Here is a 139809-nt window from a genome sequence, read left to right on the forward strand (position 1 = left end):
ACTGCTGGGGGTCTCTGCGCGGGTGGCCACTGGGGTTTCGTGCGTGTGCGTGGCTGGCAGAGCCCGAGCACGGACAGGCAGAGCGGGGCTGCCACCTGCCACCTGCCACCCAGGTCTGTTTTGTTCCCTCCCTCAGAGGCCACGCCGGCAGGCCCCTGCCTTTATAGCACGACCGAGCCCCGGGCAGGGCCCCCCCCACTGGCTCTGCTGCTTTCATCTGTGTGTGTGGGGATCCCGGTGTCTTGCCACCCAGATGCTGGGCAGGGCCGGCGGGAGCAAACCACGAAGGGGCCCTGGTGTGCCTGCTCCACTCCGGGCACCACGGGGCTGGCGCGGATGGAGGCAGATGTCGTCCTTTGCCAGGCGTGCGAGGCTTTCGTGGACCAGATCCTGTCTGGAGGCGAATGCAGGGGCCACGGGAGAAAGCCTGGGTGGGACCCGTGTCACGGGCACCGGCAGTGAGCCGCCGCCCCAACTTCTTGGCTCTCCCTGACCCCGACGGTCGTCTTGGCCACGTCACGTCGGACCTGCCAAGGCGCGTTCAGGGGCACTCGGCTCCCGCAGGCCAGCGCTGCCGTGCTCGGCCTGCCCCAGCGCCCGGCGTGGCTACGCTGGGGCCCCGCTGACCCTTTCTGCCCGGCCCCGTGAGCACGCGTCTTCTCACGGGAGGTCGCCCCCGTCACCCGAGCCAGATGGGAAGGGCACCCGGCTGGGCTCTGGTGTGGCCAGCTGGTTTGGAAATCAGCTAGGCTTGTGCAGCTCGCATCTGAGCGGGACCCCCTCCCAGGGAACGGACGCCCATGGAGGCCATGGGGACGGAGGACTGTCCAGGTCCATGAAGGACTTGACTGGGATTGTGAACAGATGACCCGAGTGCATGGCTAATGCCAAGTGACCCTTAGGGCTGGGCTGCAGGCGCCCCAACTGTAAGTCCCCTTCTGAGAACCTCGTGGTGTGACCTCGCGGGGAGCAGACCCCGCTGGAGGGCCTCACAGTGCTCCCCCTCCCTCCGGGCCCCTTAAAACTGGAAAGAGCTTGCAAAAGGCATGAGTTCAACTCGCAGGGAGGTCGCCTTCGATCACTGTGAACATCACCTCCCCGGGAGGGACGAGTGTGACGGGCCCCCACCAGGTCAGGGAGCCCGACCCAGTACAGCCTCCTCAGACTGATTTTTTTTTTTTTTAAAGATTTTATTTATCTGACAGAGAGAGATCACAAGTAGGCAGAGAGGCAGGCAGAGAGAGAGAGAGGAGGAAGCAGACTCCCCGCTGAGCAGAGAGCCCGATGCGGGACTCGATCCCAGGACCTGAGCCGAAGGCAGCAGCTTAACCCACTGAGCCACCCAGGCACCCTCAGACTGATTTCTAAACGAAGGTAGAGTCGGGGGCCAGTGAGGCCTCTCGCTGACGGCACACATCTTCCCTCTGGACGTGAGGTCCCACGGCTCCCAGGCGTTTGGGCCAAGAAACCTCATTTCCCGTCTTTCCTGAGGTGTGATGTTGGTATTTGGGGGGACGCGGGTCCGGGCAGCCCTTCCCAAGGGGCTGGACCCGCCTAGACCTGGGTGCGGGGCCAGCTGGTGGTGAGCTGTGGCCCGAGCGGGGTGACAGGCCTGGAGACGGGGACCACCGGGGGCCGGCCTTGTCCCCCCCACCCCGGAGGACCAGGGTCTCCGGGCCATGGCTGGACTTCCATCCCCACTCCGGCTTTTCCTTCCTGGATCCTCTGTCCACTCTGTAGTCCCCCGAGTCCCTTCCCCATCTCGTCGGAAACACGTTTTGGTGAAGCCGCGCAGAGGCGTGTCTGCTCGTGTTCGTGTCTGAAAGGTGGACCTGAGCGTCCCCGTCCTTCCTCGCCGCGGGTTCTCCTCCGTCTCCGGCACCCAGGGCGGCGCGGAGTTCCCACACTCCCCTTCTCCACACCATCTCCCCCCGTTAGGTCTCGTGCTGCTGCCGGTCTGTCGCGGTGCATGACCGATGTCCATTGTTCGTAAAGGCCAGCTGAGGTGGGGGTTCCCTTGTTCTCCTGGGGTCTCCGGGCTGTGACCAGTGCCTCTGTGCTGGTATCCCGCCGAGCGATACTGCGTGTGAGCCCCTCCCCACCCGGCTTGCCCCTCGTCTTTTCACCGGCTTCACCTTTCCCAGAATGGCCAGACGGAACGGGGCTCCGACTGTGGGAAGCTCTGCCGGCCGCGTCCACACAGGGTTAGGTATAGGACATCCTGTGTCTTTCAGGGACTGGTGGCCCGTTTCCGTGTCTGCTCACGTTCATTGTGCGGCTCTCTCCATCCTGTGACTCAGCAAAGGCTGCAGGGGGGCCTTCTGGGGCAGTGCCCAGCCTGTCCTAGGCTCTGCTACCTTCACTGGAGGGCCGGGCAGACAGCGCCCCCGGGGGCGGCAGCGCTCCGGCTCCGGCCGGGTTGGAGCGTGGCTGCTGCCCCCGCGCGCACTGAGCACCGCTTCTCTTCCAGATCCGCCTGACGGACCCGCTGGGCAAGCTCTCGCACATCCTGGAGATGGATCACTTCGCCCTGGTGGTCCACGAGCAGATCCAGTGTGAGTAGGGCTGGCTCCAGGCTGGGCTGGGACTGGGGTGGCGGGAGCTCTGCGGGGCGCTGGCCACCACGGCCCGACCCCAGGTTCCGTGCGCCTTCCTGCTGTGAGCTGTGCGGGCAGGAAGGCCCTCGTCCCTCGAAGGGCATCTGGTGGGGAGCCGACCTTCAGCCCCCACTGGCCTTGGACTGGGGCTCCGAGGGACCCCCTTGTGGGCCTGCCTGGGGGTCCACTGCTGGGGAGGCCGCGGGGCTTTAGGACTGCCGGTCCAGTTCTGGTGACGATGAGGCCTGGGGAGTAAGAATCGGGCGGGGCCTGGAATCTGCCCACCCTCCCAACAGAGGGCTGCTCTTGGGGCGGGGGCGGCCCCGAGTCTAACCCCTCTTCGTCCTTGGCTCCACAGCACGGGACCTGGCCTTGCCGGGCGTGGTGGGGGGGCCCGCAGGTATGTACGCCCTGCCCGCCCCGGAGGCAGCTCGGGGTCAGAATCGCAGCCTCTGAGGGCAAACGAGGCTGTCCAGGGTCCTAGAGCCCAAGCTTACGTGTGAGGATTCTTCCTCCTAGTGCCACATTTACTCCTATCTGAGCATCTAGTCAAAAAAAACAAAACAAAAGAGAAAGAGCTAGGAGGTCCAAGTTCAGGGTCCAGGAATAAAGTTTTTTTAGAGTCACACTCAACAGCGCTTCCTGCCATGCCGGCAGGGCCGAGCGGTCATCACGGACCACGTGGCCCTTAGCACACCTTGGCTGTGAGCGATTTTCTCCTGGAGGGGCCTGGAGGGCGGGTCCCAGAGGTGCCTGCGGACCCCCTTTGCCTGTGCTCCCTGCAGTGCCCGCGGCTGGCTCTTCTGGGTTCCACGTTTCTTCCTGAGGTGCCTGGCGCCCCGGGCCTTCCCGACCCCCGCCCTCTGTGACCTCTGCCCTCAGTGGCCACACTGGGCAAAGAGGTGGGACCTGGGTCCTTCCCACCCGCTCCTCGTCTCTGCCGGTCCTCCGTGTGTCGCTCACGGCTTTCCAGGGACACCAGCAGCACTTGTGGATGTAGGGAGAGGTTCAGTGTCAGAAACTGGCTCACGTGCTAGGCTGGCAGGTTCCAGGGGCTGCAGGGTGAGCAGGCAGGCCGAGGGCACAAGAAGGGCCGATATCTCAGTTTGAGTACAAAGATAGGAACTTCTCTTGTTACTTGGGGCATCAGCCTTTGTGTTCTGTTCAGGCCTTCGGCTGATTAGGCGCGGCCCACCAGGTCAGAGAGGGCATCCGGTGTACCCTGCGTACCCCATCAAATACCGAGGCTCGCCCAGACAGCCAGAATACTTTTGACCAAGTATTTGCGCGCCCCGTGACTTAGCGAAGCGGACACGTGAAATTAGCCATCCCCCAAACCCTCTGCCGGTTGGCAGCACAGCGCAGCAGCACTGAGAGGGACCCGGGTCTGACGACAGCCCGGAGCTGTGAGCTGATGTGGTTTGTGGGTGTGGGTGTGGGCAGGGTTGGAACTTCATGCCAGGACATGAGCGCCGGCCACCAAGGGGGCCCCACAGACGAAAGAGTGAGACGGGGTGTTGGGCCCAGCAGGCCTGGTGGGGAGAAGCCAGGACCCCGCTCTGTGTGGCGTCGCCCGGATGGCTCGTGTCGGAGGACGGCACCTGTTGGGGTCGGCTTGGGCGTTCCTGGGGGGACACTCAGGCACCGGCTGGGCCCGGATGTGGGCAGGGCCATGTGTCCCCGAGTGCACAACGAGGCACCTTTACACCCTCCTGCCTTGTTCGTCCTCAGACCACAGCGACGGGAAGTCCAGCAAGAGGCAGATGGTGTTCGGCGTCGTCACGGCCATCGACCTGCTGAACTTCGTGGCCGCTCGGGAGCGGGAGCAGAAGACAAACTCCAGGCCCTCCGGGGCCACCGTACAGCTCTGACGCCGCCTGCGGGGGTCCGTGCTCTGTGGCGTCCGACAGCCCGCGCGCACACCCCATGACTGCCGACCGCCCGCCGTGGCTCCGCTCCCCCGTGATGGGCCGCAGGGAAGGCGGATGGCGCTGAGCCCGCGGCCGGCAGGAATGTTCGTTCCCCTTCGTTAACGCCTGGCTACCCTGTGGGTCTATTTATGGTTTGTTAGAGTAGATGGCTTTCTTGAACTTTCTTCTAACCCGTTTCAACACGGAAATCCGAGTAGAGCCCAGCCAGGTGGAGGCACCCACGTGACGACAGGAGCGGGTGGGCAGCAGCAGCAGCAGGTGCTTTTTCTTAGTCCCCCCGGGGAAGGGGAGCAACAGACAGGTGTCTGGGGAAGTGGGGTGCGTGCGATGGCCCTCTGCTTGGGGCTGGGTCGCTCAGAGGGACTTGTCTGGGGTTTTCTGATGGAGGGGACATTCCCATAACATTCAATCAGTTTAAAAACGTCCTGTTCTCGGGGTCATATAGCCAGTCCCCTCCCTGGCCTCTCTGGCAGCTGCCAGCCTGCTTTGTGTCCCGTGGGTCTGTCTGGGTCCATCACATAAACGGAATCCTATGGTTTGGCCTTCCGTGTTGGCTTCTGTGGCTCAGCGGGACGCTTCTGGAGCTCGCCCACACGTAGCAGGCGGCTCTTCTCCTGCTGAGGGCCGAGTGACTTTCCGCCGCGCCGCGGGACACGGCTCCTCCCTTCGTGCACTGCCGGCGGGCGTCTGGGTGGTTTCTGCTGCCGTGAACCCCATGTGTGCCCAAGTATTGGTCTGCGGGTCGGCTCCAAACTCTGGTTCCACACCCGGCCGGAAACCGCTGGTCACGTGATGATGCTGCGTGTGTATGTGCGTGCATGTGTGTGCGCTTGTGTGCAAGTGCACGTGTGTGTGTGTGTGTGCGTACGCACATGTGTGTAAGTGCACGTGTGTGCGTACGCGCGCGTGTGTGTGAGTGCACGTGTGTGCGTACACGTGTGTGTGTGTGAGTGCACGTGTGTGTGTGCGGCTCCCACCGGACTGTTGGGCAGCCGCAGCGCCCACTTCCGTCCCCACCGACGTGCTCTGGGTTCCGGTTCCTCTGCGAGCTTGTGCACAGTTGCTGTGCTCTGCTCTGGGCGTCCTGCCTGTTTCCCCAGTGACTGGTGACGCTCAGCATCGTGGTCGGTTGTAGGTCTTGGCAGAAGTGCCCGTAGTTCTGTGCCCATTCCTCACTGAGGTGGTCTTGTCCAGTTGGAGGACTTCTTTATATATTTTTTAAGATTTTTATTTATTTTTTTTTATTTGACAGAGACAGCAAGAGAGGGAACACGAGCAGGGGGAGTGGAAGAGGGGGAAGCAGGCTCCCCACTGAGCAGAGAGCCTGATGCGGGCTCGATCCCAGGACCTTGGGATCATGAACTGAGCTGAAGGCAGATGCCCAACGACTGAGCCACCCAGGCGCCCCTGTTTATATATCGTAGATCCTAGACCCTTGCCTGATTGTGACTTGCAGAGGTTTCCGCCTGTTCTGTGGGTGACTGTTCCCCTTCTAGCGTACAACACCTTTAGCTTTGATCAAGTTCAGTTTCTTTCTTTTGTTATCTTTGCTCTTATATGTACAAACCCACTGCCAGATCAAGGTCATGATACTTTACACCTGTTTTCTTCTAAGACTTTCATAGTTTTAGCCGTCATGTTCAGTTTATTAACCCATTTCGAGTTCATTTTTATACAGGGTGTGAGGTAGAGATCCAGGCTTTTTTTTTTTTTTTGTATGTGGATGTCTGTCAGAGAGTGTCCCCCATTGAATGGTCTTGGCGTTGAAAATCCACAGATAAAAGTGTTTATTTCTAGGCTCTGAATTCTCATCGGTCAGTAGATACGTCCTTAGGCCAGTACCACACCATTTTGATGACTGTTGCTTCGGTAGTAAGTTTTGAAATCAGGAACTATGAGCCCTCCAGCTTTTGTTCATTTTTAGTATTATCTTGGAAATCATGGTGTATCTTTTTTTTTTTTTTTTTTAAGATTTTATTTGACGGAGAGAGAGAAATCACAAGTAGAGAGGCAGGCAGAGAGAGAGAAGGGAGGAAGCAGGCTCCCTGCAGAGCAGAGAGCCCGATGCGGAGCTCGATCAGATGCCAGGACTCTGGGATCATGACCTGAGGCGAAGGCAGAGGCTTTAACTCACTGAGCCACCCAGGCGCCCCATCATGGTATATGTTGATGTATTTTGCTTCATGTTTCTTGTGCTCGGAATTCTTTGCGCTTCTTGGATTCCGATATTTGACTAGAAACAGTTCCAGAGAGAAAAAAGGAAGCAGGGAAAGAAATCAGCAAAGTAATTCAAGAACCTTCCCAGACTAAAAGATGTGATTTTCGAAGTCGAGAGGGTCCATCCGGCACCCCGCCCCACGGATGGGGAAGGACGCACGGTAACATCACTGTGAGATGTTCGGTCACTGGGGACCGGATCTGAAAGCAGCTTCCAGAGGTGGGTGAGGAAACCCAGTTCACCTATGTAGTCTGGGAAGGAGGAAAGCGTCTGACTTGATCTCTAGCTTGCGGAGGCTGGGAGACGAGGGAGCAGAGCCTAAAAACATCTGGAATGGGGAGGAATACCGGCCAGGCCCTCCCTTAACCGCCAGCTGGGGATGCAGACCCTTCCACACAGGCCCTGGGAGAGGTGCTCCCCCCAGCAAGTTCCAGGTCACCCCGAATGGTTGGGGGGCAGGTCCCTGACAGGGCGAGTCGGCGGTGGGCTGCAGCAGGACAGACGGCTCCAGGGGGCGCTCGGAGGGGAGGGAACATCAGAGGTCTGCAAACATCCAGTCACAAGGCTGGTAGAAAGTAGGGGTTGCTTTCGTCCCTAGGAAACACCATGAAAAGGCAATCTGAATGAAGACGGGCTGTCGGCCCTTCAACGGCCCAGGCTCAGGGTTACCAGCCTTTCTGCCCTGCCGTAAAGAACCTGTAACTTTCTGTTCCTCAGAAGCTTAACTGCTGGGGCGCCTGGGAGGCTCTGTAGGTTGAGTCTGTCTTCGGCTCAGGTCATGATCTCAGGGTCCTGGGATCGAGCCCCGCATCGGGCTCCCTGCTCAGCGGCGAGCCTGCTTCCCCCTCTGCCTCCCCTGCTCGTCTTCTCTCTCGCTCGCTGTCTCGCTCGCTCGCTCCAACAGAATCTTGAAAAAGAAATGTAACCGCTCCCAGCCTACCACTGACCAGAAGCCTTGCTGGTAACATACACCGTTAGCACATGGTCTGTTCCGTTTCTACTGTATTTTTACACTAAGCTAAGCTGTAGGCTATTAAGAAAATACATGCGCAGGCTCGATGACGGAGAGGAATCCATGGACAGGCGGCCCTCGCGGCCCGAGCCCGTGGTGTTGGCGGGTCTGCCGTCCGAGAGAGGCAGCTGGGCAGGGAGCAGGGGCCGCTTCCTAAAACCCAGAATCGCGGAGTGGGGATCCACACAAACGTTACCATAAACCACAGGAAGGGGGTCTGTGCTGGCGGGAGGGGCCCGGGGGCAGCGGGGTCCGCACCCCTACAGAAGGATGTCGCTAGATCACAAGGAGTAGGGCGAGCGAGGGTTTGGAGCCACACAGGCGAGGGGCACGGGCTGCCGCCGGGGGCCTGAGCCGCTGTGTCTCGAGGGCAGCCTGGCGCTTCGGAGTCTACACCCAGGCTGGGGTGGGTCTGGGACTTGCTTGCGTTCGTGGTAAAACGCCTGGACCTCGGCCTGGATCGGAGCAGAACAGTGACTTAAAAAAAAGACCTTTTTACACACGAAGCCGGTAAAGGGTAGTTTCTGGACAGAAAGGAAAGTATCTTGGTTACGTTTCTGAAACTGGGTCGTCGTATTAGGCTTCTGTGAACCAGGGACCCGATGGAGAGGACAGTCCTGTCTGGTGGCCCGTGTCTGTCACAAGACTCCCGATGGGTCAGCGGGTCACTTTCCTGCAACAATGCCCGTACTGGACAGTCCAGCACCGTCACAGCCTGCTCCCTGGGGACCACGGGCTACACGGTAGGACAGTGACACTCTCTGTGGAGCTCTGAGCCTCTGCTCCCCTGGGCACCCCAGCCGGGGCCTGACCTCCGGGTCTGCACCCCAGGGCCGGCGGGAACACACCTCCCCGGTGGGCCTTCAGCCTTGTCAGGAGCCCACCTGCCTGAGCTGCCCACGCTGGCTGCGGAAGCCGGCAGCCCCCCCGCCCTGCGGCCTGGCCCTCGTTCCTCCCCTGAAGGGCTGGGGACCCCGAGGACGGCACCTGGGGCCACGTGAGGTTGTGCTCGGGGAAAGTCAGGAGCTTTCCGGCCGGGGCTCAGGAGCCCCTTCCAGGCTGGCCTCCGCCGTCCCCCTCAGACACTGCTTCTCCAGAGCCGCAGGCCTTGCATGACAAGGCCGCTGTTGCTGGCACACTGCCCTCCTGTGCCCGCGTCCCCTGGCCCAGACACACAGTGATAAGCAGTTCCTGCTCAGGAACACCTGGTCCCTAAGCGGGAGGTCCCCACCCCGCTCTGCACATGGCTGGCGGTGGTGAGCACAGGAGGCGCCCCTGCCCGCGGGGCTGAACTCTGGGGTGCGGCCACCCCTGCCTGCGAGGGAAGCTGGACTTTGGGGTCGTTCGTCAGGGGGCCGTAGGCTCAGCTTAAAAGGGCAGTGGTGGGGGTGTCAGTCCTAAGGAACAAGAAAGATCAAACGGGCGGGGAGGTGGCCACACACTGCCCTTTCCCGAGGGCGCCCTTTTTAAGGGAATCTGCACAGGCGACAGCTGGCTCAGGACATAGTGTCCCGGGGGTGCCAGCAGAGCTCCTGGGGTCCACGTGAGCGTCCCCCATGGCTGGCAGACGACCCCCTCCTCCCGCCGAGTCGGGCCGGGGAACTCGGAAGGCTCTGGCCCTGCGCACAGGGGAGCACCGTTCTGCGCCGTGGACCTCCTCACCTCCCGGCACGGCCCGGCGAGACAGCCCGCCGTCCCGGCTGCAGAAGTGCCGCTCGCTCTCCCAACGTCCTTTGCGGCCGGGATGCAGGCACCGGACGGGCTTGGGCGATCAGACGCCACCCCATGCCGCCAGGAAGGAGGACGTGGCGCCCCCCGCAGGATCTGGGCGTGGAGGGCAGCGCGGCTGCATCCATGGTGGGGGCGCGGCGTGGTGTCTGCCCCACTCCCGCGGCGACCAGCGGTGCTGGCTCGGCGGCCGGCCTGGCCCCGGTCCTCTGGCTCCGGGACCACTGGGGTCTGGGTTTCCTGGCAGGGTCCCTCTTGCCGAAGGAGCCACTGTCTCTTGCAACGAGAAGCGCCCAGTGGGGACGTTTCCTCCGTGGCCATCTAGGGATGGCCGCACGCTCGGTCCCTTTGCCGTCCTCTGTGACACTCTGACCAAGGCTGGAAAGACTCCGGCCCCAGACAGCCCCTCCTGGGCGTTGTCACCTGGGCTTCAGGTAGCGTCAGTCCCGCTGCACCCCTCGGGAGGCTGCTGGCCGAGCTGCCTTCGCTTGTGCTCAGAGACACAGGCCACAAGCAAGACTGTTCACCTGCCAGAGGAGCGACAGTCAGGAGCAGAAATCCCCGCGCTGGGGGGTGCCGGCGGGCAGGTGTCGCGCCCCGCCTCCTGGGCACGCCCTCTGCCGGCTGCTGGGGACATCGGCACAGCGTCTGGGGAGGGCAGCCCACGTGAGCATCCCGCAGACACGGGGCGTCCCTGGACACCAGACACCAGTCCCAGCCCAGAGTCACAAACACCCGACACCAGACCTTCCCTTCTGGTGGGAGGAGCCAAGTGAGACCCGAGACCCCTGCGCCGTCCACGTGCGTGGCCTCCGCAGGGAGGGCTCCGGCCGCGCTACAGGGTTGAACCCAACGACAGCGAGAGAAACCAGTGACACGAGGACAAACACAGTCGGATTCTGCTCGCAGAGCCAACTCCAAGGGTCAGACCAGTGAACAGCGAGCACAGACCGGGGAGGGGGTGGGGCTGTGTCTGAGGAGGACGGAGCTTCCGGCTGGGAAGTTGGGGCGTTCTGGAGAGAGATGGCGACGGCAGCACGAAGGGACTTCAGGCCACAGAGCTGGACGCCTGTGGCGTAGTCCGGTGCGGAGTTTTACGTTCCGTGTATTTCAGTACGATGAAAACAAGAGACGGGAAGAGAGCCGGAGAGAGCAGTTGGTGGGGGGGGGAGTAGGGCGCAAAGCGGCCACATCCCACCAAACAGTGACCCTGGAGACTGGAGAGCGGTGCGGGGCCGCCTGGCGGAAGGCAGGTCAGGGCCCCCAGCCGCACGCACAGCCAGCGCACGGGCCCTGGGGCAGGGGAGCCTGCAGCATCCCGGCAGCTCCGAGGGACTGGGAGGAGCAGGGGAGCACACTCGGGGCTGGGCAGAGCTGCCCTCCTGCGCCCCTCTGTCCCCCAGCCCCTGCAGGAGCACTTGGCCTTGCTCCCGGACGGCCTGGCCGGAGCGGCATCTTCCCAGGGGCCGACTTTGGTCACTCGGGCCGGCTCGCTGGTCTGGAAGTTATGCATGGCAATTTCCACACACAGACCCGTGTATGCAAATGCTCTGCGCGGGGCGAGCCCACGGTTTCCAACGGTCTTGGTGGCCGTGTCGGGGGCGACGCTCTTACCGCAGAGACCCCATGGCCAGAGAACGGGGGAGCTTCCCAGCCATCCCCCCTGAGGCTTGCCCAGAACAACCAGGAGCCGGCGGGGAGAGCCGGGGAGGCAGGGCGTGGGGCGGGGACAGGTCCTGTGTAGAGGTGGCTCTGCCCCAGCCTGGCTAGGCAGGGGCCCCCGTACGCTGTGCCGGTTGGCGCCGGGGGGCAGGGGCAGGGCGTCTGCAGGCGGCCGCCCAGAACTGAAGTGTAGAGCACTGGAACCTTCTGCGGCGTGTGACAACAAAGCCGGACAGACAGCTCTCACCACACAGACTCCCGTCAAGGTTGCGTCAGTTCTGAACGGGTTCACAAGTTCACTCACAGTTCACAAGTTCAAAGGAAGGCGAGGACCCATGAAGCCCACGTGCGGACCCCGAGAAGCTCTCAAGAGCCAGAGAGGAGCCAGGAGGGGACCAGGGGACACAGCAGATGGGGGAGGGGAGGGCACAAAGGAAGCACCACAGGACGGGTCAGAGCTTCTCCAGCCCGGTGCCAGGAGGTGCCAAGATGGCCAGACAGTCCCTAACCCTCCGGAGACAGGGTTTGCTCGACGGACAGGGTCCTGGAAGAGCGCGTGGGGCTGGCGCACTGCTGCGGCCTCGGGAGCCCCCACGCCTAGGACAGAAGCAGTGCCGGGGGAGCAGGTCGCAGCTCAAGGGCACGCAGGAGACCATGAAACCACCTCTCAAGTTCTAAGTAAAAGTGACTTCCAAGTCCCATTCCTCCCTTCTGACACCCATATTTTTAAAAGGTTTTATTTGACAGAGATGACAAGTAGGCAGAGAGGCAGGCAGAGAGAGAGGGGGAAGCAGGCTCCCCGCGGAGCAGAGAGCCCGATGCGGGACTCGATCCCAGGACCCTGAGATCATGACCCCAGCGGAAGGCAGTGAGCCACCCAGGCGCCCCCGACACCCATTTTTAACTTGTGGACCTCCCACCCACGGTGGGCGACCTCCTGCCGCCCGCCCTCGCCCCCTCGCCCCCAGGCGGGGCCCGGCCCGGGTGTGTTCCACACGGTCTCACTTACCTCCGGGAGCTGCTGGCAGAGACGCGCCCGCCCGTCGGAAGTCCCGCCGATTGTGCGGCGGCTCCGCTTCCCCTTCCGATGGAGAAGCCACGCGCGTGTGCCCCGATGGTAAGGACACTGGGTAACCCACCAGGTCCTGACTCCTCCAGCTCAGAGCTGCAGCGGCCAGGCCACCAGACGCCTGACCTCCCCAGAAAGACGAAGCCCTCTGGGACAGGAGCGGACGCCGATGGGCTCCCCTTAGCCCAGCACAGGAAGGGGTAAGAAGTCAGCCGGCCATCAGGGTGCAGCTCCCTCACACGGGGGCTGGCGAGGCAGCTTGGGGAGCGGGCTAGGGGACCGGAGAGACCCCCTCAGAGGTGTGCAGGCACGACCCCCCCCCCACATCCTAGCCAGTCCTCATGTAAGAGCCTTAATCCCCAAGGAGAGGAACCATCCCATGCTGCCCGATAAAGACCACTGCTCTGGGGGGGCCCAGAGAACCTTCTGGACCCTGGATGCGGCCCTGATCCAGGAGGCCTACTTCCTCCCACTCTGTAAGGCCGGGTTTGTGGTCAGAGGCACAGGTGGGCGGCACTGCCGGTGCCCCAGAACCTGCCCACCACCTCCCAGCCTCGCCGGGGTCTTCTGCAGGGGCGGGGCAGGAGCAGGGAGACCCCCTCGGGGGCTCGGGTGCAGGGCCTGCCGAAAGCGGACGGCAGGGCAGACCCACGGGACAGGGGTCTGGCTGGAGGATTCTGAAGGTGTAAAAGCAGGAGTGAAAGCTAAACCCAGCCGTCGGTTCAAAAGACGCACGCACGCTCACGGCCTGTCGGAAGGGGTACACCCGCCGGGGGCATGAGGACCATCTACCGGGTCTCTGCTGTTCCCCCAGATCAACCCAGATTTCCATCTGTCCCGTCAGCAGTTAGGCGGCACACGATGAAGACAGAACCAGCCCACCGTGTCGAGAAAGCAGTCCTCCAAAGCCGACCTGGGAACACGAGCTTGCTACGGTCACGGGGTTCAGGCGCCCGCCCCCCACAGGTGCATCCCTCCACGCAGCCCTGCCCTGTCCCCTTGGCTCTGACTTCCAGGGAGTGTCTACGCCATGGTCCGCATGGGAAGTGGACACAGTCCCCTGGCCGGGACGCGTGGGGCCAGAGCACCCCCACTTCCACTCCCTGGAGCCCCGGGAGGAGGTCCCGGCGGCAGGGGTCCCAGTGATGCTCCAACCCCAGGCTCCCGCTTCCAGGCAAACTCGGAACCACCAACCCCACCTCGGCTCGAGAGCCACAGCCACCTGCAGGGTCGGCCACACTCCCCCGTGGGCTTGCTGGCCGCCCGGATCTGGCCTGACTGCCGGCTCCTGTCCTCCGGGCTTCTCTCGCACTGCCAGTCTCGTTCTCTGGATCTGCAGGACCCCCGTAACCCTAGCCAGTAAGTACTCGTGGGTGGCAGGCGCCGGACAGAAGCACGGCCCACTCGGCCTGTCGTCCACTCCCAGTCCACGGTGGCCTCCGCGCAACAGAGACGCTCCTGCAGGTCTGGCCAAGTCCACTTCTGGGTTAGCCTATCTTTACGTGTCTAGGGTCTTACAAGGTCTTCCACGATGTCACAAAGACACACTCCCTCAGAGCTGCCTACTGATCTGCGGTCACCTCTCCGGGACCCCCGGTGTCTGCCTCCCCCTCTTCTCCGGCTCTGCTAGAAGCCGCGTTCACCTCCAGGGGGCCCCACCCAAAGTCCCCCACACACGCCATCTCCACTCCTAGAAACACGCCTTTCTCGGCCTCTCCGCTCAGCCCTGCCGTCCTGTTCTAAGCGAACTTGGGGCTTCAGACCTCCGGCCAACAGCAACACGCGGTGTAAACGCTTATGGGCTTCACTAGTCACTCCTAGCAGTGAGTAGTTACTACTGGGTTACTACTAGAGAAAATCGAGTTAACAGAAAGCAACAAATTTTAAAATATACCTCTTTCTTTCTGTAACCTGTTTTCTAAAAAAAAGCCTAAACAACTGAAGCCCTCGACCTCCTTAAACGGTTCCTTGTCAAACCACTGCAGTGAAGGACTCCCTCGTCTACAGGAAAACCAAACTGGCTTCTGCAGGTTGAACTTTTGGGTTCACTTAAGTCACAACATAAGAAATGGAAACATCTGTGCAACATAATGCCTTCTAAATATTATTTGTGCGTAAAATACTAAATTATTCAATTAAGCCAGACGAAGTAGCCCTTTCCAGAGCTGGAAGAGCCGCCGCGGGGAGGAGGCAGGACCTGGTTCAGGGCCAGGGTGCTGGGGACAGTGGACGGCCGGCAAGCCAGCCGGAGCCCGCGTCCAAGCCCAGCATTCACCTCCTCGTCACGTGGGCTTAGAGGCCACAGCTCTGCAGCTTTGCAAATTTTAGCTGAAAAAGGGCACCGAGACCTTAGGTCTTGTGAAGATAAGAGGGTCTCACTGTAAAAGGCAAAAATCCTCTGTGTTAAGAATTTCGTTGAAGAGCGTCTCTAAGCACAGCACTGGGGCTAAGCGGAGTAGACATGACTTCTGACCCCTGCCCGGTGTCACAAAATGGAAAACTATCCAGGCGTGTTTCTTCTCTCCAGGATTTGCTAGAGCACGACTGACTGACTTCTCTCTCTAGATAGATGGGCAGCACTGGATTCGTTATAAATACTATTTCTGTGCTAGAATAAACCTTATACTCCCAATTTCTTCCTTTTACAAACAAAGCACCTGAAGCCTAGAGGGGGTCAGAGACTGGGCCGAGGTCTCACCTGGTTAGACTTCCGACCTCGTGGAGCTGCAGGGGCGGCACAGACGCTCCGTTTTCCGTCGTTTCCCGGAACACTGCGTCTCACAGCCGGTTCTCGTTGCCTGCGACACGTACCGTTTCGGGTGCTCTTTAAAGACACGCGCGTCTGCTTGCTTTGGCCTCGAAGCGTGAGCAGCCTGGGGGAGTCCGCGCGCCCTGGGCTACAGAGAAAACGTTCTCTGACGCAGTTTTACGGTTGCTCTTCGACGCGTCCGGAACGACGCTGGGCCCTCTCACCACTCGCCTGTGGAAGGCGGCCCTTCGCTGGTGAATCTTTCCTTATTCCTACCAAAATAATTAGGTTTCTGATAAACTACAATAAAAAACAATCAAAAAGTTTGCAATTTTTTTACCCCCGTAACAGAACTTAAGGGAGGACGCCTGAAAACGCAGGCGGACCGCTGCGTCCGGGCCGTCCAGCCTCATTCTTGGACAAAGCGCAGGGCTCACCACGACCCCCACAACCCCCACGACCCCCACGTCACCAGCAAAACCTGTCAACGATGTCCACGTTCCACTTAAAATGGAAAAGCAGCTTGTGGTGACATCAGCTTTTAGAAAATAAAACATCCATAAAGCGTGTTTCTATTTTTAATTTTTTTTTGCTTTGATAAATCAAATGCTTCACAAAAATCCCTTTGAAAGACAACAATCCCAGAAAACATATTGTTACAGTATTCACATTTTAAAGATTGTCAGTTCATAGACCGAACGTAACGAAAACGAAGGCAGACCGTGGAGTCACTTCTGTCACTACTGGCCAGAGACGGCCTTCTCCCTCCGACTGGGTGTGCTCGAGGGTGTCTAGAAGGCAAGCCCTGGCCGCTCGCCCCGCAGGGAAGGCCCCCCAGGCCGCCCCCCTCACTCAGCATCCTCCCCGGGCTGGCGGCAGTCGGGGCACGGCGGGCGGAGTGGGCGGGCAGCGGCCCAGCCTGGCGGGCTCCCTGCTCAGCCGCGGCCCGGAGGGGACGGCCGGCTTCCTCTGAGCCTCAGAACGCATCCAAGGCACCTTCTAGCGGAAGGTCAGAATCGCATCTGCTCACCAAAAAGGAACGTTCGATGGCGTCCCCTTTGCACAGCTGCTCTGGAATGCCGGAGGGCTGGGGATGGAGGTTTCTACAATGCAGACGGACAGACAGTGCCCTGGGTGGCGGCTCTCTGACCCCAGTCGGCTTTGCCATGTGCCCAGCCATGCATGGGCGCCTACGCATCCCGGGAATTCTGCGGGAACCTCGGCCACCCTCCGTGCCGCTCTCTGAACGGCCCATCCCAGTGCTCGGAGCCCAGTGAGAACGGAGAGCCCGAGAACCCCAGGCTCAGCCAGAGGGAGCGCACGGCATCACTGGGCCCCGAGGCCTCAGGCCAGTGGGGGGTGGGACTCTGCACGGGAGCCCTGGACCGGGCTTGCAGGATCCCTGGGCAGGGAGGGAGACGGTGACCCCTGGGAGTCCCTGCGCGGGGGGGGGAGACGGTGACCCCTGGGAGTCTGCACCGGGAGCACGTCTGCGCTCACCCAAGGAGCAGGGCGGCTCGGAGGCCCAGGGACCTGCGGCTGCAGGAAGCCGGCTGGCCTCCACAGGTCCTCGCTTCAAGAAGTCCAACAATACCAGACTTCAGGTCAAGTTAAAATCATCTTTTAAACTGGGGTAGACTTGCTGCAAACATTACGAACCATTTATAAATAAGGAATGTAGCCGCTGCTTACAGATGTGATTCTCTTGCCAAGAGTCAACAGTTGTGTTTCTCCTCTAAAGCTCCTGAAATATTTTTAAGAGAAATCTCCAAGTATGTCTAACTGTCTTCTAAGTTATCTAGGAAATGCTCTTCCGTGATTAACTTTAATCAATAACTTTGGGGGGAAGAAGTCAGTTGCAGAACAAAACCTGCCCTCTCTCCGAATGTCCCTCAGTGTCAGCGCGGCCTGCAGCCACCTACCGCCGTGGAACCTCGAGAACGGGCGACTTTCCCGGCCATGAACTCCCGTTCGGCCACACGGACCGCGGGCGTCCCGTGTCAGACCATGTAACGACTTCACGAGACAAGGCGGCTTGGTTTTGCTCTGAGAAAGAGCCCCACTTGCAACTACATGAAAACAAAGGAAACAAAACCCAGTCTCCTCTTCCGGTTTGTCTTGTCCCCCGGAAACGGAAGTCCTGCAATTATTCCGAATCTCGTGTGCGCAAGCCCGAGGGGCAGGGCAGCAACAACGGACAAGGAGGGAAAACGGACACGGGGCCCAATGGCGGGAGAGTCTGCCGTCACGCTGTCGCGCCAGTCTGGGTCCCCGTGTCACTTCGGGGAGATGTTAATTACGTAACAGAGCCAGCGTGGCTTATGGGCCCTCACTCGGAGGCAGCGGGTAGAGGACGTTTTGTATTAGTTTGCGATGAACATTCTACGTGTAACACGCGGCGGACGAAAACGTCCTAGAGCAACACACAGCTAGCTGGGCCAGTAACCGTTTAACTGCGGTCAGACAGAAACACAGGCAGTGGCTGTTCTCTGGTCGCTGGCCGCCGCGTCACCTGACTCACTAGCCCTGTTTACCAATCCCTTGGGTCTATGTCCGGATCGAGAGTGAGATGTGAGGTGAGCATTCACGCAGCAACTGAAATTCGCAGGTACCCAAATTCCATTCAACAGCTGCTTCCTCCATAGTCGTAAATACGAACCACCAGCCTGGGACGGCAGAGAACCATGGAATGCTAGCTAACTTTGGGCAGGTTCACGAAATCTGGTCAGTTCACAACATTCCAAATTGAAGTAGTAAGCATGTATTGTTTCTCCTCTAGAAATTTTATCCTCAATATAGTCATCCAATTCATAACGAATTTATAAAAATAGGTTTTTATCCAATAATTCCAGCAAGGTAAAAATAGGAGTTTCTTTTTCATCTATAGCAAATGAAACAGGCTCACGGAATGTGCGAGAACCTACGTGTGCTCAGAGGGCCCACCGCGGAGCCACGCCCACTTTGCCGCCGTGCGGCGTCCGCCTGGCACCGGCCGCTTTAAGACGCAGAAGCTTCTTTCGAATCTGTGGGCCGCACAAAGAGATCAGCCCACTGAGACCTGCTTCAACCACAGAACTAAGTTAAAACTGCGTAATTGTTTAGAAAATGGCAGCACTATTCCTTACTCTAATTCGGGGCTCACAGGGGTGTTTGCCACTCATCACATTCTTAGCGTTAAACCTTTAAAGAATTTCCTTAAAAACCCACACGCACACGCACGCACACACACACACACGCACGCACGCTCGAAAGAAGTCGCTGCACCAGCAAAGATGCTCTTGAAGCGTACTATGAAATACAAAAGTGCACTCTTCTCTATCTACATATAAAACATATTAGAATAAAACTGTGTAAAAGGTTTGCCGTGCAAACTGGAAGAAGTCAGGCCGGCCCCCCACGGTTCTGGGCCGCGCGGGCGCCTACTGCAGGGAGTCGCTGTTCTCCAGGACGAGGCCGCTGATGTGGGCGGGGGCCAGCGCGGCCCCACTGTCCCCCGTGCTGTCCACAGACTCATCCTCGCTCTGCTCCGCCATCATGACCTGCTGCACCGCCAGGGTGGCGCCGTCCGAGGACAGGGACTGGAGGCTGTCCACGTTCATGCTCACGGGCGCGGTGATGGTCACGACGGCTCCTGCGGCAGGAGGGGAAAATCAGCTCCGCGCAGGGAGACGCTCCGTCACGCGGCGGGGCGCTGCTTGCTTATGTGACCTCCGGTTCTGGGGCGCTCCACAGGGGTTGGGAAACGGCCTCTAGGATCCGCCTCGGCCCTTCCTTCGCTAACACGCTCTGAACGCTCCTGGTCTAGGCGAGGCCTCGGGTCAGGACGACAAGAACACAGGGGCACGGGGCGGAAAGCAGTTTCACGAGGAGAACAGAAGAGGCCACGAGCCCTCTAACACGCCCGTCCCCGTGCGCCTTCCGGCCTAGCAGCCGAGGGACAGAAGCTGCAGGACCGCGAGGTGCCCTGCATCACTGCACACACGGGGGCCTCGTGCGCTCGCCTGGAAAAGCCTCCAGACATAGTGACGGGGGGACAGCAGGAAGAGACCGCGTCCGCAGGTCAGAATCGGGGAAACCCTTTTAAAGAGCTTCACTCATGCCCAGTGGTCTCCGCACAGTGGGTCGTGTCAGGGGCGCCCTGGGAGTTCAGACAGAAACTGGTAATGAGGACGGTTTCTGGAGAAGATCGGGGGCCAGGACGGAGGGAAAATCACTAACTAATTCTTGGATTAAAAGAGAAAACAGAACCTGAAAACACAAATTATTTAAATAAAAATTGAAGACCACTGTGTATCAAAACCCAAACCGTGAAGGCCCAGCTGTAAATGCACGCACCACAACCGGGAAACAAAGTCAAGCCTGGTTTACAGCACAGCGGGGAGAGCCCAGCCCAGCCCTCTGGCCAGCTCGGCTGTGGGAGCCCCGCGTACATTGGGCGGAGGATGGGTCCGCACACGCATGCGGGACACAGTCAAGCCCCAGGAGAGAAGCATCTGAGAAGACTCAAGGACGCTGTCCAGGCCTCTGAGAGCTGAATGCACGGGGGAGTGGGGGCCCGGAGAAGGGGGGCAATCGAAAGTCTTGCCTTGGTTTGCGCAGTCAGCCCAGGACTGAGCGCCCCTGGGTCACCAAACGAGGACCAGTCACAAAGACCGTCCCAAGTAGCGTCCGTGGTAGGACGTGGCTCAGGAGGACTCCCGGCCGTGGGAAAGCCCCGCCCCCAGCCAGGCAATGCTCACAGGGCCTGGCGTCAGTCCAAGGTTCCCAGGCACCCGCCGGCAGGGAGACGACCCTCAGTGAGGACAAAAGTCAGCCAACGGAAAGCGCAGGACAAAGATGTTAGAGGCAGCGGAGGGCATCACAACAGTTCCTGGGACTGTGTTCTAGGAAGCAGAGCCACGAGAGGCAGAAAAGACTTCTCTGGAACTTCTGGAGATGAGCAGGACAATGTCTCCCCAAAACGCACCACGGTGGGCCTGGTGGCAGGTCAGCCACAGAAGACGAGCTCAGTGACGCCCAAAGACAGACGCGGGAGCCGTCGAGACGGTGGAAACAAGAAACAGAATCCCAAACGCAGGAAAGCGCACCAGTAAGGACAGATGGACCACGGTGGTCCCTGAAGGGGTGGGGGAGGGGCGACAGAGCAGGTATTTGGGCCCCCAAGTTTCCCGAGGTAGCAACAGTATGCGGCTGAGGGAAATACGCCCGAGAAAGTAGGAATGAGCTAATAAGCCCGTTATACACACGGAAGGACACGCAGACCCAAACGAGCCAAACGTTGGAGAACTGTCGCCAACATAAAGCTGCCTGGTAAACACAGATCAGGCAGGGAGAGGGACGGGTCTGACGGGGACCAGGGACAGCAGGACCAGGGCCGCGGGGGCTACCCGACGGTTAAGAAAAGAAAAAAAGGCAGAACGGCAGGTGATGAGGCGGGGACAGCTCCCTGCTGCGCACTGAAGCCGGAGGGAAGAGAAACACACAGAGGGGAAAGAGGAACAGAACACAATTGGGACTCCAGGCCTCTGTCACGGGGCTCTGCGGATAAGGTCAACACCGCAGCTGTCCACAGCTGGAGCTCAGGGCTCCGCCCCTGCCCCGCCCCGCCCCGCCCCCTCGCCCTGCCCCCAGCACCCCGTGGCCCACCTTCAGACATGGCCAGCTCGCTGGGGGGCGGCTGCGCGGCTCCGGAGGCAATGGAGTCGGGCCAAAACCTCTGGACCGGTCTGTTCTGAGCAGTTTTCTTCTTAGTTTTTGGAGTTTCTGAACAGCTAGAATCCAGCATGGGCTGAAGAATCCGTCTTCTGGCGTTGATGAACCTGGGCGTGGAGGGCAACACAGGGAAGCCGTCACTAGCCGTCACTCAGCCCTCCCGCTGAGCACGTCCTGGACCACCCAGAGCAGGACCCCACAGTCCCGCCCCTCCTGGGGCAGACGGTGCTCCGTCCATTCCTGGTCACCTCCATGGGGGTGGCTTTAGGGCCAGAGTGGGCCCTCGACACCCCAAGGAACAGGCCAGTTATGGAGGGGCCCCTGTCTGAAATCCCTCAGCTGTGCGGGTGCTGTGACAGCGCCCCCGGGGACCCCAGACGGGACCCAGCAGCCCAAAGCGGGAACCAGATCCCACACAAGCAGAGTAGCAGGAGCGCACAGTCCCACGCGGGAACATGCTTCACTGACTTTAAGTATGTGCCTGGAAAGTCTGCCTGGACAACCACCCCTGCCCTCCAGAAGCCGGCGGCTGTTCCAACTGCACACTCGGAGGAGGACACAGCTGCACCTGCCAAGCCTAGGGGCAGTTCCTCCTCTAGGAGTATGGCAAGGAGGGGGGTCACCTCTCACTGGGGCCAAGCCTGCTCACCCCCAGCAGGGGGCCCTCATGAGGGCGAGGATTCGTGTTTGGGTGTCAGAGAAATACAAGCTCCATGGAGACGGGCTCTGCGCTGGTCTGCCGCCACACCCCGCTCTCCAGGCGCCCAGATGCAAAGCAGAACTAGGGCGCACCTGCTCCCAGGCCACATGAACATAGGGACACTCACAGGGCTCTTGGATGGCCCAGTTAGAGCGCGTCACTCAGTGTCTCCACCGAGAGTGAGCCTGACGCCGGGTGCACAGATGACTTAAACCTAAAATCCTAGCATTTGCAACATTCTCCAGTGGAAAAGAGGGGACAGAAGCCGCAGCCGCAGGCGGTGATCTGGTCCCTGGAGCACAAGCAAGGGGGTCAGCGGTCGTCACAGGGGAGCCCTGGCAGCCCCCAGCTTGGCGCTGACCCCCCCACTGTCTGCGGAGGGAAGCCCGCTGCCGCCTCTCAGCATCCGCCTCTCCAGCCTCCTCACTCAGAACCGCCAGGTGGCAGGGGCACAAGCTGACGGGGTGCTCAAGGTCAGCCCAGTGTGGGATTTTTTTAAACGTCAAAGGAAACAAAGTCACACGAAGTAAAAGTAGCTACAAAGATGAAAAGGTTTTAGAAACTTTACGCTAATCATGCTAGTAAACTGTTATTAATGTAAAACTTAAAAGCAGGGGCGCCTGGGGGGGCTCAGTGGGGTAAGGCCTCTGCCTTTGGCTCAGGTCATGATCCTGGGGTCCTGGGATCGAGCCCCACATTGGGCTATCTGCTCCGCGGGGAGCCTGTTTCTCTCTCTCTCTGCCTGCCTCTCTGCCTACTTGTGATCTCTGTCTGTCAAATAAATAAATAAAATCTTTAAAAAAAAAAAAAAAAACAACCTTAAAAGCGGGTGTCAAACCTTCCGGATCAGACAATTCTGGTAATGTGACAGAGCAGTAAGTTAGGGAGCTCGAGGAAGTTAACAGATGAGGCAAAGAAGAAGGCTGACCAGCAACAAAAGGCATCGGGCTGTCGGGAGAAGGGACTCTAACATCCAGCTGCAATCAGCCGACCGTCCTTAGGACTAAACCGAGATGGGCAGCGTCGGAGACGCACCAGGGAATAGAAGGCACTGGGCCACTGCAAACATCACAGCGAAAACACAGGTGAAAACTTTTTGTGTGTGTGTGTGTGTGTGTGTGTGTGAACATTGTTTAAAAGATTTAATAGGAAATAATCCAAAGACTGTATTCTTGGTCCCCAAGGCTCCAACAATGGCCCAAATGCAAGGCTACAGATACTCAGTGCGACCGAAGCACACCTGTTCGTCCTGCCCAGACGGCCGCGTACATTGGGAGATTCTGTCACTTCTACTGGAAGGCGCCTGAGCTTGCTCAAATGTAAATTTTGTTTTAAAGATTTTGTTTATTTGACAGAGATCACAAGCAGACAGAGAGGCAGGCAGAGAGAGAGAGGGGCAAGCAGGCTCCCTGCTCAGCAGAGAGCCCGATGCGGGGCTCGATCCCAGGACCCCGAGATCATGACCTGAGCCGAAGGCAGAGGCTTAACCGGCTGAGCCCCCCAGGCGCCCCTCAATTTTAAATTTTAACAGTTAAAAAGAGAACAGTGCCGGGGCGCCTGGGTGGCTCAGTGGGTTAAGCCTCTGCCTTCGGCTCGGGTCATGATCTCAGGGTCCTGGGATCGAGCCCCACATCAGGCTCTCTGCTCAGCGGGGAGCCTGCTTCCTCCTCTCTCTCGACCTGCCTCTCTGCCACTTGTGATCTCTCTCTGTCTATCAAATAAATAAATAAAATCTTTAAAAAAAAAAAAGAGAACAGTGTTTACAAGTGGTAGAGTCTGTGCTTCCTTTTACGGATGCCCGTTTTATTAGCCGATCCTGTTTCCCGCTCCCGAGTGGGAACAAGAGACCGACGTCATGCGCGCACAGCCTCAAATGCACCCTGGACCTTAACGCCCTCCGTCACGTCAGCAGCTGTGATCTCAGGGGAGCGCACGTGGTCGGGGTCCAAGCGTCCACCGTAGCATGTGACACCAAAATTACAACAGGCTACTTTATTCGCGAAGTCAACCAATCCCGGGCATTTCCCTCCTAGGACCCCGAGTCCTGCTGTGTGGGTGGGACCACCCTACGGACAGCGGACAGCAGAGGGGCCGCCTCCCCGACTCAGAGTTGAACAAAGGGACAAAGGTGGGGCAGCTGCAGGGGCGGGAGGGGCAGCAGAGGTCAAGATGCCGCATCGCCGCCAGGCACCGCCCAGGGAAGCCCACGGCCAGAAACATCACGTTTCTGAATGAACGCGAGGCTCGGGCGTCGCTCGGGCGTAGTGGTGACCCACGATGGAGAAACTGTTTTTTGGAGACTGTGTGGCCACGTGCAAGCGGTTGGGGGCGGGCAAAGGGAGAGAAAGAGTCTCAAGCGGGCTCCATGCCCAGTGCGGAGCCCAGCGCGGGGCTCGATCTCATGACCCCGAGGATCACGACCTGAGCCGAAATCAAGAGCCGGACGCTTGGCCGACGGAGCCGCCAGGCGCCCTCGGAGAAGCACGTCTCTAACCGGACGCGCAGGCTGCAGAGAAAAGTCCGTAGCGAGGATGAAAGGTTTAAGTCGCAAGTGTGTGCTGACCTATTCTCAAATATCCTGCCACCGGTTCCGGCACTCTGGGGACACGGTGCCACCCGTTAAAAGGACTCAGCCATCTTCAACCAATCCCACTACTTATTAGCGGATTCTCGAGGCTTCCATCACGGTGACCGGCCCCGCGCCGGAGGGCGGGCGGCTCTTACCAGTTGTTCACTTGGAGTAGTGTCAAGTTCGTCTGAGCAGCGATCTGTTTCTTCTCATCTTCTGTCGGGTAGGGGTGCTAGAAATAAACAGAAGGGTTAGCGTGACCCGCGGGGATTAAAAGGGCCTCGAGCTTATCTAGGTAGAACAGAAAGATACAAATAATCATTAGTGAAAAACGGTAAGTAGCAATAGCACCTTCTGCCAAAACCTCGTTAGTCTTACGATTTCGCTTTAGAGCCGTGTCGCAGGTCGTCTCCCCGCGCGGCCCGAGCACACGGCGGACACAGCGCAGGCCGCGGCGACACCGGTGAGCGGCTCAGAGACGAGGCGAGGGTGCTGGGCCCACCGAGCACCACGCCCTGCTGTCCTAGAGGGGCCCCTTCACCGAGACACACGGTGGCGTTCGGACCCAGCAAGCCACAGCACGGGCGTCACGCACAGTCACTTCCGTCGTACAGACGAGGAAGCCGAGGCCGGAAAGCACACACAGTCCCCATCCTCCAGCTGGGTAAGCAGGGGACGCAGGGAAGGGGCGGGGCTGGCGGCTCCCAGCCTGACCCACAGGGCGACATGCTTCTGTCCCAGGCACTGGGAGAGGAAAGGGACACGGGGGTGCATGGCTGGCGGTTCAGGACCTGCCCGGGGCCAGGTCAGCGTGGGGGTCCGTGAAGAACTGCGCCCAGGGATGGGGCGGGAGAACCTGTTACATTCCTCTTCCTCGTATGATGAAAACACTCCACTTGAAAAAGCAGAATTAAACCAGAAGGTACATATCAAAACCAACAGAAGGACCAAAAAAATCTCTTCTATCTACGGTAACAATCGCCTTCTCTACGGCTGGTCACTGTCCACATGCAGAAGCCGGAGGACACGGGGTCTAAAGCCTGCCTCCCCGGAGTCCCTGATTCCAGATGGCCCGGGACCCCGGAGGACACGGGGGGCAGGAGCTACCGCGAGTAACACTCGGCGTGGGCAGCCGTCGCTTCACATGACCAGGACCACAGGGACCACGGTTCGGGCCACAGCAGCCTCCCCAGCGGCGTCTGTTCCCTTGGACAGACGGCGACCGCACGGGGCCCTGGGTCAGAGACTGCGGAAATGGGAATGCCGTGCCTGCCGGTGAAGAGCCCGTGAAAGCAAAGGGGGCAGGAAAGCCAAGCGCACTAAGCAGGACAAACCCTGCCGTGTGGCAGAACCACCGTCGTCCCAGGTCAGGGAAGCTGCCGACAGGGCTGTGTTCCAAAGAAACAAGGACCAGAAGAGGCAGAAAATGCCTCATAAGGGGGGAAAAAAGGGAACATTTTACTTCAACCTGTGAGGAGAGTTTATTGTTTTAGGAATCATGAAAACATTCAAGGACACCGTCCGTGCTCCTAGAGCGCAGACACAGTACACGGTGGCACTCTCCCGGGGGAACAGGGCTGGGGGACTCTGCTGTCCCATTCGCCACCCTCTGCCTGGGTCTGCCGGGCACCCCAGCCCTCGTGTCCAACGGGAACTAGCTGTGTAACTTCCCAGCAAACAGATGGGCCCGAAACCACAAACCGAGTCTTCCCGCCAGTAGGATGAACGTCACTGAACCACTGTACCCATAACACCTTTTCCTTTTAGGACAACTGTCCAGGTACGGCCGCACCACTCAGAGCCGGCACTGTCGTTCCCAGACCCGTGCTGCCGTGGCCCGCACACAGGGACGGCTCGACAGAGCAGAGGAGCGGGGGGTCCTAGTGCCCCAGGCGGGCTGGCCTGGGCTCCCTGAAGGCCGTCCCCCCAGGGAAAGGGAGAGAGGTCCTGTCCCCACCCCAAAACTGCTCAATGACATCCTGTGCCCGTTCCACGTCTGGAGTCGGCGGCTCCTCCGACTGCTATCTCTCGGGGAAGGAGCCTGGCATCAGTGAGAGAGAAGGGGGTGCTGGTCGGCGTGACACAGGCTGAAGCCCAGAAGACAGAGGAAGACAGAAGACAGAGACGGGGCCGGCCCGGGGCTGAGTCCGGGCGAGGACGGAGACCGGCACTGGGAACACATGGAGGCCCGGGGCTCAGGCAACCGGCCGGCCCCGGGGTGGGTGCGGAGGAGGGGCACCAGGACTCCCTGCCGACAGCCACGGGGCAATGGGCTGCCGATGAGCGGGGCGGGCTGCGGAGGGAGCAGGTGGCAACCAGAGACAGGAGTGGGGGCGAGGGAGGCCAAGGGGCAGAGCTGCCGACGTAGCGCAGCAGTCAGGAGCAGCAGGCGGCCGGGGCTGCGGAGGAAGGTGAGCACTGGCCACAGAGCTGGCTCCCATGGCTGCCGGGCGGTCCCCGCTGGACCTCCTGACCTTTGTAAGGGCCTACTTGGCCAGAGCGAGCCATTCTGTTGTTTACGCAGTAAACTTAGATCAACCCTCCCCCCCCAAGAGGAACTTCCACAGAAACAAGTCTGGGAAACCAGTAAAATACAACTGACCAGGCCCTGATAACAGAGCCCATATAGCAGGACGTGTCAGGTCAGGGGGAGGCGACAGAGCCCAGAAAACAAGGCTGAGTCAAGCCAGGTGGAGACATCCCATCAGGAAAGCACCTCCCTAACCACCCAAGAATGTGGGCCCTGCCTTTTGGGCGCCAATTCTGACCAGAGTGGTAGGCTAGTTCAAATAGCCACTACGGGTGAACTGTCATTCAGTCGCCCACCTGTGTGTGGCCGGGCTCGACCACATGGCCTCTGCTCTATAAAAGTTAGTCTGTGAGGCCGGGAGGGGTCGCCTCTTTGCAAGAGACGGCCCTGGCCGGTCGGTTTGATTCCCGATGCTTGGCACGAAATAAAGCTTTGCTTGACCTTCGCTTTGTATCAGTCTCGCTCCTTTGACCACGGACCCAACAACCTTCCGTCCCTCCGGGTACAGAAAGGCCACTGCATCTGTGCCCACACGCCCCTGCGGGCTCCTCTGTCTGCCTGCACATGACAGGTAGCGGCTACTTTCCTGCCTCGGTCTCACCGCACACTCCCCTAAAAGCCAGCCTGGCCCTTCCTGACCCTGGTCACCAGACCGGGCGGTCCCCCAAGCTGCTCAGGGTCGCATGCATCCCTGAAGTTCAGCAGCAGCATGAGGCCTGAGGGTCTCAACTCGTGAGAAGCAAGTCTTGCCCAGTAAATGGGCGAGTGAGCGTGTGCTCGCTAAGACGGGACACCCCCGCAGAGAAGGTGTGGTCGCCACCCGGGGGAGCGAACAGCTGCGCGGACACAACGTGTGTGCGCCGGGTCTGTCTGCGGGGCCAGACGCCATCTCAAGTTCAACAAGCTCGTGTGCGGGCCCCTCTGTCCACAGCTCCGTCTTTGACCTTACCACACCCTCCGCTCAAATCCAATATCTAAGATGTCACTGTTTTTCCAGGTTTTGCCCAAACTCCTCTTCTCTCTGCCCACTTCTCGAACCTCAGCTCACTGGGTCACCCTTCGTGGCACGGAGGTGATTAGCAGGAGCGGAGAGGACTCCCTGGTCGGCAGCGGAGCCCTCCCGACTAAGTCCCTGAGGCAGAGCCCCCAGAGCGTGGTCACCCTCCTCTGTCCCACGTCCCCCCCAACACTGAGACAGTCAGCCAGGACAGCCAGGCCCGACGCACAGTGCGCTCGCTCTTCGCGGAGAGGAAGTGGAGGGGACGCGCCCCGGGGCGCTGCTGCCGGGGTCCCTGCGCTCTTACCCCTATGTGCTGGAAGAGCCACGATCGCATCACGTTGGTGGCGTGCTTCGGCAGAACGCCCCGTTTATTCTTAGAGGAGCCGTCATCTTGATGCAAGATGCTCAGATCTTGGTTTAACTGCAACTGAAGCTTTTAAACAATGGAAAAATAACGTTAGAAAGCACAGAAAATCACGACATACACAAGTGGCTTGCGACTTCAGATGGACAAAATACCCAAAGGTCTTATGGATAAACGACGTGCCGACCTCAGAGGGGGTGGGCTGGGCCCCACGAGCTCACCTGTGGGGGTGGCGCCCTCCGCAGTCTCACTACGGACCCCGCTGTCTCCCGGGAAGCGGCCCCCACCCAGCAGGTGAGAGCGGAGCCCAGAGGGCCTCGGAGCCACTGACCGGCAGACACGTGCGTCCCACGGCCCTTGTCCCACCACGTGTTTTCACCTCGTGCCCTCTAGTCACAGACGTGACAACACGTAACAACACCCACTCCCCTAGCCGAGGATCCCAGGCGATCAGTAGAAACGGGCAGGAAGGCGAAAGGGCAGCCAGCGAAAGGCGGCCGCGTGGGCTGAGCAGAGGGGAGACACAGATGCGCACACAGTGTGGACACAGGGCACAGGGCAAAGGGGCCATCGTGCCTGCCCTGGGCACGGCCTCCCTTGGCCCCGAGGACAGTGTGGGCACATTCTGCCCATTCCAGCACGCATAGCATTTCTCATGTCTTTTGCGTGTCTTTTGCACCAACGGAAGAAGGCGTCAATGGGTCAGCCCCGTGGGCCGCAGGCGCCACAGCTCACGCCCGGCCTGCCTGTGCAGACGGCAGCGCTCATGACCCCGGCGAGGAAGAACAGCCCCCGTGCTCCCCAGGCCCTCGGCACAGACGCTCAGGGACACCTCTGCGGCTGTGCACGCATGAATTCGGAACTAAGCATAGGAACCGGACTTGGTAAGGAAGAAGGTCAGCTTCAGCGTGACTATCCAGACACAGCTGTGAGCGCTTGGAACTTGGTTTTGAGGCGGTCACTGTATCGTCTGTACATCCTCGGGCTGCGCAGAGCTTGGAAAGGATACGCTCTTTAAAAGCCTCAACAGTGACCGGAAACAGACACCAGTAATGACTTCCGGAAGCAGAGACACTAGCTGTATCTAAAGCATCTTGAAAATCAAGACTATCATTAAGGGCATAAGTGTTTTTTGAAATGTGCTTCCTTGTCAAAGGCCTGACTGCGGCCGGCACCAAGTACCCCCAGGCTTGTGTGCGCGCGGGAGGAGCAGGAAATGAACTTGGAATAGGAGCTCCAGAGCCCCGGGGCCAAACTTCAGCTCACCTGCCTTATTTGTTTCAATGAACAGACGATGTTCTTCGCGAAATTTCACACACGCTCAGTGTTGCTTGTTGTGTGCGGGATTAAAGCAAACGTGGGCTCAAAGCGGGACATGACAGCTGCCTGCGTGACTCGCCTCACAGATGCCACTAAGGGGCCCGAGTGCTAACCAGGCTGTGAGGAAGGCGGGCCACGGGGCCTCTGCGTGGAACGGCCGCTGGCCCTGCTGAGCTCCGGCAAAGCTGGGGACAGGATAAGCGGGGGCGGGGGGGGGTTAAGGACCCAGGCAAGCGGCTGGAAGTCCGTTTCCGTAGCGAGAGCCCCCGCCCCGACCCTTCCCATCCTTCTCTGCAGATGACCGACCCGCCCCTGCAGGAGACCAGGGACAACAGGGCACAGCTGCACAGTGGGAGGGAGGGGCAAGGCCAGAAAGCGGGTAAGGGGAGTCTACACGCAGAATGGGAGACCCCGGCCCACCCCCGCCCTTGCAAGCAGGCCTGCGCTGGCAAGAAGTCCGAGAGCCCTTCTCTAGAGGAAGCCTCCGGAGGCCAGCCGGTGCACCCCCCCGGCCACGCACCCAGCGGCTTCTGGCAGCTCGTGGGGACAGTCCTGAGGACAGCCAACTGTCCCCAGACACCAGAAGGCCACCGTCTCAAACCGCAGGCTCCCACGTAAGCGTGGAGATGCAGAGGAGAGAGAAGGCGGACGTTAAAGACAGCTCGGCGGCCCGCGAAGTCAAAATGGGGGCTACTTTGGAAGACAGCGCAGCGGGCATGGAGGCGTCTAGGAAACCCAGCCCGCACGGAGGGGGACGCAGACGGAGCCTGCTCAGAAGGCCGACGGGAAGACAAATACGAAATGACACCAAAATGCAGAGATTCGGTTCAGAAGGTCTACCAGGCTCGGGCTGGGGGCGGGGATGTCCCCGAGACGTCCGGGAGAGGACCCCCACCCACCCGCACCCACGGACCCGAGGTCTGCCGGGGCTCGGCAGTAGCTCCGAGAAGAGGCGTCTGAGAGCGGAGAACACAGCAGACGGGAAAGCAGCGGCGGGACCTCCTCCCACAGCAACGCGGTGGCTGGAGCCCCCGACACTGTGCTCCCCGCCCCACCTACGATTTTATCCGGAAACCCTACTTGTAAGCGGACTGCGTTGAGTACGAGACCAGAATAAAGTCATCTTCAGGTTCACCACGTCGCAGCAAAACGTAGTTCCCACGCGCATCTCCCCTGGGAGCTCTCCAAGAGGGGGTGAAGCCGAGAAAGGAGAGGACGGACGCTCTAGGAGAAGGGACTCCTCAAGGCAGCGTCAAAGGGAAGTTCAAGAACACGCCCTGTGCCCAGCCTGGACGGAGAAGCGCCCCGACAAGAGGAGGACTAGAGCTTCTGGGGGCAAGTGACACCCACGCGCCTTCCGGCCGGCAGGGCGCCCGAGGCTCAGCCAGCTGTGGGCCACGGCACCAGGAGAGCCAGGCCAGGGGCGACAGTAAAGCGCTGTGACTGGGCCAGAAACACGAGAAGCAGAGAAGCCCTGCGATCTCGGCCACACACTCGGCTCAGAGACCAGGTGAGGCTCGTGCTGACGACAGGTGCGGCTGCGCAGCGGGGCGGGGGCGGGGGCGGCAAGCCCGGGGTGGGGGTCATAGGGTGGGATATGGAGCACAGGCCCGACCGCAGCCAGAGAATCCAAACCAGGTGCTTCAGGGGTGAGTTAGGAGGGAGGATTTTCAGTTAGAAACGGGAGGAAAGCCGCAGGATCGGAAAGCAGCTGCCGGGGCCGAGAGGAGGGAACGGGGCGGGAGAGGGGGCGGTCTGCTCCAAGCCTCTTGCACGCTGCCCGCTGAGCCGGACACACAACTGGATATAAAAAAGCCCAATAAGGGGCACCTGGGGGGCTCAGTTGTTAAGCATCTGCCTTTGGCTCAGGTCATGATCTCGGAGTCCTGGGATCTAGCCCCGCATCGGGCTCCCTGCTCAGCGGGAAGTCTGCTTCTCCCTCGCCCACTCCCCAGGCTTGTGTCCCCTCTCTCACTGTCTCTGTCAAATAAATAAATAAAATCTTCTTTAAAAAAAAAAGAAAAGGGTGCCTGGGTGGCTCAGTGAGTTAAGCCGCTGCCTTCGGCTCAGGTCATGATCCCAGGGTTCTGGGATCGGGTCCCGCATCGGGCTCTCTGCTCAGCGGGGAGCCTGCTTCCCCCCCCCCTCTCTCTCTCTCTCTCTGCCTGCCTCTCTGCCTACTTGTGATCTCTCTCTGTCAAATAAATAAATAAAATCTTTTTTTAAAAAATGGGCAAAATAAGAGTTAAACGGAGACAGAAAACCTTGTCTCGGGCCAAACAATAGCAAAAACCTAAAACACGTAAATGACAGTCACACAAATGAGAGGGTCCCAGGTGGGCTGCGGGAGGGAGAGGGCATCAGGGAAATGCCCAGCCGCCTCTCTTCTCCCGAAAACTTGTTCTGAGAAGCAGAAACAGCTTCCCACAGAGATGCCCCAGGAAGACACCAAACCCTGCCCCTCCTGACAGTTTCTAGGTTAGAATGGGGCCCACGTGGCCAATTCTCTTCTGGGGGGGAGGGGCAGGGTTACTATCTGCCCCGTGTGCACCCAGGATGCACCCAGACACAGTGCAGGACAGGGCAGGCCGGGGACGGCCCGAGAGGGACTGCCACCACACTGCTGCCGTGGACGGTGTTGGCCAGAGTGACAGCGTGACCCGGGACGGACAGCGGTCTTCCCGATAAAACCAACCCTGATGGTTTTTGACACTAAAACAGACCATGTCACTGGTTCAGTTACTCTCCCCAATTACCTGAAGCCCAGTAAGAACCAGCCCCCCTGCAAAGAAAGGAAAAAGGGAAGAACAAAGCCAGAGCAGCCCAAAGAGCTACAACAAAAACCCGCGGACCACACACAGTTCGTACTCAAAGAAACCCGCACCCCGGGCCCCCCGGCAATCTGCGCTTCTGCTGCAAACCTGAGGTAGCTCGTGTCTCCCGCTTCCTGACCCTGCCGCCCTAGAAGCCAGACTCAGCAGGAGCGTTACGGGGAGGGGACAGACACACGGTGGGCTGAAGCCCCGGAGCGCCGGGGCAGAGACAGCCCGCGGACCGCAGGGAGGGGAGCTGTGTCCCTCTGTCTGCCCAGCAGTGCTGGGGAGGGTCATGTGCATATTCCGCGTCCAAAGGGGTTTTACTGAAACACAAGCTCTGTGTCCCCTGCTAAACTAGTCCTTTCCGCCTGTAAAAAAATTCAGACAAGTAGAAAACTTTCTCCTTTTTATTCCTTAAAAACAGATTTATGTATCTGAGAGAGCAAGCACGCGGCAGGGAGGGGCGGAGGGAGGAGAGAGAATCCTAAACAGACCCCCCATTGAGTGCAGAGCCCAACACGGGGCTCGATCTCACGACCCTGAGACCGAGACCTGAGCCAAAATCAAGAGTCAGAGGCTTAACTGACTGAGCCACCAGGCGCCCCGGAGAACTTTCTTCTTAAGCCACACAAGGAAGGCACCTCACTCTGAAGTGTCTCTCTAAAAGCAGCCCCCTCTGGTACCAGGAGGCGCTCATGCTCACCGCCGTGCTGAATGGGGAGCTCCAGGGACAGCGGGTTGGCCGGGGATCGAGGGACGACACCGGCGGAGTCCGGCTCCTCCTCTACCCACGGCTGGGCCTGGTGAGACCCTGTGTGCCCAGATGACAAGGCCCCCAGCCCCAGCTCAACTCTGTCCAGGCAGCGAGAGGCAGTAAGCCCTGGACTGGCAGCGCCAGCCCGTGCACCACCCCCCACCCCCAAGGCCCCGTGGCCTCTGCTGCCTGCTCGAGGGAGACCAGCATCTCCGGAGCTGGGCCTCCAGGCCACCCGGAGGCTGTGGGAAACCCCTGTGCAGGCCAAAGACAAAGAACTGGCAGAATCTGTAATCCTAAATGTGAGCGGGAAAGAGAAACACGACCCTCTGACTTACACCCCGCTAAACGTGGGAAACGAGGGTGCGTGCGTGCCCATGACCGACGGCAGCGGGCAGAGTGCTAAGCCCGAGCCCCTCTTCCCGCACAGGCACGGAGAGAACGGCTCGTCCACCTGCAGCTTCCGCCCGCGAAGCTCCTTCCTGAGCTCTCGAAGCCAGGGCTCCCCTCCAGGCGGGTGGCCAAGGGCAGGACAAGCCCACCGGCCTCCTCTTCAGGCAGGGCCTCCACTGGGCCATGGGGAGCGGGGAAGGGGCAGCCCGGGCTTGGCTTTCCCGTAGGCTGTGGGAGGGCTTTTAGGAAGGGCCCCGCCACCCCCAGGACTGGCCTGAAGCGGCGCTCTGGCCCAGCAGGTGTCCCGAGAGGGGGCCTGGCCATGGTCTGCGGGGTCTGTGGTCGGCCGACCTGGGGCAGGAAGAGCCCGTCCACGCGGCCTCGAATCTCCCGAGCCAGAGACAGCTACGCAGTCCACCATTCAGTTGGACAACAGTGGCTGCTGAGGGAAAGGGGTCAGGGCTGACTTTTTTCTGGCTTCCTTAGACTTTCTGGACTTGCAGACTTTTTTACAATGACACAGACGAAGGGCAGACGAGAGACAGCACGCTGACATCGAGGTGACCTGCAGACGGCTACGGGAAAGCCGGCCGAGACTGAGGTCTTCAGGCCAAGGACAGCTCCCGCCGGGACCCACGTGCCCCACGTGGCGCCCCTCAGCCCCAGCCCCGCCCGCGGGAATGACACACGCACCTGCGAGTTCTGGATCCTGATCGTGCCGGGCGACAGCGCCTGTGTCACGACTTGGCCTTGAGGAGTGACGACTGTGACGGGCTGGTACACGGTGCCACCTCAAGAAGGAAGACATTAAAAGACTCTTAAGTCTCCAGGATTTAAAACCATATTCTCGATATAGTCAACGCGCATATGGAAGGAATAAAACCTCCAGTCTGATGCGGTTTTTAAACTATTTCAAGTGATCAGTACTTTGCTGGTGGACCCGTCACTGCAAATTATTAAAACAACATCCCCAGACAAACAGTGTCCCGGCATCTATAGTGAGGCCTGGCTCTGGGCAGGGGAGGGCACCGAGGGAGGACATGGTACTGTGGGATGTGTGGGCCCTGGGCAGGAGGTATGGCATCATGCGGGGAAAGAGGGGTGCGGCGCAGCGGAGCAGGGCAGTGTGCAGGGGGGAGGGGCAGAACGGTTGGGAGGGCAGGGCACTGTTCTGGGGCACGGGCACGGTGTGGGGGTGCACAGTGTGGGGCAGGCGGCAAGGTGTCCACCGCACAGGGCACAAGGGCATCCTTGGATTCTGGAATTCCTTCTTTTGTCTGCCTCTATTTCCTCCTTTCCCCACAGTTACCAGTATTAAAGGACCCAGTGATGGTGTGAAATATTTTTTATCGTCTTTTTTGATCAAACATGCATACATCTTCCTGCGGAGGTTTCCCTGCACACTATCACCCGAGGATTTTCAGTGTAAATTTTTCCCCTCCTTACACGCCCCAGTCCATCCTCACGACGATGTTGTATTTGCGATGTTCGACATGCACCAGGGAACCGCAGAGCCCGTACCCCTCCCGTTCTGGGTTTCACTATACAAGTAATACCAAGAATGAACTCTTGTTTGTCAAGTATTAACGACACCACCTAAGCTTGTCCAGCTGCTGCCAAGAGCCCAAGGAACAATGACGTCACCTGCAAACCAGAGCGGGTTTTGCTATATGTCGTTTACTCCTACATAAAACCTTTCTTCTGGGCGCCTGGGTGGCTCAGTTGGTTAAGCAGCTGCCTTCGGCTCAGGTCATGACCCCAGCGTCCTGGGATCGAGTCCCACATCGGGCTCCTTGCTCGGCAGGGAGCCTGCTTCTCCCTCTGCCTCTGCCTGCCATTCTGTCTGCCTGTGCTCACTCTCTCTCCCTCGCTCTCTCTGATAAATAAATAAAATCTTTAAAAATAAATAAATAAATAATAAAACCTTTCTTCTCAAAATCTTTTGGTAGAGAAACACGGCTTGCGTACACTGTTTGTTACTGGGAATTAAAACAAGGAAGATGCATTCAATTCTAAGGGCTCTAGATGTTGCCACTGCTATTTCAGGAGCTGGCATTGATTAAAAATTATACTGACGCACTTCTCCGTTCTAACAGGAAGGCCTTTTCCACACACGCTCAAGGCAAGAGCGGCCCTTTCTCGCCAGCATACCTGCCACCGTCGCCATGGTGACGTTCCCCTGTTGCAGCGCAGACGCCGGCACCACGATTCCCTGGGGGCTGAGAGGGCCCGAGATGGCGCTTTGAATCTGCTGTAGGTCAGAGACACACAGTGAGGGGCTGGAGGAAAGCAGAAAGGCCTCCTTCCGCATCTGCAAACCAGGAGATCCAAGGCTGCCCCGGCATCACATACGATGGTTCTGAGATACTGGTTTCAATCTGGCTTTCAAAAGGTTATGTTTCAGCCTGTCATCATATGACTCATCACCGAAGAGGCGAGCCTCCTGGTGTTCCTGCTTGTGGAGGGCTTGGTCTGGGCCTGGCCTGCAGCAGGTTCCATGAAAACGACCGTGAACGCCGCACCCAGATCCCAGCCATCTGAAGTCGGGTACTCACGGGCCCATCTACCCGTTCACCGTGACGGCTGGGTTGGCGGCTGCAAGGGGAGGAAGCTGTGCACCTGGCGTCCGGGCACGGGGCCCGGCACCCGGCAGGCACCCGGCAGGCACCCGGGTACCTGGGCAGCTGAACAGCGCTGGTGGCGATGGTGCAGAGACCATTACTCTGCAGGCTGCCGTATCAACTTGGTTAGATAAAAGTGACTGCATCCCAATCAATAATCCAAGCTCCCACCATCCAGAACCGAAACACGGAGGAACAAAAGGAAACCAGAGCAAGCAGAAGGGAGGACGTGGAAAAGATCAAAACAAAATCAACGAAGCTGAAAACAGAAAACCAGAGAGCAATGAAAACAGAGCTGGTTCTCTGCACGATCAGTAGATTGATAACGTCTACAAGACTCGGGGAAAACAAAGGGAGATGACATATTATCAAGACCAGGAAGGACACAGAGGGCACCGCACACCCTACACACGGCAGCAGGCGAGACGGGCCGCAGCCAATTGCCTCGCGAGCCTCTGCCGTCTGAGAGGCGAGCTTGTGTGAAGCAGGCCATCTGAGCAGCCCTACAACCATGAAGGACACCGAATTCGTAACTTCAAAACTCATAGAAGAAATCTCCAGGTCCAGCTACTATCACTGAAGGATTCTATCCCACATGTAAAGTAGTAACACCAATTCTACGTAGTCACTTCCAGAAAACAGGAAAGGAGGGAATACTACTCTTCCGTTCACTTTATAAAGCTCTACTATCCTGGTACCAAACCTGGACAGAGACCGTAACAAAAACCACAGACCAGCATCCCTTGAAGCAGACACAAACGCCTGACAGCATACTCACCAACAGAACCCAGGAGGCTACATGAAAAGAATTTCGTGCCATGCCCAGGCGGAGTTTATTCCAGCTCAGTATGCAACAAATCAAGTACTTTCAAGTAGAAAGAGGAAAAATCACATAATCCTATCGATTCACACAGGGAACGCATTTGACAAAACGCAACGTAACAGAAACTCTTAGAAGAAAAAGGAATAGAGAGGAACTTCTTCAACCGGATGGACAGCATCCAGGAAAAATCTGCCATTAAAACTGTAATTAATAGTGAAAGGCAGAGTGTTTTTCCCCAAGACTGGGGAAAAGGCTGGATGTTCACTTTCACCAATGGTATTCAAGACCGCACCAGGGGTTCCTGCCAACGCAGTAAGGAAAGACAAGGAAATGGGCACACAGCTTGGGAAGAAAGAACTAGAACGGTTCCTGTCCACGGCTGGCATCACGGCACAGGTGAGACATCGTGAGGAAGCTGTGAACACGGCCTCCTAGAACTAAGAAAGGAGTTCCGCAAGGTTGCAGGATAAACATACAAAATCAACTATTTCTCAGTATTAGCAGGGACACTGAAGTTAAAAACATAACACCACCTGTAACTGCTTAAAAAAAAAGAAGAAAAGAAACACATAGGTGTGATTCTACAAACACAGGTGTGGGCCTTGCAGCACGGAACTACAGAACACCCCTGATAAACGACAGAGGAGGGGATGAACGGAGAGAGACGCCGGTCCGTGCGTGGGGGAGTGGACGGGGGAAAGACCTCGTTTCTCCCCAGAACGATAAGCAGGCTGAACGCGATTCCTACCTAAACCTCAGCAGCACTTTTTTGTTGATACAGACAAGATTATTCCAAAACTTCTATGGAAATGACCTAGAATAACTAAAGTCACTTTGGAAACGAAGACTACAGTGGGAGGAACCCGTCTACCGACATGTGAGGCTTGTTAGATAGCTCCGGCTTCCCGACTGGCTGCTGTCCACACACCGATCAGCGGACCCGGACAGAGAACAGAGACGGATGGACACAAACACCCGACCGGCTGCCCCCAGTGTCGGAAAAGCCCTTCGAGGGAGGGACCGGAGCAGACGGTGCTGGGGCACTAGGCGGCCACGGGCGGAACCAAGAACCTTGACCTAGACCCTCACACTTGATACCAAAGCTAACCCAAAAGGCTTACGGATTTAAATGTGAAACATAAAACTTGCAGGAAAAAAAAGAAACCAAAAAATGAAACAAAAGGGTGCCTGGGTGGCTCAGTGGGTTAAGCCTCTGCCTTCGGCTCAGGTCATGATCTCAGGGTCCTGGGATCGAGCCCCGCATCGGGCTCTCTGCTCAGCAGGGAGCCTGCTCCCTCCTCTTCCTCTCTCTCTCTGCCTGCCTCTCTGCCTACTTGTGATCTCTCTCTGTCAAATAAATAAATAAAACCTTAAAAAAAAAAAAAAAAAGAAACAAAAAATCCTAGAGAAAAGTCCTTGGGACCTGGGGCCGGGCAGAGTTCTTGGACTTAACCACCAAAAGCACAGCTCATCAAAGAAAAGTTGACAAATGGGACTTGATCAAACTTTAAAATGTTGGGGCGCCTGGGTGGCTCAGTGGGTTGAGCCGCTGCCTTCGGCTCGGGTCATGATCTCAGGGTCCTGGGATCGAGTCCCGCGTCGGGCTCTCTGCTCGGCGGGGAGCCTGCTTCCTCCTGTCTCTCTCTCTGCCTGCCTCTCTGCCTCTCTCTGTCAAATAAATAAATAAAATCTTTAAAAAAAAACAAAACAAAACAAACAAAAAAAAAACTTTAAAATGTTTACAATGCAAAAGACCCCGAGAAGAAGAGGAGAAGATAAGCTGCAGACTGGGGAGGAAAACCTTCACAAACCGTCTAGCTCATGAAAGACTAGTATCTAGAATGTGCTGAGAAGTCAACAGTTTAAGAAAATCCCATCAGAAGATGGGCCAAGATGTGAGCCGGAGGGACAGACAGCAGACAAGCTCAGGAAGGACGGCCGACACCATCAGGCGTCAGGAAGGTGCGAACCGTGAGCACGACACGACGTCACTACGCGCCACAGAACGGCTCACGGGTAAGGGCGCTCCGACGTGCCCCCCTTGAGGACATCACGCCCGTGAAGCGGGCCAGACACAGAGGACGCATGCGGTGGGATCGGCTCGCGTCGGGTACCTGGACCGACCAGGCTCACAGAGAGTAGAAAGGCGGGAGCTGGGGAGGGAAGAGTGGGGAGTGAGTGCTCCACAGGGACAGTGTTTCAGTCTGAGAAGATGGAAAGTTCCAGAGACGGCTGGTGACAACGACTGAGCAACAGTGTGAATACACTGAATGTCACCGAACAGTCAAGACGGTACATTCTGTGACACGTGTGTTTTACCACAATTTCCAGAAATAATAAAAACCTTATTTTAAAGAAAAAGGAAAGCGAGGACGGGTACTCCGTCCTCCAGACAGCCGGGATCCAGGGTCCGCTGAGCGGGTGGAGGCCTCAGTCCACGACCGTGTGAAGCCCAGAGGACTGTCCTGGCCCCGGGAAGGCCGCGACAGCCCAGGCCCTCTGGCGGGGCTGCTGGTCCCAGGAGGCGGCACCGTCGCCCCCGGGGACCTTACCGTCACCGCGAAGCAGAGCAGGACCCAAACAGATACCTGGGACTGGACGGGGGAGTACGGGCTCCCGGGCTCTCCGCTCAGCAGAGTTTCACTGTTCATTTTCGTCTTTAGACAAGCGATGTATCGACTGCAGAAGTCTTTGCATAGTTCATTAACCTTTTCCAGCTCAAGAAGATGGATACGCAAAACCTGGATTGCTTTTACCATCTAGAAGCAGAGGAAATGAAAGACCCTCAGACAAGAAAACGGCAGCATCCCGGGAAGTTGGAATTCTCAGCACGCAGCCTCTCTCGGCTCAGCCTGAGCACCGCAGAGCCACGGCCGTCTGCAGGGCCAGCGACAGAAGGGGAATTACGTCCAAACCACGTGGAACGACAAGTCACCCCAGCGCCGCGGGCCTCGGGCATCTCAGCTGCATCTGCTGTGCGGGGACACGGAGGGTCCCCCTGCCGCCCTCGGTGAGTCCCAGCGCCGGGAGATGGCCCAGCCTCAGCCCGGCCCCAGCACTGCCCCGTTCCACAAGAGCAAGGCCCTCACCCTCCCTGTCCTCCTGCGTCTCCCTCGGTCCCTCCGTCAGGGGGGACGGATCCACACCCACAGCACAGGTGGCTCTTTTTTTCAATGAAACTCGACTTACCGACTCTGCCTTTCACAGACGGCGCTCCCGGTGTGAAGCCTGAGAACTTTGGCCCTAGCACGACGTCAGCCATTTAAGATCTAAAAGTTCTACTGAGACTTTATTAAGTCACTAAGTTTTGGGGTAACCCGCCCCACAGCTGCAGACTCCGCTCTGTCCCAATAAGCACCACGTGCCTGTGACTCCACAGCCCAAAGCCCAGCCCCTCCCGCTGGTCGCACACCTCGTGTGCACTTGCCGAAGGAACCAGCCAAGCCCCGCTTGGCCCTCTGCGGGGACACCAGTCAGGAGAGCCTGGGTCCCCTCCTCCGGCTATCCCCGTGGCCACGCAGTGGTGCAGTGTGACATATTCAGAGGCCGAGCGAGCTTCTGATTCTCACCCCGAAAGGGCAGGCACCTGGAGGCCGCTCCAGGTCAGACGGCACCACGGGAAAATCCGTTAGGCACAGAGGTTGAATGCATGATGAGAAGTTAAAAACCCACACAGACCCGGGACATTTATTCAGGAAAAGATTTCCTAAAGACGCTCTTCTGCGGACGGGGGCCCTGACCCCGGTTTGGGGCTAGGGGTTAGCAGGCTCTAAAGGCAGCCTGGGGAAGGAGCGCGCCCCTGACTCAGGCTACTGGTGCTCCACTGCCCTGAGGGCCGCACAAGCGATGCTGACACTGGCCACGTCTGCCCGGCCTTCAGCAAGGGCCGTGGGGCACCCGACCAGGGAGGAGGGCACCCAGCCAAGGCGGCACAGCCGGGGAGAGCAGTGAGGAGCGACGGAGCCCGCTGTGCAGGCCGCCCTGCTCCGTGTGCGAGGGCCTCGAGTCTGCACACAGCCACCTGCCACCACTCACGGCCAGCCTCCAGACAGAGCACAGGGACGTGTGTCCGTGGTTGGGGAGGAGCCCAGAAGCGGACAGGGACACAGGCATGCTGCCTGAGAAGGTGCACACAAGCACACCGACCCCAAGGGACTTCACCGATACGGGGGTGGGGACCTCAGTCCCCAGCCCCCTGGTGGCACAGGCGCAGACAAGCTCCTCTGAGTCCCCGACAGAGGTCACTGGGAAAGGCTGGGAGACGTGGGGTCACACCCAGGTCACACATACGGGAAGTAGTTCATCAGCTCCCGGGTTCCCTCCTTCAGCACCACCACATTCTGAAGTCCTGATTACAAGTTTCAAGTTCACTGAACAGATTTTAAATTTGGAATAAATAAAGAATAAGAATGAAACATTTCTTTTACTTACTAAATTGTCAGTTTCCGGATCTTCACAAAAGAAGGGTTTCCCTTCCTTCTCCTGCTTCCGTACAAAATTTTCGATATCCACATCGAAGCTGGCAGAGGTCGTGCCTTCGGAGCCCTGCGTGGACTGTTCGCATTTTTCAAACAGCAAAGCTAATAACGGAAACAGCGGGTGCCTGGGGGAAAGAAACAGTAAAACGGGTGTCCCACACGTGCACACGAGTATCTGAGTACGCAGGTGCGCATTCGCTGTCGGGACACGGCTCTGGGGCTGCAGCTTATCCGCTGCCACGACGCGCCGAGGCAGTCTCCTCTGTTCACGGAGGGCGCGGCCGTCACCGGGCCACCCTACGGCACCTCCATCAGCCCGCAAAGAGACCCTGCAGCCATCAGCATTCACTGCCCGTCTTCCCCCCAACCCCAGCCCCCGGCCACCACAACCCATTTTCTGTCTCTCTAGGCTCGCCAGGGCTCTAGGCACCTAACGGAATTACGCAACACATGCCCTTCGGCATCTAGCTTCTGGCACTCAGCACGCTGTCTTCCAGGCTCACCAGCGCTGGCACATGGGTCACCACCTCGTTCCTTGTTGTGGCTGAATGATACGCCACGGTATGGACAGACCAGCTTTATCAGTTGAAAATTTACAGTTAGATCTATACTCTGTTTTGAGTAAACTTTTTTTTTAAAGATTTTATTTATTTATTTGAGCGCGAGAGAGCACAGGCAGGAGGAAGCAGGCCCCCCGCTGAGCAGGGAGATCGATGCAGGGCTCGATCCCAGAACCCTGGGATCAGGACCCCAACGATGGTAGAAGCTTCACCCGCTAAGCCCCCCAGGTCGCCCCTTGAGTAAACTTCTATACAAAACGTGAGAGCACATTTTGGCATGTGAATGTCTAATTCTCCCAACACCATTGGTGGGAAAGTCTGCCTCTACTCCACAGAACCGTCTACACCTTTGTCAGATCCCCTAAGTCACACTCTGGTATGTCTACTTCTGGACTCTCTATCAGTGATCTACTCCTATCCCTTCACCATTGTCACGGCATCTTCATTACTGTGACACCACAGGATGTCTCCAAATCCAACTTTATTCTTTTTCAACGCTGTTTCGGCTGGTCTAGTTATTTTGCCTTCCATATAAAACTCAAAATTAATGTGTCTACATGTAGAAAACTATCCTGCTAAGGCTTTAATTGGAATTATGCTAAATCTACAGGTCGATTTCAGGAGAAAAAACATCTTTACTATGTTGAGTTTTCCAATCCATGAACATGGTATGTGTCACATGTAGGTTTTCCTTGATTGCTGGCATCAGCACCTTATAGTTTTTCAGCATAAAGTTTCTGCGTTTTGTTAGATTTATACCTAAATGTTTCAGAGCTCTTGTAAACGATACTGTCTTTTTAAATTCTCAGCCTCCCATTGTATATTAATGATACAGAAATGGGATTGTTTTCTGTGCGTTGCCCCGGTAACGAGTGACCTTACTAAACTCCCTTACCCAGTTCTGCAAGTTTTTTTATAGAATCTTTGGGCTTTTCTACACAGACAATCGTGTGGTTTGTGCACAGAGCCAGCTTCCTGTCTTCCTTTCTAGTCTGGTACGCCTTTTCTTTTTTGTTAAATGAAATCTTATTTATTTATTTGACAGACAGATCACAAGTAGGCAGAGAGGCAGGCAGAGAGCTAGAGGAGGAAGCAGGCTCCCCGCTGAGCAGAGAGCCCGATGTGGGGCTCGATCCCAGGACCCTGGGATCATGACCTGAGCCGAAGGCAGAGGCTTTAACCCACTGAGCCCCCCAGGCGGCCCTGGTGTGCCTTTTCTTTCTTTTTCTTGCCCTATCGCACTGGCTAGGACTTATATTACAGTGCCAAACGGGGCTCTTTTTGCCCAGTCTCAGAGGAAAACAGTCTCCGGCCATCGAATACAACGAGAACTACAGATTTCCTGACATTGCTCTTCATTGTTACAAGAGAGACCCTCCATGACCACCTTGCTGACAGTTTTGAGTCATAATTAGCTGCTGATTTTTGTCAAATGCTTTTCTATGTCATTCGGTATGATCATGTTGGGGTCTCACCGGCTGATCTTCTGACAAATGATTCAGTTTGAGTTCTCGGGATAAACTCCATTTGGTGAGTGTATGTCATTCTTTTTATATGTCACTGGATTTAATATTTTATTAATGATTTTTATGTTTAAGTTCCTGAGACACACTGGTGTGTACTTTTTTTTTAATACTGTCTTTGTCTGGCTTTAGTATCAGAATGATGCGTTGGGAGCCGATCCCTCTTTGTTTACTGGACTCTCCTGAAAAAACACCTGGGCCTGAAGATTTCTTTTTGCAAGGCTGACTAAAATGTACATTTATATTCCAAAACGTTTTTTTAAGGTATCAGGAATGATATCTTAATTTGACAAACTTCTCCCCTCCGTGGTTATCACGTCAAACCTTATTACTCTGCCTAGCTGACAGCTCTAGCGTTCCACTTAACAAGGCTCTCGATCCCTGCTATGGCTGGTAAAACCCCCGTGCGTCGCATCTCGCCGCTACCTATAAATGGCCTGCTTGTCCGCGTCCATTGGCGTCTGGGACCCCACGGGTGGGGGGCTTACTCCTTCCACATCGGGTTCAGAGCAGTTGGGGTCTTGCTCCGTTTTTAACTCTGTTACTACTTGCATCTGTGAAAGGAGGAGGAGAATTCGGTTACTAAACACAAAATAAAGAGCTACTAAGTACTCGACTCTCAAATAGGAACAGAAAAGCAACAGGAGCGGAAGTTGCTGGACGGCTGGATGACCGGCAACAGTATCTAGAAACTAGGACCGACAAAACTCCTCTGAACTTCATACGTTTTGCAAATGGCTGAGAGAAAGTAAAATTTCCAAACCACCGTGAAAGCCGTGAGGACCGGTCTCCGTGAAATGCTTGTGGTTTTCAGAAACGTACCACTGCCCAGCACTGAAGGAAGGGGGCACATGAATAATGTCACCGCTGTCCCTTCCTGCCCTAGAGGCTCACACCGGGTAACACTACAGTAAGAGAAGCACACACGAGGAGTCCACACCCTTACCTTGTCACAAAAACAACTCGGACCCCATATTCTAAACTCTCCCCATCTACTCTTGAGTGCGAGCACACGTGAGCTCTCCCAAGTTTGAGAAAAGTCACTGGGCCCCGCAAGCGAAGACTGCCTGTGCTTCAGGAACTTGATTAAACGTGAGGGGAAGTGCTAGACATATCACCAGCTCGAGTCCTTTCAGCTGCCTATTTGGTTTGTAACTTAGGCGTAAGGTATTTAACCCATCAGCATAAGGAATTCAGTTCACAGAAAGAAATCCCAGATCGCTGCAGGAAGCTCGCAAGGATCTGGGAGCAGAGCAGATGGCCAGTCCCCCAGCTCCTTCGGGGCCGCCCCTCGCCGCCAGGACTCTGTCCCTCCAGGCAGCAGCTGGGGGGGGACCCTTGGGGAAGGGGCTTCTCCCCACGTGGCGGGAGAGCCTGCGCCCTGCCACGCCCCCACCCAGGGTCCCCTGACAGCTAGGGCTGGTCACAGGCCACAGGGACCCTGCTGCAGCTCTCCGATGGTCCAGAGGGCAGGGACCCCTCCGAGCTGCTGCCTTCAGATGGTGCAGTGGGCCCAGGAGGGCGTTTGTCTCTCTTAAAAAAATAAAACACTAAAGCAGCTAACTGAAGCCCAGCCAAACTCGACCTTTCTGGAGGGAAATCTGACAGTGTTATTGAAAAGCCTCAAAAGGAGGTGCCTGGTGGTTCAGTCATTAGGCCTCTGCCTTCAGCTTGGGTCATGATCTCAGGGTCCTGGGATCGAGCCCTGCATTGGGCTCTTTGCTCAACAGGAGGCCTGCTTCTCCCTCTCCCAATCCCCCTGCTTGTGTTCCCTCTCTCACTGTGTCTCTCTCTGTCAAATAAAAACAAAATCTTTTTTTAAAAAAAATTTTAAAGCCTCAAAAGATTTATTTTAGTTTTTGGTTTTTTTTTGTTTTTTTAAATGATGGTGTAAAAAAGAAACACCTAAATGTGCCACCTCGGAGGAATGGCCAAGGAAACCGGGCACATCAAAGTTGCAGGGTAGTAAACAGTCAACGTTCACCAAGAGTTTTCCACGGCAAGAGAAAAGAGAGGCTCCTTCCCTCCCTGTGCCTGGCACGCGCAGGACACGGCCACCACCAAGGGCACGGACCTGCCCCTGCTGGAGGAGACTCTTGGGACAGGCTCCAGGACAGGTTCAGCCAGCAGTGGATGGGTCAGGTGAGGGTTATGGGAAGGACAGGGGTAGGGGGCAGGTGGGGAGGGAGCAGGCTGCCGTGTGACCAGGGCAGGCCAGGGAGTCTTCCCAGGATGCGACGGAAGCAAAGACGCCGTGGCCGTGGCCACGCTGCTGCTTGAGGAAAGAGCCCAGGGAAGTGCCAGGCCAGGGTCACAGGGCAGACATGCCCAGAAGCAGACTGCAGAGTGAGGACAAGGGCAACGCAGGGTCCTCAAGGCCGGGCTCTGTGGGCGGGAGGAGAGGGGACAGCACTAGCTTTGCATTTTAGAAACAGAATCACTTGGAAATATCAAAGGACTTTGAGATGCAGAGAGCACCCCCACGCCTCAATTCCTGTAAGAAACTAAGACCCTTAAACGTTTGTAAAGAGCCAGCAATGACCACAACAGCAGCGAAAGGCCAACAAAGTCTGTGCGCCAGGAACCAAACCAGCAAGGCAGGGGACTGGCTGCCAAGGAAAGACGCAGCAGGAGGGGGAGCAGCCGCACTGCCCCCTCTGCCACCCCACCCCCCGCCGTGCCACACCCACCCCCAACCTCACCATGGTGCGCCCCGAAGGGGCCTCCGGGCTGCCTCCCACGCCTCCCGCCGCCTCCGGACTGCATGAAGCAAAGAGGAGCTCTTGGAGGGAACGCGCTCCAGGGCTCCGAATCAGAGGGGGACTGGCCCCCATTCTGAACACACGGAGCACCCCAAGACTCGGGGTCCCAAGAGAGGCCGCCCGGGCCTCAGCTGAGCTGCTCCCACTCCCCGCCTGCCCAGTTCCTTCAAGGCGCAGAACCCGAAACGTCCAGACCTTCACCGCAGCTGCAAGGCAAACCAAGTGCCCAGACGGCAGGGGGCGGGCACGAGGCTGTCCGGGTCGGCCGGGCAACGCCGCCGCCCGCGCACTGGGACGCCCCGCCGCGCTCACGCCTGCGGAGGGAAAGGCCGTGGCTCCCACGCAGGTCGGCAACCGGCCCCGCGGCTCTCACCCACCCAGCTTCCCTTTAAAAGCAACAACGCTCACTAGTGCGGACATGAAAACCGTAACTTCCCAATCGGCTCCGACGGAGCGGGTCACGAGCACTGGAAATGGGGCGTCCCTGGGAGAAACGGCCGAGCGAGTGTGCGGCTAGCCCCTCTAGCCCCGGCACATAACCCACGCATCACGCACTGGAAACCGGACCCGCAGCCTCCGGGAGACGGACTCGGCAGCGAAGTCGCGTCTCCGCAGCCGCTCCACGCCCCAACGCAGCGCGCAGGAAAAGCTCGGCCGCTCACCTGCTGCCCATCCTGATAGGTGTCTATGCTCAAGGTCTGTGTGGCCATCATGGTGAGTGAGTTTTACAATAAAACATCACATCATCTCCAGTCAGAGGCAAATGGTGCCTAGGGAAACAGAAGCAGAAAAGCATCAGTTAATGATTACAGAGCGTTTTCAGTCCCCCTTATTCCACAGGACCCATAGGCTTTATTAAAAAGCGTATGTTCATGTGGAGAGGAGAAAGCCACCCCAGGAGGTTATAAGCCACTCCCTCGGCCCGACCCCGCTCACTTAGCGGCCCCGAAGTCACACATGCTCCGGGCCCGGACTTGTTCTCAGTGTTTACCCCTCCGGATGCCTTCCCTCTAGTAACCGTCCACGGGTGCAGGACACCGTCCTGGGCCGGGGGCCGCAACAGTGCGGAGGCTCCGCTCTGCTCTCCTGGGGCGGCCGGGCAGCCGGGCCACACGGAAGGGTCGGCATCTCCACCCACTTGGCACTCACACCCTCCCTGGGTCAGGGTCTCCCGTGGGGCCAGCCTCCCCGGAGGGGCCCGAGTAACAGGGCCACGACGGCAGAGTGGCCAGAGGCGGGGCCAACCAAGCCATCACGAGAGTCAGTGCCGCCCACCCGCCCCAGGAGCCAACCGTGACCTAGTGAAAGGCCCAGGGGCAAACGAGGCTCCCCCACCTCCTGCAGCAAATGCTCCGACTCAAGTCCCACCCGGCGCCCGGGGGAGCACAGGCAGCGGCGCAGATAGGCACCAACCGGTCAGCACGCACACAGGGTGTCGGGCAGCTGCAGGCACAAGCCGGTCACCTTGCACATGGGTAAGTGTCAGGAGGGATGAGATGAGGACAAGCAGGGACAGAGAAGACGGGGGGGGGGGTGGGAGACCCTGGGCACAGGAGGGCCAGCAGGAGCCACAGGGAGGTGTGGGGGGCAGGCGACTGGGCAGAATGGTGAAGGGGACAGCGAAGGGAAGGGAGCATCAGGCATGGGACCGGCTCCCACAGACTCTCACAGGCCCCGGCCCTGCTGTCTTGGGGGCACAGGGAACCATGGGAGGGTCAAGCAGCAGGAGGACGCGGCAGGGGCCCAAGGCAGACAGGTGCGCAGCCGCGGACAGGCAGCGTGCTGGGCGTGTTCCTACCTGAACAACGGGCAGAGCCGAGCCGCACGTCCCGGAACGGAGCTGACGGAGGGGAGCAGCTTCTGTGGCCTGCGAGGAGAGAGCAAGAGGCAGGGCATTTTAGGTTTGATGCTTCTCAGACAAATTCTGAACAAATGCGACTGTGTCCGAAATGCAAACTCGGTGCCCATCGGGGCACGGCTGGTGCAAGGAGGGACCGAACAGTGTCCCTCGGGAGAAGCCGAACCCCAGCCCCTAGTCCTTGCCAGTGGGACCTGCTCTAGAACAAGGGCCTTTACGCAGGTCATTATGCGGAGGATCTTAAGATGAGACTATCCTGGATTTCGGGGAGGCCCTAAGTCCAGTGACTGGTGTCCTTTAAGGATGGGGAGACAAAGACCTGAGACAGAGAGAGGGGACGCCATGTGCAGACAGACGCCAAGACCGGGCTGATGCTGCCACAAGCCAAGAACGCCCGGAGCGCCAGGAGTGGAGAGAGGAGGACCTCGAGCCTCCGACGCCAGGCTGACCTCAAGGGCCAGAAAGCACGTTTCCGTTGTTTTCATCCGTCCGGTGTGCGGGACTTCGTTCCGGCAGCCCCAGGACACCGCGTCAGCACGTAGGGCCTCCAGCTCGGGTGAGGCCAGCCCGGGGAGAGGGGGTGGGCCACGTAGGTCCGGAGGTTGGGACATCTGGGACGCCCGGTACGGAATGGGGAGCCGCCGCCGGCAGGACAGACACAGAGCCAGGTGGCACGGCTGACGCCAGAGAAGACAGACGGAGGAGGGGGTGTTAGCCACGTCACCACAGCTGACTGTGGCCATGGGGACGTGCTGGGGTGTGTCCACGTGCTGCGGAGAGGAGGGCCTGACCGGAGTGGGAAGGACAGAACAGCAAGACGTGGCCAGCCCCAGGGAAGGAAGTGAACTCGCGTGCAGTCATGACTCGAGCTGCCCTCTCTGCCCCTGGCAGCCTCTGTCCTGAGACAGAGGCAAACCCATCACTGGGCACCTCCCAGTGGTCTTTGCCTTGACCCAAAGCTGGCCTTCCCCCCCGCCCCAGGGCAGTGACTCCAACCAGCACTGCCCCCTCCCACAACCCTGATCGCAGCAGGGGCTCACGGGAACACCTGGTCTCCCTCCTCCTCTCCACTGTCCACCGTTTAGAAACGCAAATCTGGTGAAAGCCCCACGCAGCAGCACCCAGGCCAGCCCTGCCCCCCCCGGGAGCGTGCCAGCAGTCAGAGCGCGCCACGCTATTCCTCCCCGGCCTGGGACTTCGGCTGGAACACTCCGGCCTTCTCCGGGCCTGGCCAGCGGGCAAATACCCTCATCACCCACGCGGCCACCCCAGAGTCTGCCCAGCGCTCGCCCACACCTGGCGCGCACCTGTCTCCCGGGGCCTCACAGACCGTGCTCGGTGCCACGGGCCTCATGGTTTCTCTGCACACTGCACGTTCCTTCAGGGCCAAGGCCCCTGTCCTGCCGTGGCCCCGACGACCGGTACCGTGTCCGATCATGACGTACAGAGCCCACCGCGGACAGACGACAGCGTGGTCTGGACGCCTGCCTCACCCAGCTCCGTCCAGCCCGGCGCCCGCACCAACGGGCCGCGCTCAGCCTTCTCCGGTCTTAGCCACGGTCCCTTTGGTGGCCGCGGGCACACAAACTCCCAAGGCCGGGCTGGGTCTCAGTCAACCCCGGCCTGCAGAGAGCAGGGCAGCCCCCCGCCCCCAGCACCAGCGACGCTGCCCTGTGAGCACACAAGCCCCCGCGCGCACCAGCCGTCGGTCACCGGCAAGGCCGCCTCTCTGGGCGAACCCTGCAGCGGCCGGCGGGGACAGCTGCCCGCGCTCACGGCTTCACTTTCTCGGCCGTGGAGACCTCGGGCCGGTGCACCTGTGCTGGGGCTGCTTCTGCACGTTCTAGTTCAGCCCACACGAACGCAGGGGGCTGCTAGCGCCGCCGTCCAGGGCAGACGGGCCAGGCCCGGACACTCGGCCAGCAAGGCCCCGGGCGGCCAGGGCCTCACTATGTCAGCGCTGCACAATGGAAACGGAGGTTTCCTGCCATCCGCCGTCTGAAAGTCCAACGCTGCTCAAAGTGGAAAAGAAAGTATTTTAGAAAACTCGCATTTAAAGAATAGACAAACCAAGGAAGGAAGACGCATGCCCTCTGGGCCCGCGCTGGCCCAGAAACACCCGTGTCAGAAGAAGTCTGCGTCTACTCTGCTGTCGGTGTCCAGAGCTTACGCTGGCTTTCAGTTACGCCAAGTCCAAACAGCGGCAACGGCAGAGAACGAGCAGGGCACTGTGTGGGCTCCAGGTGCGGGGTCCTCCCCCAGGCACAACCCACCTGCATGCAGCCGGCCACGCGGCCCTCGCTGCGTTGCCCACAGGGACATGGGCAGGGGAATGGCGCTGATCCAGAGGCCCCGAGTCTCCTGCTCCAACCCGCTCTTCTAGAATAGACATCGACGCTCAACCACAAAGCAAAGCCCGTGGGAGATGAGGCGGCACCGCAACCACGGAGTCACTCCCCACACGTGTCAACAGTGCCCTGCATTCGACTCTGAAAGCCTTTTTCATCACCGTAAAAGGAAGAGGCTCCCCATGATTTAGGCACGAAGTCACAAGTGCACCTGATGGACGAGACCCCTTGGCAAGGACACATACCAAGAGCTTCCTGCAACAATACAGTGACTCAGAGTTAAAGAACATACTGCAGAAAAGGGCGGGAGGTCTGGGTGGCTCAGTCAGTTAGGCGTCTGCCTTCGGCTCGGGTCATGATCCCAGGGTCCTGGGATCGAGCCCTGCATCAGGCCTGCTGCTCAGCAGGGAATCTGCTTCGCCCTCTTCCTCTTCCTGTTGCTTCCCTGGCTTGTCCTCACTCTGTGTCAAATGAATAAAATCTTTTAAAAAAAGGGGTGCCTGGGTGGCTCAGTGGGTTAAAGCCTCTGCCTTTGGCTCAGGTCATGATCCCAGGATCCTGGGATTGAGCCCCGCATCGGGCTCTCTGCTCAGCGGGGAGTCTGCTTCCTCCTCTCTCTCTGCCTGCTTCTCTGCCTACTTGTGATCTCTGTCTGTCAAATAAATAAATAAAATCTTTACCAAAAAAAAAAAAAAATCTTTTAAAAAAAATGTCCATACTATCCAAAGCAATCTACACCCTGAGGGAAATCTCTATCAAATACCACCAGCATTTTTCAGAGAACTAGAACAAACAAGCATAAAATTTGTATGGAAGCACAAAACACCCCAAATGGCCAAAGTAATCTTGAAAAAGAAAAGCAAAGCTGGCGACATCACAATTCCAGACTTCGAGCTCTATGACAAAGCTGTAGTCATCAGGACAGTATGGTACTGGCACGAAATAGACACACACAGCTCAACAGAACAGAAGAGAAAGCCCAGAAATGGACTCACAACTTGATGGTCAATTAATCTTCAACCAACCAGGAGAAAACACCCCATGGAAATAAGACCGTCTCTTCAACAAATGGCATTGGGAAAACTGGTCAGCTACATGCAAAAGAATGAAACTGGACCACTTTCCTACACCACACACAAAAATAAATTCAAAACGAATTAAAGACCTAAATGTGAGACCTGAAACCGTAAAAACCATAGAAGAGAGCACAGGCAGTAATTTCTGTGACACCAAGCATAACATGTTTTTAGATTTTTAGATCTATCTCTTGAGGCAAGGGAAACAAAAGCAAAAACAAACTATTGGGATCTCATTTTAAAAAAAAAAGAAGAAGAAGAAGAAGATGGGGCGCCTGGGGGACTCAGTGGGTTAAATCCTCTGCCTTCAGCTCAGGTCGTGATCCCAGGGTCCTGGGATCGAGCCCCGTATTGGGCTCTGTGTTTGGCAGGGAGCCTGCTCCTCCTCTCTCTCTGCCTGCCTCTCTGCCTACTTGTGATCTCCGTCTGTCAAATAAATAAATAAAATCTTTTTGTAAAATAAATAAATAAAATAAATTTAAAAAGAAGGAAAAAAATCTTCACAGCAAAAGAAACAATCAGTAAAACCTCAAGGCAACCTATGGAATGGGAGAAGATATTTGCAAATGCCATATCTGAAAAAGGGTTATTATCTAAAATAGTTAAAGAATTTATAAAACTCAACACCCAAAACCAAACAATCCAATTAAAAAATGGAAAGACATGAACAGGCTTTTCTCCAAAGAAGACATCCAGAGGGTCAACAGACCCACTCATCATCGGGGAAATGCACCTCAAAACCTCAATGAGACACCATCTCACACCTGTCAGAACAGCTAAGATTACACAAGAAACAACAGGTGCTGGTGAGGATGCGGAGAAAGGGGAGCCTCGTGCACCGTTCGTGGGAATGTAAGCTGGGGCAGCCGCTCTGGAAAACAGCACAGAGGGTCCTCAGAGAGTTAAAAATAGAGCTACCCTATGACCCAGCAATCGCACTGCTGGGTATTTACCCTGAAAATACAAAAACACTAATTCAAGAGGAGTTAAGATGGAGGAGGAGTAGGGGACCCTAATTTTGTCTGGTCCCTGGAATTTGGCGAGACAGTTACGAGACCGTTCTGAACACCTGCAGAATCAACGAGAGCTCTGAGAACCGCTGCAACTCTACCAATAGAAAGGCGGCCACTTGCTGCACGCACGGTAGGAGGCGCAGAGACGAGAATCCGAGGCGGTACAGCGGAAGATAAACACAGGCGGAGGGAGCCTCTGGAAGCAGCTACTGGAGAGTGCTACACGCAGTGAACACAAAATCAGAACTTTTAGACACCTGAATAAATAAATTATAAAATAAATATAATTATAAATATAAAAATTATAAAAATATAATATAAAATAAAAATATAATATAAAAAATATATAAATTATAAAATAAATAAATAAATAAAATAAATTTAAAAAGAAGGAAAAAAATCTTCACAGCAAAAGAAACAATCAGTTTCTGAAAGGCACGCATGGGGCCAAGTGGGCCGGAATCCCAGGTGGGACAGCGTGGTCTCAGGGTCCCCAGGGTCACAAGAAGAATGGGGGTGCCCAAGGGTGGCAGGGTTCCCAGGCATTGGAGCGGGAAGTTGACTGCAATCAGCGATCCCAGGCACGAGCTTTCTGCTCAGTCTCGCCACAAACCGAGAACGGCTGTGGGGTCAGCTCGCTGCCCTCCGAGCAGGTTCCTAGCAAGCAGCAGATCTGGGCTGAGACACCCCCTCCCTGCCCTCGGAGGAGCAGCACGGGGGCACGCCACAGGAGTCCGCAAAGTCTGGACACTCCAGACAGGGTCACACGCCTGAGATAAAACAACTTTGGGCCACAGGCTCGGTAAGCACTGGGAGTAAAGAACGGACTGCTTTCCCGCAGGGGCTCACGAAGAGTGGGGGGAGCGAACCTCTGCTCCAGGGCAGGAGGTTGGGGCGCTGCCATTTTCATCCCCCACGTGGTCCTGGAGCCACTTACACCGAGCCAGGCCCTCTGCAAGTGGGGTGCATCTCTGCCAGGCCAAAGTCACCTGAGAATCAGCCCAACAGGCACCTCTCCCGGAAAACCAGCAGAACTTCAGGCAGACAGCATGTTTACCGATCGTACAGAACTGCAAGACTCCGGCGCTTGGGGGAAACAGTATATGGCATTTGTGGCTTTTTTCTTGTGATTCTTTAGTCTTTCAGTTTTATACTTCATTTCCGTTTTAGCTATTTTCTTATATTGTCAAATTTTTAAGTCTTTTTCATTTTCATTTACACTTCATATATATTCTTCATTTCTGGCTTCCTTTCATTATATTCAATTTTACATATGTGTGTGTGTGTGTGTGTGTGTGTGTTTCTTTCCTATTTGGGGATCTAGTTTATTGTTCTGTTCAACTTCTTGTTTGATTCTTCTTCTTTTTTTTTTTTTTGGTTTCTGTTCTCTTCTGATTTGTTTAGTGTGCATTTTTCTAGTGTTGTAGTTGCTATTTCTGCATTTTCTCTTTCTTTCATTTACTCTTTTCTGGATACAATGACAAGACAGAAGAACTCACTCCAAAAGAGAGAAAAAGAGGCAGTACTCACTGCCAAAGATTTAGTCAATATGGATATCAGTAGACTGTCAGAGCTAGAATTCAGAATAACGATTATAAAGATACTAGCTGTGCTTGAAAAAACCATAGAAGACACTAGAGAATCCCTTATTGGAGAATTAAAAGAACTAAAATCTAATCAGGTCAAAATAAAAAAGGCTGTTAATGAGGTGTGATAAAAAATAAAAAAAAATTTGTCCCAGGCTCTGCTGGGACAAATGAGGCAAAAGAGAGTCAGTGATTTAAAAGACAAAATGATGGAGAGTAAGGAAGCTGAGAAAAAGAGAGAGAAGCAACTACTGGATCACGAGGGAAGGATTTGAAAGATTAGCAATTCCAAGTGAAAAAAGATTGGAATAATTGGGGTCCCAGAGGAAGAGGGAGTGAGTGGGAAAAAAGGATTATTTGAACAAATTATAGCTGAAAATGTCCCTAATCTGGGGAAGGAAACAGGCATTCAAGTCCACGAGGCACAGAGAACCCCCCTCAAAAATCAATAAAAATAGGGCAACATCTCCACATATAATAGTGAAGCTCGCAAATTTCAGAGATAAAGAGAAAATCCTGAAAGCAGCTCAGGACAAGAGGCTCTTAACCTACATCGCTAGAAACATAAGGTTGGCAGCAGACCGGTCCACGAGACCTGGCAGACACAAAGGACTGGCATGATATACTCAGGATGCTAAATAAGAAAAATATGCAGCCAAGAATTCTTTGTCCAGCTAGGATGACATTCAGAATAGGATAGATAGAGAGCTTCTAACACAAACAGAAACTAAAAGAATTTGTGATCACTAAACCAGATCCGCGGGAAATATTAAAGGGGATCCTTTGAGCAAAGAGAGAGCCCAAAAGTAACAAAGACCAGAAAGGAACAGAGACAATATACAGAAACAGTGACTTTGCAGGTAACACAATGACATTAAATTCATATCTTTCAATAATTACCCTGAATGTAAATGGGCTAAATGCTCCAATCAAAGGACACAATGTATCAGTTTGGATTAAAAAAAACAAGACCCATCAATACATTATCTGCAAAGATGCCTCCAGATTGAAAGTGAAGGGGTGGAAAACCATTTATCATGCTAATGGACATCAAAAGAAAGCTGGGGTACCGATCCTCATATCAGAAAAACCAGATTTTAAATCAAGTCTGTAATAAGAGATGAGGAAGGACACTACATCATAATAAAAGGGTCTATCCAACAAGAAGATCTAACAATTGTAAATATTTATGCCCCGAATATGGGAGCAGCCAATTATATAAACCAATTAATAACAAAATTAAAGAAACACATTGGTAATAATACAATAATAAGTGGACTTCAGCAAGCCCCTCATGGCAATGGACAGATCATCTAAGCAGGTCAACAAGGAAACAAGGGCTTTGAATGACACACTGGACCAGATGGACTTCACAGATATACTTAGAGCATTCCATCCTAAAGCAACAGAATACATTCTTCTCAAATGCACATGAAACATTCTCTAGAATAGATCACCTACTGGGTCACAAATCAGGTCTCAACTGGTACCAAAAGACTGGGATTATTCCTTGCATATTTTCAGACCAGAACAGTTTAAAACTTGAACTCAATCACAAGCGGTAATTTGGAAGGAATTTGGAAGGAACACAAATACATGCCAGTTAAAGAGCGTCCGATTAAAGAATGAACAGGCCAACCAGGAAATTAAAAAAGAATTTTTTAAAAATTCATGGAAACAAGTGAAAATGAAAACAGAACTGTTCAAAATCTTTGGGATGCAGCAAAGGCCATCCTAAGAGGGAAATAAATAGCAAGACAAGCCTTTCTCAATAAACAAGAAAAGTCTTAAGTACACGACCTAACCTTACACCTGAAGGAGCTCGAGAACGAGCAGCAAATAAAGCCTAAATCCAATGGGAGAAGAGAAATAATAAAGATTAGAGCAGAAATCAATGAAATAGAAACCAAAAGAACAGAACAGATCAACTAGGAGCTGGTTCTTTGAAAGAATTAATAAGATGATAAACCCCTGGCCAGACTTATCAAAAAGAAGAGAGAAAGGGCCCAGATAAATAAAATCATGCATGAAAGAGGAGCGATCAGAGCCAACACCAAAGAAATACAAACAACTGTAAGAACATATTATGAGCAACTATACACCAGGAAATTTGACAATCTGGAAGAAATGGATGCATTCCTAGAAACATATAAACTACCACAACTGTCATTCAGAATAGGAGAGGAAGAAAGAGAAAACCCAAACAGACCCATATTCCTCAAGAAATTGAAGCACTCATCAAAAATCTCCCAATAAACACGACTCCAGGGCTGGGCAGCTTCCCAGGGGAATTCTACAAAACATTTAAGAAGTATTAAAACCTGTTCTTCTGAAGGTGTTTCAAAAAAAAAACAGAAATGGAAAGAAATCTTCCAAACTCATACTATGAGGCCAGCATTATCTTGATCCCAAGACCAGACAAAGACCCCAGCAAAAAGAATTACAGACCAATATCCCTGATGAACACAGATGCAAAAATTCTCACCAAGATGCTAGCCAATAGGATCCAATAGTACATCAAAAGGATGATTCACCAGGACCAAGTGGGATTTATTCCTGGGCTGCAAAAGTGGTTCGACATCCGAATCAGCAAAGAAGTCAAACTCTCACTCTTTGCAGATGACATAATACGCTATGTGGAAAACCCAAAAGACACCACCACAAAACTGCCAGAATTCAGAGGAACTCAGCAAAGTAGCAGGATACAGAATCATCCTGTTGCATCCAGCTGCATTTGTATAAGCTAACGAGGAGAAGAAATTGAAATTAAGGAGTCAATCCCATCTATAAATGCACCCAAACCCATATGATACCTAGGAATAAACCTAACCAAAAAAGATCTGTACTCTGAAAACTAAAAAACACTTCTGAAAGAAGCTGAGAAGACACAAGGAGATGGAAAAGCATTCCATGCTCATGGATTGGAAGGTAAATATTGTTAAAATGGCTCTGTTACCCTAGAGCAATCTACACATTCAGTGTAATCCCTATCAAAGTACCATCAGCATTTCTTCACAGAGCTGGGACCAAATAATCTTAAAATTTATATGGAACCAAAAAGACCCTGAATAGCCTCAGGAATGTTGAATGTTGAAAAAGAAAAGCCAAGCATCACAATGCTGGACTTCAAGCTCTATGACAAAGCTGTCATCACCAAGACAGCATGGTGCTGGCACAAAAACAGACACATAGATCAGTGGAACAGAGTGGAGAGCCCAGAAATGGACCCTCAACTCTATGGTCAACTAATTTTTGATGAAGCAGGAAAGAATATCCAAAGGCAAAAAGACAGTCTCTTCAACAAACGGTGTTGGGAAAATTGGATACCCACATGCAGAAGAATGAAACTGGAACACTTCCTTACACCACACACAAAAATAAACTCAAAATGGATAAAAGACTTAAATGTAGGGGCGCCTGGGTGGTTCGGTGGGTTAAGTCTCTGCCTTCGGCTCAGGTCATGATCCCAGGGTCCTGGGATCGAGCCCTGCATCGGGCTCTCTGCTCAGCGGGGAGCCTGCTTCACCCCCTCTCTCTGCCTGCCTCTCTGCCTACTTGTGATCTCTGTCAAATAAATAAATTAAAAACTTTAAAAAAAAAAAAAAAGAGAGCGAGAGAGAGAGAGAGACCTAAATGTGAGATAGGAAACCTTCAAAATCCTAGAGAACACAGACAGCAACCTTTTTGACCTTGACCACAGCAACTTCTTCTTCTTCAATTTAAACTCAATTAATTATCATATAATGTCTTAATTGTTTCCGGGGTACAGGTCTGTGAATCATCAGTCTTGTATAATACCCAGTGCTCGTTACAACACATACCTTCCCCAATGTCCACCACCTAATTACCCCATTCCCATCCCAATCCCCCCCATCCCCCCCACCCCGTCCCACAAATTCTTGCTAGACACACCTTCAGAGGCAAGGGAAACAAAAGCTAAAATGAACTACTGGGACTTCATCAAGATAAAAAGCTTTTGCACAGCAAAGGAAATGTCAACAAAACCAAAAGACAAACTACAGAAGGGGAGAAGATATTTGCAAATGTCTTATCAGATAAAAGGCTAATATCCAAAATCTATAAAGAACTTATCAAACTTGACACCCAAAAACAATTAACCCAGTCAAGAAATGGGCAGAAGACATGAGCAGACATTTCTGCAAAGAAGACATCCACATGGCCAACAGACACACGAGAAAGGGCTCCACATCACTCGGCATCAGGGAAATACACGTCAGAACCACAGTGAGATCCCACCTCACTCCAGTCAGAACGGCTAAAATCAACACGTCAGGAAACGACAGATGCTGGCGAGGATGCGGAGAAAGGGGGGCCTCCTGCACGGCTGGTGGGAACACAAGCTGGCGCAGCCGCTCTGGAAAACAGCACAGAGGTTCCTCAGAAAGTTGAAAATAGAGCTGCCCTATGACCCAGCCATCACAGTAACGGGTATTTACCCCAAAGATACAGATGGAGTGACCCAAAGGGGTACGTGCACCCGAATGTTCATAGCATCAATGTCCACAATAACCAAACTACGGAAAGAAGCTAGATGTCCATCATCAAATGAATGGATAAGGAAGATGTGGTATATATACATATATGTATACACACACACACACACACACACACACACTCACAATGGAATACTATGCAGCCGTCAAAAAATTAAGATCTTGCCATTCGCAATGACGTGGATGGAACCGGAGGGTATTATGCTGAGCAAAATAAGTCAATCAGAGAAAGACAATTATCACATGATGTCCCTCATATGTGGAATTAAAGAAACAAAACAGAGGATCATAGGGGAAGAGAGGAAAAAATAAAACAAGATGGAAATCAGAGAGGGAGACAAACCGTAAGAAACTCTTAGTCACAGGAAACGAACTGAGGGCTGCTGGAGGGGCGGGGTGGGGGGACGGGGTACTGGGGGCGAGCACTGAGGAGGGCACGTGATGTGACGGGCGCTGGGTGTTCTTTGCGACTGATGAATCACTCAACTCTACCTCTGAAACTAATGATACACTATGTGTTAATTAACTGAAGTTAAATTTTTAAAAAATTAAAACAAAAAATGTTTTAAAAAAACACCAAATCAAAGGGACGCACGCACCCCTAGGTTTACAGCAGCGGCATCTACATAATCAAGATACGGAAGCGGCCCAAGCGTCCGCGGACTGACGAATGGGGAAAGAACACGTTTGGGGGCGGTGTGTGTATGAGCGTGCGTGTGTGCGCGCGCGTGTGTAACGGACCACTCAGCCACGACAAAGAATGCGATCCGGCCTTCTGCACAACACGGATGGAGCTAGAGGGTGTCGTGCTGAGCGAACTACGTCCGTCAGAGGCCGGGAGTACCGCGGCAGTTCACGGTCACACTCACGCGCGGAATTTAAGAAACAACAAGCAAAGAGAAAGAGAGGGAGAGGGAGAGACAGCCCAGGAAACAGACTCTTAACTATCGAGAACAAACTGACGGTCATCAGAGGGGAGGTGGGTAACGGGACGGGGGAGACGGGATGGGGATTGGGCGTGCACCCGCCACGATGACCACTGGATGCTTGAGATAAAAACGAGAAAAAGAAAAGCACCGGTGAGTCCATTCTGACAGACACACGTACATGGATGGACAAGTGGGGGATGGAAAGCTCTGAGTGACTGCAGCGTCCCGGCCAGCGTGTACAGGAGGCTCCATCTGGTCATCACGGCTCCCGGCCAGCGCGTACAGGACGGTCCATCTGGTCATCACGGCTCCCAGCCAGCGCGTACAGGAGGGCACATCTGATCGCGTACAGGAGGGTCCATCTGGTCATCACGGCTCCTGGCCAGCACGTACAGGAGGGTCCATCTGGTCATCACGGCTCCCGGCCAGCGCGTACAGGACGGTCCATCTGGTCATCACGGCTCCCAGCCAGCGCGTACAGGAGGGCACATCTGATCGCGTACAGGAGGGTCCATCTGGTCATCACGGCTCCTGGCCAGCGCGTACAGGAGGGTCCATCTGGTCATCACAGCTCCCGGCCAGCGCGTACAAGAGGGCACATCTGATCGCGTACAGGAGGGTCCATCTGGTCATCACAGCTCCCAGCCAGCGCGTACAGGACGGTCCATCTGGTCATCACGGCTCCCAGCCAGCGCGTACAGGAGGGCACATCTGATCGCGTACAGGAGGGTCCATCTGGTCATCACGGCTCCTGGCCAGCGCGTACAGGAGGGTCCATCTGGTCATCACAGCTCCCGGCCAGCGCGTACAGGAGGGCACATCTGATCGCGTACAGGAGGGTCCATCTGGTCATCACAGCTCCCAGCCAGCGCGTACAGGACGGTCCATCTGGTCATCACGGCTCCCAGCCAGCGCGTACAGGAGGGCACATCTGATCGCGTACAGGAGGGTCCATCTGGTCATCACGGCTCCGGGCACAGTAATCGCTCCTTCAGGCAAGAACCACCACGGGGCCAACGCAGGGCATGAGGAGGAGGAGACACACGGGGTCTCCGGATACAAGCCACAGTTACTATTACTTACAGGGGAAAATAGGAGCCTCACCACAAAGAGAAAACATCCTGACCAGATGCTGACAAGTCCCCTCATGGGTAATGAGACAGAACATCACAGCCCCCCCAGAAAGGACAGATGACACCTGACACCACCATGTAGCCCTGCCCAATCCTGAGGCTGTCCCTGCAAACCACAGCCTGCACAGGAACCCGCCAGCAAGCTTCCCAAGCGCCAGCGTGAGAGGCCGGCGGACCTCTCCAGAAAGGGAAGTGACAGGTAAGTAGGTGTGATCCTCAACTGGGTCCTGGGCCCCCAAACTGTTACTTCCTTCCTGCTTTAAAGCTCCCTAGTGAGACAACAGGCAACATTTACATCCGGCGGAGAAGGCTGTCTTGCCAGCTACCCTCCTGGTGTCGATCACTGTGCTCTGGTTAAAGAAGACGCTATCCTTGCTTTGAAACACACACTGATGTTCCAGGGGCCTCGTGTCTGTGACGGGCTCGCTCTCGACGCTGCGGGCACACATGTGTGTGTATGCATGTGCACGCATGTGCACACACACAGTGAGGCACGGGGCGGGGGGGGGGCACAGACTTGGCAAAATGTTAACACCGGGGAAGGCAGACGGGAAGTCTTTGACCAATTTTTGCAACTTCTCTGTAAGAGTGAAATTCAAAGCAAGAAGTTTAACGTTTCACACTTGCAGGATTAGAAAGAAGGTGAGGGTCTGCTCTGGGTTCAAGGGGGGTCAAGAAGGAACCACCAAATGAGCACAGTGCAAAAGCTGCCGGGCGCCGTGCAGGGGCCCCGGGGGAGACGCGTGGAGTGGGTGTGGCGACGGGGGAGACCGAGCGCTGTTACCCACGCGGCAGCGCTTCTCGCTCGTACGAAACACTCCGTTTTGAGACGCAAGGGCTGCGATGCTTCGGGCTGTGGTCACAACCCCCAGAACGTACTTCAGATGGTCCCAGGCACACACACAGCCGAACAACATGCGGCCAGAGTCAACGACTGCTAAATCTAGCTGGCAGGGGTCTCCGTCCTACTCTTTCCAACTTTCCGTCTCCAAATGTTCATAATACATATTGGGGAAAAGTCAGAATTTTGTTCAAAAACACATGGATATTTTTTAAAGATTTTATTTATTTATTTGACAGACAGAGATCACAAGTAGACGGAGAGGCAGGCAGAGAGAGAGGAAGGGAAGCAGGCTCCCCGCTGAGCAGAGAGCCTGATGCGGGGACTGATCCCTGGACCCTGGGACCATGACCCGAGCTGAAGGCAGAGGCTTCACCAATGGAGCCCCCCAGGTACCCCTCAAAGACGTATGGATTTGCAGTTCTTCTATCAAAACTGGGTAAAACCACAATGTCTGATATAATCGGTACAACCATTCTAAATGGAATTTAGTTGTCATTTGTGCCAAATGCTTTGAAAACCCGTGCTCCCTCTACAGCAGAATACCACGCAAGGAATTTTTTTTAAGGGGCTGGGGGGTGGCGGGAATTCTGTGACTAACACACAGCAGGAGGGTGACCCGCATTCCCACAGGACAGACACCGCCGAACGGGAGGGAAGCGCCAGCAGGTGGCGCCATTGGCTCAAGAGGCTGAAGGGGATCCCATCCCCCGCCCGAACCCCACAGAGGGCACCGGCCCCGGAGGGGCACCCACAAGTGTGTTGCTCCTCACCTGCGGAGCCCCTCCAAACCCCACTCCCCGACAGCAGCAGCTCCTCGCCTCCAGGCGGGAAGGCGGCCTGCGACCTGCGTGCGGGCGGGCAACCGGCTCCCAGCAGCCTCCGTGGGGCTCGCCCCGCACCACTTCTGGGCTCAGGCGTCCGGAGCTGCTCTGTGAGGCAGGATGCGGCGTCCCGGGCTAACTGCAGTTTTGAAACCATCAACTAATCCCCATTTCTTCCCTGCATTACACAGAAAAGTAAGTTCCTATTATGTTCAAACTCAGCAACACTGCCTTAACTTCTTTTTTTTAAAAAAAGACTTATTTATTTATTTGACAGAGAGGGAGAGATCACAAGCAGGCAGAGAGGCGGGTAGAGAGAGAGAGGGGGAAGCAGGCTCCCCGCGGAGCAGACAGCCCAACTCGGGGCTCGATCCCAGGACCCCGGGACCATGACCTGAGCCAAAGGCAGAGGCTTTAACCCACTGAGCCACCCAGGCGCCCCATCACTGCCTTAACTTCCTACCATCACACGGAGCTCCATACTCCAGCTGGAAGGAAGTCAGCCGGGGTCCTTACGGTACGTGCTGGTGAAAGTACATGCACGTAGTGTCGTCTGTTCTACCTCTGCAGGTTTCATCCAGTGAACAAAAGGACACAGCATGTGCTGACCTTGTCCCTTTGCTACCCTTTCAAGAGTTCTGGCCAGACTAATACGGACGAAGAAAACACAATCTTCTGATCTTCATGTACAGAAACACTAAAACTCGCACCAGTAATTCAAGAATCACCAATTTTTAAGTAATAACCGTTTTTCTTTTTTTTTTTTTTTTAAAGATTTTATTTATTTATTTGAGAGAGAGAGACAGTGAGAGAGAGCATGAGCGAGGAGAAGGTCAGAGAGCGAAGCAGACTCCCCATGGAGCTGGGAGCCTGATGTGGGACTCGATCCCGGGACTCCAGGATCACGCCCTGAGCCGAAGGCAGTCGTCCAACCAACTGAGCCACCCAGGCGTCCCAGTAACCGTTTTTCATCTAGCAATGATTAAACTCCAGCGAGGGTCCCACACTTTGCTGGCAGAGGTGAAGTGAAACCTGGAACCTGAAGGGGTCCTGAGACTCAGGGACCAAGTAACTTCGGCCACACGAACAAACTGCCATAGGAAGTGTTACACTCTTTTCAGAATCAGCCTAAGAATACAGTGTTAGTGTCGTGACCTTAAAGGCAGATCAAAGTATGGAATGTGGCCCGAATCCAACAGGCAGGCATTTTAATGTTTCTAGGCATTCCTGTCCAGGCGGATGGGACAAAATTTAGTTGTTGGGTTTTTTGTTTTCGTTTTTTTTTTTTCCAAAAAGAACAGATATAAACAGACTGAATCTGAGTGGCGGCGAAGTCTTTTGTGCTCAGAGCAGGTGGACGAATCAGGGAAGGCTTCCTGCGGGCTGGGGAGCAGGGCACGGCGGGGCGGAGGGCAGGCAGAGGCCCTAACCGAGCAGGGCCTGTCTCCTCATCGCGGCCACAACCCTTCGGCCAGCGTGGGTCCCCCACACGGGAACTCCTGCTTGCCTGAGAGCATTTTTTTTTTTCAATATTTTATTTGTTGACAGAGGAGAACACAAGGAGGCAGAGCCACAGGCAGGGACACAGGAGAAACCGGCTTCCTGCTGAGCAGGGAGCCCGAGATCATGACCTGAGCCGATGGTAGACTTTTCCCCGACTGAGCCCCCCAGGAGCCCCTGTCTGAGAGGATTTAATTATTGCCTTGGGGGTGGCATTAAGCCGTATGGAAGATTTAGATTTTAATTTTTTTTTTTAAAGATTTTATTTATTTACTTGACAGAGAGAAATCACAAGTAGATGGAGAGGCTGGTAGAGAGAGAGAGAGAGAGAGAGGGAAGCAGGCTCCCCGCTGAGCAGAGAGCCCGATGCGGGACTCGATCCCAGGACCCTGAGATCATGACCTGAGCCGAAGGCAGCGGCTTAACCCACTGAGCCACCCAGGCGCCCCTAGATTTTAATATTTTTAATTTAAGCTTTAGAATGAACTATGTATTTGACCTTTAAGGTAACTGTAGTATTTAAGAAAATCTGGCCAATTAATCTTACATTTTAGCCTTGAACCTAGTTTAAAATGTAAAATTGGGGCACCAGGGTAGCTCAGCTGGTTCAGAATCTGACTCTTGGTTTCGGCTCAGGTCATGAACTCGGGGTCCTGGGATCGAGCCCTGCCTTGGGCTCTCCCTGCTCAGCGGAGAGTCTGCTGGAAGATTCTCTCCCTCTATTACACCCACCACCCTCTCTCACTCTCAAATAAACCCATAAATCTCTAAAAAAATAAATAAAATCTAGGGGCGCCTGGGTGGCTCAGTGGGTTAAGTCTCTGCCTTCGGCTCAGGTCATGATCCCAGGGTGCTGGGATCAAGTCCCGCGTCGGGCTCTCTGCTCAGCGGGGAGCCTGCTTCCCCCTCTCTCTGCCTGCCTCTCTGCCTACTTGTAATCTCCTTCTCTCTGCCGAACAAATAAAAATCTTTTAAAATAAATAAATAAAGTATATAATTAAGCTTCTGATTTTAGGCATGATTTTTAATTTTAGTGAAAAGGTGTAAAAGAGAAATGTACAGAGACTGTAAACATTCTTCATCTACGCAAGCTTGTGGATTGCGCAGCACTCTTCTAGGTACTGGGAATACAGCAGTGAGCAAAGCCAAGTTCTTGACTCTGCAAAGCACATTTCCTGGCAGACAGGTCTGGAAAGAACTTGAGATTCATTATGTATGTAATTTTAAATTACGATGTCTAATTGGTAAGGTTTTACTTGTTTGGGCAGATATTCCAGGTGTTTCCAATGACAATTAAGCCTCGTACACTCAAGAGTCAAACACTAGGGGCTCAGTGAGGTCAGCGACCCACTCTTGGTTTCAGCTCAGGTCATAACCACAGGGTGGTGAGACTGAGCCCCACGTGGGGCTCCACGCACAGTGGGGAGTCTGCTTGGGATTCTCTCTCTCTCTCCCCCTCTGCCCCCCCCCTTGTGCGCTCTCACTCTCTAAAAATAAATAAATCTTGCTAAAAATAAGTATTAAAACTATGGTTTAGAACATGTAAGGGAATTTAAGTTGTAAATGGGACTAATCATTAAAAATGATTTAGTCTGGGGCACCTGGGTGGCTCAGTGGGTTAAGCCTCTGCCTTCAGCTCAGGTCATGATCTCAGGATCCTACGATTAAGTCCCACATCCGGCTCTCTGCTTAGTGGGGAGCCTGCTTCTTCCTCTCCCTCTGCTGCTCCCCTTGCTTGTTCTCACTCTCTGTCAAATTAATTAATTAAAATCTTTTTTAAAAATAAAACATTTTAAAAAGTAATAAAGTCTGATCATCTTGAGTTAATCAAAGTTAACCTTAAAGAGAGGGCTAAAATTTACAAAGTTTGTTTTCTTTTTTTGTTGTTGTTTTTTTGTGTTTTTTTTTTTTTAAGATTTTATGTATTTACTTGACAGACAGAGATCACAAGTAGGCAGAGAGGCAGAGAGAGAGAGGAGGAAGCAGGCTCCCTGCCGAAGCGAGCACACAAGTAGGTAGAGAGGAGGAAGCAGGCTCCCTGCTGAGCAGAGAGCCCGATGCGGGACTCGATCCCAGGACCCTGAGATCATGCAGAGACTTAACCCACTGGGCCAAATGCAGAGACTTAACCCACTGAGCCACCCAGGTGCCCCAAAATTTACCAAGTTACACAGAGAAAAATAAAATTTATGAAGTCCACATAAAGCATAAGAAAAGAATAGGGCTGTAACTTTGCAGCATAAAAACATGTCGATTTAAAATAATCTCAAAAAATCTTCCCTGTGCTCAAAAGTCTCACATCAAAGGGCGTTAAAAACTAACAGCAAGAAAAGCTACATGCTCAGAATGTTTTTTAGGCACCTTAATAATAAATGGAAAGAGAACCTGTATGTCATCCACAGGGGACTGGTGAAATCAATTGCAGTTCCCCGTCATCAATCATTAACAGGACGGTTTCATCCAACAGCGGCCTGGAAAGGGCTCCCAGCAACCGTCCAGGGGAAAGGGAGGGCACACATTTGCCACGACTTCATTCAGTCCACAAATATCCTCTCTGTATTCTAAAGGCTGGGATGGAGTAGTGGACAGGACAGGGTCCCTGCTGTCAAGACACAGCCTTACAACAACGTCCAAGAGGTGTTTATGGACCAATCTGGGGAAAAGAGGCATCTCTCTAGTACCAGGACACCCCATCTAAGGCCCCCTCCTGCAACCCCAGGAAGTTCGATGGTCTCCGTGGAGGTCTACTGTATTCCTGGTCAGATTTATTCCTAAATATCTTCTGGTTTTTCTTGCCACTGTCAAAAGTATCTCATTGTTACTGCACTTTCCGGTGGGCTTCTGGATAAGAAATGCCCCCGGTTTGCACACACTAACCCCGGACCCGCCAGCTCTGCGGGGCGGTACACCTCACGGAAGGTGTACCCGTTGTTCTTGGCACGTGTCATTACCTGTAAGTCATAGGGCTGCAGTCCCAATCAAGATTCCCGGCATTTTTGAGAAATGAGGCCTACTGTGATATGCATATGGGGAACACGCCTCCATGCATCGCTGAGTTACTCTCGAAAGCTTGAAGACATGCCAACTTCCAAAATGCCCTATGAGGCCACATTGGGTAACAGCAAAGGACCAATAAACAGGCCAATGGAACAGAAGAAATAAGACTTTAGACCTGCCAGGGCTTGAAGAAGTACCAAAAATGCACAAACCTTAGTAATAGTGACACTGTTATAAAAATCTCTGAACACCATCAATTCCTGCACGTGCTGGTGAAACTGGGCTTTGGTGCTCCTATCCAAGCACGCCGCGCCCGTCCAGCACACGCTCTCCGGGTCAGCCACATGCGCACTTGACTCTTGGTGACCGAGCTGGTTAAGGCAGAAGCACTCAAAAGATGAAATCTTGGGGCGCCTGGATGGCTCAGTGGGCTAAAGCCTCTGCCTTCGGCTCAGGTCATGAACCCAGGGTCCTGGGATCGAGCCCCACATCGGGCTCTCTGCTCCGCAGGGAGCCTGCTTCCTCCTCTCTCTCTCTCTGCCTGCCTCTCCGCCTACTTGTGATCTGTCAAACAAATAAATAAAATCTTTAAAAAAAAAAAAAAAGATGAAATCTCTACCAATTTGGAAGAACATCGTCTCTAAGCTGTGTTATAGGCCGACTCATACAGTCCATGCTGATGCACGGATGCGTGGAAAATTTGTTCTAAGAGGCTCACTCTTCATTTTGTATGAAGGGTAGAGAGGGGGAAGAGAGAAGAACTATCACCTAAATGTATACTCTGTGTGTCACGACCCATGTGAGGCCCTTTTAAAAGGTACCCCTAATCCCGCCCACTGAGCTGAGCTCTTGAATCTGGGCTGATCTCAGTGACTCACTGGAACGCGAAAGCGGTGGAAATGACGTGAGGAAAGTCCTCCCCAGACTCCAGCCCTCAGCCATCAAGCCACGGCCAGCCTGAGTCTTCCTAGCTCAGTACCCCATCAACCACCTGGAGCAGAGGGGCCGTTTCCACTGTACCCCTCCCCAAATCCCTGACCCAGGCAGCCTTGAGCATAAGCCGACGGTTGTTTTATGGGGTGACGGGATTCACACCAGTGGTTAACCAGAACACTCTGGTAGATCATCGGTGACAGGGACCTCAGAGGTCAAATACCTCTGTGAGGTCGCGCTGTCTGGCTCGCAGCCCTGCTGTGTCTTTGACACATGATCTCTGAGAATACAGGAACCTTGTTTCTAACATGACTGTAGAACTCACGGGGAAATCGGCACAGTATCTGGTAACCTGCAGGACTTTGATGCCTCCGTGTTAATCTCATGAATCCCATGTATGAGTGATGGTGTCTTTCAAAATGAGAAGCCCTCAGCGTGGAGGCAGGCGGCGATCCCTGGGCAAACGGGACCGACTTCCAAGCCCAGCGAGGACGCAGCGCTGGGCACTGCCCACCCAGCGCCCCGCAAACATTCACGAGACTCCAAAGAAAACGGCAGCCTCGTGTTTATGAGCAGACACGGCACCTCCCACAGTCAAGGTTTAGAAGTCAGGCATCTCCAAAATACCACAACACAAATTACTGAAAAGGAAAGAACTGCTTGTTCATGCCGCATCGACACATACAAGAAACATACAACGTAGCAAACGTAGACGGACAACGTGGGACAGATTCCTGATACTGCGCGTAAGCATCTGGGTTCAAATGCTGGGTGATAGAGGCTCTGACTGCAACTGTGAAGGTTATTTTCCAGAATTTCACTCTGGAGAAGGTCACCTAGTTCTCATTCCACAGATTTACAGAAACACCCCGCACTGGACAGGGGGTGAAGCACCCCCTCACATCTTCATTTCCTGACCGCCAAGCAACGCCTCCGGACCTTTCTCCCGAGGCCACCCTTCCCAACCCCCACCCCACCCCCAAGGCCAACCTCCACGCTGCAGCCCCAGTGAGGCGTTCCTTGAAGCCTGCTGCCTTCAGGCTGGTTGTCAATTTTCAGAATACTGCGCTGATTCCCCAGCATTCTCCAACAGTGACCAATTTTTTAGTACATTATCACCTCATGGGTTTGAACGTTTCAAAAATAAGCAGAGTAGGGCACCTGGGTGGCTCAGTGGGTTAAAGCCCCTGCCTTCAGCTCAGGTCATGATCTCAGGGTCCTGGGATTGAGGCCTGCATCAGGCTCTGTGCTCAGCAGGGAGCCTGGCCTGCTTCCTCCTCTCTCTCTGCCTGCCTCTCTGCCTGCTTGTGATCTCTGTCAAGTAAATAAATCAAAAAAACCTTAAAAAAAATAAGCAGAGTTTCATATAAATGCATATATTTTTTGATGTTCCAAATTATCCCATGTTTGGCCAATGCAAGCCCCTTTAGTTACCGATTAGAGCCTTTAACATACCCTACTAATTCTCAATAACTTTCTTGCTTTCAGGTAAAACGAGCTCCTCCGTGATCATCTTGTTCATATTCTGCACCAAACTCGGACTTTGCCATTCAGCCAAGGGGCTCAGATTCCTTTCAGTGGGAAACGATATGCACAGACCACCGTTGCTCACTGCTACTGGCTGGTCACTGTTTCTAGGCTTTTCAGGGGACACAGTAAGTGTTTTCTCATTAACGTTTTTTCAAAACGAATTAACACTATTATCTACAATGCAAATTTGAGATTACAGGGTATTTACCTACTACCACTTTGATTTCATATTTCTGTATCTTTTCTTTACCCTGACAACCTCGACCATGTAACATAATGACATACAGATTTTTATTTAGTTAATGGTTGCTACACTTTATACAAAGTTTGATCTAACTCACACAATGGTTTCTAGCATCTATTTAAACAGATAAATCCTGACGCCTTTTCAATTTCATCTAAAGGTGCTGGTCTATACAAGTTTTCTACCTCCAAGGTAAATGCTGGTCATCTACGACTTCCTCATAAACCATCCAGAAGGCTTCTGATTTGTTGCCATCAAACTGTGCATGTTTTATTCCTATTTAAAAATCCTCATGGGGGCACCTGGGTGGCTCAGTGGGTTAAAGCCTCTGCCTTCCGCTCAAGTCATGATCTCAGGATCCTGGGATCGAGCCCGCATCGGGCTCTCTGCTTCCTCCTCTCTCTCTGCCTGCCTCTCCGCCTACTTGTGATCTGTCTGTCAAATAAATAAATAAAATCTTTAAAAAATAAAATAAAAAGTAAAAATAAAAACCCTCGTATGCACAGTTACATCCTTTTTGTAGATGTTGTGCTGTCGGTTCTTCTTAATCCGATCTGCAAAAAGCAAAAACAGATTTGCCTCTATTTTCTTTTACTTGTTCTCCTGGTTTCTTGAGTTGAAAGCTGAATGAATTTACTTCTCTTGTGCTCTAAAGCCTTTAGGTTATACATTTTCTTTCTCCTGAGAACTGTTTCTGCCTGATTCTATGACTGCGGTACACAGCCCTCTGCCATTCACTTCCACAGGCTGAAAATAGTTTTTGATCTCCTCTTTCAATCCAAAAGATACAACGGGGGGGGGGTCTTAACCCCCCTTTTTCAGGGAGTTATTTTTAGCTATCCCTTCACTCTTTTTTCTTTTTTTTTAAAGATTTTATTTATTTATTTGACAGAGAGAGATCACAAGTAGGCAGAGAGGCAGGCAGAGAGAGAGAGAGAGGAGGAAGCAGGCTCCCCGCTGAGCAGAGAGCCCGATGTGGGACTCGATCCCAGGACCCTGAGACCATGACCTGAGCCGAAGGCAGCGGCTTAACCCACTAAGCCACCCAGGCGCCCCTATCCCTTCACTCTTAGGTTCTAACTAGGGTGCATTATGGCCTGAGAATCTGGCCCATAGGACTTACTTTTGGGGTGAAACTGGGGTTTTCCTTTGTGGCCTGTAGGTGGCCAGTTTTGTTAAATGATTCATGTAAATGAAGATAATCTGTATTTTAGGTTTGTTGGGTACAAATTCCTATATGTATCTATGGCCACATTATTTAAATCCTTGAGATCGGTGGCTCTCAACTGGGGGCGATTTGACTCCCTGAGGACATCTGGAAACGTCCAGAAACACTGCTGACTATCACAATTAGGGAGACACGTAGCTACTGGTGTCTAGTGAGGAGGGACTGAGGTGCTGTTCAGTCACAGGCAGAGCACGGGATGGCTCCCTCACAGAGAATGATTTGGCCCCAAATGCCAACAGAGTCAGGCTAGGAACTACCCCCCACATCCTTTCTTTTCTTTGGTCTACTTCGCAGCCTGCAAAGAGCCACATTAAGAGTCCTCCCTTTTACATATACAACTGGCAACTTCTACATTTGGCAAGTTTTACTGTGGCATTAATTTATGATTATTAATCCTACCTTTGAGCCACAGGACGCAGTCCCCCAGTGCTCCGTAACCTGAGTCTGGTTGTGTCCAATGAAATGTTACTAAACCTGCTTTCTTCTTGTTAGGACTGATCGTGATTAGTTGCCTACCTCCTTGTGCTCCAGATGCTATCACACATAAACAGCATTCACTAGATTTCACTCTTCTAAATCTGGAGTTATCACCTGGGAGACTTAAACCTTTTACGTGAATCGTAGTTATCCACACTGCGCTCACTCATGCCACCTTGTATTCGTTGTTTGCTTCTAAGACGCCAAGTAAACTTCCTTGTTCTCTTCTCCTTCGAAGTTTTTACGTAAGCTCTACACCCCACGTGGGACTCGAACTTACAACTCCCAGATCAAGAGTCACATGTCCCACCACCTGGGCCAGCCAGGAACCCCTCTTCTTTCTTCTCAACACCCTTTTGCTGAAATGAAGTTCTCCGAGGCTGCATTTCCCTCCGGTAGTCTGGGGACCGCACAGCCCCCCTCCGGTCCTCTACTGCTGGCTCTCACACCAGCTCCGACGGACCCTCACCCCAACGTCCCAGCCCCCGGGCTCGGCCAGGCCTCACCGCATCCGCGAAACCTACACTAAGGTTCGCTGTATTTCCACACTTTTGTTTGTCCTCCTTAGCAGTCGGGACTGTGACACTTTGTCCTTAGAGGCTCACTGCCGGCTGCGCAAACACAAGGCTGGATCGGCAAACACGTCCAGGATCACTTTAGGACATTTTCTAACCCCTTAAAGTGAGTTTCGGGGCATTTACAGGGTAAACCTTATTAACCGTGGATTTCTCTTCGCTGTAATGCTTCCTTCCCAATTAATGCCATGTAACCTGTATAAACCGTGTGTGCACACACACACACACACTTAGTTGTCTGTGGGCTCACAGTACAGTACCAGGTTGTCTCCTTTCAATGAGGAACCACATCAAACATAGCAAAGCACGTCACAATAACTATGTGCAACGCGCGATGATTCTGACGAGTCTAGACAGAGTTCAGGTAATTGTAATGACACCCTATCAAGAATATAACCAAAATGAGGAAACATTTAAATGTTTTATTTGTACTATCATCATTGCTTTCAACATTATTTATTATGTGAAACAAATACATTAGAGAAACATTCCTTTGAGCTTTGAAGGCAGAGATACTGGGAGCGCTCCATAAGGCTTTCCACTGCACCCAAATTCAATTAATTAAATTATCCACGTGGAGATCGAGTCACATAAAATTGTCTTTGAAAAAAATGGGGAAAACAAGAGACATGGTGATAGAGAAATTTTTAAAATTTAAAAGCTACAGGTCACCTTCTTAGGATATACTGGACTGACATGAAAATTGAACAGAGAAACGAACACATCCAGACACATCAAAACACCCAGGAGAAAACAGCTGTCGGAAAAGAGCTGAAGATTATCAGTCCCCTTTTTCACTCCTTTTACAAAAGAAATGCTGAAAGAGAGAGGAAGACAAGCAAACAAAAAAGCTGGGGAGGGGAGGATTCTAGAAAGAAAAAATAAGCCCTGAAAAACGAAAGACCAGTGAGGGCACCCCCAGCCCAGCCCCCCAGGAGCCCGGCTGGCCGCCCCCCCAGTCCCCTGGCCCATACTTCGGAGGCCTGGCGCCCAGCACTCCCAAGCCCGAGAGCCCGGCCAACTCCGGGACTGCCGCCCACGGGGCAGGCCCGAGATCAAGGAATCCTCCTTGCCTTCCCAGCAGCATCCGGGGTCCCGGAATGACTTCTGGGCCAGGAGGCGGCACCCATGAGAGAATTCGACCCTACAGACCGACTTCATCAGCCAAGCGAGGTTCCCCAGGGCTCAGACGCCAACAAAAGAGAAGAACGACCGGGCAGAGTCAGCTTCCAGCCCGGAGTCACAGGGAGGCCTTGGCCGAGTCGAGTTCTGGCGCAGGAGCTCTGGCCACAGGCCGGCCCCGTTAGGACTACGAAGGGAAACCATCCTACTCCCCCCCTTCTCACCCGCGTTTCCCCAGCACACTTGTGCGGCTTCAGATCGGACTGACCTCCGGCGTGTCACACCGCTGAGCGCCAGTGGAGGTCAGCGAGCTTTTCTGTAAAGGGCCAGACAGGAACCGTTTAGGCTTTGCAAGCTGCCTACCGTCCTCCCTAGATTGTGCTTTCCTGCTTCTGTGACCTTTTCAAATGCAGAACACGCGCCCCGGGGCCAGGCGAGAGGCGCCCATGGCGGGATGGCTTCCAGCCCCTGGTCTGAAAGCAGAGCTGTCCAGAGACATGTGATACTTTAAAAACTGAACTCTTCTATTTTTAACCCATCTAAAAGTTGCTCACTTTGGTGACATCAAGTCGTTTGCATTTTTCAGGGAGTCTCCAAACACGCCCAAGGCGGGAGGAGCGGCCAGGCCCATCCCTCCGGCCCCATCCCTCCCTCTGTGCCAAACTGTGAGCAAAGGGTTCGTCTTCCCCAGCCCCGCAGCTTCACAGCTGCTCTCCGAAGCGGCTTTATTTTACTAACGAGCACGACCAGTTCCACTGACAAGAGAAATGCCAGACATTCGAGGGGAATTTCAAGTTCACATGCTCTCGGTCACACCACCAACTGCAGCCGCGGGCCTGAGACCTTGGCAAACTACATCTCTCCCTCTTTTTCTTTTTTTGTTTTGGTTACTAGCATTTCCCAAAAAACATTGAACTGAGGATCCTTTTTCAGACTAAACCTGTTTATTAAGAAAGCGTCAAGGAATCCAAGAAAATTGTCAAAATTCTGTATTTTAAAAAAAAAGATCTTTTCCCAGACACCTTTCAGAAAACTGTCACTGCGGTTCAAGGAGATTTCATTCAGAGTGTGGGAAGTCATCAGTGCCCGGGCCTGGAGCACAAGTCACCTGCCGGCTGCCCTCCAACCCGGCTTCACGACCCCCAGCCCCGGGAGGTGTTCGGTCAACAACTCATATTAAGGAAAACATTTGTCAAGAAATCACTTTATTTTTCAAACAAGATTTGGGGAGGTGCCTCTCACTGAGTTAACACTCAAAATCAGATACTAAATCCTGTTAAAACAAACTGTATGGAAAGGGGAAGCATTCCCAAGTTAAATGCCCACGTGTCCATTCAAGTCACAGCAAAATTCTAACAGCGAAGTTGATTTCATGGCATCAGAATCTGTTTCAGAAAATCTCACCTGGAAGGCCTTACGACATTGCTGGTAGAATTTAAAATTACAGCACACCCTTGCTTTGCAAATGGTGACTATCATCGGCATCATTAAAAACTGACACTCATGGGGTGCCTGGGTGGCTCAGTGGGTTAAAGTCTCTGTCTTTGGCTCAGGTCATGATCCCTGCATCGAGCTCTCTGCTCAGCGGGGAGCCTGCTTCCTCCTCTCTCTCTGCCTGCCTCTCTGGCTACTTGCGATCTCTGTCTGTCAAATAAATAAACAAAATCTTTAAAAAAACAAAAACAGGGGCGCCTGGGTGGCTCAGTAGGTTAAGCCACTGCCTTCGGCTCAGGTCATGATCTCAGGGTCCTGGGATCAAGTCCCGCATCCGGCTCTCTGCTCAGCAGGGAGCCTGCTTCCCTCTCTCTCTCTCTCTGCCTGCCTCTCCATCTACTTGTGATCTCTCTCTGTCAAATAAATAAATAAAATCTTTAAAAAAATAAAAATAAAAATAAAAAAACAAAAACAAAAACCTGACACTCAAAACTTTCATGATGGACTTGTTATTAAGAGTAAAGGAATAGTTTTAGGAAAAAAGAAGACCCCCCAACTTCTCGAAGCAAGGGCCCTTCCACACGGACAATCCTTCCTCCCGGGCACTGTGTGCTCCTGGACAGAGTGGCCGCAGAAAGGGACGCGGAGGGTGCCTGGAGGGCTCCGTGGGTTAAGCCTCTGCCTTCGGCTCGGGACATGATCCCAGGGTCCTGGGATCAAGCCCCACATTGGGCTCTCTGCTCCACGGGGAGCCTGCCTCTGCCTACTTGTGATTTCTCTCATCAAATAAATAAATAAAATCTTAAAAAATAATAATAAATAAAGGGACCCAGGGGCACCAGCCCTCCTCCCCACATCTCCTGTGATCTGCCCAGCACTAGGCTTGGTAGGCCAGAGAATGGCAGAAAAAAACAAAAAAATACCCAAACCTAAATGCTCAAAAGGTTCTGTGACATCAGACATGCCATAAAGCAATACAGGAAAAAAAAAAAAAATCACAAAATTGTGTGGAGATCGTTGATACTTTTTTTTTTAGTGAGAAGCACGTGGGTTATGTAAGTACAAGGAAACATACATGATATGCTGACTAAAAATATAACCCAAACTGGGGCGCCTGGGTGGCTCAGTGGGTTAAGCATCTGCTTTCGGCTCGGGTCCTGATCCCAGTGTCCTGGGATTGAGCCCCGCATCCGGTTCTCTGCTCAGCGGGGAGGCTGCTTCTCCGTCTCTCTCTGCCGGCCTCTCTGCCTACTTGTGATCTCTCTGTCTGTGTCAAATAAATAAATCTTTTTTTTTTTTAAAGGCACAAAATAACTAAAATAACTAACATGTAAAAATGCATATGTATCCCATTAAACTTGGGTTCCACACAATACATTTTGGGAAATGTTCTCAACCGGGGCCAACTTTTGTCCCCCAGGGGACATTTGGCAATATCTGAAGACACTTCTGGCCTCTGCGGGGTAGCGACCAGGAATGCTGCTGCCATCCCACAACGCCCAGAACGACCCCCACAACACTGAAGCATCTGGCCCCAATGTCAACACTCCCGCAGGTGCACACCCCTGGCCCCACAGCATCATAGAAGTGTCCGCATTTATGCAGCACAAGTTCTGCTGACGTCCATTCTGGGGCGGGGGTGGGTACACACAAACACAATTTAAAAGAATGCAAAGCTAAATTCCTACATTTTTTAATGCAAAAAAATACACACCTTGATCAATAAAACAACGGGTATTGAGACCAGCATTATTATCACAAGTCTGATCAGGTGCAGGTTCTGGCTGGAACCTGCACCACACTACCTCCCAATCCACGGTCCCTTCGGAGTGACCCAAACCTACAGGAGACCCCAGGGAAGGAGGGTGGCAGTGCGGAAGGCCTGTGCCCCTCCCTGAGGGCAGCACCTGGCCCAGGGGTCAGGGCCTGGGAGGTAGGCGGAGGGAAGGAGCTCGTCACTCTCTCTGGGGTGCCCGCTGGGAAACATGAAGAGGCCAGGCCGGTAGAGCTGGGCCCCAAACTGTTGGGAGGGGAGACCCTGTGGTCACCAGTGTGCAGAGCACACAGACCGGGAGAGCGATGGCCCAGCCGAACCAGGGCGGCCCAGCCTCCTGCCAGAGCTCAGGCTAGTTCTGTGGGCCCCGAAGTCCAGCACTAGTGGTTCCGGGACCCACCAGATTCCTAGTTTCCTTCTTGCTCTGTAACCCCCGACCCCTAGACTTGAAGTCGGCCTGCTCCCTGCCACGCTGCCACCTGCCGAAGGCAGCTCACCATCCCGTAGGCGCCAGCCACAGACGGAAAATGAGAAAAGCAATTCCAGGGAACGGGCCCGGCAGCCTTACCAGCACACGGAGGGCTGCGTTCGGCTAGAGACTGCACAAAATCACACACACTTTTTAGGTGGTGGTGGGGGTCACCCCAAGCTGAAATGGTCTCCCCCAGACAGGAGCACCAGCAAACCATGCTGCGCGGCTGAGCCACTGGGAGAAGAGGCAGGCCTGGGGGCGGACCTGTCAGGTGATGCACCCCGTCACTGAGAGGAAGCCTCAAGACAGGAAAACGAAGGCTCAGTTTTACTCACAAACTCTTACACTTGCAATTGGGCAGGTCGGTTGTTCTGAAGATTCTGAGAACACCCTAGAACCTTTTCCCTAAGGAATCCCAGCTAGAATGGAGCTACTGTCCCCTCGCCCCCTCCCCTCACTAAGGCCACTGGCCCCCACCCCGAACCACAACACTTCCAAGCCACTGGTTTCAAACTACCCTGTCACACAGCAAGTTTGTTGCCGTATCACACAGCCTTATGCAAATGAACTTTCCAGAAACAACAGCTATAGGTGGGGCGGCTGGCGGGATGGCAGATGTGGCCTCCTTTGACAGGCTGTGCAGCCAGGGCTTTGCCAAATGACCAGGCCTCCCGCTCTCAGACGTTGATTCTAGCAACTTCCAGACTGAAGCTCTTCTACACTATACTCCCCACCGTCCAGGACACACCGGGAACTGATCTGGTCTCAGCAGAAGGCTGCCCTCCCCACGTGGCTACTGCCACTCCCTCGCCCCTGACAACGACCGCAGACTGCTAAGCTCTGTGCTTGCCCGCCCCTGCAGGCACCAGCACAGCTGCCCACCCGAGGAAAGAAAACAAGGTGCATACACAGGCCTACTGATAGGTTCTGACCCTGCTCTCCATGAATGTGAGTGAGAAACAACATCACATCTTGATTCCCAATAACCTCCGGCTGAAACTCAGTACCGGTTCAATCATCAAGGAAGACAAGAAATCCCCGAGTTTTCACAGTACCTGTGACTTTTCCACCAAGAGAAGCCACAGATATTTTCACAAAGCACCGGAGTTGCTACAGAAACAGCCCATCACTTAGGCTGGTCTCAGCTCCAGAAGGAACCATGGCAGCCCCAAACTGACCCATTACTAAGTAAGCTAACACAGCATCAGTCTGGCTCAGTACTTTGGTAACTGCATTTCAAGAGATGGGCTCTCTCCTCCATCTCATTTTGTCTAAAACATGTGGGTGAGGAGCCCCCAGGCTAGGTGAAGCACAAAAAGGCCCCCGGAGGCAGAGGATTTCCACCCCCTCCCCTGGTTTCAGGCTTTCTCCTAAACAGTTTCAAGTACTTTAACAATTCGCAACAATTTGCAAAAGTGAAAGTTACAGCTAGAATGTTGCTGTCCGCCCGCAGCACCTTCCGTTCAGACACACACCGTCTCTGAAGTTGTAGCACTGGACACGGAGCGGTCAATGCGTGTGTCTGCCCCCCATCCTCAGCCACGCCACCTGCAGACTCAGAAACCCTCACGCCTGAAGGTCAGTCTTCCAAGCTCTGGTTCGGCCGCGGATCTCACCCACTCTAACTCCCGCCTGTAAATCGGACACACGAAGCATCCCCCCACCTCTGCGTAAGGAAGCGCTGGGTCAGCTCCTGCTCTGCACGCACACCTTCCACCTTCGTGCCCCACGTGTCACTCTCCACGCTCAGGACACTGAGGCTGGGAGCGGCCCGCCACCCCCGAGTCCACGTGCGCACAAGCGCAGGAGCGCGCGGCACCGACACCGGCAAACGCTTGCACGTCGCCTCCGGCTCCCCCTCAGTGTCTCCAGCCCCCCATGCGGAGCCTTACATAATGGATCCAACGCGCTGCACTGCAGAAGCGGATCAGGTACTTCCTCTCTCGGAACATGTCAGAAAGGAGTATAAACTCACGCCCAACCCAACCGAGGGTGCCACGCACCCCCGGTGGGGAGGACGCACTTCCCCAGGGAGACACCCCAGCGGCTCTTAGGGAACCTCCTTCTTACAACCCGAGCGTGCGGGCAGCCCTTGCACGCGCCGCCTCCGCCCCGGGCTGCGGGCGTGCGAGGGCCCGGGCCACCCGCCCCTAGCCCCGCTCGGGACGCGGCCCCTTGGGCCCACAAGCACACGGCCCGGCCCAGCGGGCCAAGCCTCGACACACGGGCACCACGAGGCCCTTCCGCGGCCGCCGGGACCCCGCAGAGCGGACGCAACTTTTCCTGATTCCCGTCCAGTGACTCAGGAGCTCTCCCGCAGCGACGTGAGACGCCGGCGAGCGGCCAGCCCCTGCCCCGCACCTCCCGGCACCCACTCCCGCACCCCACACCGCGGCCGCTCACTCGCCACAGGCCGCACACCAGCGCCGACTAATTCCGGGAACCGGGACACCCCGCCCTCGGGCAGGACGGCGGCCGCCCCGATCCCCACCCCCACCCGAGGCCCGCCTCCAGCGGGGCTCCAGGCGACCCCGCGCCCCCGCCCCTCGCACCCCGGCGCGGCTCCGGGCCCGGCTCCCGGCCCGCGACCGCCCCCGCCCCACCGGCTCCGCCCCGCACCCCGGCGGCCGCGGCTCCGAGCGCGCCCCCGCCGCCCTTTCCCCCACCGCCCGCGCGCCCCCCGCCGCCCGGCCCCGCCCCCGCGCGCCCCCGGCCCCGCCCCGCCCCCGAGCGCGCCCCCGCGCCCCCGCCCGCGCAGGGGCGCGCGCCGCGCTCCGAGAGGGACGGTTAGGAGCGCGCGCCTCACAGCGGGCCCCGCGCGGCAGCGGCGGCGCCTTCCAGAAATTTCCGCGTCCCTGAGCCCACACAGAAAAACAAGCGGGGCGCGCCCCCGCGGCGGCCCGGCGGACGGCGCCCCTCCCCGCGGCCTCGGCTCCCCTCCCCCACCCGCGCCCCCTCCCCGCCCCCTGCCCCGGGCGGCGGGTCCGGCGCGGCCCTCCCGGGCGGCGGCGGGCCGCGGAGACCCGGGCGGCGGCGGCGGGGCGGCGGCCCGCGGCGCCTGCGGGCCGGCGTGATTGATAGGGACGGGGCGGCGGAGCGGCGGCGGCGGCGGAGCGGTTGAGTGACAGCTTACCTGGGTGCCAATCTTCATCACACTGACAAGCGGCTGCAGCAATCGGGACCCGCAGTGCCGCGCCCGCGTCCAACCGTCACGCCGACGCTGGGCCACGCGACACAGCCTCGCTCAATGGGAGGAGGGCGACGCCGACGCGCGCCGCATCAATATTCAGGCGGGGGGCGGGGCCTGCTGGACCCGGGCCCCGCCCCTTCCCTGCACCGCGGCGGCGCGGGGCGGTGCCTGCGCGCCGGGGGCGGGGAGCGAGGCGGGGGCGGGCGGCGGCCGGCCCCGCCCCCGCCTCGCGCCCGCGCCGAGCCCCGCCCCCAGCAGGGCGCGCCGGGGAGCGAGGAGCGGCCCGCCCCTCCCCGCCCCGCCGGCCGAGAGGGCCGCCTCATGACTATGCAACTGGAGGCGTGGCCGGAGCGCGCCACGCCCCCTCGCTCGCTCTCGGGAGGGGCGGGGTTCGTGGCGCGGGCTCGGGTGGGCGGAACCATCCGCCGCCGGCCGGCGGGGAGGGCGGGCCGAACCATCGCCGCGGGGAGCACGGGCTTCCCCGGGCGCGACCTGCGGCAGGTGGGCCCCGGACCTCTACCCCCACCCCCGGCTGCCCTGGGATCCCGTCCGCTCGGGCGCCCGGCGCCGGTGGCCCGCACCACGCGCGCGCCCCTTTGTGTGCCTCCTCCGGGCGGGTGCGCAGCGGCACCCGCGGCCCCGGGCCAGGGCTCCAGGGACCGCGGCCGGCTCGCCTCTGCTCCCGCGCTCTGCCTCCCGCACAGCTGTCCCCCGGGAGACCCACGCGGGCCCTCCATGCGGGAGACGTGGCCTCCCTTAGAGCGACACGGAGAGTTGTCTGCGTTGCGGGCCGGGCTTCCCAAGACCGTGCCAGTGCGCCCACAGCTCCCGCGGTGGCCTTGTCCACTGCGCCGAGGGGCGGGCGGGCCTTCCCGGGGCGGGGGCCGGGCGGTCGGCGGCCGTGCGTGCCCACCGCGTGCGATCGCTGTGCGGGCTCCGCACCGCCCGGAGCAGGGCCGCGCGGCCGACTCCGGTGCCGCCCCTGGGAGAAGCCGCGCCAGGATGGGGTCCCGCAGCCGCGGGTCCGGTCCGGCCTGGAGCTGCGCGGGCGACATCCGGCTGAGCTCCCCGACGCCGCGAGCCACAGCACAACTGCTCTGTGGACCGCGTTGTACAGACAAGCTTGTAGCGAGCAAGGCCCGCGCGCCAGTTAGGCCGCTGGGGCTCTAACGGGGTGAAAAGTTGGAGGGGACCCCAAAAGTTCAGGGATGCACGCCAGCTGCAGAATGTGGAGTGCCCAGGGCAAAGCGGAAATGCAAGTTCCCTTGTTCAACAGTTACTGGGAATTTGAAGGCAGGGACAGTACAACTCTAAACCGAGCGACAGCTGGCCTGGGCACGGACTGTGTGACTGTGCTTGTCCCAGGCCGCCCGACTGTCCCTGGCCTCTCCCCCCCCTCCACCCCCGAGTCCCGGTTTTCCTGTCCTGTGTTTTTGCGTTTTTGTTGTTTTGTTTTAGTTTCTAGTTACCTTGGAGTTTCTGTAAACTAAGAGAAAAAGCATAATGTTTTTCATGGACTAGCACTCAGTTCTTTAACAATTCTGACAACAGAAGGTGTGGAATGCTGCACTTGTGATCCACACAAAACATTTTGGATTGTACATGATTTAAAGACACGTCTCACATGCTTTTTGAAATACAGCAGGAGCCAAGACATGAGGGATGCCTGAGGTGGGCATAAAGACGCAGTTCAGAAAAGAAAGAGAAATATCATGCTGGAATTACCCAATTTCTTCAAAATCACTGAGCGAGAAAGGGAACATTAAACTTCCATACCAATTTTATACAACTTCTGTACAGTATCTTGGCTTAAATCCCAGAGCAAAAAGTAAGACTCTCCACCTCTATTTTTGGTGAACAACTGTGCGGTAAACTGAGATGACTTTCTCCCCTGGATTCCTTACAAGTGGGCGGATTTATACTGATGTCACCAATGTTAGTATTCCTTGGGATCGGGAGAAGATTCCTGTCCTTCACAGCAGATACAGCTGGGGCCCGGGCTCCTGCAAGCCAGCCTCAGATTATCAGCCTCAGATTATCAGATTATTAGCCTCAGATTGCATCAGTTGGTGTAACAATCTTCACGTTGGTCTCCGGTAGCATTTCCCCCCCCAGTCACCATTTCAGCAAGAATATTAGGAACCTCATCGACGTGGCAAAAATTAAATCCAGCTCCTGGACATTTTCAAAACACCTGTCCAATGTTTCCACAAATACTTGAATGAGGTCTAAAATGTCAAGTCCGATTTTGAATACTGCACACAGAAGACAAAATAGAAGGTTGCATAATGTCTATAAATGAGGCTGTTGTCAGAGCCTCCAGGTAACATCATCTAACTGGCAGAACTTGGGGAGCTGGGCTTCCTGAGGCTGTGGATGAGGACAGTCCAGCAAGGTTGGGCAGCCACGGGGGCCGGGGTGCTTCAACTCTGGATCTCATCATCGCTGCTTCCCCACCTCCCCCTCCCTCAAGAGGGCGATCCGCAGGGCTTCTGGAACCTGGAGAGGACCTGGTTGTGTGGGGTCACCTGAGAGCCAGTTCAGGTTAGAAGGCCCAGAGACCCAAGCACCACCAACCTGCCCTCCTGGCTCTGTGTTCTGGTCTTCCCACCTGCACATCCAGCTCCCACCCCTGCTCCCCCCCCCCCCCCCAGCCTTGATCAACTAAGCTTTCTTCCTTTCCCGGGGCTGTCGAAGGAGACAAAGGGCTGGGAGCACCATCAGTAATCACCCCCAGTTTTTGTGGCCCTGAGGCTCACACATTTGGGGGTTGAGGGGGACTCCTTAGTAAAAGTCATTCAAAATTAGTTGTGGGGCCTTGGAGGGTTCCTTGCTTCCCTTTGCCTCTACCCCCAGGTTTGTCCCTAATGTTGAGGACCAGGTGGTTCCCAGACAAACACTTGCAGGTAATCAGTCGTTCTAGCTATTCTCCCCCACCCCCCCTCCCCAAGTGTGTTAGTCTTTTCCCAAGGACCCTGTTTAGGTGTGGAAAGTAAAAAGCCGCCTATAAATGCGGATAGAAGTGTGCAGGTGGCAGCAGGTGCCCGTCGTGGTCATGCCAGGAGGCAGTGAGGAGGCTGCGGGAGGTGGGGCGTGCTGCTGGAGAGAAGCTGCAGGACAGGGAGAAAGAACTCTGCCATGGTGCCCGCCAACCCAAGGGGGCGGGGGCTCGGGCTCAGCAGCCAGGTGTAAAAGACGGGTAGGACTTGTCCTGCTTACAGTCTGGAGTGCAAAGCAAGCATCCACCCCCAATAGGACGCAAAGGTGCTTAGTGCCTGGCGTGGGGGAGGGTTTGAGGTCAAGGCTGGTGGGGCGGGGCTTGAGCTGTCCTTAGCAGTTGGCCAGGATCTGAAGGCATCAGTAAGAAAAATGATCGTGAAAACCACTTAAAAATAAGGGCAAGTCTCTTGGCTTACTAAGGCGGCCGGTGTGGCTGAAGTTTGTACTGGGTGGGGGGAGGCCGGAAGGCACCCGCAGGGACGGGATGCAAGGATGGGGGAGGGGGCGCCCGGTGACTCAGTTGGTTAAAAGTCTGCCTTCGGTCCCAATCACGATTCTGGGGTCCTGGGGTCGAACTCCGCATCATAGTCAGAGTGAAAGCAAAGTCCTCACACTAGCCAAAGCGGGTCTACCGGACCCTCCCCCACCCTCCCCCTCTTACTTCAGCTCACCTCCCCTCCCCCACCCAGGCTGTTCAATCCGCCTCCTTCCTGCCTCTCCCTCATTCCAGGCCCATCAGCCTCGGGGCGTTTGCACGGGCTGATCCGGCTGCCTGCAGCACTCTTCCCAAAAATACCCGCTTGGCTTCCTCCCTGAGGTATTTCTCAAAATGTGTCTCAAAAGTTTAAAATTGCAAAATTCCCGGCTTCCTCCCTCCCACCTCACCCTGCCTTCTTCCAGCAGACTTGTGTAGCTACCTGTAACATTCCTCTGTAACTGTATAACTAGGTAAGGTACCCATTATGTCAACTGTCTCACTCACAGGGCCCCCCCACCCACACACCTGTAAACACTAGAAATCAGAAAGTGCAAGAATGTTACTCTGTTTCTTTCACTGTTGCATCTGAGTGTCTGACTAGTACCCTTTAAGCTCGAGTTTGTTGAATGCATGAATGAATGTTTCTAAGACCTGATGTATTGGGAATCTGTTGCTTTGTAACCAATTATCACAAACTTAGTGGCTGCAAACAACACTGATTTATTACCACACAATTTCTGCTTGCTCGGAATGCAGGTATGGCTTGCCTCGGTCCTGCTTCAGGGTCTCACAGGTGCCAGCCAGACCTGGGGGCTCCTTTGAAGGCTCCACTGGGGATGGCTCCATTTTCAGGGTTCATTTCCTTGTGGGCAGATGGGCTGAGGGTCTCAGCTCCCTGCTGGCTTTTGGCATGGGGGTCACCTTAAGTTCCCTTCCACTTGGACCTCGTTATGGAGGAGTTCATGATCTGGAAGCTTGCTTCATTAAAGCCAGCAGGGACCAGAGTCCACTAGGACCCAGAAATCACATTCCTGCATTGAGTAATCCCAGAAGTGACGTCATATCTCCTTTGCTGGACTCTGTGGCTTAGAGGCAAGTCACAGGTCCTGCTCACACTCAGGGAAGGAGATCACACAAAGATGTGAGCACCTGGAGGAAAGGATCCCCAAGAACCGCTTAGAGGCTGCCTTACATGTGGCAGTTTCTTTTTCTGTGTTGAAGACACAGTTGTGGAGGCACCTGGGTGGCTCATGGGGTTAAGCGTCCAACTCTTGGTTTCCCCTTGGGTCATGATCTCAGGGTTGTGAGATTGAGCTGGGGTGTCGGCTGGGGAGTCTGCTTGGGATTCTCTCCCTCCCTCTCTCTGCCTCTCCCACTTCTCTTTCTCTCTCTCTCATAATAAAATCATTTTTAAAAAGAGGGAGAGAGAGAGGCAGTTGTGGTATAGTCAAAGGAGCACTGGGCTTGCGGTCCAAAGTCCTAGGTCCAAAGTCCTGGGTGTAAACGTGACTTTGCCACTTACCGTGTAAATTCCAAGGAGGAGGTTTCCTTCCCTGAGATTCTGTTCCTTCTGCCTTCAGTGGTGGCAGTAGGACCTCTCTGAGAGGGTTACACAGGAGAGAAAACAGGGCTGCACTTGGAAAGTGCAGGGGACATCCGAGCTGAGAAGAGCTTGTGAAGCGCTCAGGCCAGGATGAGGGGGACCCAGAGACTTTCACTCCTAAGCCTTGGTTCTCTCAAGAGAGTAATACCAACGACAAAGTCCTAAAAGATCAGGAGACCTTGTCCTTACCACCCACGCTTCCCTCTCAAGGATCCCAGGGAAATGCAGCAGGAAAAAAATGACAGCCACAGCCACACGTGGGACAGACCAATGTTAAAAAATCATGGTGACCAAGGACAGAGTCCTGAGTGTCCCAGGGATACGCAACCGACGTGTGCCAAACGTCTTACCGAACTCGGTGATTGAATGCGGGAACTGGTGAGATGGGACGACCAGTTTCAAAGGAAAGGTGAGGACAGACACACTTACGGGTCAGGAATTCGGGAGCGGACTTGCAAACCATGCCAAACCGGCTCAGGAGGGGGGCGCGGGGTGACACTTGCCCCCACCATGCTGTGGTTTTCTCTTTTGCTATTTCTTATCTTTTTGATAATAGCTGTCCCAGTAGGTGGGAGGTGATCCCTCATTATGGTTCTGATTTGCATTTCCCTGATGATGAGTGATGCGGAACAGCTTTTTGTGTGTCCCGGATGACTTCTTTGGAAAGATGTCTATTCAGATCATCTGTCACCCCCCCTTTTTTTTAACAGACTCCACACCTAGCTTGGAGCCCAACGTGGGGCTTGAACTCACCACCCTGAGTTCAAGACCTGAGCTGAGATCAAGAGATGGAGACTCAGTTGACTGAGCCATCCAGGCGCCCCATCTGTCCATTTTTTAGTAAGATTGTTGTTTTTTTGTTACCGCCTTTTATGAGTTCTCTACATATTTTCAGTATTAACCCCTCATCAAATACATGATTTGCAAATATTCTCTCTCATTCCATAGGTTGTCTTTTCATTTTGTTGATGGTCTCATTTCCTGTGCAGAAGCTTTTCAGTTTGATGTAGTCCTGATACTTTATCTTTGCTTTTGTTGCCTTTGCTTTTGGTGTCCAATCCAAATATTCATTGCCAACACTGATGTCAACTAGCTTACCAGGTATGTTTTCTTCCAGGACTTCCATAGTTTCAGGACTTGCATTCAAGTGTTCAGTGAATTTTTACGTATGGTGTAAGATAGTGCTCTAATTTCTCTCTCCTTCTTTCTTTCTCGCTCCTTCCTTTTTTCCTTTCTCTTTCTTCTTTTCTTTCCTTTTCTTTCTTTCTTTCTTTCCAGCTTTCCCAATTGTATATTCTTGCCTCCTTTGTCATAAATTAATTAATCTTATATGTGTGGCCTTATTCCTGGGCTCTCTGTTCTGTTGCAATGATCTGTGTGTCTGTCTGGTTTTATGCTACCACACTGTTTTGATTAGTATAACATTGTAATGTAGTTTGAAATCAGGGAGGGTGATACCTTTGGATTTATTCTTTTTCAAGATTGCTTTGGCTATTCCAGACCTTCTGTGGTTCCATACAAACTTTAAGATTGTTGGTTCTCTTCTCTGAACACTGTTCCTGAGATTTGGATGGGGCTTGGATCTGATGGGGTACGGATCTGTATATTGCTTTGGGTAATATGGATATTTTAACAAGAGCACAGTGTCTTTCCATATCTTTCTGTCTTCTACAGTTTCTTTGGTCAATGACATAGTTTTCTGTGTAGATTTCCTTCTGTTCTAAGGCTGAATAATATTTCGTTGTCTGGATATACTATATTTTGCTTATCCCTTCATCTATCAATGGTCACTTGTGTTATTTTCAGCCCTTGACTATTGTGAATAATGCTGCTAAGAACATGGATATACAAAAAAATTTTTTTTAATTGTTTTTAAGGGATGCTGGGGTGGCTCAGTTGGTGAAGCGTCTGCCTTCGACTCAGATCATGATCCCAGGGTCCTGAGATCAAGTCCCACATCAGGCTCCCTGCTTAACAGGAAGTCTGCTTCGCCCTCTCCCTCTGCTCTCCCTTCTTGTTCTCTCCCTTCCTGTCAAATAAATAAATAAAATCTCTTAAAAAAATTTGTTTTTAGGCACATGGATACATAAATATCTGTTCCAGTTCGTGAGTCCCTGATTTCAGTTCTTTCAGGTATATATCCAGAAGTGGGATTGCTGGATCATATGGTGGTTCTATTTTTAATTTTTTGAGGAACTGCCATCCTGGTTTTCACCGTGGATTCACCATTTTATATTCCCATCAGCAGTGCCCAAGGGCTCCAATTTCTCCAAATCTTCACCAACACTCATTTTCTGGTTTTGTTTTTGGAGTAGCCATTCTAGAGGGTGTGCGATGATCTCATGATTTTTAGAAGACCACTTGGTTCTGACCTTCTTTACCTCTCTCTCTCCCCCTCCCCTCCTACTTTCTGAAATACTCAAGAGGTTAAATTTATCAGATAGGCACTTGGTAAACATGAAGAATTGGGAAATTTAGACTTACAGTCGCCAGAGCAGTTGGAACAAGTCCCTTCACCGGGCCCTAAGCTCTCGCAGCCGGAGACTGCCCCGCCCCTCTCCCCTCTGCTGGCTCTAGGCTCATCCACACATGCGGCATTAGACAGTAAAACCAAGAAACCGCTTTTAACAGATTTTTTATTAAATTAAAATAAATTATTAAATGTATTACTAAATATTATTTGTTATTATTAAAGTAACCTATTTAATTATTTATTTAATTGAAAGTTTCCTTTATTTGTGATTTCACTAAGAAACCTCTTCCATATGATTCTCTGATAGAAATAGTGTATTTTATGAAAAATGCTTCTCAAAAATTAGAAGAGTCAAATTGTTTCATGCTTTTGCCAGTCTCTTCAGCGTGTAGCTTGAGAGAAGACGCTTGGGTGTTCACAGCCGCTTCCGTGTCCCGTCTGTCGCGACGTATTGTCTTAGTCAACGCGTGTGAAGAAACTCTGGCCTCGGGAGCCGTGTGGCCGGAAGGCGGAGGAGCATTTACAGAGACTCCACGGAAACCCACACATCGACGTTTCTGGAAGGTGTGTGGTGACGTGGGCCCGGCAACACCTCATCGATGAACTCTTCGTGCCGTCAGCCTAAACCCCACTGGGCTCCCCCGCCCTCCGACGGACCCGCGACCCCCGCGCGGTGCTGTCACGCGGTCACTCAGTCATTGGAGACCTGTTAACCCCGAGTGACAGGGACCCCGCGAGCGCTGCGCCGTGTCCCTAGACGGTGTGAGGAGCGGCACCTGCCTCATCAGACACCCCGCCCAGTACCGGGATGTGGTCAAGTTCATGGTGGCAGATACAAGTTTTTCCAAATTTTGGTCATTTCAGAGCAAATACTGTCCGTGGGTTGCCTTGAAGTGGCAAACCTAAGTCATTCTTTTTTTTAATTTTTAATTTTTTATAAACATACATTTTTTTTTAAAGATTTTATTTATTTATTTGACAGGCAGAGATCACAAGCAGGCAGAGAGGCAGGCAGAGAGAGAAGGAGGAGGAAGCAGGCTCCCCGCTGAGCAGAGAGCCCGATGCGGGACTCGATCCCAGGACCCCGAGATCATGATCTGAGCCGAAGGCAGCAGCTTAAACCACTGAGCCACCCAGGCGCCCTATAAACATACATTTTTATCCCCAGGGGTACAGGTCTGTGGATCGCCAGGTTTACACACTTCACAGCACTCACCATAGCACACACCCTCCCCAGTGTCCATAACCCCATCCCCCTCTCCGTCCCCCTCCCCCCAGCAACCCTCAGTCTGTTTTGTGAGATGAAGAGTCACTTACGGTTTGTCTCCCTCCCAATCCCATCTTGTTTCATTTATTCTCCTGCCCACTTAAGCCCCCATGTTGCATCACCACTTCCTCATATCAGCGAGATCATATGATAGTTGTCTTTCTCCGCTTGCTAAGTCATTCATTTTTAAGAAAATGTCTGCTGGAGGGACGCCTGGGTGGCTCAGTTGGTTAAGCAGCTGCCTTCAGCTCAGGTCATGATCCCAGCGTCCTGGGATCGAGTCCCACATCGGGCTCCTTGCTCGGCGGGGAGCCTGCTTCTCCCTCTGCCTCTGCCTGCCTCTCTGTCCGCCTGTGCTCGCTCGCTCTCCCTCTCTCGGATAAATAAAATCTTAAAAAAAAGAAAATGTCTGCTGGAGCCCTAAGCCTAAGAAGCAAAAGTGACGTTTTGTGAAGACGCAGCGGCTGAGGCCGCGCACATCTCCGTGCCAGGCCTTTCCTGCCGGTGGTCCCAGTCCCAGGGTCTGCGGCAGAGGAACCTGATGCCTCCGCCTGGGGGCCTCACACAGAACCTTAAAATTTGCATATTCAATGGTTGACCCTTAATAAAGCTAATGAATACATTCTGCTTCGTCAGGACATTCTCAGAGAGAGAGAGAGAGAGAGAGAGAGAGAGATCGCACGGCACGAGCAGGGCACGAGCAGGGAGAGGAGCCGAGGGAGAAGCAGACCCCCCGCTGAGCAGGGAGCCCCTGCGGGACTCGATTCCGGACCCTGGGATCAAGACCTGAGACCGAGTCAGATGCTTAACTGACAACCACCCAGGTGTCCCGGGTGGTGGGACTTTAGTGTCACCCAGAAGAATGACACTGTTTGAATTTTTTTTTTTTAAGATTTTATTTCTTTATTTGACAGAGAGAGACACAGCGAGAGAGGGAACACAAGCAGGGGGAGTGGGAGAGGGAGAAGCAGGCTCTCCGCGGAGCAGGGAGCCTGATGTGGGGCTCGATCCCAGGACCCCAGGATGATGACCTGAGCCGAAGGCAGATGCCTAACCGACTGAGCCACCCAAGCACCCCAAGATGGGACTCACATTTAAATCAGCAGAGCAGGGCACCTGGGTGGCTCAGTGGGTTGGGCCGCTGCCTTCCGCTCGGGTCGTGATCTCAGGGTCCTGGGATCGAGTCCTGCATCGGGCTCTGTGCTCGGCAGGGAAGCCTGCTTCCTCCTCTCTCTCTGCCTGCCTCTCTGCATACTTGTGATCTCTCTCTGTCAAATAAATAACTAAAATCTTTAAAAAATAATAATAATAAATAAATCAGCAGAGCAGATTCCCTGAGATAACGTGGGTGGGCCTCATCCCATCAGACAAAGGTCTTGAGAGCAAAGACAGGCCCCCCCGCCCAGCCCCGGAGAAGGAATTCTACCGGTAGACAGCCTTGGGCCTTGGGACTCCAGCTGCAATGTCATCATCTCTCTCTCTCTTTTAAGATATTTATTTATTTATTTATTGGGGGGGTGCGGGGATGGGCAGAAGCAGATGGCAAGAATCTCCAGCCAACTCCATCCTGAGCACAGAGCCCCACGTGGGGCTTGATCTCACGACGCTGAGATCAGGACCTGAGCGGGCATTAGACTCAGATGCTCAGCCGACAGCACCACCCAGGCCCCCCCCCAAGCACATCATCTCTTACCAGAGTTTCTAGCCTGCGGGCTGGCCCTGCAGGTTTCAGACTTGCCAGACTTGCCGATGAGCTGATTCCTTAGAACCCGTGCATCCATCCCTACCATCGATCTATGTATCGATCTATCTATCTATGAACTTGTCTATCTAAAATCCCCGTCCGTTGGTTCTGTTTCTCCGGAGAGTCCTAACTGATCCAGGACCCTTTCCATTTCTATCTAGGCCTTTCTGATGGCCCAGTGAGGCCACCAGGAGAGCAGGCAGGCACCACAGACCGCCAAGGCTGCTGTGGGGCAGTCCTGGAAGGCCTGGGTCCAGGTTAGCCACTCCCTCACCCGTGGCTCTCCCTGGACGGACTATGCAGTTGAGGGTTCGGCTCGGAAGATGTGCCTCCGGATCCTACCTCCTGCTTCGCGTCTGCCCACAACGGGCAGTGGGAGGTCGCCCTCCTGCCCGTGCAGGTCCCCAGAGCTCAGGCGCTGCTGGCTGGAGGAGGGGTGGGGGCCACAGAAGTGACGTCCTGGCTGCAGGTCCCTGTCCTGCCTCCATGCCCACCAGTGGGCCGCGCTGGCCTTGCAGGGACCCGGATCGTCTGGGGGAGGCTGCAGTGGATGCCCAAGGGAGGCGGGGGTTGGCACACTGCCCTCCCACACTCAGGACAAAGTAGCACAAAAAAGCACATCGTGACAAAAATTTCTCCCTTTTCTTCCTGCCCCTCCTTCTTGCCTGCTTCCCTAATCTTGCTAAAATGAACGTTTACCATCTCTTGAGACATCAGAGGACAGAGGTGCAGTTTCGTAACAAATTTTCAATGAGAAAAAAGGAAAGAACAAATCCCGGGCTGGACCTGTGGCCTGGGTAGGACAGCACACCTTCCGTGCTGGCTGTGTGTCTGTCCGCTGGCCGCTCGTCGGGCTGGACGGCCTCTTCTTCCCTTGCCTCCACATTATTACCTGCTGCAAACACACGTACTTTTGTTAGGTGCAAAGAATAGTTACATCCCTGGAGAGATTCTGTTTCCAGAAAACAGAATGTGATCACAGAATTCTAGAGCTGGAGGGAAACTCTCTGGGTGCTTTTATGGGGAGAAACCTGTCTAGACAAGTTCAAGGTGCAGTGAAGACAGGGCCCGGGTGTCCTCCTCCTGGCTAGTGCTCGTCAGGCTTAACTAGTCGTCCCCTTTCCTACTTTTGGGCAGTATGGACGAGGGACACAAGCTTTTACCTAATAAGAACCTTGAGGTTTGTTTAACACCAGGATGGAATCATTTAGAAGCAACCTAGCTTTTGCAAGTTATATGTAAAGTTCTGCAAAGTCTTTTTACATGTTATTTCTTACCGGGGCATCTGACTGGCTCAGTTGGAAGAGCATGTGACTCTTGATCTCAGGGTTATGGGTTCGAGCCCCATGTTGGGTGTAGACTGTACGTTAAAAAAAGGAGGGGGGTGCCTGGGTGGCTCAGTGGGTTAAAGCCTCTGCCTTCAGTTCAGGTCATGATCTCAGGGTCCTGGGATCGAGCCCCGCATCGGGCTCTCTGCTCAGCGGGGAGCCTGCTTCCCCCCCCCATCTCTACCTGCCTCTGCCTACTTGTGATCTCTCTCTCTGTCAAATAAATAAATAAAATCTTTAAAAAAAAAGTTATAAAGGTAACTTCTTCCTGACTTAAAGATTCCCCTAGAAGTCTTATTTATTTATTTATTTGACAGAGAGAGATCACAAGCAGGCAGAGAGAGAGGAGGAAGCAGGCTCCCTGCTGAGCAGAGAGCCTGACGCGGGACTCGATCCCAGGACCCTGAGATCATGACCTGAGCCGAAGGCAGCGGCTTAACCCACTGAGCCACCCAGGCGCCCCCCCAGAAGTCTTATAGATGCCATCTTATTCTCCCAGGGCCCAAGGCTATACTAACAAAAATAAGCTTCCACTCCCTGTCTCCTTATAACCACCAGCAATCCTGAATTACCGAAGACTGCTGTATGCTCATGCTTGGTCTGTGTTTAAAAAAAAAAAGGAAGGGGGGCATCTAGGTGGCTCAGTGGTTTAAAGCCTCTGCCTTTGGCTCAGGTCATGGTCCCAGGGTCCTGGGATCGAGCCCCACATCGGGCTCTCTGCTCTGTGGGGAGCCTGCTCCCCGCCCCCCCGCCTGCCTGCCTCTCTGCCTGCTTGTGATCTCTGTCAAATAAATAAAATCTTAAAAAAAACCCACACACGTTAAATTAAATTTTTTAAAAATGCGGGAGGCCTGCTGCTACGGAATAATTTTGCATACATTTCCTCCACACTTTCAGCAACATCCACATTGCCTTTCTTCAGGACCATCATTTGTCCAAGCGGTCCTGGATGGCGGCCGCTGGAGCCGGGCTGAGCCCTGCATGCACTCCTGCCCTCGGCCAGGGCCACAGTCTGTGCGGACCAGCACACACCCAGGCCTCTGCGGGGGCTGCTAACAGGGAGAGGAGGCATGTCTTTCCTTTAAGGATAAGGGTAATTCTCTGTGTGCGACAGCAGACAGCGCCAGGGTGTGAGGAAGCCAGGTGCGATGGCTTCTCAAATGCACGTCCTCCGAGGAGGGCCAGGTTTGTCAATCCTCACCAAGAAGCAAGCTTCCGAGCCTGCACTTCGGGGCTCCGCTGCTGTGGGCACCTCCCCTCGATGCACTTGTCACAGCCTCAACTTCGAGGTATGACAGGCACGGTTTCCTAAAGGTGGATTGGCTTTTCTCATGGGCTCCGTAATTCCCCAAACTGGGTAAGACCACCGCCCGGTGCCCCGCGTCTGTGGGGGGAATGGACCAGCTTCTCAGCCACATTCGGTCTGCTCATCCGCCCCTGGGAGCCGGTGATTCATAAATAAAAATTTATTATTTATCATTTATGAGCCTGGAAATGTGACGCATATGGAGCTCCAGGAATAAATTGTCCGCCACTGGGCAACATATTTCTGATATACGGCGAATTTACTTCCTACATCACTGAGCTGCCCAGATGGGCCTCCAGTTCCTCGTACAAAGATGGATGCTCCGAGTAGCAGCAGACGCTTCGGAAGTTTTACCTTCGTGTTTTGTAGCCGTTCTTCCCCTGGGTCCTCATCTGTTTTCTGTCTCCTTGTCAACAATACCTCCAGGGGGAGATTCGATCAGTTGACGGCCACAGAGTAAGAACTGAGAACTATTTACGTGATGTCCTTCTCCAAGAGGCAAAGGCACTCGAGGACAGTGCGGAACGTTCTGGCATTCCCGTGCAATAGACAGGGGAAGGCATTATTGTTATTGTTATTATTATTATTATTATTTTTTCTTCCTAGTTTGGAAATTTTCACATGCACAAAAGCAGAGAGGAAAGTATAAGTAGCCTCTGTGCACCCATCATTCCGCTGTAAAGTTATTAACACTTCTCAAGTCTTATTCCATCTTTTTCCTGTCCCTCTCCCCACCCTTAAGTAGCCTAGAATGAATCCCAGCCATGGGGGATTTTCACTGCAGGGGGAGAACACGTTATCAGTTCCTGTTTAGGGGGAAGTGGAGGCACGTGAAGGACCTCGCCTGCCCCATTACACCGAGTCTCCGGGGGAGACAGGCACCAGGAGTGGGTCTCCCTCCCTCCCCACACCCTGCTCCTCGGAACAGAGGCAAACTGTCCCACAAAGGGATGTGCGTAGTTACATACAGCCTGTCACCAACTACACAACGTCGGCTGTGGCAAAGACAGTCAAACAGATGAAGAACACAGACAGATTTATCTCAGTCTATAAATATTTAAAGAAGTTAAAAAAGTTGACTTCCGGAAGCTATCGGAGTCCCTTGAAGGAATTAATTACGAGCTAACTTCCCAAAGTTACACTGAGGCAGAAAGTCATTTAACGATCCGAATGTATGCAGTCATAAAGAATAAATGTGGGACCTTCTGGTCACCTGCAACTCTGAGCACACCCTACTGGGCTTCGCGGTAGCGTTGACAAAGCCAGAATTTACAGCAAACACCGTCTCCCCAGAAGACATCTTAGATGTCTGGGTTTTCTCCTGACCCCATTTTTGAGCTCTGGGTACCCACCGGTGCCCGTCAGGGGCGCACTCTCAGACGTGTCCGCAACCTCAGGCTTCGGGAAGCCAGTGTTGCGTAACAGGAAGAATTTGGCAGGTCTCTGTCGCTGGTTCCTGGGAGGGGGCCTCTAAGCTGTCAGCCCACACCCAAGTTGGTGCTAGAAGGTGATCAACGGTCCCTACCCTGTATCGGGATGTGAGCCCTTCCTGCCAGAGACCAGCTCAGGTCAGAGGGTTGGGACTTTGAGCCAAGCGATGGCAGGTGGAACTTTTGACCTCCGGGGAGAAGAGGGGGCTGGAGCTTGGGACCAGTCATGGGACAGGGCTCCCCTGTGCCCGCTTCGTAAACCCCAACAAGCACTCCCAATACCCCAGGCTCAGAGGAGCTTCCCAGCTGGGAGTCCCGGGATGTGCCAGGAGGATGGCGCGACGCTTTGCGTTCGAGGCCTGCCCGGACCTTAGAGTAACCTTTAGGGTCAAACCCTAACCACCATGCTAGGGGTTTCCTGAGTTCTGTGAGGAGTCCTGGCGAACGGCTGAACCGAGGGGGTGGGAGGAATTCTCGAATCTGTGGCTAGTTTGTCGGAAGCACGAGAGGCCTGGAACCCACGAAGCATGGCTGGCGTCTGGAGTGAGGGCAGTCTGCGGGCCAGGGCTGCGGGGTCCGCCCTAAGCTCAGGAGCCCATGTCGGGAGCACACTGCCTGTCCCCGCAGGACCGCCCGCAGCAGGGACAGCCGGGACAGCCGGGACAGTGGGCCCCGCGGGCTGGTCTGTGGCCAGGCCTCCATCCAGCCCCAGATCTCAGCACAGCACCTGAGGGGCCCGGCTGGAGCTGGAGCACAGAGCCTGCCCGTAGCCTGTCTCCCTGTGTCACTGCTTTACGTATGAAAACAGGTGTATTAGGTTTCATTATCGAACAACACACCCATGGTTAGAAGCTCAAAGACAGAATAAATAAAAATGTAGAAATGAAAGTACTCTTAGTGTCCCCGGAGGCACCCACTATCCCTTGAAAGAGGAGTCCCCTGCAGACTTGAGGGTCTGCAGTATTAAAGAGGAAGGCTGGCCCTGGGTCCCCTGGGAAGACAGAGGTGCGGCCCCTCCTCCCTCCTGCTCTGGGCCTAGGGGCCACCCTCCGGGGCTGCTGCCTGGGCTCCCTCCTTCCGGCTTCCAGGTGGGTTGGCCAAGGGGAGGCTTGGCCAGAATTCAGAGGGTAGGGGGAAAGGAAGGTGGCACTAAGGCCCGGGTCTCCAGCGGTGTGGTGTCCCTTGGCCCATGGCTGGCTTCCAGCATTTGGCTGCCTCCTTGGCTTCCGGGAGCTGCTCCCTCCCTTTGCCCTCTCTGCAGGGGCGCCCAGCTCCTGATAACCTTGTGTTAAGCCCAGAGCAGCGCTGGATAAAGTGTTTTCAGATCCCTCAGGCCGAGTGTGCCCTGTAAGTCCTGGCCCTGGCCAGTAACCAGGAATGTGGGGAAGCCACCGGGAGCAGTGCCCGCCGTGCTGGCGAGGGGGTCGGGCCCCTTCGGGAGCAGGGGTCACCGGCCAGCACTGAGGGTTGTCACAGAGATGCCTGGGCAGGAGAGAGTCTGGTCAGACCAGGTATGGGGTGGGGAGGACAGGCCAGCAGAGGACCCTGAGGGGAGGAGGCAGGGGCCAAGGGCCCTTATCGGGGCAGCCCAAGCCATCTGCATACAGACTCTCCACGCCATGGGGTGCTCATGGTCTCGGGGAACGTAGCAGCCGGAGGTCTCTGAATTTGGAGACGGGAGAAATCAGTACCCGTGAGCAGAAAGGACAGGGAATGCTGGGGAGGACTTGGGCGGTTGGCCACATCTCAGCACCCCAGGTCACCGCATGACAGGCGAAGTTTCGGGGCAACACAGTGCCTACGTCACTCTGACGCCCCAAAGCAGAGCTTCTCGAAGTTTCCAGACCTCCTCCAAGTCTGCATCGGTCAAAATCCGGATAGTTGAGGCTCACAAGAAGGAGCTTCACCTGACCCCCCCAGAAAACAGCGACCTTGAGAACCCTCCACTTGCCCATGCACCTTAGGTGAGGCTCACTGTCTGGTCCTTCTCTCTGCTCCCACGGGCCCACGAGATGCCCTTTTCTACACAGACTCTCCAATTTCCCGTCCTTTGTCTCCCTAGTGTTTGGCTGAGATGAGAGGTGTCCCGGCCAAACACGCTCGACACAGATGGACATCCCCGGTTCGGCCGACTGACCGGGCCGCCCCCCCACCCCGCCCCGGCTGCACAGCAAGGACCCTGTGAGTTCCCCCACCTGTCACGAGTCCCACCTTCCCTGCAAAAGTCCAAGGTGAGACCACCTGACCCTGGGACCCGGCCCCACCTGCTGCAGGGCCCTACAGAAGATCAGTCTCCTTGCCTGACTGTTCCATCCAGGCAGGGCCTGCCCGGGGCCCAGGAACCAGCATTTCCGCTAGCAACCCTGGGTGAGTCCTACGGCATCATGTTTGAGCAGCTGGGTCCTGGAGGCCCGTGGGCCCAGGGAAGGCCGTGAGGGCCGAGCAGTGGGCGCTCGGACAGACGTTTTCAGCATAGTCAGGAGAGGGTACGGGTGTGCGGGGGCGCGGGAGTCAGCTCTCCCCACCGCCCTCTGTCCTCAGCCCCCCTGTCCCCCAGCCTGGGTGCACGAGCCACTCTGATTTGCCCTGGGGGCAACAGCAGACTTTGTAGATGTAAGGGGACTCAAGTAAATCACTGGAAAGGACTTTGAAGACAATACGTTTCCTTTCAAAAGCGGCTCGGAAAACAGCCTTGTGAACAAGCGCAGTCCGGCCTTCCCTTTGGTCGGCCCTGCTCCTCCCCACTCAGCCTTTTATGGGCCTGTCATCATCACCCCTGCTGACAATGAATGATTTCCTCCCCGGGAATATCACAAGAACCAGAGTCGCTGCCAGAAGCCTCTGGCATCAAACTCCGCTCTGAGTCACAGCCTGAGGCCATTAGTGAGGGAACAGCTGCAGCCGCACATCTGTGAGGCATTGGAAAATTTTATGAATAATAAAAACTATCCATTACACAGACTTATACATTATATATCAACCTGATACCTCTACGATTACACTACCAACAGTCTCCTTGGGCGTATGCATTTTTTTCTAATGACGCCCTAACTCCAATAATAAATTCGAATATCTGAAACGCTGATCTCCAGCAGCGGTCCATAAAATGTCCTACTCTGCGCTGTCAGCTCTTCAAGAACAATGATAAAATCGGCGTCGGCTGAAAAGACAAGGGAGGAATGGAAACCCCCCAGAAAGCTAAGAGCATGGAGAGAGAATTACAGTTTTAGGTTAAATAACCAAAAGACTGAAAAAAAAAATACAGAGAACATCAAAAGATGCTGAAAAATAAGCCTTAAAAACAGGTCAAGCCCCGGGAACTCCGTGAGCTGTGCCCCCAGGGCCTGGATGACCTTAGTTTGCAGCCATGTGTCTGGTGACCGCGGGAGGCTTTGGAGGATCCAGCGGCAGGGTGAGAAGGTGACAAGGGGGGGAACCCGGGAACCCAACGGGCGGGAGAAAGAAAAGGAACTGCTTTCAGCACCACTCAGGCCAAGCAGGGGCTCCTCCTGCAGAAACATCTCGCCAAGGGCGGCGTGGAAAGGTTCAGCTGCATCCCGCAGCCGCCGAGCCTCTCTCTGGCCCTTCCTATGCGACGGCGTCAGACGGGCGGGGGGTGAGGGTCTGGGTCAGTTTTCAGGAATGCCTTTCCCCCCTTCCCTCTCATAAACGCTGTAGTTCACATTTTCGCACTCAGGAAACAGCTTTTGGTGGCACGAAGCTTTGCCTGTTTCCATGCACTAAACCTACATTCTTATTTTGTACCAGAACATCCTTTCTCTTCTGATTTCTCCCTTTTTCCGGCAACAGTGACTTGCCATATGTTGAAAGAGGACGGCGTTTTATTTTGGCTTCCCTCTGGCTGGCTCAGCTGAGGAGGGGATATTTTAAGCCCCACGCTTAAAAATAAAAACCTTGGCAAGGCTTCGGATGCACTAAAAACATCAAGAGATATTGGAACCTGGGCTCTGATTAGTTCGAATTTTGTGAGATTTCAAAACCAGCACTTAAAAGAAAGAAAGGAAGGAGGGCTAGTGGGGGCCAGTGTGGAGGGACCGTCCCTGCCCCCAGGGCCAGGCTCGGGTCTTCGGCCATTGGCGCTCCTGCCAAGGAGGTCCAGGTGGCGGTCAGGCCTCGACTGTGCGGAGAGGCCTCCCTCCGCTCTTCCCACCTTTGCCCCTTTCGTGCATTTGCAAGCTGCTTCGTGTCTGTTTGAGATGGTAGACGGCCATGGCTGCCCGGGCTAGGTTTTACCCCGATTCCTCCCCGGGCTGCATCCCTGCCGGGCTGGGGATCCAGCAGGTGGGGGCGACAGGAGAGACATCTCACCTTCTTCGGGCAGGAAGAGCTGCTTCTTCACGGAGCCCAGCAAACAGCCTGCCTCCTGGGACGCCACCCCACAGTCTTCACCTCCACCCGCAGTGGCCGAGGAAGGCGGTTTGTGGCCAGCATTCCTGTTTCATTCCCACCGTGACTTGGGTTAATACCTGATTTGCAAGCGCCCAGCACTGGATGAACGAGAGGTGTCTGTACTGTGCTACAGGACGCCCGGCCCAGGCAGTCCGGGGGGAATGAGTTCACGCCCCTTGCCTTCCACCGTGCTCCGCCCGCACAGCTGGGGCTCCGGAGGGCCCTCCCCTCTCCCCCCAGCAGCCCACTCTGGCTTCGGGGGAGGCAGGCTGACTTTTCCCCCAGCAGCCCACCCTGCCGGCGTCGGCCCCGATACCACACGCTTGCGGGGCCCCGCGTCAAGCAGCCGTGCACAGCGCCGGAGGAAGCTCCGTCCCTGGGGCACTGTGACCCCACGGGGAGTGGTCCTCCCTGGCCTCACATACGTGTTTCTGCTGAGGATGAAGCATGGCGGGACCCCCGGATGTCTCAGTCTGTGTCAGGGTGCTGTGCCTCTGGGGCCGGGGGCGTGCGACCGGGGGTCAGAGGGGGATATGGCTCTTATAACCCCCCCACCCCCGTTAAGGAGAGGGAGGGGGGTGCCCAGACAGCACAGCAGACAAGGAAGGACCCTCGTGGCACTGTCCATCGGTCACGGAGCTCGGGTGGCATCCAGTATTTGCCGGAAGCCTGCCGGGAAGGCCAGCCCAGGGGCATCTTCTGCCATTGTCCCACGAGGAAGCACGTGGCAAGTGTGCTCCTGACCGCGTCCCGGCTGCGTGTGTCCTGTGATTTCAGGGAGACCGGGACAAGGCTGCACTGACTTCCGACCGATCACGGTCACATCCTCAAGTTAAAGGTACAGGACGGGAGACATTGGGTTGTCCAGACTTGTGGGGGAAACACAGGCGCTCATTTTTGTCATCTGAGAACTGAATGCCGGAAACCGATACTCACTTCGGGCGTGGGGCCGGCTCACTGCTGTCACTTGCTGGCAGTGTCACCCATTCCTTGCTACGGGTCCATGTTAGATACGGATCAACGTCACGAAGGAGGGCTGCAGCTTTTAGAGTGAAGGCGCCCTTGGCCATCACTAAGCCTGGAGTGTGGACCAATGGGGACACTTATTCCTGCCCAGTGGGGGCGCTCCCGTGGGCCACAGAGACAAGCTTCAGGTCCCTCCCTGGAGCGTGCTGGGGTCCAGCCAAGGCTTCCCCAGGTCAGCCGGTGTCACATCTCCAAAAGGGAGACCTCTGGATCCCAGTCACTGCAGACTACCTCCCCTCCAGCATGGTCAGCCCCCATCTCCCCTGCCTGGTGTCAGAGTGGCTGGGACATGTTGGGACATGTTAGTGGGATGGATTTAGAGGTGCACACTGAGTCCCCTGGGTAGCTAAGCTGGTGACAGCTGTCTGGTGTGGGAATGGCTTCCAGGCATACTCCTGGTTCCCACTGAGCAGACCCTGCCAGGAGCTCCGATGTGAAGGTGGTTACCAGAGCAGGTATTGTGGTGCGGACACGTCCGTGATTGCGGATGCGGCTAGGACTGTGCCACGGGACCAGGAATGCGCCCCCCACCCTGGCTATAAATGTGATGGGGTCCCAGGTGTCTTGGCACCAGAAATACCTGATGTGGGATGGGATGTGTGTGCGGGCTTTGACGCACATGGAACAGAAGCTACTCGGAGGAAATCCTTTTAATCACGAAAACTCATTTCAGAGGACTCAGCTCCCACCTGTACCTAGACCAACAGAATTCTCTCTGTCGAGAACGTAAACACGGGCCTCGCTTTTCCTTTTTTGACGGCATCATGTGAAATCAAGTTTCTCAGAATCCGTGTTTGAAGGAGCCCCGCAACAGCAAAGAGGTCTGGACGTGACGTGTGCGGTCACGTTTATGGATCCAAACTACCAGAACGAAATTCTAATCAACAGTGCTGGGGAAACACTCCACTATCCTTCCATCCAGTGCAACAGGCTATGAAACCGCCACGTGCGGAGGCAATCAGCCGCGCGCAGCCCAGCGACACCTGACTTGCTCGGTCCCTTAGGCGTCCGACTGGACTTCAGCTCAGGTCGTGATCTCGGTGATCATGCGATGGTGGGATCCATCACGATGGTGAGATCGAGCCCCCGATCAGGCTCTGCGCTCAGCGGGCAGTCGGCTTGAGGTTCTCTCTCTCCCTCAGCTTGTGTGTGCTCTTTCAAATAAATAAATCTTTAAGAAAAAGTATACAGCCCAAACTTATTTTATAAAATATTTTATTTATTTGACACAGAGCAATCACAAGTAGGTGGAGCAGCAGCAGAGGCAGAGGGAGAAGGAGAAGCAGGCTCCCCGCTGAGCAGAGAGCCCGATGCAGGGCTTGATCCCAGGACCCCAGGACCATGACCTGAGCCGAAGGCAGAGGCTAAGCCACCTGAGCCCCCCACACGCCCCCCCCTACCCTGACAGCCCCGCCAAGTTATTTTTTGTGTTTGAGAGAGGGAGTGTGAGCCCACGTGCATGGGCATAGGGGAGGAGCAAAGGGAGAGAGAGAATCTTTTTTTTTTTAAGATTATTTATTTATTGATTTGACAGACAGAGATCACAAGCAGGCAGAGAGGCAGGCAGAGAGAGAGGAGGAAGCAGGCTCCCTGGCGAGCAGAGAGCCCGATGCGGGGCTCGATCCCAGGACCCTGGGATCATGACCCGAGCCGAAAGCAGAGGCCCTAAACCACCGAGCCACCCAGGCGCCCTGGGAGAGAGCGAATCTTCAGCAGGATCCACACTCAGCAGCGCTGAGCCCAACACAGGGCTCACGTCCCTGAGATCATGATCTGAGCCAAAGTCAAGAGTCAGAAACTTAACCGACTGTGTCAGCCAGGTGCTCCTCAAACTTGTTTCTTTATTAGCTGCCTGGCACATACAGAAGTATGTTAAGTGGTTAATTAAAATGTTATTTTTCTGGATTTTGTGAGGTTTATAGTATATACCAGCTTTTAAAATTTGTAACCTATTTTTCCTCATCCTATATAATATTCCTGGTCACATTCGACTTTGAATTGTATGTTTTTATTGTATTTATTAAAAAGAGCCCTCTTGGGGCGACTGGGTGGCTCAGTGGGTTAAAGCCTCTGCCTTTGGCTCAGGTCGTGATCTCAGGGTCCTGGGATCGAGCCCCACATCAGGCTCTCTGCTCAGCAGGGAGCCTGCTTCCTCCTCTCTCTCTGCCTCTCTGCCTACTTGTGATCTCACTCTCTGTCTAATAAATAAATAAATAAATCTAAAAATAAAATAAAATAAAAAGAGCCCTCTAGGGCACCTGGATGGCGTCCGGTGGTGGTCAGGATCTCAGGGTCCTGGGATCAAGTCCTGCATCGGGCTCTCTGCTCAGCGGGGAGCCTGCTTCTTCCTCTCTCTCTCTCTGCCTGCCTCTCTGCCTACTTGTGATCTCTCTCTGTCAAATAAATAAATAAAATCTTAAAAAAAAAAAAAATAAAAGAGCCCTCTAGATTCTATCAGGTCCCACAAAACCTGAATCCATCCTCGATAATTGGTCTACACATCTTTTTTTTCTTTTCTGTTAAATTTCATTGAACCCCTTCTAGCCTTAAGTAATATGTACCCATGGATATAGGAACTGAAAAAAGAAAAAAAAAGTTCCAGGTGCACCTGGGTGGCTCAGTGGGTTAAGCCGCTGCCTTCGGTTCAGGTCATGATCTCAGGGTCCTGGGATCAAGCCACGTGTCAGGCTCTCTGCTCAGCGGGGACCCTGCTTCTCCCTCTCTCTCTGCCTGCCTCTCTGCCTATTCGTGATCTCTGTCAAATAAATCAACAAAACCTTAAAAAAAAAAAAAATACCAACAGTTAAAAAAATAATAATAAAAAAAAAGAAAAAAGTTCCAATACATTGTATTAAGAAATCAATGTCCAGGGTGCCTGGGTGGCTCAGTGGGTTAAAGCCTCTGCCTTTGGCTCAGGTCATGATCCCAGAATCCTGGGATCGAGCCCCGCATCAGGCTCTTTGCTCTGCTCTGCAGGGAGCCTGCTTTCCCCTCTCTCTCTGCCTGCCTCTCTGCCTACTTGTGATCTCTGTCTGTCAAATAAACAAATAAAATCTTAAAAAAAAAAAAAAAAGAAATGAATGTCCAATAAAACGTAAATTTCTTAAGTTTAGGAATGTTCACTAATATTGGAATTTATTTAGGGGCACTGGGGGGCTCTGCCCGTGAAACGTCTGCCTTCAGCTCAGGTCATGATCTCGGGGTCCTGAGATTGAGCCCCCTTTGGGCTCCCTGCTCAGCTGGGAGTCTGCTTCTCCCTTTCCTGCTCCCCCTGCTTGTGTGCGCTGTGTGTCAAATAAGTAAGTAAAATCTTTTTTAAGGGGCACCTGGGTGGCTCAGTGGCTTAAAGCCTCTACCTTCGGCTCAGGTCATGATCCCAGGGTCCTGGGATCGAGCCCCACATCAGGCTCTCTGCTCCGCCAGGAGCCTTCTCCTGACCCCCCCCCACCCCGGGGCCTGCCTCTCTCCCTACTTGTGATCTCTGTCTGTCAAATAAATAAAATCTTTAATTTTAAAAAAAAAATCTTTTAAAAAAATCTATAAAAATTGGAGTTCATTTATAAATAGGGTGGTAATATTTGTAAACAAAAGACTTAAGAAAAATTAGGTTTTTATTAAAATTGAATTTTTGTGTCCCCCCCTGCCCCCAGTTCCTATGTTGAAGCCCTAAACTCCGAAGTGCTAATGACTGGTAGTGGGGCCTCTGGGAGGAAGCTAGGGCTAGACGAGGTTCTGAGGGGGCCCTCAGGATAAGGGTTAGGGTCCCCTTAGGAGAGACTCCAGGGAGCAGCCTGTGGCGTGAGGACACAAAAGATGGCCACTCGCAAGCCCTGAACAGGGACCTATCCGCTGCCTCGGCCAGTACCTTCATCTCCAACGTCCAGGACCGAGACCACACTGGTCTGTTGTTGAAGCCCCCTTCCCCTCCCTCGCCCCCCGCCCCCCGCCCCCGGCCCAGGTGGTGGTTTCACGGTGGCGTCTGAGATCTCTAACACAGAGCCCGAGCGTACGATTCAGCCCCCATCCTTGCTGCGTGTCCCTTCTCAATCCGTGGCCTCCAGCAGGGTTCCTGTCCGGGGCTCGGCGCAGACCCCTCCCAACACCTCGAAGACCAACCTGGGGGCTTCCCAGTCACTGTCAGCATCTGCGGGTGATGTTCTGTCCCACAGAGCTTTCTCTGATCAACTTCCTCTCTCCCCAGACAGCCCCTCCGCTGCTAGGCTCAGCACACCTCCTCGCGTGGCTTTCCCCGGGCCTCCTTCCCGAGGATGGGACTGGGGGGGAGGCGTGCGTGGTCTCAGAACCCGTGGCCCAGACTCAGGCCCAGCCTGAGGCGAGCATTTAGACCAGTTGCTTACAGGCCCACGAGAGTGACGTTGCTCTGTAAGGAACCCCACGTTGCCCGTTAACTCCTACACCCTAGTCTGTGTTTCAAACCCTTTCTAGAATAAAGATGGCTGGAGGGCAGAGGGACGGCGGAGGCTGGGTGCTAAGCCCCGGAAACACACCCACGATCTGACTGCCCAGCCTGTCCTTGCATGAAGCGACCTCTGGCCGCCCCTTCAATACCACGGCCCCCTGGAGAATCCTGCTCTCTGCCCCACGAGAGGCCCACAGCCAAGAACGGGTTTGCCGTTTGTAAAGGCTGTAAGAACAAGACGTGAGACAGTGACCACACAGGGCAGACCTCCAAGAACCCCCACTCGGGTCCTTCACAGGAAGCCCGAGGCTCACGTGGCTTTGCATTGTTTGCATGTCGTGCATCGGGCCTGTTCTAGAAACATCTGTGCCTCCCACGTGCAAGGTGTGGGGCCGCAGCCAGATGGGCTGGGTGGCGGGCTGGGAGCGGAGGAGCGCGTCGCTGGGCTCTGGGTGCCGGCCGAGAGCGGCTGCAGAGAACACCGACCACTCAGACAGAAGCCCGTGCTTGGGGGAGAACCAGACGAGCCGCACAAGCATCTGCTGGTTTTCGGTTATTAAGCAGCTGCCGGGCAACGTCAGGACCAGAACTCCGCGTGAGCGACGGCTGGACGTCCTCGCAGTCCAAGGGGATTTACTGCGACGGGGGAAGAGAGCAGGCGTCCGGGAAGATGCCACGGTTCCGGTGACAGGGAGAACACAAAAGGGAGTGGAATCATTCTCTTATTCCACTCGAACCCATTACACGGGTTGAAAAGCCTTGTGAGGGTGCCTCGGCGGCTCGGTCGGTTGAGCAAAGGCTTCTTGGCTTCAGCTCAGGTCATGATCTCAGGGTCATGGGACTGAGCCCTCACTGCCCCTGCCCCTGCCCCTGCCCCATCGGGCTCCACACTCAGAGGGAGACTGAGACTCTCTCCCTCTGCCCCTCCCCCTGCTCACTCACGCTCGCTCTCAATAAAATCTTAAAAAATAATAAAAAATGAAAAGTATATAAAAACAATTAAAACCCTTGTGGAAACTGAAGCAACACCGTCTGTGAATCCCACGTGAGTCATCAGACCGGTGTCTGGAAATCCATCTGAAGGAAACAATACAAAACACAGCACGAGTGACAGTCACACAGAGGATTCTGGCTGCGCAGAGAGCAGGGGGATGAGCAAGGATCCAAAAACTGCGGCGCGGGCAGCTGTGGCGCTCCCGGAGGTGCTGGAGGCCACGGCACGGTTAGAGTCGAGGACCAAACCAGGCCCTGACTTGTGTCTCCTTTAAAGTCCAGACACCTTGCGCGCCTCAGTGGCGCAGTTGGTTAAGCAACTGCCTTTGGCTCAGGTCACGATCCTGGAGTCTGGGGATCGAGTCCCGCATCGGGATCCTAGCTCCATGGGGAGTCTGCTTCTCCCTCTGACCTTCTCGCCTCTCATGCTCTCTCTCACTGTCTCTCTCTCAAATAAATAAATAAAATCTTTAAAAATATAAAATCCGGACCCCTTGACGAGGGGTTAAGGACGGGAAAGTTGAGGAACACGGAGAAAGGGTCTGTGCTCTGTGCCGTGCATTCGCCTACGTGACCTCCCACACGCTCTCCCTACAGAAGGGAACAATGCAGTCAGGCTCAGGAACTCTTAGCTGGTCCTTGCTGTTCTGTACCTCCCATAACCCACTCCCTGGTTGATTGTCCTGCTAATGGCTTTAGCCGAGACTACCTGGCATCACGGGGTTTGCTCGTAGTTGATGTAAACTGTTACAGAAACTAGCGGTCATCTGACTAGGTACTGCTGTATTCCTCCTCCTAGTGTGCTCTGCCTTATAAATGCTTGTGAGCCGGGGAATAAAATCGGCCTTGTTGGACATCCTCCTCAGTGTCCCTCCTGACCCCGTCTCTTTGTCTCTTAATTTCTTTTCACCACCCTCTTCCCTCACGCTTCCTGGTTGATTTGTCGCGCCTGCCGCGACACAGAGGACACACCATGGCGGGTCCTACGCACACAGCCGTGGCCAGCACCCCTTGTGTTGGCTCTCAAGCCTTTCTGGAGGTCCGGGGAGAGGGAGCCAACTCCCGGAGAGACTGGAAAATAACCAGCGAAAAACTTCATGCAGGGGCGCCTGGGTGGCTCAGTGGGTTAAGCCTCTGCCTTTGGCTCAGGTCATGATCCCGGGGTCCTGGGATCGAGCCCCACAACAGGCTCTCTGCTCAGCGGGGAGCCTGCTTCCTCCTCTCTGCCTGCCTCTCTGCCTACTCGTGATCTCTGACAAATAAATAAATAAAATCTTAAAAAAAAAAAAGCTTCATGCAAACGAAAATACACTCCTACCCACTGCTGGGTTGAGAGCTGCGGGCCGCAGCGGCAGGAGCGTCTGGGAAACGCACCCGGGATGTGCACTCCCCCCGGCCCCGCATACCCCATGAGTCCCGTGGCCAGTTTGCGAAGCTGGCTGGGACACGGGAACGCCCCGCGGGACAGCAAACTGTCGCAGGGCACCATCCTACCGCTGCCCCTACCCCGAGGGAAGGCGTGGGAAGTGTCAATAACGGGGTGCGGGCGTGGCACAGTGGATTCTCGGCTACCGCCCGCTTCCTTCCTTTCGGGTAACGCGGCTCTACTACTTTTATAGTAAAAAAGCGCAACGAGGAGCCTCTCACGGAGGGGCTAAGGCGTCAGAAGTAACAGAAGGCCAGGCAGTGATCACAAGAGTAGTTTTCAATTCCGGTGTTCTCACCTGGACTAGCTGGAGAAGTGCGGGATTAGTGGAAACTGAACTGTAATTACAAGGACACTGTGTCGCTTGCGGTGCACTGAAGAGGCCAAGGACCAGAATTCAGACGAAGCGACGGATCGTCCGGGAGTCCGGACCCATTGACAACCGCCATGTGAGAACAAAGCGAACCACTAAAATAATAGGGATTCGAGGCGGGGTGGGGGGGTGTGCTCCCCTTCAGGCGGAGCTGGGCCACCCTAATGAACGGGCCCACGTTCCACGACAGCATGGGAGTAACCTCACCGGGACAGGACTCTCCCAGGAGATGGTTTATCTCGCCCCCGCCGGGCGCCCAGAGACGCCGCCCACCACCTCCGAGTCCCTCCACACTACTCACCCCCCAGGCGTGTGAGTGAGGCTACCATGACTGCTGGAAGGCCCCGCGGCCGAGCCAGAAACCCTCTGTAGCCTGAAGAGCCCAGAGTCTGCCGTGGCCATCGGGGGGCAGAGCTGCTCCACCGGACCCCAGGAAACCAACCTCCGTCCCCAACCCCCCGCTGAACACATCCCCAAGCTTACACCCTATGCTTGACGCAGGTGAACAAAAGGCTTCTGTTCCTTCTCGGATACTGAAGTGCTATAACTCAGTGTTTATTTTCTTTGCAGTACAGTGGTTAGAATCAGTAGAACTCCTAGTCTGGCTTTCATAAGAACTAGGTCTGCCAAACCCGAAGGTATCACTACATTTACCAACACCAAGCTGGTGAGACAGACTAACGACAGACCGGGGACCAGACAGAGCGGATCGCAGCGATGCAAGGTGCCTACGACTCTCTTGAGGCTACGGCTCACGGGGGAAAACCCCCGTGTACAGATGCTTCTAAAGGCACAACTACACAAAGGGCTGCGAATTCTCTGTTCGCTGTCAAACGGACACAGATTACGCACGGCATGACCAGAGCGGGTTTTATTCCGCTGCCCAGACACCGGAAGTTTCCTTCTGTCAAGGGAGCGCTCAGTGGCGAGGGGACTCCCGTCCGGAAGAGGGCTGGGGCATCCGGAACTTGGACAGGTCCAGGTTGAGGTCTAAGAAGGTGTACGGGGTATAGTCATGGTGCTGGAGGTTCCGGTACGTGGTGTTATCGAACGGCTCGGCAGGGCTGGCGGCTTGAGCGGGCTCTGCGGGGGGGAAAGCAAGACTTGTGAGGACACGGGACAGAAGGGCCTCCGCAGGCTCAGTTCACAGACACCGGCGCACCCAGCGCTCCTCACACACCCCGCCTGAAATACACGGTCCCAACAGAAAAGCCTGTGAAAGCAACAGGGTCTTCAGAAGCAAAATAAAGCAATGAGCTGAAAACGTTTTCTAAGACACACCCGCTTCCCAATGGGACGGCTGTAAGTCATTAACACCTGACTTCGCAGAACTCTGAAAATGCCTACGATTATGGGGGGCCACTTAAAGTTGCAGGAAAAAACCCCAGATCTGTCAGATCGCGGTCTTATCACAAATCAGGAGCAGGAGAAACTGTTCCAAAGCTAGCCTGCTGAGAATCTAAACACAAGAAAGTCAGACCCTGTTTTAACGACCCAACCACTCGAGGGGGATGGAAATGACGTGCCGAGTTTTCAACTTTTTCTAAAAAAGTTGTTGGTATACTGTAGATTCAGGCTAAAATATATAAACCGGAAACTTTCTTTCTTTCTGTGGAGAGTGTCTGGTCATCCTAGAAGTCCAAGTGTGTGGCTGAAGCGAAGGAAATGCAGCCTTTCCTGCCGCGAGGCCAGGCGGTGCCAGAGGGCAGAGGTGCGTCTCTCGGGGCTGCGGGGGGCGTGCCTACTGGCCGTGGACTTCTGCCATTGGGGCTCTCCCAACTTCTACCTGGGGGGCACGGAAAAGGACTTAGAAATAGATTCCCTACTTGGATTCATAGCAAATGTTTTGTTTTTCATGTGTTCAGTTGTATTAAACAAAAACAATGTCTTATTCAGACCTGACATCTTTTCAATCTCGAGGAGAACCTCCCGAGGCGTTTAGGGCCATCTTCAGAGCAGATACAGGGATGGTCTAACTGAAGGGAAATGTGGGTTCAGAAAACTCATGTGAAAATCAAGCCCGCCAGAGGGCAAGGGGCCAGGCGGCGGGGGCAGGAAGACTGCCCAGGGACACCTGCCAGTGGGCCGTGCTCCGGGGCAGGGGTGGCCTCAGCCTCCGAAGGGCATAAGGAATGCAGGAAAAAGAACACGTCCGTAAAAAATCAGAAGGAAACTGTTTTCAAAATCGTTTGCAATGTGCAAACCCTGTCGTCATCCTAAAGGTCTGGGCACTGCCCTGCAGTTTACAGCAGAATGACGGAGCAGTGCGGTTCCTGATGTCCTGACCAGTCCGGCCAGCGTGGCTACTTCTGAATATTAATGAAAGAGGGAGAAAACGGAGGGAAGAAAACACATAAATTCTGTCCACACGACACAACCAGTGACAACAACGACCACTAGTAGACATCAGGCAAGAGGGGGCGGCTTTAGGAAGACCACAGAGCAAACAGGAAGGGGCCGCGGGTGTTAGTAATGCATTTTACAGACATTCTGCGGAGCCTGGCTCTGCGCCCAGAGCGCTCCCTGCCCGCTGCCTTGACCCCGCGACAGCACAAGCCGTCTACATGCCAGTGCACGGCCACACGGTAGCGTAAAAGGAACAAAATACTAAACATTTATGACAGCGGAAGGGCCCTTCATAAACATTCAGTATGGGAAAACGAAACAGCCCACTGTGTTTCTTGGGTAAATCGGAGAATAAAGCATCATCCCGGGGAAAGAAGACGGAAGCTGCTCCGGGCGCACCTGGGCCGCTCACTGCTCTAACTCCCCAAACCGGGCTTGCTCCTCAGGCCTAAGGAATGGAAAGGCACTGCTCCCTGGAAGACCTCCCCACAGGGCGAGCACGGCCCACGGGAGTCCCCCAGACCCGTTCCACAGAGAAGAGGCCCTGCAAGTTCACGGAACAAGGTTAAGGGCAAGGACGTTAAATGGCGGGGGGGGGGGGGGGGGCAGAAATGACCCAGGCCTCCCGCCTCGGCCTAAATGGAAAGTGCCCCGGGGCTGTGCCAATTCCGATAGTCCTCTGCTTATCTGAGACCCGGCCCAGGGCCCACTGCTACCGCAGACACTTCTTCACACCGCCTGGGCCTCCAGCGGCCCGCCACCCGCACAGGAAAGGAGGTTCTCGAGAGAGCAGAGGTCAAGGTATACCCTGTGTGTCGTCCTGCTCTGCCGGGCCAGGCGCCGACACCGTCTCGTCCTTTCCCTCGAGCTCCAGGCCTGCCGGCTTCCCATGCTGGACTGGTGGTACCTGGTCTCCCAGCATCTCCTCTTGAGCCTGCAGGACTCCTCCCATTATCCGCTCTCCAGAACCTTCCCGGCCGACTGGGGGAAACACCCCCTCCCCATCGCGTTCCAGGACTTGTTTCTCCAAACGCCCATCTCTGGTCTCAGGAGGTGCCTGCAGCTGCCCCCCTGCTCTGCTTGCTTCTGATGACGGCACAGGGCTGGCAGCCGGCTGTGTAGACAAGCCTGACGTTGCCGGTGCGGAGCTGGCAGCCGGCTGTGTAGACAAGCCTGACGTCGCGGGTGTGGGGCTGGCAGCCGTCGCGGGCGCGGGGCTGGCAGGCGGCTGTGTAGACAAGCCTGACTTTACAAGGTCAGGTGAGGCTTTTTTAACTTCCAGTGGTTTGGGACTTTCTTTATCTTTCTCACTTGATCTAAGTATTTTTCCCATTTGTTTCTCCTTTACGTTGTGCTTCATCAACTCCTTATCTGCTTGCAACCTGGGTGCTGTGGTTTTCGGTTTAGTGTCTTTTCTGTCCTCTAATGGCTTCACAGGGGCCCCTTTCTTCTTTGCCTGCCGGGGTCTCTCTGGAGGGCTCGGGTCTGGCTGTCCCTGCTGGGACCGGGTCTTCTCTTTGGTGGAAGCTGCGATTTTGGGGGCTCCGTTTTCAAGCGAACGGGAGGCCTGCGGTTTGGGAAGGCCGCCTCTGCCCCTGCTTGTCACCTGAGGGCCAACCGTGGAGCCGCCGCCCTCCTCATCAGACTCCGAGTCAGAGGAGCTGGCCGACGAGGAGGACGAGGACGAGGACGAGGACCCGTCTGTCCCTCCCCTGTTCTCCTGAACAGCTCTGGAATCCGAACCCTGTTTTCTGAATGGAGGCAGAACTTTTTGAGGAAACTCTACCAAAGTCTTTCTTGACAAAAACTCTGGAACCCCTCTGTCTGTGAACAGCATGCTATCCTCGGGACTGGGGCGAGGGCCAGCTACCCTCCCGCCCGGATTCACAACTGATGGGTAAGAACTGGGTGAAGACAAGTTTTTAGACAATTCAGCTGCTGCTGGGGTGGCTAGTAGCTTGCCCCTCTCCTTTGGTTCCACTACATCTAGGAAATGGCATAAAGAGGAATATTATTTTCAATAATTTGTAAAACAGTCTAAATTTATCAGTAAGTCAAAGACATTTCATTACTAACAACTTGTTATCCTAATATTTTCAACATAATCAGCCCAAGGAATGTTCCAGGGGAACGCATTCTTAGGTCAAAGCCAAGCCATGTGACCGGGAACAGTAAGACACGTAAAGATTTTTCTTTGCAGCTGAAATATTTAAAAACAGGGATTTTTACCAACAGAAGTAACAAACTTGTCTCCACTTTTCACAATAAGAACTTCTTTGATGATAATTTTACCCAAATTTCTTAAACTATAAAGATATTTCCAAATGACTACTGAGGGTTTTAGAAATGGGTAATTTCTTAAATCTTTAAAAAACTGATGGTTCCCAAATGTTAAGAAAGTCATCCACAGTGGATGAGCCCGATCTTTCTGGGAAACCCCCCCCCCAAATCATGGGGCACTTGGGTGGCTCAGTGGGTTTAAGCCTCTGCCTACGGCTCAGGTCATGATCCCAGGGTCCTGGGATCGAGCCCCACTTCAGGCTCTCTGCTCAGTGGGGAGCCTGCCTCCCCCTCTCTCTCTGCTTCCCTCTCTGCCTCCTTGTGATCTCTGTCAAATAAATAAATAAAATATTTAAAACAAAAACAAAAACAAAAACCAGGACAGGGATAAGAGCCTGGTTTGCATTTGGGTGTGTGCGTGTCTGTGTGTCTGTGTGAGTATGAGTGAATGCTGGGGGGGTAACGGGGTGGGGAGAATGTCATTCAAATGAACCTGCCCCACGGGGAAGAGAAGTCCTTCAAAATCACAAGTCATGTGGGGACTTCCTCAGCCACAGAAAAGTATTACACAACCAAAAAGGTCTAAAATAACTTGGTGCATATATCACTGGAAACAACAAGTTTTAAGCCCGGGGGCGGGGGGTGGGGGTGGGGGAGAGAAAGACAGAATAAGTGCTAATGTAAAACGCTTGCATTTTGGAGAGTCAATCATTAAAAAAATAAGATTGCAGAGTACACTGATCAGAACCAACTTCATTCAATTTTCTCGGGTGGTAAATCTTTTCTAACCATAGAGATTTGAAGAAAAATATAAGACAAGTGTTGTAAGCTACAGTTACTTTCCAAATCTAAAGCAAAACTTAAAAATACACTGCGGCTGAGCAGGCGCCAGACGCGGCGACTCTGTTCTCAAGGGCCGGAGTCCATCTCATCCTCAAGAGACCTCGACCCTTCTTCTCTCCAGCGGAAAGAAGCATAGTCCTGACTTTCCTGTCCTGCCAGTAGCCACAGCGGCTTCTCCCTGTTCTCTGGGCTCTGGGACCTACACGCGACAGCACAGGAAACAGAAAACGGAGGAATAACCACAAATCGGAAACGGGCCACCGAGAGACAAACGGGCACGTGAAGGGCTTGATGGCCCAGCCAGAGCAGACCGTGGGGGCTCACGCCACGCCCTGCGCCATCCCCTCCAGCCCCGGCGCCCCCACCGCAGCCACCACTGGCCCCTCCACCAGCACCAGCACTGCCGTCTCCACGCCGCGGCCGGCCCAGAGTCTGCATCCCGAATGCCCCGACTCTCAGAACACACACGGAGCCCTGGGACCACATTCAACACAAAAACGAGGCAAAGGAGGGGTGCCTGGGGGGCTCGGTTGTCAAGTATCTGCCCTCGGCTCAGGTCATGATCCTGGGGGTCCTGGGATTGAGCCCCGTGTCGTGTTCCCTGCTCGGCAGGAAACCTACTTCTCCCTCTCCCACTCCCTCTGCTTGTGTTCCCTCTCTCGCTGTCAAATAAATAAATAAATAAGTCTTAAAAAAAAAAAAAAATTAGGCGAAGCAGTGTATGCACACTTGAACTCTCTCTAGACTGTACCTGAATCAGCTCAGAAACTTCTAGTGGCCCCCACACCCACTAGCCTAAATTTTCTTATGATTTTATTTATTTATTTGACAGAAATCACAATAGGCAGAGAGGCAGGCAGAGAGAGAGAGGAGGAAGCAGGCTCCCCAATGAGCAGAGAGCCCGATGCGGGGCTCAATCCCAGGACCTAGCTGGGATCATGACCTGAGCGGAAGGCAGAGGCTTTAACCCACTTAGCCACCCAGGCGGCCCTAAATTTTCTAAGTATGAAAAGTCACGTTAAAATAGGAGTATCTTAGATAAACTGCTTTGAATAGAAAAGTTACAACACCTGAATCTTCCAAAATGTTGTGGGGATTTAAAAAATTGCAAGTAAGTTATCAAAATTACATTGTAGGTTGGTTTATCATCTACTGAAAATGGAAAGAAAATTTCAAATGGGATCAACAGTGGTATCACTTAGAAAATGAAAAGAACATTTCTATAGTATGAAATAAAAATGTTTTAAGGTCTTTTTTAAAAAATTTTATTTATTTATTTGACAGACGGAGATCACAAGTAGGCAGAGAGGCAGGCAGAGAGAGGGGGAAGCTGGCTCCCCGCTGAGCAGAGAGCCCGATGTGGGGCTCGATCCCAAGACCCTGGGATCATGACCCGGGCTGAAGGCAGAGGCTTTAACCCACTGAGCCACCCAGACACCCCATTAAGGTGTCTTTTATTCACGCTAAAATTATTGGAAGAATTCCACAGAAAGGCTAAGAGACTAAAATAAAGTATTGCGTTTTGCATTTTTAAAAAAATATTTTATGTATTTGAGAGAAAGAGCGAGTGCTCACACAAGAGAATGCAAGCTGGAGGGACAGGCAGAGGGCAAGGGAGAAGTGGGCTCCCTGCTGAGAAAGAAGCCTGATGTGGGGACTGGATCCCAGGACCCCAAGATCATGACCTGAGCCAAAGGCAGATGCTTCACCGACTGAGCCACCCAGGAGCCCCTACATTTTGCTTTTCAACGTGCTGATTTCTGACCCAGTGCAGCACAGGGCCGGGGTCCACTTGGGACTTAGAAGGAAGTTGCCACCGTGGTCCGGAGTTGCCACTAAGAGCCACGATTCCGGAGACTGCACTCCGCCGCGCAGTGCAGAATGTCACCGGAAAAAAGCCGTCTCGTGTAGAGGACCGACGGCTCTCACCTTACGACCCTAATGGCTTGTTCTCATGAAGCCTCTGTCTGGAGGCAGGAAGCCCATGCGCCAAGAGTTCTAGTTTGATGCTGACTGCTGACCTTCTTTGACAAACGTATGAAAGCACATCGTCCCTAACTCTCGCCAGGGAGGCCGAGCACAGGCCAGGGACGTCCGCCGACTGCTTCCACTGTCAGAGACCAGATAAACGACCACAGCGGCCTACACACAATCAAGGTCCACGAGCTCCCGCGATACCACCGGAGAAGCCCTACTGCTTCTCTAGTTCTTCTCAAAACGGAACTTGTCCTTCCCCAATCTCTTTTCTACTCAGATGAAAAATGAGGGCATGACCTTCAAGTTTTTAGTGGTCTCCTTATCAAAGCCTTTTTTTTAAATTTAAAGTTTTTATTTTTAAATAATCTCTACGTCCAACGTGGGGCTCGAACTTACAACCCTGAGATCAAGACCTGCGTGCGCCTGACCGAGCCAGCTGGGCACCCCCAGTGGTCTCCTTGTTAGAGGAAAAAATGCCTATTGCTGTTTGCAGTGGATTAGCCCGGTCAGAATTCTTCCCTATCTTCTCACTGGGGCACAGAACTAATCTTGGCCACAAAACACACTCAAAAACAAACACGTTTCCACAACGGCTACTCAAATTTTATATGCTAATTAAAACTCTTCCTTTTGTACATGTACAGGACTATAATGCTGGGTTTTTTTTTTCAGAGGCAGAACAGCACAGCGATGGGCAGTACAGACAGTGGGGCCTTACTGGCCGGGTTCACGGCTGGCTCCAGCACTGCCCTATGTGGGACCTTGGGCAGCTCACAGACCTCTCCCCACCTCGACTCTGTTGTCTATACCGCAGGGACCGTAACAGTGTCCACTCACAGGGTGCTGGGGACCAGACGAGAGACTGTATGGAGTGTTGGGACAGTGCCTGGCACCTGGTTAGGAATAAATACAGCAAAGCCCTATTTCTGGAGAATCCTCACTTTTCAAACTGAAGTGAGGACTGGAGATGGGTGATTAACTCTGGCTTCCTGACAGATTCTTTACAAAGTGACACAGGAGTTATTAAGTCAATACTGACTGAGGCAAAACCCAGCTAGCTAGTGCCTGCATTCGAAGGAACATCCGAGCCGGGGAGCCCGGCAGTTCTGCGGGATGGGGGACCTACAAGGAGACCCTGGACTCGGGCAGCTGCGCTGGCGGCCCCCCTCGGGAAGGACATGTGGGCCACAAGAAGCTGGAGCTCCAGATGCAGTGAGCCAGGAGGCACTCTGTAACCCCGGGGTCCTGCCTCTGAGGCAGACCCTTTGACTAGAGATGCGACCCCAAGGGTGGGCGCTTGGGGCCCAGTCTGCATGCAGGCAACTTCCGTTAGAGCGTCCGAGGCCACGGAGTGGACAGGGCTTCAAGCTGGCAACGTGCTAGGCAAAAAGACCCTCAACCGGTCTTCCAAGTACTGACGCTTTGGCAGACACAGAGACCTGCACACGTCCATTTAGAAGCATTCTTTCTTTTTCCTCATACACAGATGAGAGATTTTTAAAATTATGGGACACAAACGTGCTGTGCATTATCACCTCCTGCTGGCCCTGCTCAGGCAGGGAGCCTCTGCCTCCAGGGGCGGGAACGACACAGGCCAGAGCCCAACTCCAGCTCGGCGCTCCCTTCTCATAACTGCACCCAGAACTGCCCCAAGACCCAGCACCCCATCCCGCTCACATACCATTAGCACAGTCCCATAAACCTAGGACGGAGGAGCGCAGATACAGGACTAAAAGTCACCAAAGGCACCTAAGCCGAGATGAAACTTATCATCAGTACGCACTGAAAGAATACCGAACAAGTGCCAGGCATAACGCAGAATCGAACTGACATTCTAGCTTTAAACATTTTTTAGGAGATCATGGTGCTGTGGTTTTGCTAAAAAGGAAAAAAAAAAGGATACTGGGTTTAAAACTGGACTGAGTTAAATGGAACAGAACATTCTGAATTAAACAGAATTTGCCTGAGCTGCCATCCAGAAGGGGTATTTCCTCAGCCAACATCAAAAGGGCAGGAAAGGCAGCTGGGGGCCAGCACACCCAACAATGGGCCAATATTTTAAATGCTACCAATGGTTTTTTGTGCATACTAAGGAGGAACAAAACAAAAACTAAGCACTTTCAAATACTCAAACTGAGGAGATGGAAAACAATGAAAATAAGACCAACTCAGATGATCATTCCACATAAAAAGGTTTGCAGAGACTACAATATAGATCTTTAATTTTTCTAAGATTTTAAGTAATCTCTACAGTGGGGGGCTCAAACTCACAACCTGGAGATTAGAGTTTTACACTCCACTGACTGAGCCAGTCAGGTGTCCCTATAATCATTTATTAGTAATGAACAGGCAGTACAAAAGAAAATTACCAGAAGTATTTAAAATATACTGTTGCCTTTTCTATTTTCCTTCCATGAGGATATGCTACATCATATTTCGGAGGAGAAAAAAGAAGTAAAAACCAGCAATCAAGTCAAAATGACTGTGGAAACTGCTGGACACAGATCAGACATCGAGCTTCATCAAAGTAAGTTGTAATGTAAAACGGTACTTGTCCTTAACTCCCTCTCCATGGTCATAAAAGGATGCTTCCAACCCTGCCCCATGGCCAACCAAAGTCTGAGTTTCAGAGACACTGAGAAAAGCCACACCTGGGGGAAGAAAAGCCAGGTGGGTTTGAGCTGCCATGGGACCATCTCAATGACCCAGCCGTCTCACTCTGCACCCCCTGCTACGTGTTAGAGTATGGCTCTTAGAAAACACAGGCAGAACTGGTTCGGGGCTAAGTACTGAGTCAAACACTGTTACATGTCTGATGTGTTTGGTCTAAAATCCGTCACAGATCTTACGTCAGATTATAATCTGGACACTGCTAGAAATGAAGAATCGGGGCACCTGGTTGGCTCAGTGGGTTAAAGCGTCTGCCTTTGGCTCAGGTCATGATCCCAGGGTCCTGGAATCGAGCCCCGCATTGAGCTCTCTGCTCTGCAGGGAGCCTGCTCCCCCCCCCCACCTGCCTCTCTGACCACCTGTGATCTCTGTCTGCCAAATAAATAAAATCTTAAAAAAAAAGAAATGAATCAAATCACGTAGTCAGTAAAACTTCTCAGGCTTGGAAAGCAGACTGCTTTATGTACTCTGCATTCTCTTTCCCTTAGCACTATCATTAAAATCTTACTTTTTGGTGGGCTTTGCCTCTTGGAATTCGGTGGCAGTCCCTTTTCGGTCTTCCCCGATTCTGCAGAGAGGGAAACCGTGGAGGCAAGTCCTCGACACACTTGTGCTTCTCGGAGCACCGTCTGAGAGAAGAACGAACAGACACAGACATTTTAGAGTAAAGCCATTCGGAAGCTGTCGCGACACAGAACTACTACGTGTCACTACTAGTCATTCACGTGGTCTATTTCTCTCGGTTATTACAATTTCCAAAACATGTGTATTACGGAAATTTTGGAAAATACCAAAAAAACTGTAAGAAAAAAATCCCACAGGACAGTCGTTATTAACTACGTAACTGCGAGAAAAGCCAAGACAGAGCTGCTCCCGCGCACACTGCTGTAGCCCCGGTCACCTACCAACCCACAAAGTACTGATTCTTTCTGTAAAACGCTCTCCTAGGCCTAGAGCGCTGAGCAGAGGAGACACCGTCCGGCTGTCGCTCACGCGGGCGAGTGACCACCACTTCCGAAGCGCTTACAGGGCGGGCGGCGACCGTCTAACGAACCGGCAAGCACCGGGCGCACAGGCGGCGCGGACCGGCTGCCTCTGCGGCGCGCGAAGGTGAACGCGTGTCCTACGTTCGCGCCCGCCAGCAGGGCCGTGTACGCGGCGGCGCAAACAGTCGCTCGAACCGGGGCCTCCGGGGCTCGACGGCGGACCCTGAAGCCGAATCCCGCCACCTGCACTGAACCGAGCGCGCTTTCCCAAGAGCCGCCACCACTGTAAGCCCCGGGAGGCGGCCTTACTTCTACCGGGCAAGACCGCCCTCGTCCCTTCCCGTCCTCACAGGCGGGGTCAGGCAGGCGGGCGCCCCGTGGCGGACGGTGCGTCACCCGCGGAGCCAGGCCCCTCCGAGCTCCCTCCCCTCTGCGGCCTGAACACGAGGTCAAGACGCTGTCCTCAACGGTCCCGACGCCGGGGGCTCCCCGGGGGATCGCGGTCCGCCGAGGGCCTGGGGCCCGGCTGGTGCCCGCCCCAGCGGCCGCCCCCGGGCCCGCGCCCTCCCCTGCACCCGGGAGGCGGGTGAGCGCCAGCAGGACGGCTGGGGATGGCCCTGGCCCCACACGGGCTCCCGCCGCCGACCCGGCTCCCCTGTACCTTCAGCGCCGCGGACGGTCCTCGCCGCAGCAGAAAGGAGGTCGCCATGACGGTGACACCGGGCAGGAGCGGGGAGGGGCGGAGGAGCGGGAGGTCGCGCCGGGACTGACGTCACCACTGCGCGCGCACCACCGGGAGGTCCCGCCCCCAGGGCCGAAGGTACCAGTCACAGGGAGGCACGGGGGCGGGGCTGAGGCCGGGACGTGCGGGCGCATCCCAGCCGCCTCCGCTCCGTGGCTCAGGCCCCGCCCCCGGGCGGCGCTGCCAGTCACCGGCGGGGCGGTCCCCGCGCGCGGCCGTCGGGGTGTTTTGCCGCGTCCTGGTCCGGGAGGGCGACCCTTCCCCGGGGCGCGGACTTCAGGCGGTGCCCGGGCCCTGGCTCTGACCCGCAGTCGCCTGTCTGGTGGCCGCGCGCACGGCAGCCCCGGCCTCGGCGGGGGGTCGGACGCAGCTCGCGGACACGGTGGACAGTGGACGCCGCTGCTCGTCGCCGCTGCTGCCGCCACCTCGGGCGGGGCCCTGGGCGCGCTGAGCCCGGCGGCGGAGCAGGCGGCTCGGGGGTGTAGGCCGCACCGACCCGGGTGTCGGCGGCTCGCAGAGCGGAGGCCCGAGTGCGCGGAGAAGCGGGGCCGGCCTGGTCGGCTCCGACGTCGGTCGCGCCTCCCTGCCCCCATCCTGCCCCGTCCGGGGACTGCTGGACGGACGAGCGCACTCCTCCGACTGCGGGGACGGCGGGGAGACCCGGGGCAGGATCGATGGGCAGAAGCCGGTCCTCCAGCCCGTAGCCAAGGGGACTGGAGAATGGAACGCGATCTGCCACCGGTCAGTCTCCCAGGGGCAGAGCGACAGCCCGAGGTCCTTGGTCTCTGCAGAAGGGAAAATCTTGACAACAGATTTATCCTTTTTTTAAAAAACTGATTTTATTTATTTATTTGACAAAGAGATCACAAGTGGCCAGAGAGGCAGGCAGAGGGGGTTAGCAGGCTCCCTGCTGAGCAGAAAGCGGGATGCGGGGCTCGATCCCATGCCCCTGAGATCATGACCTCAGTGGAAGGCAGAGGCCTAACCCACTGAGCCACCCAGGAGACCCAGATTTATCGTTTTTAAAAATATTTATTTATTTATTTTTAGGTGAGAGAGAGAACAAGCAGGGGAAGGGGCAGAGGGAGAGGAAGAAGCAGGCTCCCTGCTGAGCAGGGAGTAGCTCTCAGGACTCCATGCCTGACTCCATCCCAGGACCCTGGAATCATGCTTGGCTTGAGCTGAATTGGAGGCAGAGGCTTAACCCACTGAGCCACCCAGGTGCCCCAACAGAATTCTCCTTTACTCAAATCAGATGTTCTCTTGTCTCCAGCGAAAGGAGGGGGGAGGGGGGAGGGGAGCTGGGGAGGAGGGGGCTGCTCCCCTCTCTCTCTCTGCCTGCCTCTCTGCCTGCATGTGATTTCTGTCAAATAAACAAATAAAAATCTTAAAAAAAAAAAAAGAGTCAGACACCTTACTGACTGAGTCACCTAGGCACCCCTAAATTAAGTTTTTTTTTTTTTTTTAATTTATTTGAGAGAGCGAAGTGTGCGCGGGGGGAGTGGTAGAGGGAGGAGAAGGAGGAAGCCAGCTCCCTGCTGCTGGGATCTATTCCTGACCGTGACACCGGGACCTAAGAGCTCAGGCTCAACCCTTTGAGTCCCCCAGGTACCTCTAAACTCTGTTTTATTTATTTTTTATTTTTTATTTTTTTTTAAAGATTTTATTTATTTATTTGACAGAGAGAGATCACAAGTAGGCAGAGAGGCAGGCAGAGAGAGAGAGGAGGAAGCAGGCTCACTGCTGAGCAGAGAGCCCGATGTGGGGCTCAATACCAGGACCCTGAGATTGCGGGACTCGATCCCAGGACGCTGAGATCATGACCTGAGCCGAAGGCAGCGGCTTAACCCACTGAGCCACCCAGGCGCCCTAAACTCTGTTTTAAAAGACAGGTAGTGACATCTGTCCCCAGGAGTATCCGGCCATCAGATATTATGAAAAACTGCTGGGCTACAGAATATTTGACAAGGCTGGGTAAAAGATCAAAGCACACTTTCAAATTATCAGTTCTGTTCCCACGTCCAGATCTGTGCTCTGCTGTCTCTGCTGGCTCTTGTCCACGATCGCCGGGCCAAGATGGACCGGAAACTCATGTAGTTCTGGGCTCTTATCTGTGGAAATTCCCAAGCCCTGGGGTGAGTGTGCATTCCTGCTGAATTGATCTGGTGTTTTTAGTGATGCCTATCTTGGCCTAGTGTGGTCATTTTTCTTCATCGTTTGGAATGTCCTGGACCACAGGAACTGTGTGTCCCCAGGGACTAAACCAAAAGCAAGAAACCACAAGGAGTCACATTGCCCTGGGAGCATTTGCTGATCTCAGTTGAGTTAAAGTCTTGGTTTGACTGGATGTGGAGAGGACTTTGGAGCTGGGAGCACGGGGAGGGGGCTGGGAAGCACGGGAGGAAGGCCTGGCCGAGCTGCTTCTTGGTGACAGGGGGACGTGGGCAAAGCCACCTGCTTGGAAAGAACGGTCATACGAAATGGGTCTGTCTCCGCCTGGGCACTGGGCGGGGAAAACTATGTCTCAAGGCCTACCCTCTCTTGAATTTGCAGTACACACACACACACACACACACACGTTTCCCATGGCACAGGATGTCCCAAGGTATTTGTATTAAATTTGAAATTTGTGTTTAGCGGAAGGCGCTATGGGAAGTAAAAAGACAAGCCACAAACTGGGAAGTCATTTAACTCATAATGAACTGGTGTCCAGAACACATAAAGTTTCCTACTCACTAACAAAGACAAGCCACCTAGAAGAGCAGGTCACGGAGTACCCCCCGGAGGGCGTGGAGGGATGGGTGAGGTCCACGAGCAAGGGAGCCTTGAGACTTGTGTCCTTTCGTAGTGTGTGTTTGTTGTTTCTTACTGTGTGCTGTGGACACATGAGTATCTGCTCTCATATACTTTCGATATGGGTGAAATATTTCATAATGCATTTTAATCAGTAAAAAAAAAAAGCCGTAAGTGGTTGGTTTTATTTGGTGCCCCAAAGTTATATGGTGGTTTTAGATGCCCACTCTTTTTTTTTTTTTTGAAGATTTTATTTACTTATTTGACAGAGATCACAAGTAGGCAGAGAGGCAGGCAGAGAGAGAGGGGGAAGCAGGCTCCCCGCTGAGCAGAGAGCCCGATGTGGGGCTCGATCCCAGGACCCTGAGACCGCGACCCTGAGACCACAACCCGAGCCGAAGGCAGAGGCTTAACACACTTAGCCACCCAGGCGCCCCAGATGCTCACTTTTTGATGGAAAAGATACAGGTTCCAGTACTACTAGAAACTCGATCTCCCCATACACCGAAAGAATGACTAGGTTTGTGCAGCAAGATCCTATGCATGTGCATCTTGCGTATTTAACCCGGCTGTATGCCTTCATGTTTCCTCTGCCCCACCAAGTGGGCCATTACTGGAGCCTTGGAAGGGCCACACGTCACTACCTAGTCTAGTAAGGGTGAAGAGCTGAGTGCTGGCGTGACTGAGAGCTGAGTCGTTAGGGGCGCCCGGGTGGCTCAGTGGGTTAAAGCCTCTGCCTTTGGCTCGGGTCATGATCCTGGGGTCTTGGGATTGAGCCCCGCATCGGCTCTCTGCTCCACGGGGAGCCTGCTTCCCCCTTTCTCTGTCTGCCTCTCTGCCTACCTGTGATCTCTGTCAAATAAATAAATAAAATCTTAAAAAAAAAAAAGAACTGAGTTGTTAGTACAGCACTGTCCTCAAGATACAAATGTATGTTGTTCTAGCTTCTTAGAGCTACTTAGAGCTACAGTAAGAAAGGACCAGGACCTGGCTGGCTTCAGACAACAGAAAGGTAGTGTCTCACGGTTCTAGAGGATACGGTCCTCTGTGATGGTGGCAGCGGGAACAGCATTCTCTGAGACCCTGGATAGAATCCCTCCCTGCCTCTTCTGAGCTTCTGGGGCTGAGCCCCGATCCCTGGCATCCCCTGCTTTCTGCTTGTCTTCCTATGGCTTTTCTTTGTGTGTCTTTCTTCTGTGCATATATGGCTCTGTACCTCAATTTCTGCTTTTTGTAAAGACACAAGTCATACTGCATCAGGGCCCGCTCCAATGACATCATTTGAACTTGAAATCCTCTGTAAAGACTGTCTGCAGTTAAGGTCACATTTCAAGTACCAGGGGTTAGGATTTCAACTTATCTTTTTTTTTTTTTTAAAAAAGATTTTTTCTCTATTTATCTGACAGAGATCACAAGTAGGCAGAGAGGCAGGCAGAGAGAGAGAGGGAAGCCGGCTCCCCACTGAGCAGAGAGCCCGATGTGGGGCTCGATCCCAGGACCCTGGGATCATGACCTGAGCCGAAGGCAGAGGCTTAACCCACTGAGCCACCCAGGCGCCCCTCAACTTACCTTTTTTGAGGGAAAATGGAACGTGCCAAAACCACATCGACGGGGAAATACAAGTGACTTTATTTTTTCAAGGAAATTCTTTTTTCTCCAGTTCTATTGAAATATAACATATATATAATGTTGTATAAGTTTAAGATATACAGTGTAAGGGAGCCTGGGCAGCTCAGTGGATTAAGCCTCTGCTTTCGGCTCAGGTCATGATCTCACGGTCCTGGGATCGAGCCACACGTCAGGCTCTCTACTCAGCGGGGAGCCTGCTTCTCTCTCTCTCTCTCTTTCTACCTGCCTCTCTGCCTACTTGTGATTTCTCTCTCTCTGTCAAATAAATAAATAAAATATTTTTTTTAAAAAGATATACAGTGTAATTGCTTGGTATATTTCAAGTATGAATATATATTCATATATTATGTAATATATAAATTATATAAATTTAATATATAAATATGCATTTTAGTATATAAATTTTATAGCTTAATACATAATTTATATAATACATACTTATTCATGTTATATATTATTATATCCATATTTTAGAATATAGAGTATTTAAAAATATATAAGATATACAACTATATTAAAATATATAAAGTATATTTCACACAAAATAAATATATATTTGTGTTCACACATATTTACATATAGACTATATTTGTATACATTTATATGTATAATACTAAGTATATATTTATATTTATCAATGGCAACATCTCTGTGTTGATATCTGTATCTATCTAAGAATGTCCTGGACGGTCTCTTCTCTTGTTCCCTGCCTTTGTGCAGTGATGAATTCCCACTGGCTCTGATTCCCCTTTCTCATTTATGAATCTACTGTAGGCTTTTTTTTTTTAAAGGTATTTTTTTTTTAAGATTTTATTTATTTATTTGTCAGAGAGACAGAGAGAGTACAGGCAGGCAGAGTGGCACGGGAGGCAGAGGGAGAAGCAAGCTCCCCACAGAGCAAGGAGCCTGGTGTGGGACTCAATTCCAGGACACTGGGATCATGACCTGAGCCGAAGGCAGACGCTTAACCGACTGAGTCACCCAGGTGTCCCTGCTGTAGGCTTTTGCTTCGTGGTGACCACGAGGCTTACACAAACCACCTTACAGACGCAACGGTCCATTCTACACTGATGACAACTGAACTTGACCGCGTATCAAAACTCCACCTTTCCGCATCCTCCCCTTGATGTTTCCACTGTCACAGTTTACGTCTTCTTGTTTTCTATATTCATACACAGACCATCGTAGCCGCGGTGATTTCAGATTCTATCATCCTTTAAGCTTATACAGAGCAGTTAACGCATCGCGCTACACTATTAGACGGCCCCAGTCTGACTCGACCCACACCCTTACAGTGTGTTGCACGTTTTCCTGTGTGTCCACACTGCGGTTTACTGTCCTTCCATTTCAGCTCAAAGAACCTTCTGTGTTTCTTGCAGAGCAGGTTCGGTGGCAATGAACTCCCGTAGCGCTCGTCTGTCTGGGAAAGTCTTTTTCTCTCCTCCATTTCTGCAGGATGGCTTGGCTAGGCAGAGGATTCTAGGCTGGCAGGCTCCTCCTTGGACTATCCCGTGCTGCTCTGCTCTGGCCTGTAAGGTCCCCACCGGGAAATGGGCTGATTGCTTGCTGGGGACAGCCTGTACCTTCAAAGCCTCTTTTCTCTTGCTGCTTTTAGGATTCCCTCTTTGTCCTTGGTTTCTGGCAGTTTTATTGTCATGTGTCTTGGAAAGGATCTCTTCAAGCTATGTTTGTTTAGGACGATGAGCTTCAGCAACTAGGATATCCAAATCTGTCTCTTGATTTAGGAAGTTCTCAGGCATTATTTCTTTTAAATAACTTTCTGCCGCTTCCTCCCCTCTCCCTCTCTGGACCGCCAGTAGATCACAGACCGTCGCCTTCGCTGGTATCGCACGGATCACCTGGGCTTTCTTCACTCTCCAGTCCTCTCCCCCTTGTCCTCCCCTGACTGGATGACGTCCAAGGTCCCATCCACTTAACGGATTTTCTTCCACTGTATCCATTCTGCCATGGGTCCTCTCCGTTGTACTTTGCATTTCATTCACTGTTCTTCAGTGAATTCTTATTTTGGTTCTTTCTCATGATTCCCGTCTTTATGACGTTTTTCATTTTGTTCATATGTTGTTTTCCAGATTTTGTCGATTTGTCTTTTTTCACTCACTTGCTTTTTGTAGCGCATTCCTTAAAATGGTTGTTTTGAATTTTCAGGTGAGTCACGGATCTCCATTTCTCTGGGGCTGATTGCTCGAAAGTTCTTGCAATCGTTTGGCGGCAGCATGTTTCTTTGATTTGGTGTGTTCCTTGAAGTCCCGGCGCTGCTGTGTTCCCACTGACGTTGCCATCCCCTCCGCCAGACCTCACTGCCTTTGGGAGAGAGATACCTTCCCTCAGCCCTGCCGGGGATTCCGGGGCAATTGCAGACCTTCTGTCAATGGGCCTCGTCCTCATTTCTTGCTCGCTCTTGCGGCTGGTTTCTAAGCTCCTGTGCCCTCTCTCCACCCCATAATGAACCGGGTGGAGTGCTGACCTGCCTTGTGTTTCCCAAAGGTGGTGCCAAAAAGAAAGCTCAAGTTCACGGTCTCTCCCTGACCGTGGATTTGGGCCCATTACCTGTGCGGGCCCACTACCTGGTTGCCGAGACTCACCCTCACTGCCGTCGGGAGTGCGCCCAGGGAGCTGCTCACAGTGTGGCGTGTGTGAGGGTGAGGTGCGTTGGGCACTGTGGGGGGGGCAGTGACAGTGGGCCAGTTGGGGGATCTGTGGGCGAGTCCCTACTGGCTCATGGGCAGGCTTTTTGGTGGCAGTGTTGGGGTCCCTTTCTTGCCCGAGAGTTCCATCTTGGGTTCTCCTAGTTCTTCCTGCCCCCGGAACTCATGACCCATACTCTGGAAGGGGCTAGAGGGACGCAGGTCACTTTGGCAGCATCTCACACAGCCCGGGCTCACTCACACATTCTCATTGTCCCCTGCGGGAGAAACCGTGGGCTGGGAAGCTCTCTCCTGAGGCTAAGCTGTAGGGCTTTGGGGGAGGCATGACACAGGTAAAGTCACGCTCTTCCTCTTAACCCTCTCCACGGCGTCCAAATTCATTACTTTTGTTTTGTTCTAATGATGTGCTGGAATCTGTCTGCTGGAAACCTGGACTCCCACAACAGCTCTTTCCTTTGGGGGGATTATCTAAGATGGGTTTTCCAGGGGCTCCCAGACCATGGCCAAGCAGGGGTGGAGCCACTTAACACGCCACAGCAAACTTCACAGCTGGGACCAGAATCTGTGTGCCTATTACTGGACACTTGGGGAGGCAGGAGTCTGCCTGGGTCCCTTGGTGGGTAGGATTGGTCCCACAGTTCCACAGTTCCCACAAAGGCACTCTGTCCATGGATGAATGCTAAATTGTTGTTGAGTGGGGGGACACGGCAAGGGCTGTCTCACTCAGCCACGATGCTGACATCCCCACAGTGTTTAAGGGCTTTGTATTGGGCAAAGCACCACCTTCAGGGGCCTGGGCAGTTTAGAGTGAAAAAAGGTCTCTGGGCCCCCAATTTGCAAGGGACAGTAGGAGTTTAAGAATTGCTCAAAGGGCATGTTTTTCAAAGGGAGCAAGAGGTGCTGGAAAAGGAGGGCTCTCCGGGAGGGCAGAGGTAAGAGTCGTGCTGGGGTACAGCCAGGGGAATGCTCCTGGCAGGCAGACCTCAGCCTCAGCGGGTGCATCCCCTTTCCCCTGGTCCCGTGAGCATTCTCCCTGTGCATTTAGGAAGTGCACCAGCGAGTGCTCTGGGCACCCACTCTTTCCTGTTCTTTTCTTCTAAAGATCTATTTAGGGGCGCCTGGGTGGCTCAGTGGTTCAAGCTTCTGCCTTCAGTTCAGGTCATGATCTCAGGGTCCTGGGATCGAGCCACGCATCAGGCTCTCTGCTCAGCAGGAAGCCTGCTTCCCCCTCTCTCTCTGCCTGCCTCTCTGCCTGCTTGTGATCTCTCTCTGTCAAATAAATAAATAAAATCTTAAAAAAAAAATCTTTTTTTTTTTTTTTGAGAGAGTGAGCACATGAGCAAAGTTGGGAGGGGCGGAAGGAAAGGGAGGGAAAATCCCACGTAGACTCCGTGCTGAGTGTGGAGTCCAACGTGGGGCTCAATCCTACCACCCCAAGACCACAACCTGAGCCGAAACCAAGAGCTGGACTCCTGACTGTGCCACCCAGGTGCCCCCGTTCTTTCCCTTTTCCACTGGAAATATTCACTGTGGTGGTCCTTTCCCTTTTGACCACTGTTTGTTCGTTGTGGGGGTACAGCTCACTGATATCTTGTTCGTCTATCTGTGACTCAAGAGGGCCGCCTCCAAGGAGCCACATTCAACCCAGTATAGATCATAAGACCCTGCGCCTTGAGCCTGGTACTGAGATTGGGTGAGACTTCTGGGGATCTTGGGAGGAAGTGAGTTTTCTTTCTTTTCTTTTTTTTTTAATGGAGAGATGTGAATATTAGGGCCAAAGGGTGGACTATAATGGATTTGACCACAAAAATGGCCTCAATTCTCCACCCCTCCCTTTACTCACGCCCTTTGTAATGTGACTTTGATGCTCCTATCACCAAGGTGGGGGGTTTATCTCCTCCCCCCACTTTGGATCTTGTTGCCCTTGTGGCATGCTTTGGCCAACAGGTTGTGTCGGACAGCACACTGGTTCTTCTTCTTCTTCTTCTTTTTTTTTTTTTAAAGATTTTATTTATTTATTTGACAGAGATCACAAGTAGGCAGAGAGAGAAAGAGAAGCAGGCTCCCTGAAGAGAAGCAGAGCCCCTGTGGGGCTCTATCCCAGGACGCTGGGATCATGACCTGAGCTGAAGGCAAGAGGCTTAACCCACTGAGCCACCCAGGCAACCAGCACACTGGTTCTTGACTGTGCCTACCACATAGCTAAGCCCCAGTATCCTCCTGCAGGATCACAGGGTGTAGGGACAAGTTGCCCCAGGCCATCCTGGACCAGCTAGTCCTCTTCCAAGCAGGTGGCAGGCCACAGACAACATGAGCAAAGATCAGCCAACTAAGACCAGCCCAAATGGCCAAATCACAGAATTGTGAGCTAAGTAAATGATTACTGTTCCAGGTTACACAACTGGTTGTCATACAATACTTGTTATGTATTTATTAGTATTATTATGACAACAGAAAACAGATACAGTTACTAATAACAGTTGCTGAAACAGTTACTAATTACCAGCTACTATTTTTAAAAAATATTTAAGATTTTTAAAAAAAGATTTTATTTATTTATTTGACAGACAGAGATCACAACTAGGCAGAGAGGCAGGCAGAGAGAGAGGGGGAAGCAGGCTCCCTGCCGAGCAGAGAGCCCGATGCGTGGCTCGATCCCAGGACCCTGGAATCATGACCTGAGCCGAAGGTAGAGGCTTTAACCCACTGAGCCACCCAGGCACCCCAATTATAGCTACTATTGACACAGCTGACTCCTTTGAGAAAATTGCCAGAAGAAATGGTACAAAATCCAAATGGCTCTCCATTTTTATCCAAGCTGTAAACAACGACTATGCTCTCATCATTTTGTAAATTTCAGAGCAGTAAAAGCTCAGTTATAACTTTAGTAGCTACGTTAACAAATTAAAAAAAAAACAAAACAAAACACAAAACCCAGCCAAATTATACAGAAATGAAATTTGAGTTGTGGGCTTGGGGTAATAAGCTAAGAATATTAGACAGTAAAAGATCAACACATCATATTAATGCTGAAATATAGAAGGATAACGATGTTGAATTAGTCCCCAGACCACATGTTCATAGGCCTTGTTAATATCTGATAGCATGCACAAAGTAAAAAGTAGCACCAGAGGAGACATGTGAAAATAAAAATAAGCTTAAAACCATTTCAATTCAGACTGGATTAAAATGAAAAAGTTTGGGTTATCCCTCAATTTACTGAGAAAAAGATCTTCAGGCAAATAAATCTTGTTGGCATAAGTACTGTAAGAATTCAGAGCGTGAGGCACGTGATTCATCACCGCAAAAAAATGAGAATGACCAGGCTGTGCTTAGTCTGATGCTCGAGCATGATTCTGTAAGTTTTCATTTACAAATGTTCTGCCCCTTGTGATATAATGGACGAGTTTCCTTAAATCTTTGCTATTCAGTCTCCACGGTTTTTTAAAAGAAATTCTCCTTACTTCCCAAGGTTGTAACTTATAATGTGAAGGCAAACTTCAAGGTCATTTCAAATAGGTATGTTATAGTTAACTTTGTCTGTTCGAGTGTGTGCCATGTAACATTTTAGAAGATGTAAAGGACGACTGGAAAGGAAGCTGAATTTGTTCATGAGCCTCATGATGACTGGCCCCCGTCTGGCATCTCTGTGGTCTTAGTATCACTATCCTGCCCAGCACAGACACTGTGAACTCACTTGCATGCCTGAAAAACATACCAGAGCATGCATGTGGACTTCCACTATCCCAGCTAGATCCGTCTAACAGAAATGTTTGCAGATTCATTCTCAGAAACTCTGGGAAGTCTCCTGCCTCCCCTGAAGTTATTGCCCAGCAGCAACCCCTCTGTGGGTACTCCCTTGCTTTTGCCTCCTCTACCTCTTTCCCCCAAACTCTGTGCCCTTTGTCCTCCCAGCTTCCATCTCCATGAAAATCCCTTTAGCAGCACTGCCTTTAAGGAAGTCTGGTTTTCTCCCATGCATTCCGCTCTGCCAGCAGCAGGCGCTCGATTTCAGGTAAAAAATTTATCCTTGATTCATGCAGGAGGTGGGGTTAGGGTCAGCATTCTCCTGGTTTCCTACGCCTCCTGCCCATCAACGTTCCTTCACTTTTCCGTGACAGCAGCTGCGCATTTAAGAGAGTTACTTGTCCCACGCGTGTACTTAGCAAATCGTGACTGGGCACGGACTTCTCCCCAGGTATTGTGCTGCAAGCCGGGATGACCACGGCCTTCCAGATTAGGCACTTGTAGTCTGGAGAGACGTTAAACCAATCGATATTAATACAAATAATGGAAAGGAAGGGAAAGCTTCCCTGACTGATGAGGCCACTGAAATGAAACCGAGTGACCGTCATTAACTAGTTACAGTGAATAGATGGGGTGCTGGAGAGAACATTTCGGGCAGAAAGAACGGCATGTGCTAAGGCCCTGGGGTGAGTGCGTCGTGCCTGTGCGTGGGAGGGCTCACGGCGCGAAGAAAGGGCCTGCCAGGAGGAGGCTGCGGAGCGGACGGGAGCCAGACACAGGCAGTTGCTAGAGCATGATTAGGACTCGGGTCTTCGCCGTGGAGCAAGGAGAAGCGCGTCGGTTTTACGCAGGGGCGCGGCGGTCAGGCTTGCGTTGGGCGAGCCGCTGCTTCGGCGTGGCCGCGACCCGCGGGGACAAGGGCCGCGGCGGGCCGCCGTGGTTCGGATGGCGACGGCGGGAAGGGGATGCGAGTGACTGGGTGCACAGGATGGGGTGCGAGACCGTCCCCGAGGGTGGGGGAGGGGAGGCCGCGGAGGGTCCCTCCCCGCGCCCGAGCTCCGAGCACCCCGGGGCTGCCGTGGGCTCCCCCCGCGCGCCTCCTGCGGGAACGTCCCCTAGGAGCCCAGCCGGCACCCGCGGGAGCACGTCGCCCGGCTGCGGCGGAGAAAGATCCAGAAGCGGGCCTCCCACCGCCCCGCCTGCCTCCCCTCGCGGCAACCAGCTCCCCGCACCCGCGACGGCCCATAGAGCAGACGCCACCGAGAGGGAGAGGGCGGAGAGCACCTTCTGCGCACGCCCCGGCTCCGCCACCGTGGGGGCGGGCCGAGGGACGTCATTGTGCGGCGCCTTCGCGTGACGTCACTGCGCGGCGCCGGCAGGAAGCGGGGCTCGGCGGCGCACGTGGGGGGCGGCGCGGCGGGCGGGCGCATGGCGAGCTGCGCGGGGCTGGCGCTGTGCGGGCAGGCGCTGGTGGTGCGGGGCGGCAGCCGGTTCCTGGCCACCTCCACCGCGAGCAGGTGAGGGGGCGGGGCCTGCCGCGGGGAGCCCGGGCTGCGGGCGCGCGGCGCGGCCTCCGATCCCTCGCGCCGCCGGGCCGCCCCTCGCCGGCGCCGTCTGTCAAGATCCGCGGTCTCGGCCGGGGCGGCGCGGGCGCTGGGAGGCGGGTCACGGGGCCGGGGCGGGCCAGCGCGCGGTCTCGGGGCGGGCGGCGGGCCTTGCTGGCGGGCGCGGGGGGCAGGCGGCCTGAGTCCTGGCGCCGGCCGCCTCTCCCGCCCTCGGGGCGTGGGCCCGCCCCCCCTCGCCCGCCGGCCGCGCCTTCTCGGGCCCCGGGGCTTCCCCTCCCGGTGCGGCCGCTCCCGGCTCAGGCTCCTCTCCCTCCCGGCCCGGGGTTCCGTAGGTGCGGATCCCGGAGTCCTGTCCCGGGCAGCGTCGGCGCCTCCGCCTTCTCCCGGACGCGGCCTCTGGGCTCGAAGCCGGAAACCCAGCTCTCTTCGTTTTCCCCGAAAACTCACTCAAACTTGCGGTGTGTTCCGGGGATGTGCAGAGGCTCGCGGTTCCTTGTGCCCCCGGGACACGTGGTATCACACTTGACAGGACGCTTGATACTTAACAAGTGCACTAAATCCCTCGTTTTTTTTTAAAGATTTGTTTTTATTAGAGAGAGCGCGCGCGCACAAGCGCGGGGCGGGGCGGGAGGGAGGGAGGGAGGGAGGAAGGACACTCCCGCGCTTAGCGGAGAACAGCACAGGGGGCTCCATCCCAGGCCCCGGGAACATGACCTGAGCCCAAGGCAGACGCTTTATGGAGGAAGCGTTTTTTTTTTTTTTTTTTGGTTTTTTTAAAGATTTTGTTTATTTATTTGATACAGAGAGAGAGATCACAAGTAGGCAGAGAGGCAGGCAGAGAGAGAAGGGGAGGCAGGCTCCATGCTGAGCAGATGTGGGGCTTGATCCCAGGACCCTGAGAGCATAACCTGAGCCGAAGGCAGAGGCTTTAACCCACTGAGCCACCCAGGCGCCCTTGTTGTTCTTTTTTTAAAATACAGTTTCTCCTCTGAGCCTCTTGTGGAAATAGAGTGATGGTGGCAGACTTTGTGACTCAAGAGAACTACTTTTTCCAGCACCGCAGTGTTCCATGGGCAGAGTCCCAGCGCCTTACCGCAGAGGCCATGCAGTAGGGAGGAGATGGGCATAAACTTGCCGGTGCTTAGGGTCTCCTGTGCTGGCAGGTGCTTGACAGCCACGAGCTTTCTTGGGTAGTTGAGACATTTTTAAGTGGTGTCTGCATTAAATTTGGATGCAGGAATCAGCAAAAAACATGAACCATCTTGCATTGATTTTCTAGGGTGTAAAAGAATAATCTGTTACTTCCTGTTGAGGTTTTGTCCTCATTTGTTTTGCGTAACCGATTTTTGGGGTTACGGAACGGTGCCAGTTGTGTATGGCCCACCTGAAAAGATGAAGCAGGTAAAGCTCTGTAGCGTTTCTCTGCAGCACTGTACCCGGACAATTTCTTGCCGTGGATAAGACCCTTACTTTATCGGGTATGAAAATATTGGTGCTCCAGAGGAAAAAAATCTCACAATTTTACTCATAAAGTGCTCTGTTTAAAATCTTTCTGTTTCCTCTTAGTGACGATGACGTCCCCTTCACATACGATTGCAGTACTGCAGAGAAGAAGTCACAGGAGAATAAAGGGTGAGATGATGCAGCAGACTCGTAAGGCCTGATCATGCTCGGACTAAATGGGACGGGGTAGCCCGAGAGGTAAATTGTCGCACTGAGTAAGTTGCCTTGGCACCGAATTCTTCGTTTCTGTGTACACTGCCCTGTGGATGAACCAAGTAGGACCACAGGATGGAAATGTGGAGCTAAGTTTAAATTTGGCCTTAAGAATAGTAGGTTTTTTCTCAAGACCTCCAGTTTCTGTCCGTAATTAACTCCTGTGAACATTTTGAAATAGTGCAGTGGAACTTGCTGTGTGTTGAAGTTAGCTGTAGTTAATTGAAAGATAAGGCAAGCAGAGTGCGATAATTTTGTATGGTGCCTTTTTCTAGTAGAATGGCCTTAAAGGCTCAGTTTTTTTTAACGTGACTTAATTCTTGACTCTGGTCTTTGATTCATTCTTGGTCGTGAGGGCGTGGGTCGTGTGATCTCTGACGGTCTTTCTGGCTCAGCTCTTTGGATTCCGGTGTGTGTGTGCTGAGAGAGTCTTCTGTTTAACTAGATTTATTCCTTAAAAATTACGGCTGTTCTGAGCCTCCCCTCGTCTGCTTAAAGATTTTATTTATTTATTTGACAGACAGAGATCACAAGTAGGCAGAAAGGCAGGTGGTGGGTGGAGGGGAAGCAGGCTCCCTGCAGAGCAGAGAGCCGGATGTGGGGCTCGATCCCAGGACCCTGGGATCATGACCTGAGCTGAAGGCAGAGGCTTAACCCACTGAGCCACCCAGGCGCCCCCCCTCGTCTGCTTAATACGCGTTTGTATTCTGGCTCCCTGAACCTCATGCCGTTCTCTGTCTCTGCTCATGTCATAAACGCACAGGGCCAGCCTGAAGGAGCGCGGCCTTTTTTACTCAGGTAAGCCCTAATGGTCCTTGTCCTCTTTTCCTCAGGGAGGACGGGCAGCCCGTGGAGAAGGGGAGTGACACGATCCTGGCGTCCGCCTTCTCCAAGTCTGGCAGCTATTTTGCTTTAACTGATGACAGTAAGCGTCTGATTCTTTTCCGTACAAAACCATGGCAATGTCTGAGTGTCAGGTATGAAATGCTCACGTGAATCATTACCATGTTGAACGCAGCTTACACTTGCATGTCCACAACAGTAGTGACCATGACGTAGCAAACAAGCGGCTCACATGCAGTCTCGGCCATGTGCCAGGCACTGTTGTCGATGCCTTACGTGTGCTGACTGCCAGAGTCCTTGAAACAGCCCTCTGCAGGGGGCGGGGGCGTTCTCAACCCACACGCCTGGCGGGAGTCAGGACACTGATCCCGGTCTGTCAGCTCAGAGGGTAGACCGCACCCTGCCCCTGGTCCCTCCGGGTCCAGTCGGTGTCCCTGGCCACCGTGGCATCCTGCTTTCCAGGGTCCTCCAGCCTTGCGCTGGCAGAGATGAAGAAAGTCAGCAGCCTTAGAGCAGGTGGGGGGTACTGGGGCAGGTTTGGGGCAGGCATGCACTTCTCTTGCTCCGACAGTGTCCCGATAGTAAGTTCTTTATTTCCTCTCGTGGGTGAGGGCTAGCGTTATGGGACAGAAATACCCACGTAGAGCAGAGTCAGCCGGCATCCTTGGCCTCCCGCAGGCCGCTCGGCTTTGCTGTCCCTGGAGAGTAAGAGATAAACACGCGCAGGTCGTAGTGTTTGAACTGCCTAACTGCCGAGGTTAAAGGATTCCGCTTTGTAGCTGGCTCACTGCTGTACTGCGGAGAGCTTCCTCGTCTTACTCTCTAGGAGGAGAGTAAAAGGGCAGGTGCAGGTAGCGGTCTGTGTGGTGTGTGCACGCCGCTTAGGGATAGCGTTTCATTCTGCACTTGGGGCCAGCGGCCGCCCACACAGCCTGCCAACTCGCCTCTGCCTCCTGTCGTGGGGCTTGCACCTTGACTAAAGGGCGGGTGCCTGGGGCTCCTGGCGGGGCTCTGGCCCTTCCCCGAGGGCTCCTGGCACGGTGCAGGGTCTGCAGGGGAGGAAGCCTTCTCTTAGCCGGCAGCGGGTCCCTGTGCCTGTCAGGCTGTTGGGGAACGCAGGGCAGGGTCTTTGGTGGGTAAGGCCCAGGATGGGTGTCCAGGCACAGAGTCCTGTGTGTATCTGTCCAGTTCCCTCCGTGCTGTGGCCCATGGGTGTTTGAGGGAAGATGCTGTGTTTTTGTTTTGTCTTTGGAAGGTGGTGTGTCGGCGACTTCGCTTGGAGATCTAGGAACGCTCAGGGAGGGCAAGCAGCGGTCGGCACCTGGTTTCTTCCCCCGTAATTGAATTTACGTTGACATCAGCAGACCAGCTCTGTATTGGAGACCTCTGCATTGGGTGTGCAGGGCCTCTCGTGTTGCCTGTGGGGGGTCTGCGGTGCGTGCAGACACCGCTCATGGGACCCCGGGCAGCTCCCATCCTGTCTGCGTCAGCCGCTGGACGGAGGGGTCGGGCCAGATTCACAGGTCTAGGGGCTGCATTTCTCAGGTCGCCTTGTCCTGTGGGCGTACACTGACCTCAGTGTCAGGTGCGCGCTGCCTGGTCTGGTGGCCGTTAACGCTTGGTCAGGGGCACACACAGACGGACCCTTGCTCAGATAAACAGCTGCCCTCCACGCAGTTCAGCGGTGCAGGTGTCCCGGCCCCCGAGATCCACATGGGACCAGGAATTGCTCACAGCTTGCTGTCTGGCGGCTTTAATATTAATCACGCAGGGTTTTAAGGAAACACCCAGATGGAAATGGTGGGTAGCAGCGCTTGGTTTAAGGTTTCCGTTTACAATGACAAAGGTCCAGAACTGAGGCCAGGTCTTCTGAGTTAAAGATAGGATACTTGGGGTGGCATGATATTTTCCGCTGTGACGTTTGCGTTTGTTAGTGAAAAATGTCACGTAGGAAATCACAGCATTTCAGAAAATTGCCTGTACTGAAATGCTGCAACGTGTGGAAGGGCAGAGCCCCAGGAAGTGAGGTGGTTCTCCCGAAGCTGCTTGGCTGCTGGAGGTGTGTGGTGTCGGGGAGCTGGGTGTCCTCAGTGCCCGGCGAGGCCTGGCGGGCCACACACTCAGTCCATGGAACAAGTGTGGCTCTCCGGAGGGGGCTTGAGTGGGCACTAAGTGTGGGGGATTTCAGGGCTCAGTTAGCTACCTGACCAGCGGCGATCCGCTTGGCGGTGGCAGAGGGGAGAGGGTCAGGCTGGCCCCGGGGGGCGTGAGGATGGGAACGCTGGGCTGTGAACCCCGTGACTCTGGAGGGAAGGGGGAGTGCAGAGATCTGATGAGTGGTGAGGCCCGTGTCTTCTGATGGCGCAAAGTGGCCAGCCCCCCCTGCTGTCTGGTCTCATGTACCTGCCCATGCCTGCGACCCGACCCCTCAGGTCCTCACCCCCACCTGCTCCGTGCAGTGTCCTGGAATCCCCCTAGGACTGACTTGGCCTGAGAGGATGAACGCCCCCACCCCCCTTCCCGGCAGAGGACAAAGGGCTAAGGTTCTGGAGGGAGCTGGGGCGGGTTGCTGGGGTGAGTGCGTGCCGCATCCTGCTGTGGGCCTGGCCCAGGCCGCGCTTCTGCACTGGTGGCAGTGTGGCCGCGTGCGTGCCTCTGAGTGCACCATGGCCTTCAGGGACGCGTGCGCGGGGAGGTGGTGAGTCTTGCCGGAGCCCGTGCTCGCTCTTGTGTTGTTTCTCCGTGTTACGTTGCTCCTCGTCCTTCCGTCCGCTGTCCCCCCAGCTCAGGGAAGTGCGGGAGCAGGTTCCGCTGCTGGGGGTGGCGGAGCCCGGGGAAACGGCTGCGGGGCCCTCTGCTCTGGGTTTCCCGTCCTCCGTCCCTCTGCTCCCGAGAACGTGGGCCGTCTTCGGTCCTCGTGTAGGACACGTGGGTTCTTCTAGCTTCGGTTTCTATTTCAAGGGACGTGTGGGGCTCCAGCAGTGGGGAGCCGGGGGGCCCCGTGTGCACGGACACTGGGCTCTGTTGGAAAGTGAGTCCCCTTCCACTCCCTCTGGGGACAGAGGAGAGCAGGGACCCCGCTTTCTGAAGCAGAGCTGCAGACGTAGGCGGTGTAGACAGGTTGGGGTTGGTGTGTGAAGCGGGGCCACGCGTGGCATCTGCTGTCGGGTGAGAAGTTCAGGCCTATTGCCCTGTGGAGACGCCAGTGGAGAAGAGGTGGACTGTGTGAGCGCCGGAAGCTGCGGCCCCTGCGCTGCCAGTGGTGAGACCCGGAGGGCGGAGCGGTGGCCGAGTGTGTGGCAGGGGCCGTAACTGTGTTTCTTAGGCTGCTGCAGTGTGGAAGCAACTGGCTCATGTGACTGATCTGGTGAATCAGGCCCAAGTGTTTGAATTTAGGAGTGTGTTAACCGGACACGGCCCCCCGCCAGCCGTGCGTTCCTTTCGGGTCGCTTGCCCTCCTCCGGAGTCGTCCCCGCGAATGCCACGCCTGCCGCCAGGTGCGTCGCCCCATCTGGGGGGGCGTGTGCAGGAGCAGCACGTGGGATTCCCGCCCGGCTGCCCTCCCCTTCCCCTGGGCTGGGGCATGGACTCGGTGGTCCTGGACGGGAAGCTGTAAGGGTAGGAGGCCCCGCGTGGTCTGCGCCTCTGGTTGTGATCAGAGCACGTTGGGTGTTTGTGACGCTGACGGTCTTCCCCAGAACGCACAGCAGAGGCGCTGGGGTCAAAGGGCAAATAAAGGGGAATTCTCCGCACATTTTATTATGACAATCTTCAAACAGAGCAAATGTGAGATGATTTCGTGCTGGACACCTGAGGCGTCCCCCACCCGGATTCCGCTATCACAAAAGCAAAGATAGTCCAACGTTAAGTTGGCCCAAGTCATTGGCTCTGTTGCTGTTCTCGTCATTACTTTACTTTTTTGGCATCACCTGCGGTGACTGGAAGGGCGACGTGGTGTGGAGCTGACCCGCCAGCAGCGGGACCGACCTGCAGGCCTGTGGGTCGACACTCGTGCCCACCTGTGCAGGCCAGCGGCGGGCATCTCTTGCCTTCCAGGACCGTGGTGAGGAGATGCACGGCCTTGACCTTCACGGCGTCGGAGGAGAAGCTTTTGGTGGCCGACAAGTCTGGGGACGTGTATTCCTTTTCGGTGTCTGACCCACAGGGATGTGGCAAGCTTGAGCTTGGGCACCTGTCGATGTTGCTGGATGTGGTACGTGGGTGATGGGCCTAGTTAAACCTGCTGCAGCCCGCTGGGGGCCGGGGCAGGGCGTCCGATGGGGGGGTGAGGCCGGGTCTGTGAGCCCAGCTGTTGGGGTTCGGGCTCTGGACCAGGGACAGCTCCGCAGATCTGTGGGCGGGGCTTTGTGGGAGCAGTGTACGGGAAGGTGAGGCTGTCTGGGCCACTTGGGAGGTGGCTGGGTACTTCTGCATGTAAGGGACAGCCGGGTTGGGTGACCAGGTAGAGGAGGCGTGTGGGAAGGGCAGTCACCGTCTCAAGGCTTAAGCTTGTCCCCAAGCTTTATGGGCCTCACCCGAGTGTCCTTCCAACCCTGAGCCAGGAGAGGTTTCCCCAAGAGGCCCAGCGAGGCCGTGGGCAGCCGGTGGGAGGTGGAGCTGGGGTGGGACCCCATGAGAAGCAGGGACAATGACAGAGGGGTTCTTAAAGGAAAGCCCCCAGGACTCGGTGACTGGCTGGCCATGGGGACACTTGAAGGAGGAAGGAGAGGGAGGGTGCTGGAGGCCGGGGGGTATGGCAGAGGCAGGGAGGGGCCGCACTGAGTTGGGCATCTGGACGCTGCTGTGGCACGGTGTAGAGCCGGGGACAGGTTCCGGGGGTCGGGGTGGGCGGGCCAGCTGTGGCTTCCCTCACCGGCAGGTCTGTCCTTTCTGACCCCGTGTGCAGGCCGTGAGTCCCGACGACCGCTATGTCCTCACCGCCGACCGGGACGAGAAGATCCGGGTCAGTTGGGCCGCGGCGCCGCACAGCATCGAGTCCTTCTGCCTCGGGCATGCAGAGTGAGTCCCCTTCCTGTCCCCCAGGATGAAGCTCGGGCTCGGAGCTCGGGTGGGCCGCTCGGCTTGGGCACCGGTGGTGGAGCTGGGACCACCTGCTCTTTGGCCAGGGTCTCGCAGGAGACGGACAGCCTGGCATGCGCAGCACTGTCCGGCGAGGCCCCGTTGGGCGCAGGGTTCCACCCAGGGGCCGTCAGGACCCCTGCTGCCCCCTTCCCTTCCCTTCCGTTCCCTTCCCGTGTGTTTCGGGGAGAGGTTTCCTTGTCGCGAGGTCTCAGAGCCCAGGACGTGGTCGCCACACACGGTGGTAGTGGCGCTGCCCACGGGAGCCAGCGTAGCCTGCGGTGTGAGAGGCCTTCACTCCGAGCCCGCTGCCTCCCGCCCTAAGCACTCACCCGTGGTCCCGCGTTGGCCTCCAGCCAAGGGCTTGTTTCCAGAATGCTCCTTCCTTGGTGTAGACATCTGTCCGCGCCCGCGGTGGTCGGCAGCCAGGAGAGGGGTGCGTGCTCAGGGGGAAACCTACTTCAATGATTTGAGTGGTCCGGGACTTACCATCGCCTCTGCGTCTGGGCGGTGGTCCGTCCTTTGTGACCTCTTCTGGCGAGCGGGCGCTGTTCCAGTAATTGAATTTTGACATCTTGCGAGGGAGGCATTTCTGAGGAACGCTGCTCTTCTCGGGCACGAGGCTAATTACAGTGGGTGGACAGGGGGAGCCCTTTGTTTTGTTTGCTGAAGCGTTTAACGTTTAATTACTGGAGGCAGGGGAACACGTTGAAGAGACTTAATTTAATTCTGAGATTGCTTCTGATTCTTTGGATTTGAATGGAATGTAAGGTGACCTCTGCGAAGGTCGCTGGTGGCCTGGTGTGTAGCTCCTGACGGCGGATGTGGGCGTCGATTCAGCTGTCCAGTAACCCAGCACCCAGACTTAGGCCCTGTGAGCCTCACGGGCCGTCCACGAGGTGACTCACGGGCTCTGGAACGGCCGTCCCTGCGTCAGGGGAGTCCTTGGGCCAGCCGGTCGCGGGCCTTGCCTGGAGCCGTGCGCTAGTGGTCCCGTTACCCCCGGAGAGAAGCAGGGAAGGCTGGCCCCCTTGCGGGGCTAGAGGCTGGCTCACAGCCGGCAGACTCCGGGGGGCTTCTGGGGTCTGCTGGGTGCGGGGCTGCCCCGGGTAAAGGACAGGAGGTCTGAGTCTGTCTGCGGGCCAGTGTCGCTGCTCATCC

The 139809-nt window shown here is 54.5% G+C and overlaps 4 protein-coding genes and 1 non-coding gene across 17 annotated transcripts in view; 3 read left to right on the forward strand and 2 right to left on the reverse strand.

The window, feature by feature from the left end:
* Positions 1-5070, forward strand: part of CBS (cystathionine beta-synthase) — a 19555-nt gene extending 14485 nt beyond the window's left edge. Inside the window, exons 15-17 of one of the 2 annotated variants that reach the window (XM_044250855.1) lie at positions 2471-2555; positions 2956-2997; positions 4329-5070. In XM_044250855.1, coding sequence (XP_044106790.1) covers positions 2471-2555; positions 2956-2997; positions 4329-4468 — 267 coding nt within the window. In that variant the 3' untranslated portion in view covers positions 4469-5070. The remainder of the gene's footprint in view (positions 1-2470; positions 2556-2955; positions 2998-4328) is intronic. The other variant, XM_044250856.1, reaches the window with a different exon arrangement.
* A 10458-nt stretch (positions 5071-15528) lies between these two features.
* On the reverse strand, positions 15529-79551 carry PKNOX1 (PBX/knotted 1 homeobox 1). 8 transcript variants are annotated; one of them, XM_044250865.1, is made up of 12 exons: positions 79433-79551; positions 47690-47758; positions 46554-46661; positions 43556-43683; positions 41000-41171; positions 39157-39327; positions 35276-35372; positions 33818-33915; positions 27782-27910; positions 24103-24179; positions 20613-20785; positions 15529-18597 (listed from the first exon to the last, which is right to left on the reverse strand). In XM_044250865.1, the coding sequence occupies exons 3-12, from the start codon at positions 46602-46604 to the stop codon at positions 18386-18388; spliced, it is 1308 nt and encodes a 435-aa protein (XP_044106800.1). In that variant the 5' UTR covers positions 46605-46661; positions 47690-47758; positions 79433-79551; the 3' UTR covers positions 15529-18385. The 8 variants fall into 8 exon arrangements, with proteins under 8 accessions (XP_044106800.1, XP_044106792.1, XP_044106798.1 ...); XM_044250857.1 differs by having other exon boundaries at positions 35276-35375; XM_044250863.1 differs by lacking the exon at positions 79433-79551 and adding an exon at positions 78192-78213 and having other exon boundaries at positions 35276-35375.
* An 11786-nt stretch (positions 79552-91337) lies between these two features.
* Positions 91338-91410, forward strand: TRNAK-CUU. Its single transcript has one exon. It is a non-coding gene; the product is annotated as a tRNA-Lys (tRNA).
* A 15890-nt stretch (positions 91411-107300) lies between these two features.
* On the reverse strand, positions 107301-118657 carry NDUFV3 (NADH:ubiquinone oxidoreductase subunit V3). 3 transcript variants are annotated; one of them, XM_044250866.1, is made up of 4 exons: positions 118530-118657; positions 117391-117511; positions 109920-111098; positions 107301-107849 (listed from the first exon to the last, which is right to left on the reverse strand). In XM_044250866.1, exons 1-4 carry the CDS (start codon positions 118575-118577, stop codon positions 107686-107688), a joined length of 1512 nt encoding a protein of 503 aa, XP_044106801.1. In that variant the 5' UTR covers positions 118578-118657; the 3' UTR covers positions 107301-107685. The 3 variants fall into 3 exon arrangements, with proteins under 3 accessions (XP_044106801.1, XP_044106803.1, XP_044106802.1); XM_044250867.1 differs by lacking the exon at positions 107301-107849 and adding an exon at positions 107859-108552; XM_044250868.1 differs by lacking the exon at positions 109920-111098.
* Positions 118658-130872: 12215 nt separating this feature from the next.
* WDR4 (WD repeat domain 4) overlaps positions 130873-139809 on the forward strand; it is a 21108-nt gene continuing 12171 nt past the window's right edge. Inside the window, exons 1-6 of one of the 3 annotated variants that reach the window (XM_044250869.1) lie at positions 130873-130962; positions 131343-131468; positions 132577-132642; positions 133560-133703; positions 137626-137782; positions 138476-138588. In XM_044250869.1, coding sequence (XP_044106804.1) covers positions 130874-130962; positions 131343-131468; positions 132577-132642; positions 133560-133703; positions 137626-137782; positions 138476-138588 — 695 coding nt within the window. In that variant the 5' untranslated portion in view covers position 130873. Of the gene's footprint in view, positions 130963-131342; positions 131469-132576; positions 132643-133559; positions 133704-137625; positions 137783-138475; positions 138589-139809 lie in introns of those variants that run through there. The other 2 variants (XM_044250871.1, XM_044250872.1) reach the window with 2 other exon arrangements.

This window comes from Neovison vison, chromosome 6, assembly GCF_020171115.1.
Source record: "Neovison vison isolate M4711 chromosome 6, ASM_NN_V1, whole genome shotgun sequence".
NCBI classification, from domain to species: Eukaryota; Metazoa; Chordata; class Mammalia; order Carnivora; family Mustelidae; genus Neogale; species Neogale vison.

Coding starts and splice junctions, on each gene's coding strand:
- NDUFV3 (XM_044250866.1), bottom strand. CDS start 118,577: ATGGCGACCTCCTTTCTGCTGCGGCGAGGACCGTCCGCGGCGCTGAAG. Junction 117,512..118,529: donor GACCGTCCGCGGCGCTGAAG/GTACAGGGGAGC, acceptor TTCTTCTCTCAG/ACGGTGCTCCGAGAAGCACA. Junction 107,850..109,919: donor AGAGCAGGACGACACACAGG/GTATACCTTGAC, acceptor TCCCCCCCGCAG/AGCCCGCTCAAGCCGCCAGC.
- PKNOX1 (XM_044250857.1), bottom strand. CDS start 46,604: ATGATGGCCACACAGACCTTGAGCATAGACACCTATCAGGATGGGCAG. Junction 35,376..39,156: donor ACTCCCCCGTCCAGTCCCAG/GTATCTGTTTGG, acceptor TCTGACCTACAG/CAGATTCAAAGCGCCATCTC. Junction 24,180..27,781: donor GGCTCTTCCAGCACATAGGG/GTAAGAGCGCAG, acceptor GTTTATTTCTAG/CACCCCTACCCGACAGAAGA.